The sequence below is a fragment of the Oncorhynchus gorbuscha genome, linkage group LG13 (genome assembly GCF_021184085.1).
Source record: "Oncorhynchus gorbuscha isolate QuinsamMale2020 ecotype Even-year linkage group LG13, OgorEven_v1.0, whole genome shotgun sequence".
Lineage (NCBI taxonomy): Eukaryota > Metazoa > Chordata > Actinopteri > Salmoniformes > Salmonidae > Oncorhynchus > Oncorhynchus gorbuscha.
In genome coordinates, this window is record NC_060185.1 from 36,508,988 (window position 1) to 36,653,166 (window position 144,179).

Sequence of the window (144,179 nt, forward strand, 5' to 3'; positions counted from 1 at the left end):
GTGGTACTTTGCCCCAAACACAACACTTTGTATTCAGGATGAAAATGTAATTGCTTGCCATATTTTATTGGTGTATTAATTTGGTACCTTATTGGAGGATGCATGTTTTAGAATATTTGTTATTCTGTTTAGGCTTCCTTCTTATCCCTCTTTCAATTAGGTTAGTATTGTTGAGTAACTACAATGTGAGGAAGGACGCCTGTATTTTTGTAGTGACTTACCTGAGTTTTTTTTTTACCCATCTACCAATAGGTGCCCTTCTTTGCAAGGCATTGGAAACCCTCCCTGGTCTTTGTGGTTGAATCTGTGTTTGAAATTCACTGCTCGATGGAGGGACCTTACAGACAATTGTATATGTGGGGAGCAGAGATGAGGTAGTGATTCAAAAATCATTATTGCACACAGTGAGTCCATGCAACTTATTATGTGACTTGCCTGAACTTATTTAGGCTTGCCATAACAAAGGACTTGAATACTTATTGACTCAAGACAGTTCAGCGTTACATTTATAATTCACTCTTTGACATTATGGGGTATTGTGTGTAGGCCAGTGACAAAACATCTAAATTGAATACATTTACATTTTTGTCCGAAACACAACAAAATGTGGGAAAAGTGAACGGGTGTGAATACTTTCTGAAGGCACATCATATTAGGAGGAAATTTTATCCACAATTATAGGAATGAATGGTAATGAATTATAGCTTTTTTGATGCTGTCTTTCCAAAAATATACAGTATGTTGCTGTTTTTCAGGTACAGCATCTACAGAAGACCGTGAAAGTGTACCCAGAACCAACCAACTAAGCCACTTCAACAAGTCAATGGTATTGATTTGTTAATATTGATTAAGGGTGGAGAAATGTCATTTAAAGCAGGTCTCCATTCTCTCCAGAACCGATTAATAGTATTGACTGGTAGGGGATGATAGCTCACTGTTTAGCTCATAATAAAGACCAATCAATTACTCCCCAAATGGACATGCTATTAGAGTAGAGTTATTCAGCAGACTTCTGTCTCAGGGACCTCTGTATCTGGGTAGAAATGAATGGTAGAGATAGACAGGCTGCTGATATCTCAAATTACTGGGTCAGACTAAAATGATTGCATTTCAACAAAGGAGTTACAGAAGGAGTTACAGGAGGGGTTACAGGAGGGGTTTTGGCTTCAACATAAGAAAAAAGAAGATCTGGAATTTATTGTATTTGACATTGTTTCACATGTCAAATATGTCTATTTATAGGTGGCTGATACACTGTCTGTAATTCTTCTGTTATACTGACATATAGACATGGCATGGATCCAGGTTTTTACCCCCATGGAACAGAATAACAACTCTTATTGGCTGAAGAAGATCCTTTAGGGAATTAGACTGATAATCTTCAAACAATGGTCAAATCTGCAACTATGCTATAGTTCACCACTAAATTATGTTTTCTGCTGTAAGAGAAAATGTTGAGTAAACCTTTCATTTAGGATAACTTTATATCAAACAAATCTAATAACATTGAATTGTAAATACTGGTCCTTGTGGAAAACTCATACATTTGCTTTCCCTAACCAATTGGGTAAATTCTCAAAACATGTCTAGTGTTCACATTGTCCTGGTCCGCCAATGAAAATGGTCTAATTTACAGTAAGTGGCTGATCTGGATAGCTGGGGCTGTATCATCATCATCATCATCATCTCTAAATTGTCAAGATCTGTCTGCCAGAGCCGACAGATCTTGTCTAGGGTCATAGTTTTGAAGCCCCTGGGCCAATAAACCCTAATAATCCTCAGATGTATATTCCAGGTTTGGAATTAGACACCTAATCTGCCTACGCCATTTCATAAGTAGCCTGATCTTGGTATAGACATCCTCTGTTTGGGCTCGACTTGGGGTGTTTACTCCGTAAACCCATTAATACGATAAGTGTGATTGCGACTACCATTTGTCAGCTAAGAAGGACCCTTAATCTAAAGCTTGATGCGTAGCCTACGTTTCCTGAGACAGCAAGAGAGCAATATGAACTGGCATCAATCCATCCACTGCCACCTCACTCCTCCAGTCCACAATTATCTCATAATCTAGTTAACTATTGTCTGTTGTTTTATTAGATCCTCTATTTACTCTACAAAATGGTCTATTTAATTGAAATAAAACAGGAAATCTCTGAATTATCTGTGACACAGAAAAAACTGTCTGTGGTCAGTTCTACAATGCCGGCGGTTTGTTTTTTATCAAGCAACCAAATAAAAAAATATTGTATTGAATAAAACCAACCATATTCTTTACCCTATCTTATCTTTTGTCTTTGGTCACAGGAGGATTGATAGAAGATTACCAGTCTAAATCTCCAATCTTATCTTCTTCAGCTGATAAGCTTTTTTTATTCTGTTTCCTGGCTGTAAAAACCTGGATGTAGGCCACGCCATGTCAAATAGCTATAACAGACTGATTACATGGATTAGCCACCTTTAATCACAGATTATTCCACGCCCGGGGCCTCATTTATCAAAGGTGCGTACGCACAAAAAAGAGAACCTTGCGTGCACCAGTTTTCCTCCAAAGGTTGATATTTATCAAATTTGAAATGGATGGGAAAGTGTAAACTCCACGCACACCTCAAACCACGCATATGCACAATTTCTAGTAGTTGAAGAATTGTATTGCAAGCAAACATTGTTTTTTTGGGGAAATGGAGGTGTTTGTTGACACGCACAGATGGTAATAAAAAAAACAATGATAACAAGATGCATTTTCCGTTGGCAAGGAGATCCCATAACTGGGCTTCTAGGCCGAGGCTAATACGTTTATTTCACTATATAAATCATAATCATATTGCAGAATATGTCTCTTCTTTTCTAACATAATTGTTTTATTCCTGCTAATGCACAACAAACATGACCATTTATCCATCCCTCATTCAAGCATATTTGACAATAGGTAGGCTACAGTACTGCTGTGCGATAGGAGTGCGACATCATAGCCTATTTAATCTCAGAGCCTGTATACCAAGGCAGGAGATAGATGATTTCTATCGATAAACAAAATATTGAACAACAGATTGTGTCTTGCATAGAAGTGTGGGCTGTAGCATTTAATTGCAGAATGCAGTGTTTGGCACATGCATGTTTAGTTTGAAAAGTCACTGTAAAAGATCTAAACATTCTCCCCACGCCTCTAAACAGAAATGAGATCCAATTTGCCATTACACTCTCTTTTAGAAACTGTCATCATGACCAAGCTCCAACATTTCCAAATCATCTAGCAAATGAAGGATTTTTTGTTACCATAAAAGGTGAATACAAGTTTTACAGGCAGGGTTGCAATTCCCTTTCACGTGCGCAGAAATATAGTAACACTTAGTGTTTAAATAAACTCAGCAAAAAAATAGACGTCCTCTCACTGTCAACTGCATTTATTTTCAGCAAACTTAACATGTGTAAATATTTGCAGGAACATAACAAGATTCAACAACTGAGACATAGACTGAACAAGCTGAACAAAGGGGGGGGGTCAAAATCAAAAGTAGTCAGTATCTGGTGTGGCCACCAGCTGCATTAATTACTGCTATTATTCTCCTCCTCGTGGACTGCATCAGATTTGCCAGTTCATGCTGTGAGATGTTACCCCACTCTTCCACCAAGGCACTTGCAAGTTCCCGGACATTCCTGGGGGGAATGGCCCTAGCCCTCACCCTCCGATCCAACAGGTCCCAGGCGTGCTCAATGGGATTGAGATTCGGGCTCTTCGCTGGCCATGGCAGAATACTGACATTCCTGTCTGAAACCACGCACAGAACGAGCAGTATGGCTGGTGGCAATGTCATGCTGGAGGGTAATGTCAGGAAGAGCCTGCAGGAAGGGTACCACATGTGGGAGGAGGATGTCTTCCCTGTAACGCACAGCTTTGAGATTGCCTGCAATGACAAAAGCTCAGTCCGATGATGCTGTGACACACTGCCCCAAACCATGACGGACCCTTCACCTCCAAATCGATCCCGCTCTAGGGTACAGGCCTCGGTGTAATGCTCATTCTTTCGATGATAAACCTTGAATCCAACCATCACCCCCGGTGAGACAAAACCGCGACTCGCCAGTGAAGAGCACTTTTTGCTAGGCCTGTCTGGTCCAGCGACAGTGGGTTTGTACCCATAGGTGATGTTGTTGCCAGTGATGTCTGGTGAGGACCTGCCTTACAACAGGCCTACAAGCCCTCAGTCAAGCCTCTCTCAGCCTATTGCGGACAGTCTGAGCACTGATGGAGGGATTGTGCATTCCTGGTGTAACTTGGGCAGTTGTTGTTGCCATCCTGTACCTGTCCCGAAGGTGTGATGTTCGGATGTACCGATCCTGTGCAGATGTTTTTTACAGGTGCCACTGCGAGGACGATCCTATCTCCCTTTAGTGCTGTCTTAGGCGTCTCACAGTACGGACATTGCAATGTATTGCCCTGGCCACATCTGCAGTCCTCATGCATCCTTACAGCATGCCTAAGGCACGTTCACGCAGATGAGCAGGGACCTTGTGTCACGTTCGTTATAATGAGTGGACCAAAGCGCAGCGTGAGTAGAGTTCCACATATTTATTGAGGTGAAACTTCAGACAACAAATTCATAAACAAACGTGCAGTACGTAGCGCACATAGGCACTAAACAAAAACAATATCCCACAACGCAGGTGGGAAAAGGACCAAACTAAGTATGATCCCCAATTAGAGGCAACGATCATCAGCTGAGGGCTCTCTATGGTCAGGGCGTGACACGTTGGGCATCTTTCTTTTGGTGTTTTTCAGTCAGTGGAAAGGTTTCATAACTGTGACCTTAATTGCCTACCGTCTGTAGTGTGTTAACGACTGTTCCACAGGTGCATGTTCATTAATGGTTTTTGTTTCATTGAACAAGCATGGTAAACAGTGTTTAAACCCTTTACAATGAAGATCTGTGAAGTTATTTGGATTTTTACGAATTATCTTTGAAAGACAGGGTCCTGAAAAAGGGACGTTTTTTGTTTTTGCTGAGTTTATGATTATATCCACTATTGTGATATTTGACAAATACGATATATCTTGATTTGCAAGAGAGCCAGTTTCATCATAGAGCTTGATGATATTTGCTACTGTACTTGAAGAAACTTTTAAATTTTCCAGATTGACTGACCTTCATGTCTTAAAGTAACGATGACCTGTCATTTCTCTTTGCTTATTTGAGCTGTTCTTGCCATACTATAGGCTTGGTGTTTTACCAAATAGGGCTATGTTCTGTATACCACCCCTACCTTGTCACAACACAACTGATTGGCTGAAACGCATTAAGGATAGAAATTTAACAAATTCACTTTTAACAGGGCACACCTGTTCATTGAAATGTATTTCTTTTTTAGCAAAAGCAGCAGCTGCTCTTCCTGGGTCCACACAAAACACAATACAGAATTACATAATACAGAACATCAATAGACAACAGCTCAAGGACATAACTAAATGTAAAAAAATTAAAGGCACACGTAGCCTACATATCAGTGCATACACACAAACTATCTATGTCAAATTCCAGGTGACTACCTCATGAAGCTGTTTGAAAGAATGCCAAGTGTGCAAAGGGTGGCTACTTGGAAGAATTGTCACGTTCAGAACCTTAGTTCCTTTATTATGTCTTTGTGTTAGTTTGGTCAGGGCGTGAGTTGGGGTGGGTAGTCTATGTTCTTTTTTCTATGTTGTATTTCTGTGTTTGGCCTGGTATGATTCTTAATCAGAGGCAGCTGTCGATCGTTGTCTCTGATTGAGAATCATACTTAGGTAGCCTGTTTTCTCCATGTTGGTTGTGGGTGATTATTGTCTGTGTTTCCTCCATACGGGACTGTGTCGGTTTCCATTTATTCTCTTATTCTTTTGTTTTCTGTCTTCAGTTATATTTCATTAAAATTATATTATGGACACTTATCACACTGCGCATTGGTCCGATCCTTCCTACTCCTTCTCAGAAGAGGAGGACGAAAACCGTTACAAGAATCTCAAATATAAAATATTTAGATTTGTTTAAAACATTTTTGGTGACTACATGATTCCATGTGTCATTTCAAAGCTTTGATGTCTTCACTATTATTCTACAATGGAGAAAATAGTCAAACTACAATAAAAACCCTTGTATGAGTAGGTATGTCCAAACCTTTGACTGGTACTGTATGTAAATAAGCTATTTCAGTTTATTTGATAAAAATTGGTCGTTATGGGGTATTGTGTTTAGATTGATGAGAGAAAACACAATATAATACATTTTAAAATAAGGGTATTACGTAACAAAATGTGGAAAAGGTCAAGAGGTTTGAATACTTTTCGAAGGCACTGTATGAATGAATGAATGAAATTGTATTTTCGTGTCAAATCGCCAATTGGCAATCCAACCCTTATGGGATAAATTGACACAAACATTACAATAATTCACTATGGTAATTAAATGATACATCTTCTTCTGGTGTTCTCTGCATTGTGCACCTCATAAAAAAGAGTAAAAATCAATACATAATAGTAAATTACATCCCTAAGCAGTAAAATAATATACATAAATACCATAAACAGTTAAATACAGAAAAAGGGAATAAAAGAAACAAAAGCATATTGTGTGTGTACTACCTGCCTCCACACTTCCAGCCAGAAGTCTCTCCCTACAGCAGATAAATATATAGGCCTACATTTAAACTCAGCACTACTTTTGACACTTTGCCATTCTCAAAACCAAACAATACCTAGACACAAGCTTGGTCACCCCATGGCATGGTGGTGAGAGCCCGGGGGGCAGCTAGTCTACTGGACGTTTTCTATTGTTTAATCCAACGTGAGCGTTCAGACGAAAATGATTAGATGTAATACCAAGTGGAGCATGAAGGTAGTGTGTCCCAAATGGCACCCTATCCCCTATATAGTGCACTACCTTTGACCAGGGCCCATAGGGTCCATATAGTGTACTATATAGGGCAGGGGACCCAAATAAAATGTAACTGTGGGTTTATTTTTTCCTTGAGCGGATAGTCGGGGTCGAGAACATATTTATGAATAATTTGTACACTGCAAATTGACCGCAAGAATCCCAAACAGATATAGTATTTGACAAAGAAATCTATAATTTCAAACCTTTATTACATTGGGATACGATCACATATGTCACTATTTATGAGTGGGAATACTTGGGAACAGATTTCCTAAATTAAAATCACTGAGCTAATTTCCTGGTTATTGTAGTCTTTTATTTCCAAGAGCAAACATGATAAATAATAAAGCCTATTGGGGTTCCCTGATACAGGGAATAGAGTGCCATTTGGGACACAGACATGTTTTTTATTTATTATGACAGAGACATGATCCTGCGTGGTAGTTGTAACTGAATCATCGCCAGCAGCAAGCTGCCAGTCTCTCATCTCTGCTGTAACAAAGCACATTAGGAAAACAGTTAGTTTTTTTCGAGCCCTGTTCATTATGTGGACGTAATGATTTAATGTGTGTGTGTGGTGATGGCCAGTTATGATTTGGGGTGGGGCAGCCACAGGGAGGTTTCATTGGTGTGAGGACAAAAACACAGCAAGACTGGACACAAAGATGCCAGCCATGCCCCCTGAGTGGCCAGCAGTCTAAGGCACTGCATCGCAGTGCTTGAGGTGTCACTGGAAGTGATATGTTTTTATTTTTTAAATACATTTGCAATTTCTAACAACCTATTTTTGCTTTGCATTATGGGGTATTGTGTGTAGATTGATGAGGGAAATAAACTATTTAATCCGTTTTAGAATAAGGCTGTAACGTAACAAAATGTGAAAAAAGTCAAGGAGTCTGAATCATTTAAGAATGCACAATACATGTTAGTCAATCATTTCACCCACACCGCTCCCACGCGTGAACGAGCGTCTGCATAGCTAAGCGCTAAAATAGAACGAGTTGCAAGTCCTGCCTCTCCCATCTACTCATTGGTTTTCAGGAGCATACAACCCCACGTGGGTATTTCAAAGATGAACAAGGAAATATTTATCTTAGATAACTAACTAAAAACTCAGAGAGCATAATTTTGAGGTCATATGCATTTAACATTTTAATTACTCTGCCATTTTCAAAGTCATGTCCCCCTTCCTTGACTTTCCCTAAATAAGTCTATTCAACAGAGTTTGTGTTATAAGAAGTTTAGGACAAGTAATCCCCCCTTCCTTCACCCTTTGGCTGCCATATGACAATGGCCCATTGAAACTACACCTAAACTATATCAAAACCAATCTCACACATAGGCCTATAATAATAGATTGCCGAAAGATGAAATTGACAACTGACTGGTGGATATCTTTGTGTTTAATAGTCACATGTACAGGGTTGCTGGTGTGGTTGCTGGGTACAGTGAAAATCATAGGCTCCGCGCTCCAACATGCATGACTTAGTGAAATAAAATCATGACAATTGTAATAAAAACAACAATATAAAAATAGCACTATATACACATCATAACAACTGTAGCAGTGATGAATAAATGTCCATTGTGGTGGAGACAGAGTAAAGACTGTTGAGGAGGTGGGGCTGATTGACCATAGCGGGAGCAGCATGACCATTGAGGGTGTCTGGGGACCACGTTAAATAAAAACAATACAAATTACAATTGAAAAAATTATAATATACAATAATATTAAACAACTGCAACAGTGATGAATGTTGTTGGGGTGGGGGCAGAGTAAAATCCAGATGAGGAGGTGAGGGAGTAGCAGAGGGGAATGTCCATAAGGGGAGTAGCAGGGGAGAGGGGAGCAGGTATCTGACTAGTTGTGGCTATTCAGCAGCCTGATGGTCTGAGGGTAGAAACTATTGCCCAGTCTTCCAGTTTTTGCCATGATGCTCCTATACTGCCCGCGTCTGAGTGATTGAAGCAGGGAGAACAGGTCATGGCTTGGGTGGCTGGGATCCCTGATGATCTTCTTTGATTTCCTGCAACACCTGGTGTCTTCCAGGGCAGGCAGAGTGCAGCCAATGCGTTCGGGCGCACGTGTCACCCTCTGAAGTGCCTTGCGGTCCGCAGTGTAGGAGTTGCAATACCAGGCTGTGTTGCAGCCCAACAGTATGCTCTCGATGCTGCTCCTGTATAACAAAGAGGGCCTTGTGGACAGGACAAATTTCTTCAGCATCCTGAGGTTGAAGAGTCGCTGCCGTGCCTTCTTCACCACGGTGTCTGTGTGGTTAGACCATTTCAGCTTCTCTGTGGTCTGTAGGCTAGTATTTCGAAGTTATTGACAGTCTTCACGGCGGCTCCGTTGATGAGGATGGGGCGTGTCCAGCCCGGTTTCTCCTGAAGTCCACAATCAGCTCCTTTGTTTTGCTAACGTTAAGGGAGAGGTTGTTTACCTGGCACCACACCTTCAGACCACCTACCTCCTCCCTGTAGGCTGTCTTGATGTTGTTGGTAATCAGACCTACTACTGTTGTGTCGTCAGCGAACTTGATGATGGTGTTGGAACAGTGTGAGGGTACACAGTCGTGGGTATACAGGGAATACTGGAGGTGACTGAGGACACACCCTTGTGGGGCCCCCATGCTAAGAATCAGGGTCAAGGAGGTAATATTGCCTACCTTCACCACCTGGGGGCAACCCGTCAGGAGTTGCTAGTGCGACAAGAACATCCCTGCCGGCCAAACCCTCCCCTAACCTAGACGATGCTGGGCCAATTGTATGCCGCCCCATAGGTCTCCCGGTCGCGGCCAGCTGCGACAGAGCCTGGACTCGAACTAGGATCTCTAATGGCAAAGCTAGACTTTGACCACTGCGCCACTCAGGAGATGCATTGCTTTTGTCCATGTGGGTAAGGGCAGTGCAAAGGCGATTGCGTCATCCGAAAATTGGAGAGGGTTGAGTGTGTTGGGGAGGGAGGAGGTGACATGGTCTTTGACTAGCCTTTCTAAGCACTTCATGATGATGGAAGTGAGTGCTACTGGTCGATAGTCATTCAGTTCAGTTACTTTCCCTTTCTTGGGCATGGGATGATAGTGGACATCTTGAAGCAGGTGGGTATAGCGGCCTGAGCTAGGGAGAGATTGAAAATGTCCAAGAATACAACAGCCAGCTGGTCTGCACATGCTCTGAGGGCACTGCTAGAGATGACATCTGGGCCGGCAGCCTTGCAAGGGTCGACACTTTGATTTACATACGTCCTCAGTGGAGACTGTGGAAACCAATTTGTAAGTCGCTCTGGATAAGAGCGTCTGCTAAATGACTTAAATGTAAATGTAAGTTCACATTGTCATCATCGGGGGCTCTCCTCGTCAGCTCAGGGTCATTGTGCTCGGATCTTGAGAAAAAGGTGTTTAGAGCATCCGGTAATGTGGCGTTGGTGACCACGATGTGGCTTTCTTTTTGCAATCCGTGATCGTTAGGAGCTCCTCCACATACGTCTTGTGTCCGACCCGCTGAATTGCTCCTCCACTTTGTCACTATACTTGTGCTTCGCTATCTTGATCGATCTGCATAGGTCGTGTTCATACTATTTAACCAAACTATTGTCCCGGTCACCTTGCCCTGTTCATAAGCAGCATTACTCTCTTTCAGTTTTCCTACAAGGCTGCTACCAATCCATGGATTTTGATTCAGGAATGTCATCTATGCATTTCTTTTAATGAATCTGGTCTGCGTATTCATTGAAGTTATCTCCAGAGGCAACCAGGAACATATTCCAGTTCAGTTGGAGCGAGAATTCAGATTGGTAGGAACAAAGCTGTACAGACCTGTACAGGTCCCACGAAATGAGCTCTAACTTCCTTCATACTGGACGCAGAGACATACAAATGGAATCGACGAGTTCATCTGACTCTGGGGAAGTAGATTTTCCAAAATACACAAGTATCCCTTTAATTAAGGCATGAGCTCTATTTCATAGAATATTACAGCCACTATTCCATGAGTTCTACATGTGAAGACTTGTAGCAGCACAGCCATATAGACTTTGTATCTTGCCTATGCTGCTCTGTACCATCACTCATTCATATATCCTTATGTACATATTCTTTATCCCCTTACACTGTGTGTAAGACAGTAGTTTAGTAATTGTTAGTTAGATTACTTGTTGGTTATTACTGCATTGTCGGAACTAGAAGCACAAGCATTTCGCTACACTTGCATTAACATCTGCTAACCATGTGTATGTGACAAATAACATTTAATTTGATTTGACTACTAAACACTAGTAACAGAACACAACTTGAAATAAGATATTACGTTCTTTTGAAATACAATTCCTTAGTTTTTTTGTTTCTGAAGACCTGCCTAAATGAAATAATAATGGATTTCTTTGTGATGGTGTAGGCTATAACACTTGAAATGTAGTGTTTTGTGTTTTTAAGTGATTTTAATTTTGGACATCTGTTCCAAAGCGTTCCCACGCATATGTGATCATATCCAAAATGTAAGCAAGGTTTGAAATTATGTTTAAGTAAAATATCATATCTGTTAGTGTTTCTTTTGGGAAATTTGCAGTCTACAAATTATTTTGAATTATGTTCCGGCCCCTTGACCATCCGCTCAAGAAGAAAGAACAAATAAAATAGAAAATAAATAAATAAAATCAATCTGCGGTTAAATTTGATTTATTTATCCGTTATTTTACCAGGTAAGTTGACTGAGAACACATTCTCATTTGCAGCAACGACCTGAGGAATAGTTACAGGGGGATGAATGAGCCAATTGTAAACTGGGGATTATTAGGTAACCATAATGGTTTGAGGGTCAGATTGGGAATTTAGCCAGGACACCAGGGTTAACACCCCTACTCTTACGATAAGTGCCATGGGATATTTTAATGACCTCAGAGAGTCAGGACACCCGTTTAACATCCCATCCGAAAGACGGCACCCTACACAGGGCAGTGCCCTGGGATATTTTTTTTTAGACCAGAGGAAAGAGTGCCTCCTACTGGCCCTCCAACACCACTTCCAGCAGTATCTGGTCTCCCATCCAGGAACTGACCAGGACGAACACTGCTTAGCTTCAGAAGCAAGCCAGCAGTGGTATGCTGCTGATCCCTGACCTAATGAGTATTTCAATGGGGGCACCGGAGTACCGACATTTTGACTTTGCTAGGGCACGCACCATTTTCTACAAGGGAGAAAAGGATAAAATAGAAGGCAACGGAGGGAGGGGAGGGAGATGAGGAAGTAAGATAGCGAGCACATTAAATGTTGACAATGTTTTATGTGGCACTTTTCACAATAGTTTGTTTGCTGAAGTTCAAACCAGTTTGATTATTTGTTACATTGTGGTTAAAATTATGAACAATCATATTCATAATTAATTAATCAGATGCGTGTCGCGATCCTGTCATTTTTCCAATGCACCTAAAACGTTTGCAATTCATTAACACTGTCGAGTACAAGCATATTGAGGCTAATGACATAGGTTAAAGAAAACGTTTTCACATACTGGGTACCCACATACCCTCTTGAACTGACCCATATTTTCCAGCATTCTAGAACACTGAGTGGACTCCTGTATTTATTGGCCATTTGTTTAATTAGAACGCAGGTGAAATCTGTTCAAACGCAGATTCTTGAAAATTACGACTTTTTAATTATTTAACTAGGCAAGTCAGTTAAGAACAAATTCTTACTTACAATGACAGCCTAGGAACAGTGGGTTACGTGCCTTGTTCAGGGGCAGAACAACAGAATTTTACCTTGTCAGCTCAGGCAACCTTTCGGTCACTGGCCCAACACTCTAACCACTATGCTACCTGCCGGATAAGGTTAGCAAGAAACGTGTCATGTGTGTAGACACAGTGCACAACGTAAGTGGAAAACAAACTGAGCTGCAACACAGATGGCCAAAAGTCTGGGGTGTATCGATCGACAAAATATTGATCCAACATAAACAGAAAACAATGTTGCTGGTGTTCACACTAGTGATGAGTATGTTGTGTATCTATGCACTCTCTTACAAACCTTTCTGTAATGTATTGAACAGCTACATTCTCTTTAAATCAACTTGTAATCATGGTTGAGAAGACTTGTGGGAAATGTTTATACATTGTTTTCATATGGAGTTCACACATCAAACGTTCCCTTCTAATTTTCTACAACTAGCCTACCATCCCTACTTGAATCTTGTCATTGTCTGGTCAACTCAGGACAGAACTTTCCTAGACACTGCAGTGAATTTGTTCTGACCTGAGTTTACCAGTCAATCAAGGCCAAGCATTTCAATGGAGAAAAGAGGAATCGGCTAGCGGGCCTTGAGTTTGACAAGTGCTCTAGCCTAATTAGAACGTAGAATGTATGCACACATGACTGTAAGTCGCTTTGGATAAAAGCGTCTGCTAAATGGCATATATTATTATTATTATATTTAATAAAATATAATAAACTAGAAATAATATAAGATACAATCTCTCAGTTTATGTCGAAACAAATCATTAAAATCATGTTCTAAAAACAGTATTGTTTATGACACAAATGTGCTAGCTGTCACACCCAAGCTTCCCCAGTGTGCTAGCCATTACCCCCAAGCTTTTGCACAGGGGCATCTCTGTAATCTCTCATCACTCAATTGAACGATTAAAAAAGCAGCTCAGGAGTGATTAAGACATCGTAATCGATTAAGACTTGGCAGCAGCCGCATCTACCAACGGGTCAATAAAGGCTTGTTAACTCCTTCACAGGGAGAAGCGTGACAACTTGGAATCGGTCTTCAGTCCGTCACCAATATCAGACAGATTATGGAAGCTCTAATTAAAAAATTATCCTGCCACTGTTGTGTTGTTGGTATTGATTTATTCACCCAAATGTCTCGCCACTCCACCCCAGGCGTAGTGTAGCATAGCATATGGACGCTTGGCAGGAGACAGAGTCTATGTCCCAAATTGCACCCTATATACCCAATAGGTCCTGGTCAAAGTAGTGCACTATGTAGAGAATAGGGTGCCATTCAGGATGTAAACACAGATGCACAGGTGACAAACACCAACTGAAACGGTCTGCCCCAAGAACATGATGTGCAAAAAAACAGTGCAGTAGCCCTTTGTCGAGCACATGTACTGCAGTGTGAGGACATCAAACATATGGCCTGTTATTAAACCTCTTAATCCCCCAATACATAAATATTTATCACGAGGGCCATAAACAATAACTAGTAATGCTGCATACATATTAGTGGGGCGGCAGGTAGCCTAGTGGTTATAGTGTTGGGCCATTAACAGAAAGGTTGCTGGATCGAATCCCCGAGCTGATGAGGTTTTAAAAATCTGTTGTTCTGCTCCTGAACAAGGCAGTTCACCCACTGTTCCCCGGTAGGCCGTCATTGTAATGAAGAATTTGTTCTTAACTGACTTGCCTAGTTAAATTAAAAATAAAGATAGGTTCAAATCTCACCTTTCTGGTAAAAAAATAGTCACGTTTGAGGACACAAGTACACAGTACACATGAAATATTTACAAAATAAAGAAAACATTTATAAAAAGTAACATTTATAAAAAGTAACACAATAACGAGAGGTGGTACCTGTACCGAGTCAATGCGCAGGGATCTTCCAATGCGCGGGAAATAGTTTGGTGGTCATTTGATTCAGCAGTTTTGTGGCTTGAGGGTAGAAGCTGTTAAGCAGACTTTTAGTCCTAGACTTGGCACTCCGGCACCGCTTGCTGTGCGGTAGCAGAGAAAACAGTCTATGACTTGGATGACTGGGGTCTTGGACAATTGTTTGGGCTTCCCTCTGAAACCTCCTAGTACGTAGGTCCTGGATGGCAGGAAGCTTGGCCCGGTGATGTACTGGGCAGTACGCACTACCCTCTGTAGCACCTTACGGTCATATGCCGTAAGCAGTTACCATACTAGGCGGTGATGCAACCGGTCAGGATGCTCTCGATGGTGCAGCTGTAGAACTTTGAGGATCTGGGGACCCATGCCAAAACTTTTCAGTCTCCTGAGGGGGAAACAGTGTTGTCGTGCCCTCTTTCACAACTGTCTTGGTGTGTTTGGACAATGATAGTTTGTTGGTGGAGTGGACACTAAGGAACTTTAAACTCTAGACCCGCTCCACTACAGCCCCGTCAATGTTAATGGGGGCCTGTTCGGTCCACCTTTTCCTTTAGTCCATGATCAGCTCCATTGTCTTGCTCACATTGAGGGAGAGGTTGTTGTCCTGGCACCACACTGCCAAGTCTCTGACCTCCTCCCTAAAGGCTGTCCCATCGTTGTCGCTGATCAGGCCTACCACTGTTGTGTTGTCAGTAATGTCGTCAGCAAACTTAATGATGGTGTTGGAGTCATGTTTGGCCATGCATTCGTGGGTGAACAGGGAGTACAGGAGGGGACTAAGCACACACCCCTGAGGGATCAGCGTGGCAGAAGTGTTGTTGCCTACACTTTCTTCATGGGGGCGACCCATCAGGAAGTCCAGGATCCAGTGGCAGAGGGAGGTGTTTAGTCCCAGGGTCCTTAGCTTAGTGATGAGCTTTGAAGGCACGATGGTGTTGAATGCTGAGCTGTAGTCAATGAACAGCCTTCTCACATAGGTGTTCCTTTTGTCCAGGTGGGAAAGGGCAGTGTGGAGTGCGATTGAGATTGCGCCATGTGTGGATCTGATGGGGCAATATGCGAATTGGAGTGGGTCTAGGGTATCCAGGAGGATGCTTTTGATGTGAGCCAAGACCAGCCTTTCAAAGCACTTCATGGCTACCAACGTGAGTGCTACGGGGCGGTAATCATTTAGGCAGGTTAACTTCGCCTCCTTGTGCACAGGGACTATGGTGGTCTGCTTGAAACATATTGTTATTACAGACTCGGTCAGGGAGAGGTTGAAAATGTCAGTGAAGACTAGAGGTCGACCGATTATGAATTTCCAACGCCGATACCGATTATTGGAGGACAAAAAAGGTAGCTACCGATTAATCGGCCGATTTTTAAAATGTATTTGTAATAATGACAATTACAAAATACTGAATGAACACTTATTTTAACTTAATATAATACATCAATAAAATCAATTTAACCTCAAATAAATAATGAAACATTTTCAATTTGGTCTAAATAATGCAAAAACAAAGTGTTGGAGGAGAAAATAAAAGTGCAATATGTGCCATGTAAGAAAGCTAATGTTTAAGTTCCTTGCTCAGAACATGAGAACACATGAAAGCTGGTGGTTCCTTTTAACATGAGTCTTCAATATTCAATATTCTTCAATATTAAGTTTTAGGTTGTAGTTATTATAGGAATTATAGGACTATTTCTCCCTATACCATTTTTATTTCATATACCTTTGGATGGTCTTATAGGCACTTTAGTATTGCCAGTGTAACAGTATAGCTTCTGTACCTCTCCTCGCTCCTACCTGGGCTCGAACCAGGAACACAACGACAACAGCCACCCTCGAAGTAGCGTTACCCATGCAGAGCAAGGGGAACAACTATTCTAAGTCTCAGAGCGAGTAACGTTTGAAACGCTATTAGCGCGCACCCCGCTAACTACCTTGCCATTTCACATCACATCGTTACACCAGCCTCATCTCGGGAGTTGATAGGCTTGAAGTCATAAACAGCAGCGCTGCTGGCAAAACACACGAAAGTGCTGTTTGAATGAATGCTTATGAGCCTGCTGGTGCCTACCATCGCTCAGTCAGACTGCTCTATCAAATCATAGACTTAATAATAATATAATAACACACAGAAATACGAGCCTTAGGTCATTAATATGGTCAAATCCAGAAACTATCTGTAACGGTCGTCGTCGGTGGAAGAAGGTGAGGACCAAGGTGCAGCATGGTATGTGTCCATATTTATTAAAACGAACACGGAAATAACAAAATAACAAAGAGAAACGACCAAAAACAGTTCTGGCTGGTGCAGACACACAACAGGAAACAATCACCCACGAAACACAATAGAAAACAGGCTAGCTAAATATGGTTCTCAATCAGGGACAGCGATTGACAGCTGCCTCTGATTGAGAACCATACCAGGCCAAACACAGAAATAGCAAATCATAGAAAAACTAACATAGACAACCCACCCAACTCACGCCCTGACCATACCAAAAACATAACAAAAGAAGGTCAGAACGTGACACTATCATCTCGAAAACAAGACATTTATTCTTTCAGCGGAATACGGAACCGTTCCCTATTTTATCTAACGGGTGGCATCCATAAGTCTAAATATTCCTGTTACATTGCACAACCTTCAATGTTATGCCATAATTACGTAAAATTCTGGCAAATTAGTTAGCAATGAGCCAGGCGGCCCAAACTGTTGCATATATCCTGACTGCGTGCAATGAACGCAAGAGAAGTGACACAATTTAATCTGGTTAATATTGCCTGTTAACCTGGATTTCTTTTAGCTAAATATGCAGGTTTTAAAATATATACTTCTGTGTATTGATTTTAAGAATGACATTGGTGTTTGTGGTTAGGTACACATTGGAGCAACGACAGTCCTTTTTCGCGAATGCGCACTGCATCGATTATATGCAACACAGGATACGCTAGATAAACTAGTAATATCATCAACCATGTGTAGTTATAACTAGTGATTATGATTGATTAAGTTTAATGCTAGCTAGCAACTTACCTTGGCTTCTTACTGCATTCGCGTAACAGACAGGCTCCTTGTGAGGCAGGTGGTTAGAGCGTTGGACTAGTTAACTGTAAGGTTGCAAGATTGAATCCCTGAGCTGACAAGGTAAAACTCTGTCGTTCTGCCCCTGAACAAGGCAGTTAACCCACCGTTCCTAGGCCATCATTGAAAATAAGAATGTGTTCTTAACTGACTTGCCTAGTTAAATGTGTAAAAAAAAGAAGAAGAATGTTTTAATAAAAAACGGGCAAAATCGGCTTCTAAAATTACCGATTTCCGATTGTTACTTGAAATCGGCCCCAATTAAATGTCCATTCCGATTAATCGGTCGACCTCTAGTGAAGACACTTGCCAGTTGGTTCGCATGCTTTGAGAACACATCCTGGTCATCCACCTGGTCCCATGGCTTTGTGAATGATGACCTGTTTAAAGGTCTTGCTCACATCGACTACCAAGAGCGTTATCACAGTCGTCCAGAACAGCTGGTGCTCTCATGCATGCTTCAGTGTTGCTTGCCTCGATGCGAGGCATTTAGCTCGTCTGGTAGGCCCGCGTCACTGGGCAGCTCGCAGCTGGGTTTCCCTTTGTAGTCTGTAATGGTTTAAGCCCTGCCACATCTGACAAGCGTCAGAGCCGGTGTAGTAGTATTCAATTTTAATCATGTATTGACGCTTTGCTTGTTTGATGGTTTGTCTGAGGGCATAGCGGGATTTCTTACAAGCTTCTGGATTAGTGTCCCTCTCCTTGAAAGCAGCAGCTCTAGCCTTTAGCTCAATGCAGATGTTACCTGTAATCCATGGCTTCTGGTTGGGATATGTACATACGGTCTCTGTGGGGACGAACGATGTTGTGGATGCACTTATTGATGAAGCCAATGACTGAGGTGGTATACTGCTCAATGCCAATGGATGAATCCAGGAACATATTCCACTCTGTGCTAGCAAAACAGTCCTGTAGCGTAGCATCTGCATCATATGACCACTTCCGTATTGAGCAAGTCACTGGTACTTCCTGCTTTAGTTTTTGTTTGTTAAGCAGGAATCAGAAGGATAGAATTATGGTCAGATTTGCCAAATGGAGGGTGGGGGAGAGCTTTGTATGCATCTGTGTGTGGAGTAAAGGTGGTCTAGAGTTATTTTCCCTCTGGTTGACCATGTGACATGCTGGTAGAAATGAGGTAAAACGGATTTAAGTTTGCCTGCATTAAAGTCCCTGGCCACTAAGAGCGCCGCTTCTGGATGAGCATTTTCTTGTTTGCTTATGGCCTTACAGAGTTGGTTGAGTGTGGTCTTAGTGCCAGCATTGGTTTGTGGTGGTAAATAGACGGCTACGATAATAATATAGATGAGAACTCTATTAGTAGATAATGTGGTCTACAGCTTATCATAAGGTACTCTACCTCAGGCGAGCGATACCTCAAAACTTTTTAAATATTAGATATCGCGCACCAGCTGTTATTGACAGACACACAGCCCCACCCCTCGTCTTACCAGACGTAGATTCTCTGTCCTGCGGGTGCATGGAAAATCCTGCCAGCTCTATATTATCCGTGTTGTCGTTCAGCCACAACTTGGTGAAACATAAGATATTACAGTTTTTAATGTCCCGTTGGTAGTATAATCTTGATTGTAGGTCATCCATTTTAAATTTGCCAATGATTGTACATTAGCCAACAGAATATATGGCAGTGGGGGTTTACTCACTCGCCTAAAAATTCTTAACAGGCAGCCCGACCTCTGCCCCATCTGTCTTTTCTTCACGCAAATGACGGGATTTGAGACCGTTCCCGAGAAAGCAGTATATCGTTCGCGTCGGACTCGTTAAAGTAAGAATATTCTTCCAGTTCGAGGTGAGTAATCGCTGTTCTGATGGTCCAGAATTTATTTTCAGCCATAAGAAACGGTAGTAGCAACTTCACTACATTCCTAAAGAAAATGTACTTTTTACTCCATACATTTCCCCTGACACCCAAAAGTAATTCACACACTTATCAAGAGAACATCCCTGGTTATTCCTACTGCCTCTGATCTGGCGGACTTAATAAACACATGCTTCATTTGTAAATTATGTCTTGGAGTGTTGGAGCATGCCCCTGGCTATCAGTAAATTTAAAAAACAAACAAGAAAATGATGCCGTCTGGTTTGCTTTATAAGGAATTTGAAATTATATTTATAAAGTTACTTTTGATACTTAAATATATTTAAAACCAAATACTTTTTTACTCAAGTAGTATTTTACTGGGTGACTTCCCATTTGGGTGACTTCCCATAACTGGGTGACTTCCCATAGTAATTTTCTATTAAAAAGGTATCTTTACTTTTACTCAAGTATGAAAATTGGGGACTTTTTCCACCACTGCTTGTAACTGTGAAATACAGATGTATATTTAGTGTTAGAGAAAATGTGCATATTTTCTAAAGTTCTCCCTTGATCAAACGTCTGCCCCCATCACTGTGAACTTCTCACAGAGCTTGGCTTACATTACTCGTGAGGAACTCACCTTTCATCTCCTAATAATCTTGTCCATCTATGACAAAGTGTTTTTTGTTTAAAATGATCTAATTATTTTTGATTACTGGCCATAAATCGGTCTCTGAATGTGCTACAGCAACGAAACCACTCTCTCCTGCTGAATTGCGATGTAAGGATTCCAGGCATATGCATTGTTAGTGGCTGTTCGTGACGTAGGGTTTAGTCAGGAGTTGATGGACAGTCGGAAGAGCGAATTAAACGGAGTGACATGCCAGCTTCAAGTGGTGTCAGATTTCACATCCTGCTTTACACAGGCAGATGAGACATACTCCTGTGTCCATGAGAATCAGGACTACCACAATGCAATCCATTTCGATCTATGGTATCCACATACTGATTTATAAGTGAAAATGTCAGTCGGAACCGGTACTAGAACCAAGTAGGTCCCCATAACAGGGGACTTTACATCTAAGAGGTTGTACAGTACAATGCCATCACACATGCGTGCACACACACTGTCAACCATAGATTGATATTGGCATGATGTTTCAGTCTTAATTTTGCATCATCATACAGTTCAATAATTACAGCATATTTCTGAACACAGAAGAGGGACAGATATTGGTTACAATGCAACGTTCATCTGTCACATTGGTTACTGAACCCACACTTCAAACCCACAGCAACATATGAAGATAGAAAAGAACATATTGTACTAAGCACAGAACAAAAGATGTCATTACATAACTTATACCTGTGAGTTCAACAAAGTTTGGTAACAGAATGATGTCACAAACCGTCATTCTGTTAGAAAACTTAGCATCACTGTTCTTCAAGCAAATGTATTTAGTCTCTCCTTATTCATAGGCTGCTTTTAAGGAATAAACAATTGTTTGTGTCTGTGGAGCACCAGCTAGAGGACAACCAGACCAAGCACACCTAGTACAAGGTGCTGTGTCCCTCCCTGTCAGGTTGAGGCTTTGAAGCTCACCTGGTCCAGGGTGGGGTCCCGTGGGTGCTGGATCTCAGCTGCTACCACAGCAGCAGGAGAGGAAGAGTAGGGGTTGTGGAAGGCACAACCTCTACACTGTAGCAGCCTTGTCACAGAGCACTCCACTGGGTCCCAGATAGAATTGTAGGCTGTACGTGTGTGTGTGTGTGTGTGTGTGTGTCTGTGCTTCAGAGAGTGAAGGAGAAAATGAAAATAAAGGACAAAACAACTAAATGTAAAGTAACCCACAGAAAAGCCTGTAGGGAGACAGCATCAAAGGCCTCAGCCGCCAGCCACACATTAACTCACTCGTCAGCACAGAAAGTCGTACACCTTAATCCTGGGGGAAAGTGAATACGTATAAACGCTCTTTGGCTAGTGACACTGATTGCTGTTTTATAACGACAGATAGTTTAAATGGATCATTACTTTGAAGGGACTGTAAATACATATACCAACGGAACTATAGAATGCTGTTGGGGAAGTGTGTACTGTATGTATGGATGAAAGGTGCTTGGATCAGAGAAATAGAATGATTCATTCTTATTCTTTGGCTTGGATAGCACCACTGTCAAAGGGAAAAGTGACTAGGGGATTCTAGCAGGCACCATGGCTTCTTTTGTCCTGAATAATCTATTGAGTCAGTGATTTGGGTGGATCCAGGTTAGAGCCTTTCAGAGTTGGGACATCGTTCAGACAGGTTGGTTTCTCTCACTTCAAAGAGAGGGGAGCTCCCCAGCATAGACTTATGGCATCAATGAAGCAGGGGTTTTGTAACTATGGAAACATCTTGCTGACTGCAATGTTTAGCTCCTATAACAGTGCTTCCCTCTCTTTATGGTCATCCCCAGAGGTACTAAAACAAGCCCGAACAAGGAAAGTCTGTAATAGCAGGTTCTTCGTATGTGGCTGTATTATTCCACAGTGAAATCACAAATGAACTAATTCCTGTAGGTTAGGCAACAACGTAAAGATTAAAGATAAAGTCAGATGTATTATTTATTTAATGTCTACCTGTAGTGTTGTTGTCCCTGTAAGGCTGAAGACAGCTTCTGAGGGCCTGTAGGGCCGCTATGCCCCCATACCACCAGTGGGGTAGGGGGGACATGGAGGCATGGACAGTGTGCCGGTGCCTTTAAGCCTAGCTATCTGCTCCAGATAACACACAGTGCTCTGCAGCTCACTTAAGGTACACGGTCACAAGTTACAACATCCACTTTTGATTTGATTGAGGATCACTGACATAAGGATGTGTGTTTATTTGTGGGAATTAAATGTACCCTCTGCCACAGGCAGTAGCTGCTGCCCACACACAGCACAGTCTAGTCCTCTGGAACAGGGTCTGTGGTTGTTAATCCTCTGAAAGACAAGACTTGAGTTGGCATGATGTGCATCGTATTAGCCTTGTCACATACAAACAATGTGCATCACTACTGTTCAGATACCTAGGCTCCAAACCTGGTCTATGCAGTGGCCCCTAACGCACCTTCCTCCTCCGAGAGGCCCTGTTGCCCCCTCTATCCTGCACCTTGATGCCTAGAGGGGGAGAACAAGCAACAGATGGATGGTTTTGATTTAATTTCCAAATGAGCACTGATAAATTCACTGACAAAAAAAAATGAATACACTGACCAAATTACTCTGATGCGTACAGGCTGTCTAACCTTTCTGTAAAGAGTTCTGACTACCAGGCCCTTCCTTTGCTAGACCAGTGGAGCTACTCTCAGTCTCAGATTCACCTCCAAGACTTCCTGGGACACACACTCTACCCTCGCATTTAGGGTTGACAATGTCCAAGTGCACTGTTGTGGTGGCGGGGGTGCTGCTCGTGACTTCTTCCAGGCCCTCCCAAGAAGGGGTCAACCGTGCCTCTTTCCCCCTGAATCTCTTCACCTCTGTTCTGCATGTTGTCTTCAATCTCCCCCTGCTGCTGTACTGCTGGCAGAAAACACTAGTAACCTCCTGCCCCTTGGCCTTACTGCTGTTGGTCTCTGGCTTGGGAACATCCTCCTGCCCCCTGGCCGTCCTGCTGGTTCCTGACTTGAAAGAGTCCTCTGGCCCCCTGGTCTTGGCCCTAATACTAGTCCCAGGCTTGGTAGAAGCCTGGTCCTTCCATCCTGTGACAGCCTGCTCTCCCTCAGTCTCTTCAGGATCAGCGACACTAGCAGATCTGACTCTGGCTGTCCTGCCCTGGACCTCTAGGCTCTGGTCTTTGGTCTGTGGCTGGACTGGGAGACTGGAGGTGGGTGCAAAGGGCACCCCTGCCTTGGTCCTGCCTCTGCTCCTCTGACTGCACCTGACATGGGTCTGGGCCTGGTTCTTAGCCTGAGTTTTGGAAAGAACAACTCTCCCTTTCCATGGCTGGGTCGGTCTTGCAACAAGGACCTCAGCGCAGTGACCTGTCAATTAAAGCAAATGATGTCAATATGCCACCTGCCTCCTACTGCATGGTGGTGTCTTTTAAATGGCAAAATCTCAAACCAGCTGAAACAAACTTACTTTCCAATTATCAGTAACATGGGACATAAAAAAAAATTACTACAATTAGCCTACTGTGTGGATAATGTATTTGTATTTATAATGTATTTGTTCCAACTCGTAAGGATATATAAAGGCTAATCAGATGCTAAAGGAAGCATCAGTAAATACTCCAATAACCTCACAGTGCTGCATAACAGCCTTACAGACCAATAGACTAACCACTTATTCGGACTTGAGGTCGACCGATTAATCAGAATGGCCGATTAATTGGGGCCGATTTCAAGTTTTCATAACAATCGGAAATCGGTATTTTTGGACAATGATTTAACTAGGCAAGTCAGTTAAGAACACATTCTTATTTTCAATGACGGCCTAGGAACGGTGAGTTAACTGCCTCCTTCAGGGGCAGAACGACAGATTTTCACCTTGTCAGCTCGGGGGACCCTATCTTGCAACCTTAAAGTTAACTAGTCCAACACAATAACGACCGTTGCACTCCACAAGGAGACTGACTGCCTGTTATGCAAATGCAGTAAGCCAAGGTAAGTTGCTAGCTAGCATTAAACTTATCTTATAAAAAACAATCAATCAATCACAACTACATATGGTTGATGATATTTCTAGATATTATCTAGCGTGTCTTGCGTTGCGTATAATCTGACTGAGCATACAAGTATCTAAGTATCTGACTGAGCGGTGGTAGGCAGAAGCAGGCGCTTAAACATTCATTCAAACAGCACTTTCGTGCGTTTTGCCAGCAGCTCTTCGTTGTGCGTCAAGCATTGCGGCGCTGTTTATGACTTCAAGCCTATCAACTCCCGAGATGAGGCTGGTGTAACCGAAGTGAAATGGCTAGCTAGTTAGCGCCCGTTAATAGCGTTTCAAACGTCACTCGCTCTGAGCCTTCGGGTGGTTGTTTCCCTTGCTCTGCATGGGTAACGCTGCTTCGAGGGTGGCTGTTGTCGTTGTGTTCCTGGTTCGAGCCCAGGGAGGAGCGAGGAGAGGGACAGAAGCTATACTGTTACACTGGCAATACTAAAGTGCCTATAAGAACATCCAATAGTCAAAGGTTAATGAAATGCAAATGGTATAGAGGGAAATAGTCCTATAATTCCTATAATAACTACAACCTAAAACTTCTTACCTGGGAATATTGAAGACTCATGTTAAAAGGAGCCACCAGCTTTCATATTTTCTCATGTTCTGAGCAAGGAACTTAAACGTTAGCTTTCTTACATGGCACATATTGCACTTTTACTTTCTCCTCCAACACTTTGTTTTTGCATTATTTAAACAAATTGAAGGTTTCATTATTTATTTGAGGCTAAATTGATTTTATTGATGTATTATATTAAGTTAAAATAAGTGTTCAATCAGTATTGTTGTAATTGTCATTATTACAAATACATTTTTAAAAACTGGCCGATTAAAATCGGTATCGGCTTTTTGATCCTCCCAATAAATCGGTATCGGCGTTGAAAAATCATAATCGGTCGATCTCTAATTCGGACATCTGCTTACCCTCTCCCATGGTACCCTTGTTGATACTGATATTAATGAGGTGCCCTGCCACTTTCAGCCATGCAATTACATTAACTAACGAAGCTAAGGCACTGTCATATAGTGAGGCCGATGAGCAGAGGGATGAGCTTTAATTGAATGGTTCGGGCGTCCACATTGGACTCCTCCGTCAACCAATCACAGGTTAGGGATTGTTAGGGAGATTTGTGTTCTAACAAGACAACGTCCTGTCAAGCTAATGGGGCTTAATTTGTCAGACTTCACTGTTCCTGCCTCCCTCCATCTACAATTCAGCTTCTTTAACCAATGGTATGATTGATCATTGTCGGGGTATGCCCAAACCACGATCGCAACTAATCCTTCAAACACAGTAAATGGCTTTTACTCTTCACAACATCATTAAACCATTTTCCCCATGAAGGGGAATGGTTAGGGTGTACGTGAGCACATATGCCATTTGCTTAACTGTTCGTACATACAGAACATTAGGCATATACGGGAAGCAATGGACATAAACAGGTCAATGAATATTTATTTACCAAGGTTTAATGAAAGCCATAATATAACATCAAATTCAATAGTAACCCGCTTCTGCAAGCCGGAATGAAGATATAGAGAAACTGACCACCACAAAATATGAACATAAAAACAACTACAGTTTACCGAGACAAAATTTTAAAAAATACAGCATTTATAATTCTTTATCGGCTTTACCGTCTGAAAGATAAAACTCATTTTTGGTACTATTGGGTCAATAACACGGTAACTGGCAAAGTAAAGCCAATACAAGGTGCTTTATTGATGGTTCAAACTACACATCTGCACTCTTCTACATCAACTTGACACCACACAAACAAAAACCTGCTAACATGATTTTATTCATCCATTTTCCATATCAGATGGCCACAATCATTATTTATTGTATATATATACACACATTGTCACCCTGGAGATGAGATGTTCTCAAGATGAATGATGGTATTTCTGAGGTTTCTTGTGTTGCTGGAAAGGCCTTGTGTGTTTCCCCCAAGTCATTGAACACACATCCCCACACCCCACCTCCCCCTAGTTTACATCAGATAATTAATTTATGAAAAGATTGAACAGTAACTGTGTAAAAATGCAAGATGTCTATCTGTGTGAAGTCAGGCATGCTGCATCCCCCACTCCTCTCCTCACTCCAAATAACACCTCATTAAAACACGTAACGGGACAATGCTTCCATCGCGTTTACATGAAAATAAACACATTTTCATGCATTTTAATGATGTGTACGAAAATATAAGACTGCACGTTAACATGGCAATTTGTGAGAAGTTCGTTAGCTCCAGACTGTTTAAACAGATAATGTCGGTCAGATGAGGCAACCCAGTTAAGCTGTCACGCCAGATAATGAGACATGACGATCTGAGAACGAACTGGCTTTACTGAGCGTTTTGGTGTGTCTAGTTATCTATATGTATAACCATAGTTTATGGGTATAACCTGGGCCCGTGTCCATAAAGAGTTTAGTTGGAGTGCTGATCTAGGATCAGATTTAATGTCCATTTAATTTGAATAATTATTATCTAAAATGAATAACTGATTCTAGATCAGCATTCCTACTGAGACCCTTTGTGAATACGGGCCCTGGTGCCTCATCATCTAGTTATAACCTGGTGTCTACTTGTCTATGGTTATAACCTTAGGGACAACAATGAAGTAGCTGGTTAATTTACCTGAGGATGGCTCTGGAGCTTTCTGTTTGGACCTGGACAGTCTGTGTGTCCTGCTGCCTGTCTGCCTGCTCTGGCCTTGGGTCGCCCCCTGGTTCAGCTCCTGTCCTTCTCCCTGACCTTGGTCCTCCTGTCTCTGGGTCTGTTGGGCCTCGTCACCACTCCCTATCCTACTCCCCTGCTGCCTGTCCTGTTCCCATCCCACACTGACACAGTCTCTACTGGCTGAGGGAGCGAAAGCGCCTCCCCTCTTGGTATCAGTGGTAGTGACTGTCTCTGTGTCCTCCCTGGGACCCTGCTCTGGGCCAAACAGGTCCTCAGACAGAGCCTGGGCTGTCCCGGTAGAGAGAGCAAGGCTGGACGCAAGCACAGTTCCCTCCCCTGTCATCATCCCCTGCACTGTCCTGGGGAGAGGCTTGGTGTCCACCACCTCATCTTCGTCATCAAACATCTCAGGTGTGAAGAAGATGCTCTGGTCTTCCTCTTCCTCTAGCAGGGTGGGATCATCAACAACTACAGTGGTCTGTCTGGGCTCACAACTGGCAGGGACCTCCACTGGGGAGAGGACTAGAACCGGACCCTGGTCCTGGTCCGGGCTGGGAGGGGTAGATGCCGGTCCATCCAGTCCCTCACGGGCCATCACTCCTGGGAAGGGGATCCAGGGATCCTGACTCACATTCTCCTGGATCTTCTTCTCATCCTCCACAGAGTCAGGCCGTGGCGGGTCATCCAGATGATCTTGATGCCTGCTTGGGTCCTGGGCCTGGAAGATTGGAGTCTTGAAGTGGGTGGAGCTCACAAGGGTGGAGGTTAAGAGCTGGTGCACAGACTGTGGGGTGGTGAGGGGAGTGGAGATGTTCCGGGGCGGGGACTTGGGATCACTGTTCGGATGAGTGGAGGGGTGTTGCTGTGTCTGCTTCTGGTCACCTGCTCACAGAGAATACACACGTTATGGGAAATCATGGAAAGGAAAGACAACACGTTTGTATGAAGACTGGTACAATGCATTTAGAAATTCAGCTGAGGAGCTGATTGGAGCAGTCATCAGGTGTTGACAGTAAAGATGAGAAAATAACTGGGAAAGTACTTTCAAGATGCCAACATTGGCCTCAAGGATCCTATAAGTTGGGCCCGCTAGCACTGTTAAATGAACCAGAGCAAGGTATTAATAACGGATTAGGGCCTTGGTCAGGGAGGTGACCAAGAACCCGATGGGCACTCTGACAGAGTTCCTCTGTGGAGATGGGAGAGCCTTCTAGAAGGGCAACCATCTCTGCAGCACTCTACCAATCAGGCCTTTATGGATGGTAGAGTGGCCAGTTGGAAGCCATTCTTCAGTAAAAGGCACAACAGCCCGCTTAGAGTTTGCCAAAAGGCACCTAAAAGGACTGTGACCATGAGAAACAAGATTATTTGGTGTGATGAAACCAAGACTGAACTCTTTGGCTTGAATGCCAAGCGTCACGTCTGAAGGAAAGGCACCATCTCCACGGTCGTGGCAGCATCATGTTCTGGGGATGTTTTTCAGCGGCAGGGACTGGGAGACTAGTTAGGATCAAGGGAAAGATGAACGGAGCAAAGTACAGAGAGATCCTTTAAAAAAAAGTGTTTTATTCAAATTAATTTTACCCCCTTTTCTCCCCAATTTCGTGGTATCCAATTGTTTTTTTTAGTAATTACTATCTTGTCTCATCGCTACAACTCCCGTATGGGCTCGGGAGCGACGAAGGTCGAAAGCCATGGGTCCTCCGAAACACAACCCAACCAAGCCGCACTGCTTCTTAACACAGCGCGCATCCAACCCGGAAGCCAGCCGCACCAATGTGTCGGAGGAAACACTGTGCCCCTAGCGATCTGGTCAGCGTGCACTGCACCCAGCCCGCCACAGGAGTCACTAGTGCGCGATGAGACAAGGATATCCCTACCGGCCAAACCCTTCCTAACCCGGACGACGCTAGGCCAATTGTGCGTCGCCCCACAGACCTCCCGGTCGTGGCCGGCTGAGACAGAGCCTGGGCGCGAACCCAGAGTCTCTGGTGGAACAGGTACACCTTCCAATAGGACAACGACCCTAAGCACATAGCCAAGACAATGTAGGAATGGATTCGGGACAAGTCTCTGAATGTCCTTGAGTAGCTCAGCCAGAGCCTGGACTTGAACCCGACCGAAAATCTCTGCGGAGACCTGAAAATAACTTGCAGCGACGCTCCCCATCCAATCTGACAAGCTTGTAGCGTCATACCCAAGAAGACTCAAGGCTGTAATCACTGACAAAGGTGCTTCAACACAGTACTGAGTAAAGGGTCTGCATACTTATGTAAATGTAAATTATTATTTTATTTTTTATATATTTGCAAAAAATGTATTGTCTTTGTCATTATGGGATATTGTGTGTAGATGGATGAAGGAAAAACTATTGAACCCATTTTAGACTAACAAAATGTGAAAAAGTAAAGGGGTCTGAATACTTTCCGAATGCACTGTATCTAATGTAATACATCTCACCTCTGTTTCCACTCTTTCCAGTGCTGGTGGTGGGGAAAGGCCACAGGGCAGGTGGGACAGAGACCGTAGGGGGAACCCAGGACCTGAACCCCTGTAGTTGGGTGTGGGGCTCTGGGACCTGAGACGTGGTAGTGTGGTGCACCGTGGCCCAGAGAAGGCAGTCTGAGCTGGGGCTAGGACTGGGCCGACAGTGGGACAGATCTTCCACAGTCACTGAAGATTGACTGGCTGGAGACAGGACGGTGGTGCTGTTGAAGGTCTGGCTCCCTGCTCCATGGATCTCTCCTACCCCCTGTTGGCACTGGGAGAAGGCCACCAGCGACTGCATGGCACCTCTGAAGGTGTCGTGGTGCCTGACCAGGTTACGCACCCACTTGGACAGACCTGGGGTAAACAGATACTAATCTTGTTAGTGGAAGGGCATTCCACCACCTACACCCATTTAAAAACATACATTATTATAATATAAAAACAAATTATTTACAGTCATTTCTAATAACACTTATTCTAAGAATTTTATTTTGCTAAATTTCACCTTGTCAGCTCGGGGGCATCCAATCTTGCAATCTTACAGTTAACTAGTTGCCAGCAGCTCTTCGTTGTGCGTCAAGCATTGCGCTGTTTATGACTTCAAGTCTATAAACTCCTGAGATGAGGCTGGTGTAACCGAAGTGAAATGGGTAGCTAGTTAGCGCGCGCTAAAAGCATTTCAAACATCACTCGCTCTGAGCCTGTGGTTGTTTCCCTTGCTCTGCAACCTAAAACTTCTTACCTGGTAATATTGAAAACTCATGTTAAAAGGAAACACCAGCTTTCATATGTTCTCATGTTCTGAGCAAGGAACTTAAACGTTAGCTTTCTTACATGGCTCATATTGCACTTTTACTTTCTTCTCCAACACTTTGTTTTTGCATTATTTAAACCAAATTGAAAATGTTTCATTATTTATTTGAGGCTAAATTTATTTTATTGATGTATTATATTAAGTTAAAATAAGTGTTCATTCAGTATTGTTGTAATTGTCATTATTACAAATAAAATAAACAAAATTTTAAACCGCCCGATTAATCGGTATCGTTTTTTTTGGTCCTCCAATAACCGGTATTGGCGTTGAAAAATCATAAATCGGTCGACCTCTAGTATGTTTTATTGCCATACACTGGATAGGTGCAGTGAAATGTGTTGATTTTACAGGGTCAGCCATAGTAGTATGGCACTGCTGGATAAAAATTAATGTTAAGTGCCTTGCTCTAGGGCACATCGGCATATTTGCACTTTGTCGGCTCGGGTATTCGAACCAGCGACCTTTCGGTTACTGGCCCAATGCTCTAAACGCTAGACTACCTGCCACCCTGCTCAACACAAGCCCTCTATCTTATGGATGGATTACCATCACCACCATGTGCCCAAGATAAGAAACTACACATTGTGTAAGACAACAAGGACATTAGAGGGCTTGTTTGTGAGTACATGAATCTCGAGTGGCTGCAACATGTGATCATTCATTTCAGTACCTGAGATGTATTTGTTGGGGTTGTTCCCAAACCTGTCGTCTACCAGAATGAGGGCTCCCCAGTCATTCTTGTGTCTGATACACCTGTGGTAGCAAAAACATTGTCAAGTTCAGGTAGTAACCGCCTGGTTTTAAAAATGTATCCAAACCTTTTCAGCCTTCTGATCATGAGCCTGTTTTGTGAGCTAGGAGGAAGCCTCCTGTGATAGGCTGAGTCAAGGATGGAGAAACAAACAGGAACATAAACAAAGAGACCCGTACCTGCCCAGGGCCTGGTTGAGGGCTCTGTAGGCCTGGACCTCATACCAGCGGGAGCCTGACAGCAGACCCCTGGCTTTACAGTGCTGGTCATTATACTTCATCTTCAGCTCCACCTGAAATCACAGCTGGAATGTTAGATAGAGACACACCTCACAGGACGGGTCATCAGGACACTGCTATGCTGCCACCCCAGACCAATCAAAGCTGAAAACAGAGCAGAAAAGACAACAGGAGACAGACTGGTATGCTTACAAAAACACGGAAAGATTAATAATAAAAAATATTTGTCGCATTTTTAAAAACCTGGTTAGATGAAGTCACTAGTCTGTTACATATGGAAAGGACTGGTCACGATCCAGCACATTTGATAAGATATGGCAGCCCTTTCTGTCTTCTCTATCACGTGATGGGCAACATGACACGCAGTCTGCAATCCACCCTGATCCATAGTAGCCTACTTCATTTTTAATGGAGCATATTCTGCTTGTGTCAAATTTCAATGAAGCATGGTAACGATTATTTTCTATATCCATTTTTTGGAATTAGAGCATTGCTGTTGTTTTTTGGGTTTCTTTCAGGGGGGGTGTTATGCTATTGTTTGCTGTTATCTGTCTGTAAAACTGAACATGTATGAATAAAATGTATTATATAAACTCAGCAAAACAAGAAACGTCCCTTTTTCAGGACCCTGTCTTTCAAAGATCATTCGTAAAAATCCAAATAACTTCACAAATCTTTATTTGCAAAGGGTTTAAACACTGTTCCCCATGCTTGTTCAATGAACCATAAACAATTAATGAACATGCACCTGTGGAACGGTCATTAAGACACTAACAGTTTACAGACGGTAGGCAATTAAGGTCACAGTTATGAAAACTTAGGACACTAAAGAGGCCTTTCTACTGACTCTGAAAAACACCAAAAGAAAGATGCCCAGGGTCCCTCCTCATCTGTGTGAACGTGCCTTAGGCATGCTGCAAAGAGGCATGAGGACTGCAGATGTGGCCAGGGCAATAAATTGCAACATCCGTACTGTGAGATGCCTAAGACAGCGCTACACGGAGACAGGATGGACAGCTGATCGACCACGCAGTCGCAGACCACGTGTAACAACACCTGCACAGGATCGGTACATCCGAACAGCACATCGGTACACACGAGTTACACCAAGAACGCACAATCCCTCCATCAGTGCTCAGACTGTCCGTAATAGGCTGAGAGAGGCTGGACTGAGGGCTTGTAGGCCTGTTGTAAGGCAGGTCCTCACCAGACATCACCGGCAACAACGTTGCCTATGGGCACAAACCCACCATCGCTGGACCAGACAGAACTGGCAAAAAGTGATTTTCTCTCACGAGTCGCGGTTTTGTCTCACCAGGGGTGATGGTTGGATTCGCGTTTATCGTTGAAGAATGAGCGTTACACTGAGGCCTATATTCTGGAGCGGGATCGATTTGGAGGTGGAGGGTCCATCATGATCTGGGGTGGTGTGTCACATCATCATTGGACTGAGCTTGTTGTCATTGCAGGCAATCTCAACGCTGTGCGTTACTGGGAAGACATCCTCCTCCCTCATGTGGTACCCTTCCTGCAGGCTCATCCTGACATGACCCTTCAGCACGACAATACCACCATCCATACGGCTCGTTCTGTGTGTGATTTCCTGCAAGAGAGGAATGTCAGTGTTTTGCCATGGCCAGTGAAGAGCCCAGATCTCAATCCCATTGAGCACGTCTGGGACCACCTGGGTCGGAGCGTGAGGGCTAGGGCCATTCCCCCCAGAAATGTCCGGGAGCTTGCAGGTACATTGGTGGAAGAGTGGAGTAACATCTCACAGCAAGAACTGGCAAATCTGGTGCAGTCCATGAGGAGATACACTACAGTACTTAATGCAGCTGGTGGCCACACCAGATACGGTCTTACTTTTGATTTTGACCCCCCTTTGTTCAGGGACACATTATTCAAATTCTGTTAGTCACATATCTGTGGAACCTGTTCAGTTTATGTCTCAGTTGTTGAATCTTGTTATGTTCATACAAATATTTACACATGTTAAGTTTGCTAAAAATAAACACAGTTGACAAGTGAGAGGCCGTTTATTTTTTCCTGAGTTTATATAGTCCATTCAAAAAATGTTCAGACCCCTTTACTTATTCCACATTTAGTTACATTACAGCCTTGTTCTAAAATGGATTAAATCAAATAAAAAATCCTCTTCAATCTACACACAATACACTATAACGACATAGTGAAAACAGGTTTTTAGACAGTTTTGCAAATTGTGCATATCAGAGCAAAAATTAAGCAATGAGGTCGAAGGAATTGTCCGTAGAGCTCAGTGACAGGATTGTGTCGAGGCACAGACCTGGGGAATCAAAACATTTCTGCAGCATTGAGGGTCCCTAAGATCACATAAATGGAAGAAATTTGGAACCACCAAGACTCTTCCTGGAGCTGGCCACCCTGCCAAACTGAGAAATCGGGGGAGATGGGCCTTGGTCAGGGAGGTGACCAGGAACCCGATGGTCACTTTGAAAGAGCTTCAGAGTCCCTCTGTGGAGATGGGAGAACATTCCAGAAGGACAACCATCTCTGCAGCACTCCACCAATTAGGCCTTTATGTGGCCAGATGGAAGCCACTCCTCAGGAAAAGGCACATGACAGCCAGCTTAAGTTTTGCCAAAAGGCACCTAAAGGACTCTCAGACCATGAGAAACAAGTTTCCCTGGTATGATGAAACAAAGACTGCACTCTTTGGCTTGAATTTCAAACACCACGCTTGCTTCTACGCTGAAGCATGTTGGTGGCAGCATCATGCTATGGGGATGTTTTTCAGCGGCAAGGACTGGGAGACAAGTCAGGATTGAGGGAAAGATGAACGGAGCAAAGTACAGATATCCTTGATGAAAACCTGCTCTAAAACGCTTATGACCTTAGACCACCAGGCGAAGGTTCACCTTCCAACAGGACAATGATCCTAAGCACACAGCCAAGACAACACAGGAGAGGCTTCGGGACAAGTCTCTGAATGTACTTGAGAGGCCCAGCCAGAGCCCGGAATTGAACCTGATCGAACATCTCTGGAGAGACATGAAAATAGCTGTGCAGTGACGCTCCCCATCCAACCTGACAGAGCTTGAGGAGAGAAGAAAGGGACAAACTCCCCAAATTCAGGTGGGCCAATCTTGTAACGTCATGCCCAAGAAGACTAGAAACTATAAATCACTGCCAAAGGTGCTTCAACAAAGTACTGAGTAAAGGGTCTGAATACTTATTTAAATGTGATGTGTGAGTTTTTATACATTTTTTATACATTTGCTAACCTTTCTAAAAACTGCTTTTGCTTTGTCATTATGGCTTATGTAGCTTGATGAGGAGAACAAATAATTTAATCAAGTTTAGAATAAGGCTAAAAGATAACAAAATGTGGAAAAAGTCAAGGGGTCTGAAAACTTTCTGAATGCACTGTATATACAGTATATATACACACACACATATATACACACACACACACACACACACACACACACACACACACACACACACACACACACACACACACACACACACACACACACACACACACACACACACACACACACACACACACACACACACACACACACACACACACACACACACACACACACACACAGCTCAAAAAAATAAAGGGAACACTTAAACAACACAATGTAACTCCAAGTCAATCACACTTCTGTGAAATCAAACTGTCCACTTAGGAAGCAACACTGATTGACAATAAATTTCACATGCTGTTATGCAAATGGAATAGACAACAGGTGGAAATATAGGCAATTATTCAGACACCCCCAATAAAGGAGTGGTTCTGCAGGTGGAGACCACAGACCACTTCTCAGTTCCTATGCTTCCTGGCTGATGTTTTGGTCACTTTTGAATGCTGGCGGTGCTTTCACTCTAGTGGTAGCATGAGACGGAGTCTACAACTCACACAAGTGGCTCAGGTAGTGCAGCTCATCCAGGATGGAACATCAATGCGAGCTGTGGCAAGAAGGTATGCTGTGTCTGTCAGCGTAGTGTCCAGAGCATGGAGGCGCTACCAGGAGACAGGCCAGTACATCAGGAGACGTGGAGGAGGCCGTAGGAGGGCAACAACCCAGCAGCAGGACCGCTACCTCCGCCCTTGTGCAAGGAGGAGCAGGAGGAGCACTGCCAGAGCCCTGCAAAATGACCTCCAGCAGGCCACAAATGCGCATGTGTCTGCTCAAACGGTCAGAAACAGACTCCATGAGGGTGGTATGAGGGCCCGACGTCCACAGGTGGGGGTTGTGCCTACAGCCCAACACCGTGCAGGACGTTTGGCATTTCCCAGAGAACACCAAGATTGGCAAATTTGCCACTGGCATCCTATGCTCTTCACAGATGAAAGCAGGTTCACACTGAGCACGTGACAGAGTCTGGAGAAGCCGTGGAGAACGTTCTGCTGCCTGCAACATCCTCCAGCATAACCGGTTTGGCGGTGGGTCAGTCATAGTGTGGGGCGGCATTTCTTTGGGCGGCCGCACAGCCCTCCATGTGCTCGCCAGAGGTAGCCTGACTGCCATTAGGTACCGAGATGAGATCCTCAGACCCCTTGTGAGACCATATGCTGGTGCGGTTGGCCCTGGGTCCCTCCTAATGCAAGACAATGCTAGACATGTGGCTAGAGTGTGTCAGCAGTTCCTGCAAGAGGAAGGCATTGATGCTATGGACTGGCCCGCCCGTTCCCCAGACCTGAATCCAATTGAGCACATCTAGGACATCATGTCTCGCTCCATCCACCAACGCCACGTTGCACCACAGACTGTCCAGGAGCATGCCCAGGCGTTGTAGGGAGGTCATACAGGCACGTGGAGGCCACACACACTACTGAGCCTCATTTTGACTTGTTTGAAGGACATTACATCAAAGTTGGATCAGCCCGTAGTGTGTTTTCCACTTTAATTTTGAGTGTGACTCCAAATCCAGACCGCCATGTGTTGATAAATTTGATTTCCATTGATCATTTTTGTGTGATTTTGTTGTCAGCACATTCAACTATGTAAAGAAAAAAGTATTTAATACGAATATTTAATTAATATCTAGGATGTGTTATTTTAGTGTTCCCTTTATTTTTTTGAGCAGTGTATATATACACACCCACATAAATAAATAAATAAATAAAGAGAAAATATTTGCAATCAAATGTCTTGGTTGGGGATCAATAAATTAATGTTGAACTGAAGCAGCCTTCGATTTTCCAAAATCGTGACATTTGAATATATCTTGTGTAGCCCGGAGCATTATCTTTGACATGAAGTGAGAAGGACAAATCAATCGCTACTCGTCAGACGCCCCAAAACCACCAAATGTGCCCCAGTGGCTGGAAGGCTAACCATAGCTGTGGGCTATCACCTGTGCTCTGAACTGCCATCCAGCACCTTTCAGGCATCAGGCAGGGCTTATCCACTGAGCACTAATGTGATTAATGTGGGCTGTGGAGTGGGAAGGTGAGGGGCAGACAGGGAGCTCAGGGGGAGACGCCAACCCTGTTAAAAATACATAGGGCCTGAAGAGGTTTATTATTGCCTGCCTAGAATGCCCCCTCAGACAGATCTGTTGTGAAAGGGGGAATAAAGGGAGGAAACAGCAGAGGTGAAGAAGAGATGACAGGTAGGAGGGGGTCTAGTCAATACAAGTGATGAAGAAGGTGGTGTGGTAGACAGATCTGTTGTGAAAGATGGGGGGGAATCGAGTCAGGGAGGTGGTGAAACAGGAGGTAGTTGGGGCAGAATAGGTGGTCCAGTCTAGACAAGACAAGCAACAAGCTATGCCACAAAAAGGCCACAAAGGCATCTATCTCCATCAATTTGCATCCATCCATCAGTCCTGGACTTTCAGCGCTAACCTTTCGGGATTGACAAGTGAAAAGTTCATATGGCGTCTGACGGGCGGGACATATGGGACATGCCGGTGAACAGGGCTCTAACAGGGACTGACAGGTAGGTGCCGTGTGTTCACAGCCCAGAGCACCATGACCCCTAACGACACAGGCGTGTACACACTGCTCCCCTCTCTCTGCTTTCTGTCCTGGGAAAGATGATGTGTCATAACTGGACGTCCACATGGCCTACAGAAAAGGCACTTTTTTAATGTTGATCTAACCATCATGATTCTGTTTTATAAATCATTCATTGAGAGCATTCTGTCCCACTGTTTGACCTGCTGGTTTGGGAATATCAAGTTTGCACAGAAAAATGGGTTGAGAAAGATAGTCAGGACTTGTGGAAAAATAATGGGGCAACAACAGCAACAACTGTCATCTCTCTACCTGGGGAGAACCCTCCAGAGGGCCAATCAAATAGCGGTTGAATCTACCCATCCACTCCACCCTGAATTCCAGCTCCATCCCTCTGAACGCAGGTACAGACTAGAGGTCAACCAATTATGATGAGTCTTCAATATTCCCAGGTAAGAAATTTTAGGTTGTAGTTATTATAGGAATTATTGGACTATTTCCCTCTATACCATTTGTATTTCATTAACCGTTGTTCTTATAGGCACTTTTGTATTGCCAGTATAGCTTCCGTCCCTCTCCTCGCTCCTCCCTGGGCTCGAACCAGGAACACAACGACAACAGCCAACCTCGAAGCAGCGTTACCCATCACTCCACAAAAGCCGCGGCCCTTGCAGAGCAAGGGAAACAACCACTCCAAGGCTCAGAGCGAGTGATGTTTGAAACGCTTTTAACGCGCGCTAACTAGCTAGCCATTTCACTCCGGTCACACCAACCTCATCTCGATAGGCTTGAAGTCATTAACAGCGCAATACTTGACGCACAACGAAGAGCTGCTGGCAAAACGCACGAAAGTGCTGTTTGAATGAATCGTTAAGCGCCTGCTTCTGCCTACCACCACTCAGTCAGATACTTGTATACTCAGTCAGATTATACGCAACACAGGACACGCTAGATAATATCTAGTAATATCATCAGCCTTGTGTAGTTAACTAGTGATTATGATTGATTGTTTTTTATAAAATAAATTTAATCCTAGCTAACAATTTAGCTTGGCTTACTGCATTCGCGTAACAGGCAGTCTCCTTGTGGAGTGCAATGAGAGAGATGCAGGTCCTTATTGCGTTGGACTAGTTAACTGTAAAGTTGCAGGATTGGGTCCCCCGAGCTGACAAGGTGAAAATCTGTCGTTCTGCCCCTGAACAAGGCAGTTAACCCACTGTTCCTAGGCCGTCATTGAAAGTAAGAATGTGTCCTTAACTGATTTGCCTTGTTAAATAAAGATTAAATAAAGGTGTAAAAAAAGTAAATAAAAAATAGGCAAAATCGGTGTCCAAAAATACCGATTTCCGATTGTTATGAAAATATGAAATCGGCCCATCGAATAATCGGTCGACCTCTAGTACAGACTACCTAAGGTTAAAAAAAATAGGGCCACGGTCTCTTTTATTCAGAATGCAATTCTGTAATTTAACAAATGTTGGAGTAATTGCACTTAGCACTTGCACATCTAAAAACCAATTTTTAGATGTTATATGTTTTATGACTGCTGCAAGATGAATTGCCTCTGAGGACATTGGAGTTCTGAATCTGAATGAGTCCGTCCATACTCAGTACACATACTTGGTCTGAACCAAATAAAAAGGAGCAGGAACTAGATCACTTTTTATGTATTTATAAAGAAACACTTCACCATGTCAAAATGGACCTGCAGTAGCCATGCTATTTTCTTGCTGGCCAGATGTATACTACCTCATGTTATTTGGGCTCACGAGGCGCAGGCTAGCGGCTGTATGGTGAGATGAGATGTCTCCTCCTGTCAACCAGAGGGGTTGACGCATCTACTTCTGAGACCACGAAACTAACGGAAATGGCCAGTAGCCCCGAGCCGCCAATGTCATCGAAATCCAATGGGAGTCCATTTCAGCGCCCCCCCCCCTTCACATCCCTGCACCATGTCAACACCAGATCTGACATGACAGGATGCATATGTGAAAAAGCCAATTCTAGCTTCTAGCGAATCTCCTCCTGAAAGTGAAAGAAACCTCCAGCTAGAAGGGATTAGTTAAAATGTCAGGAGATCGCTAGTCGCTCGCTCGCTTTGGCCCAGTCCTCCCACCGCTACCTGTTCATGCTTAAAAACATACATTTGACCAGCAAGCATGGTTTGCAGCTGAGCGGACCCGTTCGTGTGTGTGTGCCCCTGGCAGTCCTAACCATCTTGTGCCTGTCAGTGAGATTATGGAGCGCTCCATCTACCTAATGTGGCAGAGCTGACAGCTGGGTGCCTCGTCCTCAGTGTGTCCCTGTGTGACGTGAACACACGCGCACAAGCACCTAACCAGGAGGCACTCACACACACACACCAAAATTCCAAAGTGTCTCCCACTCAACAACATAGGATCAAACTGTCTGGTCCTCCTCCTCCATAAAGTATCAAAGCAGAGACACCAGGTCTCTATAAAACAGTATTCAGTGTCTTTAAATGTCTGCTGTGCTCCTCATTAAGCAAACAGAGATGCCATATCAGCTGTAAGTGTCCTTTTATTGCCTGTTAAGCCAAAGGATTGTTTCCCACACACACACACACACACACACACACACACACACACACACACACACACACACACACACACACACACACACACACACACACACACACACACACACACACACACACACACACACACACACACACACACACACACACACACACACCTTTTGGGGGGAAAAAAACTACTCTACATGTGTATAATGTAACATTGTGTGCGTCCCAAAAGGCACCCTGTACCCTATATACAGTAGTGCACGGCTAAGGTCAAAAGTAGTGCACTAAATAGGGAATAGGGTTCCATTTGGAATGCGTCCTTGATGTAATAGCAGCTTAGCAAAGCTTTCGGTGTGGAGGACTGTTTCCAGTTCACCTTTGATCTCAGGCACGATAAAAGGCTAGTAAACGCAGTGCTGCTCTGTGAGTCGGTTAAAACCTTAAAAAGTTTTGCTGAGAGTCGAGTCTGGGAAAAGCAGTCTAGTCACGAAGGTAGGCGTCCACACTACATGAGGGTTAATGTGTTCTGAGAAGGGACTGTCTATATGTGCTTGGGTAAAGGTAGAAATGTTAAACAGGTGGGAGAGTGAGAATACACAGTATGTATTTTTGTGGCTCTGGGCATGTGAGTGAGACAATTTGAGTGTAGTATGAGTGTATCTGACCCCTCTATAAGATCCCTGTCACAGCCGGGACAGCGTTGTGTTGCTGTATACCTGTGGCTTACTGCCTGCCCGGCGCCCGCTGGGTTGTTTTAGCTGTCAGAGGGGCCGTGGGGACATACAGTGACCTAGCCCTGACAGTCATTAGTGTCATGTCCAGTCCCTTCTTCTGGTAATGGGGGTCAGCAAGCAGACCTTACCACCCCTAAGGGCTCCTCTGGGGCCAGGGCAGGCAGCTGACACACCACGAGAAGAAAGGAAAGAATAGAAAAAAAGAAAAGGAGAAAGAAAATAAAAAGCAAGAGACAGACCTTTACACCCGCTCATGGCTCCTCTGGGGCAGCTGACATGCGACCTGCCATTTATCCTATTTACTCAGTAGAGAAGAGGAAAGGAGAGAGAATTTAACAGAAAATATCTGCTGTGCTATTGGGTGAACCTGTTTCTCAGCATGAGAAGGACAGTGGGAGCCCATAGCTCTCTCCAGTCTTCGGCCACATCTAGCCATCTCCCATCCCTCAAGGGCTACTCAAAAGGGAGCTGCGAGCGGGCTACATAAGGCTAAATACTGATGTTGGGCCTCGCAACCTTCACCTGCTCATCACAAACTTCATTTGAACTTACCTGTTGTCTGGTGATTTCGTCCTTATTTAGGGTGGAAATATGAGACAAAACTAACCTGCATGTCTCTGTGTGTGGCTATCATAATTTGCTCATCATCACGTAAGGCATGCACACAATGATGAAAGTACACGTGATGCATGCATGCCAACCAAAGTCAAAGCGGTTTACATGGTTTTGTGCATGTACAAGGTGATGGAAATCTCCACAGCATTACCAGCGTTTCGAAAAGTTAAATAATAATAGTACTTTCCTGTGGACATTTCTTTCAACTCAAAGGAACAATCACACAGACAACTTAGAGTAAGTTAAAATGCTATATATTATCTGGCTTGTAAGAGAACTTTACAAGTGTTTGCAGTGCTTTAATTCAGACTGTGTACCCAGAAAGCTGGTATCAGACTGATTTATAGGCAACACTGGGCCCTGACAAAAAGGTAAGGAAGGATGGAGAGAGGAGGGAGAGAGGAGGAGGAGGGTAGAAACAACGGTCAGCTCTATCTAACAGAACAATCACTGAGATTATTTTACAGATCACCAAAAAAGAGGAGGATATGCTTTTTGTTTGTGTGTGTGCACCTGTGTACAGAACAGAACGTTTTCAGGGTTGGCACTGGAGGTCTGTAGGAAAATACATTGGCACCCAGCAGATTCTGTGAAACGCAAAGTCTAACCTGCAGGAGGGAGATGGTCTCTCCACCTGTATGTGACTGGCTGGACAACTGTAAACATGGGTCTCTCTCTGTCCCTCTGGGTCCTCTGCTGTTAAACAGACCCGATGAGACTCACCACCAAGATGTTGAGCCACCTCTGACCTCGGTCTCTGGCTCTTACCTGCAGGTCCTTGATGTTGGGGAAGGGGATGCCGATGGTGACCACTGCTCTGGCGTTGTCGTCTGTGAAGTCCAGTCCTTCACTCACCTTCCCTCTACATACTGCTATCAGCAGAGCTCCATCTGAGGGGGGCAGAAAGAACACCACAAGGTACCCAACATTTTATAACTGTTTGTGCACAGCTACTCAATGCTGAATTAACAAATCGGTGCTCTGTAATCCCTGGCGGAGAAGAGATAGACAGACAAAGATAGAGACAGAGAGCGAGAGATAGAATGAAATAAAGAGACACAGCCCAGTCTCACCTCTGTCCCCTGCAAACTCTCCACTGATTCTGATGGCATCATAGTACACCTGCAGCAGCTCATCAAAGTCTCCCTTCCCTCCTCCTCTAGGCTCTGTGATCACAGTCTTCCTCTCCTCCAGCTTCTCCCACAGCCCTGTGTTGGTCCAGCGGTCACGCAGCTTGTCCAGCATCTAGGGAAACCGAACACCAGCAAATTGATCAGGGCTTCATGCATGCATCAACAATATTAAACAATGTGATTTGTTCATATCTTTTTCAATTCATATTGTTGTTACTACTTTTCCAAACTCAGTCATCAGCAAATTTCTGAAGTCTACACTACATAACCTTCCAATAAATAAATAACTATCAATAGGTGCTAACATGAATCATGCTTGGCACCACTATGGGATAGAAGCTATTCTTCACATGGGTATTAACCTGTCTGGGAAAAGTCCAAAAAGTTATATTACTGGTTGTAGAAACATATCAAACGAAGTATAGAATCAATCTTTAGGATGTTTTTAACATAAATCTTCAATAATGTCCCAACCGGAGAATTCCTTTGTCTGTAGAAAAGAAATGGAACGTGAGGTAACTTTCACATGACCGTGCGTGGCTGCTGGCAGATCTCTGACTCATTCCCCTTTCATTCAGCCCCCCTTCACAGTAGATGCCTGAAACATTCTAAAGACTGTTGACATCTAGTGGAAGCCTTAGGAAGTGCAAGATGACCAATATCCCAGTATCGTCAATAGGGGCTAAGTTGAAAAACTACAAACCTCAGATTTCCCACTTCCTGGTTGGATTTCTTCTCAGGTTTTTGCCTGCCATATGAGTACTGTTACACTCACAGACATCATTCAAGCAGTTTTAGAAACTTCAGAGTGTTTTCTATCCAATACTACTAATAATATGCATATATTAGCATCTGGGACTGAGTAGCAGGCAGTTTACTCTGGGCACGCTTTTCATCCAAAAGTGAAAATGCTGCCCCCTATTCCAATGAAGTTAATGACCTAATGAAGCAACAGAGCAGGAGTTGAGACTACAGTAAACAGGAGGAAAAACTAGGGCCATATTAGACTAAGAAATGTGGTCCACATTAGAGCACCCTGAGAAAACCTTTCACATAGCAGCATAATATACTCCTCTCACATGACATACAGAGAAATAGGTTTCCAGGTTTCCTTTCTACAACTCTAAACTGTTTTTAGAGTTAGTGGGTGCACCTTGAATCTGTTCAGGGATACACAGTACAGTACACTGTCCTGACAGCTTGGCATCCAGACACTGCAGGTATGTGTGTGTGTGTCTTAAAGTCTGAAACAAAGTTCACAGCATGATGGCACGTGAAGCTCCTCCGCCCCCCAACCCCCCAGCCAGCCGCTCTCCCCTTTTTGCCCTGCGATGGCTCAGTCCTCCCCCCCCCCCTCCCCTTCCTCCACAAAGTTGAAGCGTTTAAACTCCTCTCCTCCTCCATCCGTAATAAAATCACTGTAGCTGTGGTTAGTGCAAAATTCACGGTCTCTCCTGGGAGGAACATTGATCTAAAAGCCCTCTCGTCAGCTCCTAGCAGAGATCTAGTCATGTCTCCACCACAGCGGATTGTTCACATGGCTTCACAATCAAAGAGCTTATTCATTGGTTTGGAAATGTGTTCGAAGGGTTAAGTTGAAGTTATTTGTGTCTTGCAGTCAGCAGGAAAACTTCTCACAACAGGGCAACAGGGCTGGGTTTGCTCCTGGCTACAGGGGGAAGGCCGAAACAGAGGGGATTTTCACACAGGCCTTGCTGTCCCTGTTAAGTGAGATACAGAGAGAGACTAGGACAGAGAGATTGACCGAAAGAGAGAAATTCAAAGAGAGAGATGGGGAGAGAGCTGAAAGGGAGGAGGGGGTGTTGGGCCCCGTTATCCCCCTGTCCCTTGTTAAGTGTAAACGTGCTGTTTACTGCCAGTGAGCAGCGGCGTATTCATCAGATACCCAAAAATAATCCAGGCAGTACGTGGTATAGATCAAATAATTATGGACGAAAAAATTAGAAAAGCAGTTAGTAGGTTACTCTAACAAAGTGAGAAATGGAAACATTACAACAGGGTGGATGGATGGATGGTTCCTCTAGTTCCTGGCACACTAAGGTGACTGACTAGCTACAGCCTGCCTGTGATTGTGAAATGAAGCAGAGGCAGATTTCATCAGGTCGCCTCGCTTAGCGCCACAAAACAAACGGGAGGGCCGGGAAACAGAAAAGTTTCCATCAATAAAACATGACACTTTCACAAAAGCCTCAGCGTTACATCGACAAGGGCCCCCGCTGCTCTTTTAGCAGCTTTTCATTCGTCAACCACCACCACAACTCCTCCACAAAACCGGTTGTCCCAACAATTGCTTTCGATCCAATCCTGACTGACAATGGGTGAATTATTAAATGTTATGTACTTTAGGATGTGAAACAAAACAGTCCTTATCTTCCATGTTGCACTTGAGGAAGACCAGAGGAGAGGCCGATTCAAGGAGGAAGAAGGGGGGAAAAAAGAGGGTGAAAAAGCTCCCAGCAAGGAGGGGAGAGGAGACATGCGAAGTTCACTCTCTTGCTGATCTAATTGATGGTCTGGGTCACTGTAGTCAGCATCCTGGATTGTTCTTTATGTAGCCGACGTAAACTTCTGCCAGGGAACAGCGAGTAACCTGATAACAAGGGAAGCGTAACCCAATAATAAAAGGCCAGCCAGGGCTCTTAAAACACAGGGTATGCTTCACAAATGGCACCCTATTCCCTATATAGTGCACTACATTTGACCAGAGGCCTATGGGACATGGTAGTAGTGCACTATATAGGGAGTAGGGTCCCATTTGAGACACAGAAGGAACACATGCACTTGAACAGCACAAACGTACAGAGCTTGTTGTTTACATTCCCTGAGCTGTAATTTGTAAAGCCCTTATAAAAGCGGGGGGCGAAATACAATCCAGTCAGTGCCACTCCAGCAGGAGCCCCTTGGCTTGCAGCAGGGCCCAGGGTAATGGTCCCTAATGCTTTTATCTCTCAGACACTAAGAGTAAACATCACTCTGGCTGTGAACCAAATAGAACCCTACTCCATATATAGTGCAATATTTTTGAGTCGGGCCATAAAAGTAGTGTACTTGATAGGGAACAGGGTGCCATTTGGGACAAACACTCGGTGTCTCGTTGCCCTGACTGATGCTGCCATTTAATATTGAGCAGATTTTCCTTAATCTTGACTGAGTAGAGCCGGGTTGAAAGGCGACGAGGCGAGGCAGGGCAGAGAATAGGCAGGGAGCATAGACATTAAAACCAGTAGCTAGTGACAGAGCTGACATCATCCACGTATTCCTATGCAACCAATGGTGCATGAAGCCGGATGTATTTGAATTTGAAGCGCGCCATATCGCTGAACCTTATACCTCAGTGGACTGAATGCTCCCTCCAAAAACGCAAAGGATCATGGTAACATCCATCTAAAAACATTTTGTTTGGCCATTCTGGCCATAGGCTTTCTAGGGCAGACCAGGGCTTTGGGCACCGCTAGGTTGCTACTCATTAGCCGACCATCAGAGCTTGTGACTTCAGACAGGACACTGGGGACCTGGCAGGGAGACGAGGAGACAAGGAGGGTTGGCTAGGTCTAGGAGAGGAGACTGTGCTACACTACTCTATGGAAAGGCAGGCAGACAAGTGAAAATCACCTAGCTATTCACCAAGACTCGCTTCCTCTGCCAGACAGCTCACCTTGACCTCCAACTGATCCAACCAAACTAATGACAGCTAATGAAATGTTGCAAGAACTATGTACAAGCAACCTATGAACATCAAAGAGAGGACCTGTGTAGAGTTTATGTGTCCGAGTTCACACGTAGTACAGAGAGTATGACTGGAAGGATGCCATGGTGTGCCATGGTGTGTGTGTGTGTAACTTTGCCTTCATGACTCATTTAAGGGCATTATCTGACGGGGAGGTGGTGTATCTACTGGGCCCACATCGGTCTGGGGCGGTCTGCTGAAGCGCTACGGCAAATGTCAATCTGCACACTCGGCTGGCGCCCAGGTGCACAAACACAACAGGAACGACCCAGTGCACCCCCACAGAGGACAAACCACCACACAACAGTATTGTCCTAAATTTAGACAAATATGAAGGAAATAGAAACTGAAGGTTGCAAACATGGGAATCAAACCCCCGGCCCCTAGTGGCAATGTGTAGTAGGGCAGTGCTAGCATGGCCCCTCATTCAAAATGGGGGGCGGCAGCGTAGCCTAGTGGTTAGAGCGTTGGACTAGTAACCGGAAGGTTGTGAGTTCAAACCCCCGAGCTGACAAGGTACAAATCTGTCGTTCTGCCCCTGAACAGGCAGTTAACCCACTGTTCCCAGGCCGTCATTGAAAATAAGAATATGTTCTTAACTGACTTGCCTGGTTAAATAAATAAATTTAAAAAACAACAAAAAACATGGGAATCAAACCCCCGGCCCCTAGTGGCAATGTGTAGTCCACAACCACTGGCTCTCCAGCAGGGCAGTGCTAGCATGGCCCCTCATTCAAAACATGCTGCTCCCCCCCAGTGTCGGTGGGCTGTGTTGCGACACGTCACTTTTCTTCTTGCGCCTGATAAATAATGGAGTTGGTCTTGGGCGACGGTAGTATTAATTAAACATTAACGGGAGACATGTTGCAGCCTTGAATTATACATTTTGGGACTGTATCAACAGTGGACTAATGAAACAAATATCAAAATATAGTTTGAGTGGAATTCCCCTTTAACGCTGTAGCTTAGTGAAACATTTAGACCACAACAGCAGCGCACCTCAAGTTCCCACTGTAAAAGAACATATAAAACATCATCTCTTAAAGACGGATATGTGCCTGTCTGAGCAAGGTGACCCACAAACACACACTGTAGAGATGACCGCACACCTTCAGCTGAGTAATAATCTCAGCTGAAACTTTAAAGACAGATATGTGCCTGTCTGAGCAAGGTGGCCCACAAACACAGACACACACTGTAGAGATGACCGCACACCTTCAGCTGAGTAATAATCTCTAAGTGTGGCTGGGAGACAGCAGGGTGTGTGTGTGTGTGTGTGTGTGTGAGAGCATACCCCCAGCCTCCTCCTCAGCCCCCTTTAGGCGCCAGCGTGGCTGCGTCTTCACACAGACAACTAGGCGACATCACCCCTAATGGCCCTTATCTCAATCTGCTTTAAAAGCATCTTGCGTTTCCCTGCAATCTTTTCACCTCTGCAAATCCCACTTTTTAATAAACCCACCTCTCAACCCCTCCCTCCCCAACCCCCAACGGTGTGTTTTGTCCTTTTCCTCTAGCGGTGCTTCCAGACGGCGAGGCGCGGGCAGAGGGGTACCGTGGTTTTAATGGGCATTAACTGGGGGGCTGTTGAGGCTCAAGTGCTACAGACCACAGTTCCAGGAGGGCTCTTGGAGATGTCTGAGTGTGTAATGTCTGCATGAGAGTGTGTGTATGCCCACACACACACACACACACACACACACACACACACACACACACACACACACACACACACACACACACACACACACACACACACACACACACACACACACACACACACACACACACACACACACGTGCAAGCGTGGGAGAGAGAACCTTTAACTGTGTGTTCTTGAGTTGTAATGTATGTCCTGTGGGCGTATGCACATTCAGAGTGTGTCTGCCAGGAATGTGTGTATCTGTCAGAGGGCGACAGACAGAGCCGAGAGGGAAGGAGGACGCCTCTACGGCCTTTGTGTGAATGTGGCCTCTGTCTCTCAGTACTGCAGCCTCTCCGATAGGCATCACCCAGACACACTGACAAGAGGTGAGCCTGGAGATGACCCATCCTCTGTCACACACACACACACACACACACACACACACACACACACACACACACACACACACACACACACACACACACACACACACACACACACACACACACACACACACACACACACACACACACACCGGCTCCAGAGGGCCTCAGACTCTCCAATTAATACCCCAAGTAGCCCCTCATCTCTTAATCTTTAAGCTCTGAATGTCTGCACATTAAATATTAATGCACAGAGGGCATAGAGCTCCTACACTAGCCATCAATAATACACAATATCCACCCAGAGTTGTTCTGCGGCTGTCTCTGCCCGCCTGGCGTCATGGCTGGGGGGGAAATGAGAGGGGAAAGAGACAAAACTGGATCCTAAGAAGAGACCGTCAGCTTTCCTTTCATATTCTGATATCATTGATATAGTCTCAACTGGATAGTCAGCAAGAGGAAAAGCTGGAGCTTTGACAACACCAAAGGGTCAAATACAAACCATAGACCTATTGTATATAAGCATGAAGAATGAGTGCAATGTAAGACACTAAACAGACACACAAGTGGCCACACAAAGGTATGCAGCGCTGTGCAAAAACGCTAACACACCATCACATGTAACACTCTCGTATGTGTGCCCGTGTGAGCTCCAACACGCCAACAGTGACATGAGTGAGCCAGCTGGGCCATAAGTGGACTGGTGACAGAGACTGAATGGAAATCTATTATTGATGGAGGAAAGCATAACAATCAGAAGAGGACCAAGTATTTATCAACGGGCCCTTAGAAGTGTCTGGTTAACTGAAAGGGGATACAGGGTTTTATGTAAGGTATTTGTTAGCTTACCGCTATTTAAGAGATACCCATTAACTCTACATTACAGCTGCTCACCATATATGGACTCTTAGGACCTCTTTCTTTGTCCCTCAAATCAAAATCTAATTTTATTGGTCACATACACATATCTAGCAGATGTAACTGTGGGTGTCGCAAAATGCTTGTGTTCCTAGCTCCAACAGTGCAGCCGTATTTAACAATTCACAACAACACACACAAATCTCAATAAGGTGAATGCACCAATTTGTAAGTCGCTCTAGATAAGAGCGTCTGCTAAATGACTTAAATGTAAATGTAATTAAGAAATATATCAATATTAGGACGAGCAATATCAGTGGCATTGACTAGAACACAGCAGAATACAGTATACACATAAAACATGAGTAAAACCGTATGTAAACATTATTAAAGTGTACAGTCCTTTCAGAAAGTATTCAGAACCCTGGACTTTTTCCACATTTTGTTACGTTACAGCCTTATTCTAAAATGGATTTAATAGAAAAAAAATCCTCATCAATCTACACACAATGCCCCATAACGACAAAGCGAAAACTGGTTTAGACATTTTTGCAAAAGTATAAAATTCAAAAACAGAAATACCTTGTTTACATAAGTATTCAGACCCTTTGCTAGGAGACTCGAAATTGAGCTCAGGCGCATCCTGTTAACATTGATCATCCTTGAGATATTTCTACAACTTCATTAGAGTCCACCTGTGGTAAATTCAATTTATTGGACAAGATTTGGAAAGGCACACACCTGTCTATTTTTACTTAACTAGGCAAGTCAGTTAAGAACAAATTCTTATTTACAATGACGGCCTACCTCGGCCAAACCCGGACAACGCTGGGCCAATTGTGCGCAGGCCTATGGGACTCCCAATTACGGCCGGATGTGATACAGCCTGGTTACGAACCAGGGTCCGTAGTGACGCCTCTTGCACTGAGATGCAGTGCCTTAGACCGCTGCCCCACTCGGGAGCCCTCGGGTGTCTAGAGAAGGAAACCTGCTGAAGAGATGAAAACCTGTTCCAGAGCTCTCAGAACCTCAGACTGGGGCGAAGGTTCACATTCCAACAGGACAACAACCCTAAGCACACAGCCAAGGCAACGCAGAAGAGGCTTCAGGACAAGTCTCCGAATGTCTTTGAGTGGCCCAGCCAGAACCCGGAATTGAACCCGATCGAACATCTCTGGAGAAACCTGAAAATAGCTGTGCAGCGACGCTCCCCATCCAACCTGACAAAGCTTGAGAGGATCTGCAGAATGGGAGAAACTCTCCAAGTTTGTAGCGTCATTCCCAAGAAGACTCAAGGCTGTAATCGCTGCCAAAGTTGCTTCAACAAAGTTGAAGGGTATGAATACTTATGTAAATGTGATATCAGAAGCAGAGCTGCCATGTCTGTCGGCGACATTTATTTTTTTATTTTTCTATTTTACCTTTATTTAACCAGGCAAGTCAGTTAAGAACAAAGTCTTATTTTCAATGACGGCCTAGGAACAGTGGGTTAACTGCCTGTTCAGGGGCAGAACGACAGGGGTTTGAACTTGCGGTTACTAGTCCAACGCTCTAACCACTAGGCTACCCTGCCGCCCCGACATCTTATGTATCTTTCTGTTGAAATCAAACAAAATGTCTCTATTCTCTACTTATTAACTCAACTTCCTTCTCATACCAGTTGTGCCAAATTTGCTTATACACAGCAAGGATAGCATGAGAGTACATTAAAACATTCAAACTCAATATGTGGTCTCTAGCCCCTCCTGGTGGTAAACGGTAGGAGCTGAAGACGTTTTTAAACAAGAGAAAGAGTGGTGAGTGAAGGATCACATCAGCTCAGTGGTTCTTAAGCAAAACGTTTTGCAGACGGAAAACAAAAATCAATTGGAAATATTTCAATCCTCCACGAACTAACTTTAACAAAGAGACTGGTCTTACCTTGTAGGAGGGCAAAAAGCAGAGCACTCCCCTTCCAACGGCCTGGCAGACCCTGAGCAGCAGGGCTCCCACCTCATCCTGGAAGGCATAGGTCTCAGCATGCTGGAAGGTGGCACACAGCTTCCTCCCCTGGGGGCCAGAGCCCAGCGTACCCACCCACACCTGGCGGAAGGACAGGGACACGTCAGACACTGACTGAACACACTGAGCAGGGGTATACCAACTGACAAGTATGCAGGATGTGACTGTTTATACATTGAGGGGGTAAAGATGCCCTTCTGTCAGGATAAAATTCATGAAGGACAAGACTCAGTCAAATCTTATTCATTTGGGTTTTTTTTGCTTGGCTACATAGTCCAGTTCCTTTCTGAGCAGTTAACCATCAATCAGACTGTTTCTGGATACTATGATAAAATCACCACACATAACACCTGAAATGAAGGCAGAGATTTCTACTGACCTGTGACTTGCTGATGACGTGGCTGGCCTCTAGCTGGATAGAGAACTTGACCCCCAGTTCTGAGGAGAAGGATCCCATAGGAGACAATGTGCCTGAGGTCAACACGATGCTGTGAACACTGTCCGAAAGGTCTGAGAATGCCTGCCACGCGCGCACACACATACACACACAAAGACCACACCCCTTAGGACAAAGTAATATAATAATACGCTACTTATCAGTAACAGGTACTTTCCCCACCAAATAAACAGTATACAGTACATCCTGCCTGCTACTCACCACAGCAGGGTTGAGGCACCAGAAGCTGAGTGTGTGTACGAGGGTCTTGGTCTTGGCACTGTGGCGTCGGCGGTTGGGCCTGGCGAAGAAGCCCTGAGCATCTGGTACGTCTGGAGCAGTGGTCCAGGCGTAGGACTGCTGCAGTGCCACGCGGTAGTCCTCTGCAAACCTGACCACGGGAACATGACCAGGACAGAAGTCTTCGTCAGTGATCGAAAAGTGCTTGCATAATGTATTTTTTAGCATGTTGTTGTGTTGCTCTTGTTTTTCCACCCTGACTACAATACACATTTTCCAATTAGGACAATACAAATATTGACTGATTGTTAAAGACTTGTTCACAGACTGCCTCTGACCTGCTCTTGTCCCTGTAGAGGAAGTCCAGCACCATGAAGAGACTCTTGAGGACAGAGGAGCTGGCTGAGCTGATGGTAGGGACCTCCACGGTGTCCTCTCTCCCGTTCACCAGCCCAACTCGCTCCTCCTTCTCCAACACCGCTGCCAGGTGTTTCTATACCGGGGGAGAGATGAGGGAGGGAGAGAGAGAGATGGGAGAGAGAGAGAGATGGGGGGAAAAGAGAGATGCGGTAGACCTCCTTTCTAAACACACAAACCTTGCAACAAAAAAAGAAAAAGGGGTGAAGGTGAGAGAGATCAAAAAGACAGGGACCGAGACAGAGAGACAGGTGAGAGGAGACCTAGGTGGTCAATAACATTATCTGACCTGCAGCATGGCAAAAGTGTCAGCAGTGATGCCCATGGTGTGGAAGAGTCCCAGAACCTCCTTGCCGTTCCACACCTTACAAGACATCTCATACTCCCTTTCAGCCAGAACACTGCAGCTCTCCTGCATCCAGCTACACCACAGGAGGAAGAGACAGCCATGAGAGGCAGCCATCTTAGAACTACTGTTTGATATTGAGGAAAGTCTAGTGAAGATATTCTTTAGAAGTATTGATTACATTTAAATAAATGTTTAACCAAGACATGTTGATTAGTAGACCAGTTGTGCTTGTGTTGGCCTAGAAAGAAAAACATGCACCAGGAATAGACAGGTAGAGAAACACTGCTGTAGTTTCAGTAGGGGGGGGGGGGGTCTTACTTGAGCAGGCTGCAGCAGAAGAACCAGAAGGTTAGGGTCTACCTCAATGGGTTAGGGTCTACCCAGAGGGGTTAGGGTCTACCTAGAAGGGTTAGGGTCTACCTAGAAGGGTTAGGGTCTACCCAGAGGGGTTAGGGTCTACCCAGAGGGGTTAGGGTCTACCCAGAGGGGTTAGGGTCTACCCAGAGGTTTTAGGGTCTACCTAGAGGGGTTAGGATCTATCTAGAGGGGTTAGGATCTATCTAACTCCAGGAGGTTAGGGTCTATTTACTTGAGCAGGGAGCAGCAGAAGGCACGTAGGGGTTCGTGGTTGGAGCGTCTGATGTTATGGGTCACCATGCCGTCCAGCTCCTCCCTGGCAGAGAGCAGCTGGGGTTTGTTCAGGGTGTAGCTGGCACTCTCCCTGGCACAGTCCTCTATGTTGTGGGCCTCATCCAGAACCACAATCTGACCCTTCAGGTTGATCTGCATCTGCAGGGGAGGAGAGGAAAATATGACATACAGAGACAGCCTCCCCTCACTCCTTTTCTCCCCCAGTAGACATGCAGTGGGTTTGACCAGGTGGTGGTCAAGGAATATGTTCAGCTAAAAGTAAAGGAGAACACATCTATACTTCAATTGTGTGAAACCACCTTTCTTCTGGCCTACATCTTCATCCCTCACTCCTCTTACTCAAACAACAATTCCCTCCATCCCACGCCCCACCTTGCATCCTCCTCACCCCAGCCCCAGACTCACGCTCTCCCTGATGAGGGGGTCCAGTAGGTAGTTGTAGGGACAGAAGACGATACAGGCTTCCTGCATGAGGTCCCTGGCAGCGTAGTAGGAGCAGGCCCTCAGCCGGCCCCCCAGCCGAACCAGGTCCTCTATGTCCCAGGCCTGGTGGAGACCATGGACCCACTGCAAAGTGTTCTGGTCCTGCATCTTGTGCACACCGTTTTTGAAGCGGCACGACACGCCCTGCGTAGGAAAAAGAGAGGAGTTGTTTTCATCCTTGACAATACACACATGAAAGTTATTTAGTTCAGCACACTGGTGACCTTGAGGACCTCTCAGAACCGACACTTTGGTCAAAAAAACCTTCATCGTGGTTTACACACATAGTACATGAGTCTGTTGGCTGGAATTTACCCTCGCCCCAAAAAATATTGTAACAAATTCCCTGAGATATTGGTAATGCCAGAAGAGTTGATGTTGGTATCAGCCTATATTGAGTGTGTATATGTCAGAAGGCCCATTACCTGGTCATCAGAGGCACCTCAAATACCACCATGCCACAACCAGGCAGCTCCCCGGTGAAGATAACGTGATGACTATACTCCGTTACCGCCAAAGGCATGGAAAAGCAGCTATCAAAGCGGTGGGTGAGCCCTCACTTTCTGCCAGACATCAAGGATAAACTTTGGCACTTAAAACAGTTTTGTTTCAAACAGTTCAGTGTGTGTGTGTGTGTTTGTACGTGTGTGTGGCGAAGGTGAAAGGATTAGCATCCACTCAAGCAATTGTTATCTTGGGGCAATGGCAGCTCAGGGGTGCGATTTGACTTCACGACTCCACAAAAAGAGAAAGCACAACAGAGGAGTCTTAACCCAATTGAGCTCAGTCAAAGCCAGAAGGTGGGCTGTATAGTGCAGTAACAAGAGACTGGCTTTAGACAGGGCCTAGGTGACTGGAGAGTGGAGGGGGTGGAGCGATAAACAGGGCTGGTTGAAGTAGGATGAGTGCAATCGAGCTGTGGTCATTCTATCCTCTGGGGTTGTCGCGGGGACACCCACTCTCTGTAACAGATCAGGATGTGACACTGTCACCGTGTCGACTTTAGACAGAGGCGGACAGGACAGGTAGACACCTCTGGTGACAGCGCAATAGGGGCTTATTATACGGTCAGTCTCACATTTGTGTGTGTATGTGTGAGTAATAGGTGTTCATTACAATAGACACCTTACCTTGAGGAGAACAGGAGTTAGGACCGTAACACTGACTATAAAGAGTCTCCCATCAGTCTGAAGCCTCATCGTCCTGCTGGAGAGTCTGTCTGACCGATTGGAGATATTATGTAATTGCCACCCGGGGCGACGGTGATGGGGGTTGTCTGCCTGTCCTTTAACTGTGGGGTGGGGTTACGAATCCTTTCTTTCTAGAGCTCAGAGGCGGCTCGAATTCACACTTTAAGTGTCTGTCACTGGGATTAGAAACACCACTCAAACTCAGGATTGGAGGTGTGTGTGTTTCAATTTCTGAGGAGGAGTTGGTTTTCACATTTGGATTGGGGTAAATCTCCATCCAAAATAATCCAATTCAGGCCCAACCACCTCCATTGAGAGGTAACAGGGCAACATTAATGTAGCCGATGTAGGAGCTGAGCGGGTCTTAGCCCTAGGGTGGAGCAGGGCAAGAGGCCTTGACCTCGGCTCTACACAACAAGACCCTATTGGTGACACTAATGAGGACACCATGTTACTACAAAGAATGGCGGTAGGTGAGTCAGAGGTTGGGGAAGCGGGCCAGCAATTGGACAGCCGTCAGTTAAAATTCCAGGTTTTATCGAAAAACAAGTGTGTATAGGGTTGCAAAGCTAACTGTAGTTTACCAAAATTACCGGAATCTTCAGTAATTAAGAGGAAATCTTAAATCAATTGAATCACTTAAAAAATGTATTCATTTTTTATATCTGTGTCTATATTGGCCATGAGTTTCTAGCAGAGAGACCAGACCATATGGTTCAAGAGAAAATAGCCTTATTAATTTAAAAATAATCAACAATGGCATTATTTTCAATTAACTCTGCAACTTTTCCAACTGCGACCAGTTTGATACCGAAATATTAACAAATACACACTGACATAGTCAAATACACACTGACATAGTCAAACACACACTGACATAGTCAAACACACACTGACATAGTCAAACACACACTGACATAGTCAAACACACACTGACATAGTCAAACACACACTGACATAGTCAAACACACACTGACATAGTCAAACACACACTGACATAGTCAAACACACACACTGACATAGTCAAATACACACTGACATAGTCAAACACACACTGACATAGTCAAACACACACTGACATAGTCAAACACACACTGACATAGTCAAACACACACTGACATAGTCAAACACACACTGACATAGTCAAACACACACTGACATAGTCAAACACACACTGACATAGTCAAATACACACTGACATAGTCAAACACACACTGACATAGTCAAACACACACTGACATAGTCAAACACACACTGACATAGTCAAACACACACTGACATAGTCAAACACACACTGGCATAGTCAAACACACACTGGCATAGTCAAACACACACTGGCATAGTCAAACACACACTGGCATAGTCAAACACACACTGACATAGTCAAACACACACTGACATAGTCAAATACACACTGACATAGTCAAACACACATTGACATAGTCAAACACACTGACATAGTCAAACACACTGACATAGTCAAACACACTGACATAGTCAAACACACACTGACATAGTCAAACACAGACTGACATAGTCAAACACACACTGACATAGTCAAACACACACTGACATAGTCAAACACACACTGACATAGTCAAACACACACTGACATAGTCAAACACACACTGGCATAGTCAAATACATACTGACATAGTCAAATACATACTGACATAGTCAAATACATACTGACATAGTCAAACACATACTGACATAGTCAAATACATACTGACATAGTCAAACACACACTGACATAGTCAAACACATAAGTGTGTAAAAATATATATAAATGATATCATGCTGAAACCCTCATATTAAAACACCAATGATACTCACTACGTCGATGGTTTAGATTTAGGAAAATGTTTTACAGATTTGTCATTCTATTTTGTATTTGAAAATCATATTTAATTATTTTTAATGTTTAATATGTGATAAGGACACATATAATTAGACTCCTCTACAGATCTGAAGCACCAAAAAGGACCACCAGGTGTCTTGTGATAGATGACATAAAATCCTTGAAAGATACCAATTTTCTAGAAGTTTACTGGTAAACTTAGAAAAGTTCCTAGAAATATACCCTCCCTTTGCAACCCTATGTGTGTATTAGGTCTATGTATGTGTAGGTCTGTATGTGCTGTGTGTCTATACTCTACTCACATTCTTGGCTTCCAGCAGTTCCTTGCAGCGTTCGTTGCGGTTGGAATGAGGCACCACCTCTGGGTGAACACAGGTGTGGTCCCTACTGGACAGAATGGTCATGGGGGCGGAAGAGTAGAGCGTACGCTTCATCTCGTGGGCGACCTGAGTGATCTGTTTGTGGGTGCGCGTGCCGAAGAAGATCTTGGGGACTTGTTTCTTCTTGCCCTCTTTGTCCTTCTCCTTTGAAGACTTCCCCGCGGCTCCATTCTGGCCGCCTTTGGATGAGGCACAGGGGCAGAGAGAGCAGGACACCATGGGGGACTGGTGGACACATGAAGGAAGAGATGGGGGGAGAATGAAGATAAAAGAACAAGATATCAAGAAAGTTCTCTTCAATTTTACATTGCTCACTATAAAAAAAAGTTAATGACCAATACCAGACAACTGGTGAACTCTATATGTTCTAGTAGTTAACATATAGGAAAGTATAGCAAGAATGTGTATACACATAAAACTGCCTGTCGGCCATGGTTAGATGACATTCTCTGACTACTGAAGGCTGATAGGTGGCCATTGTTGGGGATGTGAAAGTGTAGCTGCTTTTTAATTGGCTGTCAGTAACCACAGTGGATGTGTGGTGTCCCTTTCTCTTGACACACAGGTGAAGCGTAGCCGACAGCGCTGCTGAAACCAATACCAGTCAGGTGGTGAGCTCTTTTAAGTGGGACACTCCAACCCTTTCAATAACACTAACATAAACCTTAAGCTTAGTAACTGCATAAGTCCTGCTTTTACAATAATAAGAAATCCCTCACTCTCTTCCATCTTTTACAATCTGGCACCAACCGGTTTATATCCCTCACCGTATAAAGGAAAGCTCAGGGTGCGTGTTACACCTCTCTGCCAGCAGATCAAGCTAGCTGAGCCTGTGGTGCTTCAGTTGAGACTAGAGGGGCCAGGCGGTTCAGGTAACCCTCCTTAGTGCTCCTTCTCCAACCATTCAATATTACAATGTGTGTTAGGGGACCCTAACTGAGCTCAGCCACTTTTCCCTTGATTGAACAGGTATTCACTCTCACTCTCAGCATCACACATGGGGCAACAGGCAGCAGCGATGGGTGGAATTGTCCAGTGTTGAATGAATGGGCCGATGTGTGTCTGTTGCAGAGGGTAGCCAACACCATCAGGCCCCGTTAGTTAGTTATCTACATTCCATTCCAGGGGGTGTCTGCTCGCTCCTATGAGCCCAGCGAAGCCCCAAACCGTGTCAGTCTGCACCTTGGATGGGGACAGGCATGTAAAGGGATACCCTTGTCAGGAGTTTCCTGCTGCTGCCTCTTGACAAGGGTCTCTTTTCAGCAGTGACCCCATCCTCCCACCTGTCGATGAATAAGTCATTATTTGCCATGATCTCGCCGTAGAAGGAGGGATATGCGGAGGGGCCTATTTAACGTGGCAGCAGCAGGAGGTAAGATGATCAGGCTCTGTTGCCCAGGCGAGTAGCGGAGCCGCAAAGCCGACTAGTCTGTTCCAATGATCTGGCCCTGCTGTAACCTGATCCTACTAGGGGACCCTAGAGGCCCCTCTGTTTATTCATCATGTCAGCTCAGGGTTCTTTATCCCCTTAACTCACAGAAGCTGCCTCCCAAATGTCACCCTATTTCCTTGCTTGTGGCTTCTCCCTACAGTGTTCATAAGAAAACCCCTCAAAGATATCCCTTGGTATGTTTCAAACAGTACTAGAGTCATCGTTATTGTCAGGGCAGCGACAGTCAAAACCATGCCCTGGATGTAGGTGTTGGTGTGGTTCTCAGTCATTCAGTATACTTTTGGCACGGTAGACCTAGCCGATTCCAGCCCTGTGTGCCTTTGAGTTTCAGCATTGCACAGCTGACACTTGAGAGACAGGAATCTCACACTCCTGGGGGCCAGGTGATGGTGGTGGGGGGTTGGCGGGGACAGGCTGGCTCTCCGGTGCCGCTCGCTGGACGCCAATTTGCTCCTCAGTCCTCAGCCTTTAAGGTTCGGAATGCATTTCAGTGGGAGGTGGGGTGCAGATAAACACACACAGGGGTGGGCTGGCTAAGTCTCAAAAAGATGACTGCAGTGCCATCCTGATCAAATACCTTAGGAGACATGACACAAACTAGCCATCACCCCTCTGCTCTGGAGTGAATCCCAAACGGCACGCTATTCCCTATATAGTGCATTACTTTTTAACAGGGCCCATTGGGCTCTAGTCAAAAGTAGTGGACTGTGTATGCAATAGGGCCCCATTTGGGATGCACCCTGGTCTGCAACTGGCACAGGTGTGAGGTTGTGGGGCCCCCTGAATGGCTACCCAGCCTTCCCTCCTCAGAAAGCATGCGTTTATCCCTTTAGGTGCCAGGGCTCAGTAACCAGCAGGTAAACTCCATTCAATATTTATCCCTGGCTTTCACAGATCAGCGGCGAGGCAAACCCTCTTAATTAAAAGTGGAGCTCTATCCCATAAAAGAGCCCTATTCATGACTTCAAGTCAGCAGTTCACAGCAGAGAGGAGCCATTCAGTTATCAGCTGGGGAAAACAAGAATAACAGTGGGAGGGAACTTTCTCCACCTTCCACCTCTCTTCATTTATTTTTTACCCCCTTCTCCTCCTGCAGCCTAAACACAAGCTATATTACATGACACATTCACTTGGCACACAAGAAATGTGAGAACAATGCCAAATGGAGCACAGCCACAAATTAAATAGGCTATGCTGCCACCCAGTGGACACAATGTAGTACTTAGCGGTACAAAATTGGGTAGCAGCAGTAAAATATTTATCTTCATTGATTCTAATGGTTGGCATTAAAGTGGTAGTCAGTTGAGCTGATCCTAGATCCGCATTAAAAAACAACATATCCTTAGTTAAAAATAGATGTACTCACACAATAGTGTGCCTCAGTGGGTAGGTCCATCAGTTAGGGCTGGGCGATATGGCCAAAATAATTATCATATCACAATATTTTCCTATTTTTATTAACAGTATGGCAGTATGTGACTGTATTTTATGTTTTTGAATAATAAAACAGTTCTAAATATGTTTTATGAGTAGTGCATGAGCCTATGATGGAAACAAATGAATTCTAAGTGATTTGAACAGACTTTCAACATTCTGATGGTTTTATAGTCAACCAAACTAAATCAAATCAAAGTTTATTGGTCATATACACAGTTTACCAGATGTAGGTGCAGCGAAATACTTATGTTACTAGCTCCTAACAACGCAGTAAAATATTAAACAATACAAAATAACAAAAAAATAGGAAATCAAGAAAGGTCAGAACTAGGTCACAACTGCCTGGGAAAGTAGTCCAATTTGTAGAACTTTTCATTAAATTTAGCACTGTATCAAAATATCTTTGTAGACGGTAAAAATCCATATTGGTATGTGGATCTGTACCGGTATACACAATATTTCACAGCCCTACCATCAGTTGAGCTGATCCTAGGTCAGCATTAAAAAGCAACATATCCTTAGTTTAGAATATAAGTACTCACATAGTGCGCCTCAGGGAGAAGGTCCATCAATTTAGATCAGCACTCACAGGCAACTGGCAACATATCCTTAGTTAAGGTACAGTAGATGTACTCACACAGCAGTTTCTATCAAGTGGCAGGTCTATAGTCTGTGCCTGGGTACTCAGCTCCACAGTCCAGGTCTGTGCTCCAGGCACTGGCCGCTCTCCTTCTGGCTCATCATCTATAAACACCACTCCCGGCTCCACGCACCTCCTCTTACGACCCTGAGGGAAACAGAGATGTTATTATTGTGTCATTATCAGCACAGGCCTGCATAGATTATAAGATCTTTATATCTTGTTTAAGTAGTTCCTGAGATGTCAAATACTTCTTGAGGCATTCAAGGCAGGAAATAACTGAAAATCAGCAGACACGCAGATTTTCTATACCCTGGAACTTGAAACAGGGACAAATCAGAAAGGTTCAACTTAATGTTAATATGGCTACCCATAAAAATACATTAAATTCTATAAGGTGTCCTACCTTCTGCTCCATGGCAGGGGTGCGGATGCGTTTCCTATCAGGTTGGAAGTCATCATCCTCGGAGGTGAGGGAGGTCTGGAGCTTGTCAGACAGACGAGAGGCTAGAGACTTGGGCTTGTACTCCTCTGGTGGAGGGGGCACTGAACAGACAAGAGACAAAGGTATCAACATTTGTATTGAATTGAAAAATGTACAAACTGAGCTGAGCTAGGGGATTGGGAGTATGACTTACACTGCAGTACAGATTTTTTTTCTCAATCCATTCCTGAGGGGATCCCAACGGGGTGCACATTTCTGTTCGAACTCAGCATGAATACACTATATTCAACTAATAAAATAATCACCAAGCCCTTCATTTGTTGAATCATACGTTTTATTAGTGCTGGGTTAGAATGGAAATATTCACCCCCTGGGCATCCCAATACTGAATGAACACTTATTTTAACTTAATATAATACATCAATAAAATATATTTAGTCTCAAATAAATCATGAACATGTTCAATTTGGCTTAAATAATGCAAAAACAAAGTATTGGAGAAGAAAGTAAAAGTGCAATATGTGTCATTAAAAAAAGCTAACGTTTACGTTCCTTGCTCAGAACATATGAAAGCTGGTGGTTCCTTTTAACATGAGTCTTCAATATTCACAGTTAAGACGTTTTAGGTTGTAGTTATTATAGGAATTATAGGACTATTTCTCTCTATACCATTTGTATTTCATATACCTTTTGACTATTGGATATTCTTATTGGTACTTTAGTATTGCCAGCCTAATCTTGGGAGCTGATAGGCTTGAAGTCATAAACAGCGCAATGCTTGAAGCATAGCAAAGTGCTGCTGGCAAATGCAGGAAAGTGCTGTTTGAATGAATGCTTACGAGCCTGCTGCTGCTTACCACCACTCAGTCAGGCTGCTCTATCAAATCATAGACTTAATTATAATATAATAACACACAGAAATACGAGCCTTAGGTTAATATGGTCAAATCCGGAAACTATCATTTCGAAAACAAAACGTTTATTCTTTCAGTGAAATATGGAACCGTTGCGTAATTTATCTAACGGGTGGCATCCCTAAGTCTAAATATTGCTGTTACATTGGACAACCTTCTAAGTTATGTCATAATTATGTACAATTCTGGCAAATTAATTACGGTCTTTGTTAGGAGGAAATGGTCTTCACACAGTGGAACGAGCCAGGTGGCCCAAACTGCTGCATATACCTTGACTCTGCTTGCACAGAACGAGAAGTGACAATTTCCCTAGTTAAAATTAAATTCATGTTAGCAGGCAATATTAACAAAATGTGCAGGTTTAAAAATATATACTTGTGTATATATTTTAAGAAAGGCATTGATATTTATGGTCAAGTACACATTGGTGCAACAACAGTGCTTTTTTCACGAATGCGCTTGTTAAATCACCCGTTTGGTGAAGTAGGCTATGATTCAATGATAAATTATCAGGCACCGCATCGATTATATGCAATGCAGGACAAGCTACATAAACTAGTAATATCATCAACCATGTGTAGTTAACTAGTGATTACGTTAAGATTGATTGTTTTTCATAAGATAAGTTGAATGCTAGCTAGCACCTTACCTTGGCTCCTTGCTGCGCTTGCATAACAGGTAATCAGCCTGCCACGCAGTCTCCTCAAGGAGTGCAATGTAATCGGCCATGATCGGTGTCCAAAAATGCAGATTACCGATTGTTATGAAAACTTGAAATCGGCCATTCCAATTAATCGGTCGACCTCTAACACTGACCAACATAGTGGATGGCTAAGTGGTTAGGAATCTCACTATTACTATTTCTCAACTAAGATTACCTGGGTCTGTGGGAGAAGATGATCCCTGTGCCATCACTACCTCCGGTGAGCCTGTAAGGTCCACCACCACAGTGGCTAGTGCTTTGGGCCTGTTGTCTGGGACACTGGCGGGTTTGCTATGACAGGCACACTGACAGGGGGTGGTGACAGCTGGCTTCTTACCCTCTGTAGGACTGCTGCCGTCCTGTTCAAGCTTACCTGGACACACACAGGACATACATACTGGAATCATCATCACAGTTAACCTCAAGAGATGATGAATTGTAGTATGCAGCTGCAGAATATGCTACACTTGAATATACACAACATGCAGTAATGCTTTATGTGGACCAGAAATTTAAAATAAAGTATTGCTTGCGAATGCAAAGAAGCCAAGAATCAAAACTCATAAGAAGTTGTCTAAACAGCACCCTGACCATATTGTGCCTGCTGCCAGGCCAGGGGGCAGAGCAGAGCAGGGCTAGGCTCTTGCCACTCCCTGTAGGGCTCTCCAATAGACAGTGCTGTCCATGATTCAGCCCTCGCACTATCTGGGGAGACAATCACACAAACAGGGGTTAGTCAGTCACACACTCAATAACAGACTGATAACACAGAGTAGGCTAACTGCATACAGTATTTATGGGATATGGGGTGAATCTCAAAAGTTGTCCTCTCCTCAGATCTTATCCTCCAGTCTCCTTGCTTCCCTCTGACCTTTTAAGGAGAAGGCAAGGAGAGAGGAGGAATCAAGAAAATACTTTTGAAAATCACCCATGGTTAAAAGTGTGTGATGCTTACACACTTACAGAGTTCATCATGGCCAGCTGCGAGGGGTAGGCTTTGCAAGGGAACTGTATCTTCACCCCTCCTATGGTGTACTCCACTGGGGGAGCAGCCATGGTGACTGCCTTGTCCAACTGATATACTATCTGAAAAAAAAATCAAAACAAGCTTGAAGCCAGTAACGTTACATGTTGCTGCAACTGACAATATCATTCAAATCAATTGGTCACATCCCCCTCACAATATGGCTCTGACTAGTTAACTAGCTAGATCTAGTTATTTGCTTTTTGCGAAATATACGTCTCTGCATTTAGTTATGGTAGCTTATCGAGCTAGCAAGCTGTGTGTCATAACACACACAGCAAAACTAACATCACGCGCTAAAATGTAACGTTTGCTACTGGAAACAGACTGCTTGCTTCTTAAAGTAAGCTTAAGCTAACTAACCTTAACCGCTTTCACTTTTATGTGTGATTTGAAGTACCAGGTAACTAGCTAGCTGTCCTTGAAAGCTTGTATAGCCTCCATCTACCACAACTTTCAGCAAGCATAAACGATCTAGCTATTTACAATATCAATGAAATTAATGTTTGAATGGTGTTAATTTACCTTTGTAGCTACAAATTTGATATACACCGCTTGTTAGCTAACTGTAAACATACCTGACAAGCTAGCTAGAAGTTCCCGCCGTGTAAGCAAGTCCCACAAACCAATCAGATTGGATAAAAACATAGTCGTCACGAAAAATGAGAGGTGACAGTATCGCCAATTACCACAGAGCATTTGCTGGGGTCTCCCATGTGCTAGCAAAATATGAACAACCAATGTATAATTGTCTACATTACAACAGTTTTGTAAATAACATTATACATTATCATGCTAAATGTGTTTTTTTTATGGAGGACCAAACATGCCATCATTATAAATACATGCACATATAAATGGATGAATGAATGCACACATTAGATACACAGTTATTTAAATAATTAATCCCACTTTCATTCATTTATATTATTTCTTCATTTATTTATGTATTTCTTCCTCCAAATTGGAAGGCAAAAATATATTGGTGGTATCTAACACACCATAAGTTAATGAATGTCACGGCGCAGTGCTCTGTTGCATTTGCCTGGGGTTGGTTCAGTACGTCAGAACGGTGTTTAACATTTAATTAAACAGAAACGGTAATGTACTGAACGACCAGTTGAATAACGGCGTGATTATAGTGGCCCAGGCGGCAATCGTCTATAGTGTACTAAACCAGGACTCTCTGTTATCACTTAAACTCTGGCGAAGTCATCAGGCAACTTCATCCAAATTGTTAAGAACTAACGGGTTCACTTCTGTTTCTGTTGTACCAGCTAACTGACTCAAGTTTTTGATGCATGCCTCTTTAAACGGGGTCAGTATGCTAGCTCCCTGAACTTGCCACAGACTGGACTTGAACCAGGGCCTGCTTGACAATGTGCTAACCGATTGCGCTACGCAAAAGCTACTGATTGGATAGCCCCTTTAGCGACATTTCAAGCTAGCTGTGGAGTGACGCTATGTTCTTAACTCCGTTACACCTCCACACGGAAAAGCAGGTCATCTGTAGAGGTGTCGTTTTCAGCACCATTAGCCAGCACTACCAAGTCTCTAGCTACTGCTCGCCTGAACTACTTGCCAGAAGAATTGAGCTACTGTAGCTTTCTACCGGTTTTAAATATCTCAAGTGTGTGTAGTTTGATTCTTTACTTTCGGACCATCAGAGCCAGGAAAAAGCAACCAAGCAACACCGTGAAATGTATCAATCAATCCCACTGTGTCATTTCAACATCTAGTTTTGATTTACATTTGGTTGAGTTGTCAACTAAAGTGAATTCAAAATAAAATCCTTCAAAACATTTCACCATGTCATTGGAATTAGGTTAAGAGTAAAAAAATGTTTTTTTTCATAATTCCCTTACGTTGATGACTTTTTACAAATCCAATCAGTTTTCCACATTGATTTAACGTGGAAACAAAATAGATTCAACCAGTTTTTGCCCAGTGTTAGATACCACCCACAGATGTTTGATTGATACACACTCATTATCATATTGGACAAAGAAATACAGAAATAAATGAATAAATATATCAATAAAATTAACAAATAATTAGATAATAGATAAATTAATGCATTTGGGTTAGTATTTTGGTGTTTTCCTGTTGATTGATTTATGTACGGATTTATTTATTCATGTATTTTTGTGTGCATTTATTTATTTCTTATTATGGCAGATTTGGTACTCCATTTTTGTTTTACAATGTCTGGGTATTGTGAGTGAAATTCTGGTGGTGGTACAGTAACAGAAAAAGATTGGTAATCAATCAATCAAACCTGGCCCTGGTTCAAAATGCCAGATAATTCCGTTTTCATACAGTCATTGGTTTTCACCGCTCCAGGGGGGCCTGGCAGCATCTCTTTTCTTTCATGGTAAGAATCCCACTGTTTTTTAAGACGTTGATTCAGATAAGGGGGCACTGCAAAAAATAATGCCAGTGAACAGCTGCTTGGCATGAACACATACAAAAATCATCAGCACACTTTATGTAAATAGGCCTAACCTACCATAATTTATGATAAGTCGCTGATTGATATAGACTGCAATTATGATATCGTTGGATCACAGTTCTTTAAAACAGATACTTTATTTTGAGTTGCAAAACATTCAAGACAGCCCCTTTAATCACTCAGTGTTCTGAGTAAAATTATTTTGAGACCACACCACCCCCAAATTCCCAGCCACAGTCCCACGTACGTTTAGACACAAGCTGTACCCAGAGTGTACAAAACATTAGGAAAGTATGCTCTTTATGTGACAGACTGACCCGGTGAATCCACGTGAATCCAGGCTATAATCTCTTATTGATGTCACCTGTTAAATCCACTTCAATCAGTGTAGATGAAGGGGAGGAGTCAGGTTAAAGGAGTATTTTGAAGATTGTGTATGTGTGCCATTCAGAGAATGAATGGGCAATACAAAATATTGATGTGCCTTTGAACAGGGTATGGTAGTAGGTGCCAGGTGCACTGGTTTTAGTGCCTCAAGAACTGCAACGCTGCTGGGGTTTTCACTCTCAACAGTTTCCAGCCAACTTGACACAATTGTGGGAAGCACTGGCTTCAACGTGGGCCAGCATCCCTGTGGAACACTTTCGACACCTTGTAGTCCATGCCCGATGAATTGAGATGGTTCTGAGGGAAAAGGGGGGAGCAACTCAATATTAGGAAGGTGTTCCTAATGTTTTGTACACTCAGTGTTTGTGGCAGGGACTCCAGACAATCACAGATTATAAAGGGAAAGGCAGTCATGTCGCGGACACCGACGCCTCGCTCCCAGACAAGCTACAACTTCTTTGCCCGCTTCGAGGAAAACACAGCCGTCTATGCGGGTCACCGCTGCTCACAAGGACTGTACCCTCACAAGGACTGTACCCTCACAAGGCTGCCGGCCCAGACTGCACCCAAAGCCGCGTAATCAGAGCATGTGCAGACCAGCTGACTAGAGTGTTTATGAGCATGGGAAATCTCTCCCTATCCCAGTCTGTTGTCCCCACTTGCTTTAAGATGTCCACCATTGTTCCTGTACTCAAGAAAGCGAAGATAACTGAACTAAATGACTATCGACCCATAGCACTCACTTCTGTCATCATGAAGTGCTTTGAGAGGGTTGTTAAGGTTCATACAGTATCACCTCCACCTTATCCAACACCCTTGATGCACTGCAATTTGCATACCACCCCAACAGATCCACGGATGATGTCATCACACTGGCCTATCCCATCTGGAAAAGAGCAATACCAATGTAAGAATGCTGTTCATCATTAAGCTCGGGGCCCTGGGTCTGAACCCCGGCCTGTGCAACTGGGTCCTGTACTTCCTGGCGGGCTGACCCTTGGTGGTGAAGTTAGGCAACAACATCTCTTCCACGCTGATTCTCAACACATGGGCCCCAACAGGTGTGGCTGAAATAGCCAAATCCTGGACATTAATATGGAGTTGGTCCCCCCTTTGCTGCTATAACAGCCTCCACTCCTCTGGGAAGGCAGTTCCACTAGATGTTGGAACATTGCTGCGGTGATTTGATTCCGTTCAGCCATGAGCATTAGTGAGGTCGGGCACTGATGTTGGGCGATTAGGCCTGAATCAGAGTGGGCGTTCCAATTCATCCCAAAGGTGTTCAATGGATTTGAGGTCAAGGCTCTGTGTAGGCCTGTCAAGTTCTTACACACCGATCTCGACAAACCATTTCTGTATGGACCTTGCTTTGTGCACTGGGCCATTGTCATGCTGAAACAGGAAAGGGCCTCCCCCAAACTTTCGCCACAAAGTTGGAAGCACGGAATCATCTAGAATGTCATTGTATGCTGTAGCATTAAGATTTCCCTTCACTGGAACTAAGCCCAAACCATGAAAAACAGCCCCAGACCATTTTTCCTCCTCCACCACCAAACTTTACAGTTGGCACTAAGCATTGGGGCAGGTAACGTTCCTAAACCTCGGACTGCCAGATGACGAAGCATGATTCATCACTCCAGAGAATGTGTTTCCGCTGCTCTAAAGTCCAATGGAGGCAAGCTTTACATCACTCCAGCCGACGCTTGGCATTGCGCATGGTAGACTTAAGCTTGTGTGCGGCTGCTCGGCCATTGAAACCCATTTCATGAAGCTCCCGACAAACAGTTATTGTGCTGATGTTGCTTCCAGAGGCACTTGGTGGTGAGTGTTGCAACCGAGGAGAGACAATTTTTACGTGCTTCAGCACTGGCCGGTCCCGTTCTGTGAGCTTATGTGGCCTACCACTTCACAATAACAGAACTTACAGTTGACCGGGGTGGCTCTAGCAGGGCAGAAATTTGACGGACTGACTTGTTGGAAAGGTGTCATCCTATGACTGAAAGTCACTGAGCTCTTCAGTACGGGTCATACTACTGCCAATGCTTGTCTATGGAGATTGCATGGCTGTGTGCTGAAATAGCTGAATGCACTAATTTAAAGGGGTGTCCACATACGTTTTAGCTGTGTATGTGTGTATAATAAATATATAATATACTGTATGTGTGTATACACAGTACCAGTCAACAGTTTGGACCCACCTACTCATTCAAGGATTTATTTTTAAAATTCTCTACATTATAGAATAATAGTGAAGACTTCAAAACTATGAAATAACACATATGGAATCATGTAGTAAGCAAAAAATGTGTTAAACAAATCAAAATATATTTTATACTTGAGATTCTTCAAAGTAGCCACCCTTTGTCTTGATGACAGCTTTGCACACTCTTGGCATTCTCTCAACCAGCTTCATGAGGTAGTCACCTGGAAGTATTTAAATTAACTGGTGTGCCTTGTTAAAAGTTCATTTGTGGAATTTATTTCCTTATTGTGTTTCAGCCAATCAGTTGTGTATACAGAAGATAGCCCTATTTGGTAAGACCAAGTCCATATCATGGCAAGAACAGCTCAAATAAGCAAAGAGAAATGACCGTCATTTCTTTAAAACATGAAGCTCAGTCAAAGCGGAAAATTTCAAGAACTTTGAAAGTTTCTTCAAATGCAGTTGCAAAAACCATCAAGCACTATAATAAAACTGGCTCTCATGAGGACTACCACAGGAAAGGAAGACCCAGAGTTACCTCTGCTGCAGAGGATAAGTTCATTAGAGTTACCAGCCTCAGAAATTGCAGCCCAAATAAATGCTTAAGTAACAGACACATCTTAACGTCAACTGTTTAAATGTTTTAATTTAAAAATATGTATTTTTATGGTCGAATTGCTGCAAATAAACCACTACTAAAGGACACCAATAAGAAGAAGAGACTTGCTTTGGACAAGAAACACGAGCAATGGACATTAGACCGGGGAATGTGTCCTTTGGTCTGATGAGTCCAAATTTGAGATTTTTGGTTCCAACCGCTGTGGCTTTGTGAGACGCAGAGTAAGTGAACGGATGATCTCTGCATGTGCGGTTCCCACCGTGAAGCATGGAGGAGGAGGTGTGATTGTGTGGGGATGCTTTGATGGTGACACTGTCTGTGATTTATTTAGAATTCAAGGCACACTTAACCAGCATGGCTACCACAACATTCTGCAGAGATACGCCTTCCCATCTGGTTTGCGCTTAGTGGGACTATCATTTGTTTTCAACAGGACAATGACCCAACACACCTCCAGGCTGTGTAAGGGCTATTTGACCAGGAAGGAGAGTGATGGAGTGCTACATCAGATGACCTGGCCTCCACAATCACCTGACCTCAACCCAATTGAGATGGTTTCTGATGAGTTGGACCGCAGAGAGAAGGAAAATCAGCCAACAAGTGCTCAGCATATGTGTGAACTCCTTCAAGACTTTTGGAAAGCATTTCAGGTGAAGCTGGTTGAGAGAATGCCAAGAGTGTGCAAAGCTGTCATCAAGGCAAAGGGTGGCTACTTAGATTCTCAAATTTGCTTAACACTTTTTTGGTTACTACATGATTCCATATTTGCTATTTCAAAGTGTTGATGTCTTCATTATTATTAAACAATGTAAAAATAAAGAAAAACCCTTGAATGAGTAGGTGGGTCCAAACTTTTGACTGGTACTGTATGTGTGCGTTCTGGACTCTGACATTGCTAGTCTTGATATTATTATTATTTTTTATTATTCGTATTTTTTTGAGTGGTGGTATTTTTTGTATTGTTAGGTATACTGCACTGATGGAGCTTGAAATATGAGCCTTTCGTGTCACCTGCGATAATTTCTGCAAAATATGTGTACCCGATCAGTACGATTTGATTTGAACTAGCTGTTTCAACAGACATGCTCCTTAGCTCTGTCTTTACTGCCTGCATTGCATATAGCACACATTATTACATTTCTGAGATAGATAGCTGTCTCACCACAGAACCATATTTGTTCCTAAGCGTTGCCCATATTTTTCCCTTAGTGACTAAAATGCAGATTAGTACCAGAAGTCCTTATTCCTAGCGACAGGATGCAAAACCACAAAACCACACAAGACATTTTGGAAGCTCTTTGTGCATGGCAAATGGCACCCTATTCCCTATATAGTGCACTACAATGGCACCCAAAAGTAGTGCAATATATAGGGTGCCATTTGGGACACATCCCTTGTCTTTGGAATCAGCATGTCTCGTTGCTGAGGTCAATGGAAAATATCTGTGGTTTGACATTATATTTAAAGCAGCAGTCTAAAAAACAGCAGTTGGCTTGGCTCACTTATTCTTTCAACCAAGTTGCTACTACTTCAGACAACATTTTTGCCAAATTAGGGCAAAGTTGAACTTCAGACGAAAACAAAATGGACATTCAACCTACCATTTCTCTGGTTGGATGATTTGGATGTTTTACAGAGTATTCCTTTTGCATTCTGAAGTGTGTTGATTTGAAAGACAGAAAATGCATATGCTCATAAAGTCAGCTGTTTTGTGGATACACTCCACTTATAAACACTATCAGTTAAAATCCAATTGAATGTCCAGCAGAGGTCAGTGTTGTCTATAATATACACCATTGACAGGACATCATTACCTCAGCTTGGTGGTTGCGTTATATTGTGAGTGCACTTGCATAGTGTTGCTGTATGGTTTGTCCAGCAAGTGCTGTTCCTCTTTCTGGCCTGTCTGTGAGAGGGGTAAGTGTGAGTGAAAGAGGAGAAGGGAGAAATGGACTGAAGTTAGAGGAGTAGAAGAGATCAAAGGGAGAAACAGACTGAACATGGAGCAGAAAAGGAGAGGAGAAAACAGAGAAGGAGAAAAGTTGAACGGGGAATGTGGAGGAGGATAGGAGAGAGGGAAACGGAGTGAATGTGGAGGAGGATAGGAGAGAGGGAAACGGAGTGAATGTGGAGGAGGATAGGAGAGAGGGAAACGGAGTGAATGTGGAGGAGGATAGGAGAGAGGGAAACGGAGTGAATGTGGAGGAGGATAGGAGAGAGGGAAACGGAGTGAATGTGGAGGAGGATAGGAGAGAGGGAAACGGAGTGAATGTGGAGGAGGATAGGAGAGAGGGAAACGGAGTGAATGTGAAAGAAGAGGAGAGAGGGGGAAACATAGGAAACTTGAGTTTAGGCGACAGAACCAGAGGCTGGACACCTGATATCACCTTATCCTCCCGGCAACCCCTCAGCAACCTCCCGGCAACCCTGACACACTGAAAGAATTAGTCCTGTCGCCCAGCGTCACGGCTCTCCTTTCCCCTGCTTTCCCCAGCCTGCCAGACCCCTCGGCTCTGATTTATATTAGGTTTCTTATCTAATAACTCCAACTGCAGGAACCGTGGACCCAATGCTGTTTAACAGCAACTGTAAAACACAAGTTGTAAAAACACAGCACACTACAGCCACAAACACACCCCAACTCCTTATTCCATCACACAGACCCCAACCAATGCCCTCCATGACACAGGCCCCAATCAACCCCAACGCCCGCCATCACACAGGATCCAACCATCCCCAACTCCCGCCATCACACAGGATCCAACCAACCCCAATGCCCTCCATCACACAGGATCCAACCAATCCCAACTCCCTCCATCACACAGGCTCCATCCAACCCAATCTCCCTCCATCACACAGGCCCCAACCAACGCCCTCCATGACACAGGCCCCAACCAACCCCAACGCCCACCATCACACAGGATCCAACCATCCCCAACTCCCACCATCACACAGGATCCAACCAACCCCAACTCCCTCCATCACACAGGCCCAATCCAACCCCAACTCCCTCCATCACACAGGCTCCATCCAACCCAAACTCCCTCCATCACACAGGCCCCAACCAACGCCCTCCATGACACAGGCCCCAACCAACCCCAACGCCCACCATCACACAGGATCCAACCATCCCCAACTCCCGCCATCACACAGGATCCAACCAACCCCAACTCCCTCCATCACACAGGCCCAATCCAACCCCAACTCCCTCCATCACACAGGCCTCAACCAACCCCAACTCCCTCCATCACACAGGCCTCAACCAACCCCAACTCTATCCATCACACAGGCCCCAGCCAACCATCTCCCTCCATCACACAGGCCCCAACCAACCCCAACTCCCTCCATCACACAGGCCCCATCCTCATGGTCCATGAGGGCATAATGAGACAGTAGAAGACAGACTGCAGCAGTATGGTCCATGAGGGCATAATGAGACAGTAGAAGACAGACTGCAGCAGTATAGTCCATGAGGGCATAATGAGACAGTAGAAGACAGACAGCAGCAGTATGGTCCATGAGGGCATAATGAGACAGTAGAAGACAGACTGCAGCAGTATGGTCCATGAGGGCATAATGAGACAGTAGAAGACAGACTGCAGCAGTATGGTCCATGAGGGCATAATGAGACAGTAGAAGACAGACTACAGCAGTATGGTCCATAAGGGCATAATGAGACAGTAGAAGACAGACTGCAGCAGTATGGTCCATGAGGGCATAATGAGACAGTAGAAGACAGACTACAGCAGTATGGTCCATAAGGGCATAATGAGACAGTAGAAGACAGACTGCAGCAGTATGGTCCATGAGGGCATAATGAGACAGTAGAAGACAGACTGCAGCAGTATGGTCCATGAGGGCATAATGAGACAGTAGAAGACAGACTACAGCAGTATGGTCCATAAGGGCATAATGAGACAGTAGAAGACAGACTGCAGCAGTAGGGTCCATGAGGGCATAATGAGACAGTAGAAGACAGACTACAGCAGTATGGTCCATGAGGGCATAATGAGACAGTAGAAGACAGACTGCAGCAGTATGGTCCATGAGGGCATAATGAGACAGTAGAAGACAGACTGCAGCAGTATGGTCTATGAGGGCATAATGAGACAGTAGAAGACAGACTGCAGCAGTATGGTCCATGAGGGCATAAAGAGACAGTAGAAGACACACAGCAGCAGTATGGTCCATGAGGGCATAATGAGACAGTAGAAGACAGACTGCAGCAGTATGGTCCATGAGGGCATAATGAGACAGTAGAAGACAGACTACAGCAGTATGGTCAATGAGGGCATAATGAGAAAGTAGAAGACAGACAGCAGCAGTATGGTCCATGAGGGCATAATGAGACAGTAGAAGACAGACTGCAGCAGTATGGTCCATGAGGGCATAATGAGACAGTAGAAGACAGACTGCAGCAGTAGGGTCCATGAGGGCATAATGAGACAGTAGAAGACACACAGCAGCAGTATGGTCAATGAGGGCATAATGAGACAGTAGAAGGCAGACTGCAGCAGTATGGTCCATGAGGGCATAATGAGACAGTAGAAGACACACAGCAGCAGTATGGTCCATGAGGGCATAATGAGACAGTAGAAGACAGACTGCAGCAGTATGGTCCATGAGGGCATAATGAGACAGTAGAAGACAGACTGCAGCAGTATGGTCCATGAGGGCATAATGAGACAGTAGAAGACAGACTGCAGCAGTAGGGTCCATGAGGGCATAATGAGACAGTAGAAGACACACAGCAGCAGTATGGTCAATGAGGGCATAAAGAGACAGTATAAGACAGACAGCAGCAGTATGGTCCATGAGGGCATAATGAGACAGTAGAAGACAGACTGCAGCAGTAGGGTCCATGAGGGCATAATGAGACAGTAGAAGACAGACTGCAGCAGTATGGTCCATGAGGGCATAATGAGACAGTAGAAGACAGACAGCAGCTCTGGTCTAGAGAATAGTGAACCCATACAGGCTCTTAGCACTGTATGTTTTAGTGTGGTGCTACACCCCCACCAGTCTTTATTTCATTTCCATCGCTCCCCACTCAGCTTTCTGTCACACCTGCATTCTGACCCTGTTCCAGAACACCAGCCAGCACAGGAAATGGTCTGCGGCAACAAATAGCACTCTATTACTTATTTAGTGCACTACTTTTGACCAGGGCCCATAGAGCTCTAGTTAAAGGTAATGCACTATTAGGGAATATGGTGCCATGTGGGATACATTTTCCCAGACCGACCATTGACCTCTGCATCCCAGCTCTGGTCCAGGAGGGCTGCGGCCGGGGTCACCTCAGGGCTGACCTGCTGTAAATCTCTCTCTTTCTCTCGCTCTCTGTGACCCTCTCTCTGACCTCTTCTCTTACTCTCTCTCGCTCTCTCTGACCTCCCCCCTCCCCCTCTCTTTATCTCTCTCTCCCTCTCTGTGCCTGTTTTAATCTCATCATGGAGGGAAACGGGGTTCCCACTGGGCACACACCTCTGAATCAATGTTGTCTCCATGTCATTTCAATGAAACTACGTTGAACCAATGTGGAATAGATGTTGAATTGACGTCTGTGCCCAGTTGTGTATTAGAAGCATGGGGAGTTGGTGACTGGTTCAGCTGAATTGTCTGCATGTATTTCCTGGCTTGGACAACCTCCACACTGTCTTACTGGGGAGTTGTGATGTGTCCTAAATCACCCCTTATCCCTGTATACTGCACTAGTTCTGACCAGAGCCATATGGGAATAGGATGCCATTTGGGACATCCTTGGTTTGCATTTTTCAAACAGGCCCTGCAGAATGTTTCAGTAATATGTTTTGTCTTGGTGTTGGTACAGTACATTCTCATAAATGCTGTCATCAGCTATAAGTGCAGTAGGCCAGGATGTATTCTAAAGAGAAAACACTGTGATTTCTTCTGTAGTTAGCCAGTCTCACCTCTTCTCATTAACACCTGGCCCACTGCAGTAGACATACATGGTGCAGTCCAGGCCTTGTCTAATATAAGGGAGAGGCTGAGTCACAGTGCTTCTCTCAACAATAGACCTCTTCATCCTAAACCACCCTTCTCTCAGCCCTGGACCCAGGGACCACCTCATAACCTAAACAGACAGACAGAGGCAGACGGACCCCTTCCAACCCTTCCCTCTCCCCTCCCAGGTCTGTATCTCAGGTTCACTCAAACTCTATGTGACTGATATGTCTAGTTCCACAGCTGAGAGTCTCCTGGTGGGAGGAAGTACAGAAGGATTAAATTGGCGTTGGCTTTCCTGTTGAGGGAAGTGGACGTTATAGCCCCCCCCCCCCTCTGCACTTCTCTTAATTACTCCCAACTGAGGCTCCACGTCTAATTTCCCTCCCATTCTCTCTGTTCCCGTGTCAACTGGTTGACTCTGAAGCCTTTTCCCAGCATCCTCCATTCTAATCTGATTACTGGAGGTATTCCCAGTGCATTGTGGGAGAAGGCTGTGTGAAGCCCAGCAAGCTTCAGAGCGATACAGAGAACGAGTCTCACGGAGATGAGGAAGGGAAGAGGATCACTTTTTTTCTCTCTCTCCCACTCCCTCTCTCTCTGGTGCTGCGGAGCATCAAACGCTGTGTGTGTCTGGGGAACCACACACTAACTATAGACCTACAACAGAGAGAAAAGAGAGGAGAGCTGTCTTATAATAGCAAACTACAGGTGGAAAGACTAGAAACATAGCTAGCAAGGCTCTAGCAAAAAGACAATCTCTAAGAAACTAGCTTCTCGAGGAGACCATCTCTAAGAAGCCAGCTACATATTCTTGCATTTTATTTAAAATGTTATCTGAATCATCATGGAACACATAGGCCAGACTTGTAGCGAAGTTCCCTGTGGTAACGTCATGTCTTCCCGATGGTAAAAGCCTGGACCATCGGGCCGTGACTGGGCCTGGAAGGCGTTGTTGTTTCACGCATGGAGAACAATCAGCCGTGACGCCTCATTACAGACTGGTAGTGGAGTGGTTGGCCCTCTCCTCCCTCCTCTTCCCTCTCTCCTCCCTCCTATCCACCTCCCCTCTCTCCTCTCTCCTCTCCCCTCAACCCTCTTGAGGAGAACCCTTTTGCAATGACATTTTAGTCATCTAGCAGATGCTCTTATCCAGAGCGACTTACAATTAGTGCATTCATCTTAAGATCGCTAGGTGAGAGAACATATCACAATCGTAGCAAGTACATCTTCCCCCAATAAAGTAGTTATCAGAAAAGTCAGCGGTAGTAGGAAAAGACAAGTGGGATTTCTCCTCTCCTCTCCCCGAGGGGCTGGGAGTGTTAGCCTCTGGACTACAGAGGAAGCAGGAGTGGCTGGGCCATGCAAAGCCTTTTCCGGACCATAAACGACAGGTTTATTTTTAAAGTTCTGCCTCAGTGTGCCTCGCTTCCTAAAATACCTTTCATGCAAAACAAAATGCTGGGTGTGCAGGGCCTTCCAGAACCCTCTCTCTCTGCCTGTCTGCCTGTTGGAGGACTGGGTTGGCTGGCTGGCTGGTTGGTTGGTTGGTTGGTCAGGCAGGCAGCAGGCCTTGGTTTCTGGGCATTGGTGGAGAGAGACAGGGGTGGTCATCAGGGCCAAATCCCCAGCCACAAGTGGCCTAGACAGGATTATCATGTTGTCAATGGGTGGAACAGTGTGTGTGTGTTGGTGTGTGCATGCTTGTATTTGTGTGTGTGTGTGCATATGTGTGTGCTTACGCGTGTCCTTGCTTGTATGTGTGTGTGTGTGTGTGTGTGCGCACGCGCGCGTGTGTGTGTGTGGTGTGTGTGTATGTGTGTGTGTGTGTGTGTGTGTGTGTGTGTGTGTGTGTGTGTGTGTGTGTGTGTGTGTGTGTGTGTGTGTGTGTGTGTGTGTGTGTGTGTGTGTGTGTGTGTGTGTGTGTGTGTGTGTGTGTGTGTGTGTGTGTGTGTGTGTGTGTGTGTGTGTGTGTGTGTGTGTGTGTGTGTGTGTGTGTGTGTGTCATTGCAGTGGAAGGGTGAAGCATCATGTTCCTGCCTGCAGGGGAATGAATGGAAGAGAGAAGTATTATTTATGGTGTAGGTCTTTTCCATGCCACAATGTGCTACAGTGCTCAGCTCTGATGTAGGACTTGAATAATATTTCACAGATGAAATAGAGCAAAGCAACATGTTGCTAAATACATTACCACTGCCGTATATTTCTAGTTTTTTTCCGGAGCTTGCAAAGAGCATGCAAAGGCCCCTAAATGCCGCCTTCACGTGACTTAAAATCCTTGTATGTTTTACTGTATGTTATTGACTGGATATTCAGACTTATTTAGTGCCTCTGTGGTGATAAGGGTGTAGAATTGATATTTCAGTTTAATTTTCAACTCCTTATTTACAATTTATTTCCTAGATGTTTTATCTCGTCTTCTACAACCCCAATAGTTACAGTGAGGAATACGGCTGGGGAGTCTGGGTTTGGTTTTAGGTATGGGTTTGTGGCAGGGGATGGGGTTGGGTCTGGGTTTGGGCATGACTCTTTCTGGATTTGTGTTTCGGGCCTGCAGGTCTGGGTCTCCGCCTGGGTGTGGCTGCTGGGTGGTTTCCAGAAGGTTCCTCTTCATAGCTGAAGCCTCTTCACCCCGCTGCACCACAGGCCTCTCTACCCTGCCTCTCTTCACCCCGCTGCACCACAGGCCTCTCTACCCTGCCTGTCTTCACCCCGCTGCACCACAGGCCTCTCTACCCTGCCTCTCTTCACCCCGCTGCACCACAGGCCTCTCTACCCTGCCTGTCTTCAACCCGCTGCACCACAGGCCTCTCTACCCTGCCTGTCTTCACCCCGCTGCACCACAGGCCTCTCTACCCTGCCGCTCTTCACCCCGCTGCACCACAGGCCTCTCTACCCAGCCTGTCTTCACCCCGCTGCACCACAGGCCTCTCTACCCTGCCTCTCTTTACCCCGCTGCACCACAGGCCTCTCTACCCTGCCTCTCTTTACCCCGCTGCACCAAAGGCCTCACAACCCTGCCTGTCTTCACCCCGCTGCACCACAGGCCTCTCTACCCTGCCTGTCTTCACCCCACTGCACCACAGGCCTCACAACCCTGCCTGTTTTCACCCCGCTGCTCCACAGGCCTCTCTACCCTGCCTGTCTTCACCCCGCTGCACCACAGGCCTCACAACCCTGCCTGTTTTCACCCCGCTGCACCACAGGCCTCTTTACCCTGCCTGTCTTCACCCCGCTGCACCACAGGCCTCACAACCCTGCCTGTTTTCACCCCGCTGCACCACAGGCATCTCTGTGAGGTTACTCCACTTCCGCTGAGCTCTACACCCTCAGACCCTGTCACGAAAACACTGCCGCCAACGCAGCTGAGCCAGCACATCAAACACGGCCCCACACCTAACAAACAGACACTTCTGGCCCAATCAGAAACATGTGGTGAGCGGATGGGGTGCAGCTGTTTGCCGCTCCAATCAATGCCCACACCCTTCCAAACGACCGACCGACAGACCTGGGCCAGATGTGGAGAGAGGGAGAGAGAGGAAGAGGACCATCTCACGTAAGGTACAGATGTTTTTTCTCCCTCTCCTTCCTGCCTTAGAATCACCACCACAAGGAAAACTTTGCTGCTGTGTGACTATGAATCGGTGCTAGTAAATTTAGCATGTTGGTGCTCCACCCAGATCAGATTCAGTATTGGAGTACAGACAGGACAGACCACTGAGCTGAGGGTTGCCACCATGCAGAATGGAGGGGTAGAAGAAGGGAGGGAGGGATGCCTGTTACCATGCAGAAAGCTGTCTGAAAACAGAGAACTGGAGAAAAACATGTTACCCCTTCCAGACGAGGCAGTGAGAGTGCACCGCTAACTACCCCCTCCACCCTGAGCTCTGCTGATAATACAGTTTATATAGTAGCCATCTGACACTATGCTGAATGTGACATTTAATGTGACGGTCTTGAATGACAGAAGCTCTGTGTCTCTACAAGGATGTAATTTTGGTGTTAGCAAAAAACAAAAAAAAATACTTGTTTGCCACAGAGGACCTTGGAATGTCCCTTGGAGTGGGAGGATGGTAAGGACTGACAGACCCTGGGTTCCATGGCTGTGTGTCCCGAATGGCACCATATTCCCTATATAGTGCACTACTTTTGACAAAAGCCCTATGGGTTCTACTCTAAAGTAATGCACTAAATAGGGAAAGGGGTGCCATTTGGAACACAGGCACTTACTCTCACCCTTTCAAACCACCATTTCTATATTTGGTGGAAATATACACTACCGTTCAAAAGTTTGGGGTCCCTTACAAATTTTAAATTAGAAATGTCCATTAAAATAACATAAAATTTATCAGAAATACAGTGTAGACATTGATAATGTTGTAAATGACTATTGTAGCTGGAAACAGCAGAGTTTTTATGGAGTATCTACATAGGCATACAGAGGCCCATTATCAGCAACCCTCACTCCTGTGTTCCAATGGCACATTGTGTTAGCTAATCCAGGTTTATCATTTTAAAAGGCTAATTGATCATTAGAAAACCCTTTTGCAATCATGTTAGCAATTATGTTAGCTGAAAACTGTTATTCTGATTAAAGAAGCAATAAAACCGGCCTTCTTTAGACTAGTTGAGTATCTGGAGCATCAGCGTTTGTGGGTTCAATTACAGGCTCAAAATGGCCAGAAACAAAGAGTTTCTTCTGAAACTCGTCAGTCTATTCTTGTTCTGAGAAATGAAGGCTATTCCATGTCAGAAATTGCCAAGAAACTGAAGATCTCGTATAATGCTGTGTACTACTCCCTTCACAGAACAGCACAAACTGTCCCTAACCAGAATAGAAAGAGGAGTGGGAGGCCCCGGTGCACAACTGAGCAAGAGAACAAGTACATTAGAGTGTCTAGATGGAGAAACAGATGCCTCACAAGTCCTCAACTGCCAGCTTCGGGATGCTGGCCTTCTAGGCAGAGTTCCTCTGTCCAGTGTCTGTTCTTTTTCCCATCTTAATATTTTATTTTTATTGGCCAGTCTGAGATGGCTTCTTTTTTGCCTTGAAGGCAAGCATCCCGGAGTTGCCTCTTCCTTGTTGATGTTGAGACTGGTGTTTTGCGGGTAATATTTAATGAATCTGCCAGTTGAGGACTTGTGAGGCATCTGTTTCTCAAACTAAACACTAATGTACTTGTCCAATTAATGAACATGCACCTGTGGAACGGACGTTAAGACACTAACAGTTTACAGACGGTAGGCAATTAAGGTCATAGTTTTGAAAACTTAGGACGCAAAATAGGACTTTCTACTGACTCTGAAAACACCAAAAGAAAGATGCCCAGGGTCCCTGCTCATCTGTGAGAACATGCTGCATGGAGGCATGAGGACTGCAGATGTGGCCAGGGCAATAAATTGCAATGTCTGTACTGTGAGACGCCAAAGACGGTGCTACAGGGAGACAAGAAGGATAGCTGATCATCCACCTTCACAGGATCAGTACATCCGAACATCACACCTGCAGGACAGGTACAGGATGGAAACACCAACTGCCGAGTTACACCAGTAACGCACAATCCCTCCATCAGTGCTCAGACTGTCTGCAATAGGCTGAGAGAGGCTGGACTGAGGGCTTGTAGGCCTGTTGTAAGGCAGGTCCTCACCAGACATCACCGGAAACAAGATTGCCTATGGGAACAAACCCACCGTCGCCGGACCAGACAGGACTGGCAAAAATTGTTCTTCACTGACGAGTCGTGGTTTTGTCTCACCAGGGGTGATGGTTGGATTCGAGGTTTATCATTGAAGGAATGAGTGTTACACCAAGGCCTGTACTCTGGAGCAGGATCGAGGTGGAGGGTCCGTTATGGTCTGGGGTGTGTCACAGCATCATCAGACTGAGCTTGTTGTCATTGCAGGCAATCTCAACGCTGTTCGTTACAGGGAAGACATCCTCCTCCCTCATGTGGTACCCTTCCTGCAGGCTCAACCTGACATGACCCTCCAGCATGACAATTCCACTATACTATTCCGCTATACAATTCCACTATATACAATTCCGCTATACTGCTCGTTATGTGCATGATTTCCTGCAAGAGACGAATGTCAGTGTTTTGCCATGGCCAGCGAAGAGCCCGGATCTCAATCCCATTGAGCACGTCTGGGACCTGTTGGATCGGAGGGTGAGGGCTAGGGCCATTCCCCCCAGAAATGTCCTGGAACTTGCAGGTGCTTTGGTGAAGAGTGGGTAACATCTCACAGCAAGAACTGGCAAATCTGGTGCAGTCCATGAGGAGGAGATGCACTGCAGTACTTAATGTTCTCAGCTATACTTTTCGTGGCTGTTTATTTACCACCACAGACAGATTCCTGCACTAAGACTGCACTCTGCCAGCTGTATAAGGAAATAAGCAAACAGGAAACCACTCACCCAGAGACGGCGCTCCTAGTGGCCGGAAACTTTAATGCAGGGAAACTTAAATCCGTTCTACCAAATCTCTATCAACATGTTAAATGTGCAACCAGAGGGAAAAAATTCTAGATCATCTGTACTCCACACACAGAGATGTGTACAGAGCTCTCCCTCGCCCTCCGTTTGGTAAATCCGATCACAACTTCATCATCCTGACTCCTGCTTACAAGCAAAAATTAAAGCTGGAAGCACCAGTGACTTAAAGCTGGAAGCACCAGTGACTAGTGGTCAGATGAAGCAGATGCTAAACTACAGGACTGCTTTGCTATCACAGACTGGAACATGTTCTGGGATTCTTCTTATGGCATTGAGGAGTACACCACATCTGTCACTGGCTTTGAGGACGTCGTCTCCACAGTGACTGTATGTACATACCCCAACCAAAAGCCATGGATTACAGGCATCATTCGCACTGAGCTAAAGGGTAGGGCTGCCGCTTTCAATGTGCGGGACTCTAACCCAGAAGGTTACAAGAAATCCCGCTATGCCCTGCGACAAACCATCAAACAGGCATAGCGTCAATACAGGGCTAAGATTGAATCATACTACACCGACTCCGACGCTCGTCGGATGTGGCAGGGCTTGCAAACTATTACAGACTACAAAGAGAAGCACAGCCGTGAGCTGCCCAGCGACCCGAGCCTACCAGACGAGGTAAATCACTTCTATGCTCACTTCGAGGCAAGCAACACTGAGGCATGCATGAGAGCATTAGCTGTTCCGGCCGACGTGAGTAAGACCTTTAAACAGGTCTACATTCCCAAGGCTGTGGGGCCAGATGGATTACCAGGACATGTGCTCCGGGCATGTGGTGACCAACTGGCAGGTGTCCTCACTGCCATTTTCAACATGTCCCTGATTGAGTCTGAAATACCAACATACCTCAAGCAGACCACCATAGTCCCTGTGCCCAAGAGCACAAATGCAAACTGCCTAAATGACTACAGACCCGTGGCACTCACGTCCGTAGCCATGAAGTGCTTTGAAAGGCTGGTAATGGCTCACATCAACACCATTATCCCAGAAACCCTAGACCCACTCCATTTTACATACCGCTCAAACAGATCCACGGATGATGCAATCTCTATTCCACTCCACACTGCCCTTTCCCACCTGGACAAAAGGAACACCTATGTGTGAATGCTATTCATTGACTACAGCTCAGCGTTCAACACCATGGTACCCTCAAAGCTCATCACTAAGCTAAGGAACCTGGGACTAAACACCTCCCTCTGCAACTGGATCCTGGAGTTCCTGACGGGCCGCCCCCAGGTGGTGAGGGTAGGTAGCAACACATCTGCCATGCTGATCCTCAACACTGGAGCTCCCCAGGGGTGCGTGCTCAGTCCCCTCCTGTACTCCCTGTTCACCCACGACTGCATGGCCAGGCACGACTCTAACACCATCATCAAGTTTGCTGACGACACAACAGTGGTAGGTCTGATCACCGACAATGACGTGACAGACTATAGGGAGGAGGTCAGAGACCTGGCCGGGTGGTGCCAGAATAACAACCTATCTCTCAAAGTAACCAAGACCAAGGGGATGATTGTAGACTATAGGTCAAGGAGCACCGAGCACGTCCCCATTCTCATCGACGGGGCTGTAGTGGAGCAGGGTGAGAGCTTCAAATTCCTTGGTGTCCACATCAACAACAAACAAGAATGGTCCAAACACACCAAGACAGTAGTGAAGAGCGCACGACAAAGCCTATTCCCCCTCAGGAAACTAAAAAGATTTGGCATGGGTCCTGAGATCCTCAAAAGGTTCTACAGCTGCAACATCGAGAGCATCCTGACAGGTTACATCACTGCCTGGTACGGCAATCGCGCAACCTCCGACCGCAAGGCACTTCAGAGGGTAGTGGGTACGGCTCAGTACATCACTGGGGCAAAGCTGCCTGCCATCCAGGACCTCTACACCAGGCGGTGTCAGAGGAAGGCCCTGAAGATTGTCAAAGACCCCAGCCACCCCAGTCATAGACTGTTCTCTCTACTTGCCAAGTCTAGGACAAAAAAAGGCTTCTCAACAGTTTTTACCCCCAAGCCATAAGACTCCTGAACAGGTAACCAAATGGTTACCCAGACTATTTGCATTGTGTGCCCCCCCAACCCCTCTTTTACGCTGCTGCTACTCTCTGTTTATCTTATATGCAGAGTCACTTTAACTATACATTCATGTACATATTACCTCAATTGGCCCGACCAACCAGTGCTCCCGCACATTGGCTAACCGGGCTATCTACATTGTGTGCCACCACCCGCCAACCCCTCTTTTTACACTACTGCTACTCTCTGTTCATCATATATGCATAGTCACTTTAACCATACCTGCATGTACATACTACCTCAATAAGCCTGACTAACCGGTGTCTGTATATAGCCTTGCTATTCTTATTTTCAAATGTCTTTTTACTGTTGTTTTATTTCTTTACTTACCTACACACACACACACACACACACACATACTTTTTTTTCTCCACACTATTGGTTAGAGCCTGTAAGTAAGCATTTCACTGTAAGGTCTACACCTGTTCTATTCAGCATTTCACTGTAAGGTCTACACCTGTTCTAGTTGGCGCACGTGACAAATAAACTTTGATTTGATTTGATTTAATGCAGTTGGTGGCCACACCAGATACTGACTGTTACTTTTTATTTTGACCCCCCCCTTTGTTCAGGGACACATTGTTCAATTTCTGTTAGTCACATGTCTGTGGAACTTGTTCAGTTTATGTCTCAGTTGTTGAATCTTGTTATGTTTCATACAAATATTTAAATGTTAAGTTTGCTGAAAATAAACGCAGTTGACAGTGAGAGGACGTTTCATTTTTTCCCTGAGTTTACATATTAACATGTATTAACCAAACCAAACGTTCTTCATACAAAACAATATCAGAAGGTAAACTATTATTAATATCATGAATTTTGCGTCCTATTTATAGGGCTAATTATAAATACTTCTAAACTTCCTGTCAACCATGGAGGACTGTGTACCTGAAATGACCTACCTGAAGTGTCCTTTGTTGGGCAAATCAGATGTCAATGTAGCCTACAGTACATTAACCCAAACTCACTCTGAATTTACTTTCACATACAGCTTGTATAAGAAAAGTTAGAGGAATTACTTTAATCTATTCAATGGTAAATCAAATCAAATCAAATCAAATTTTATTTGTCACATACACATGGTTAGCAGATGTTAATGCGAGTGTAGCGAAATGCTTGTGCTTCTAGTTCCGACAATGCAGTGATAACCAACAAGTAATCTAACTAACAATTCCAAAACTACTGTCTTATACACAGTGTAAGGGGATAAGGAATATGTACATAAGGATATATGAATGAGTGATGGTACAGAGCAGCATACAGTAGATGGTATCGAGTACAGTATATACATATGAGATGAGTGTGTAGACAAAGTAAACAAAGTGGCATAGTTAAAGTGGCTAGTGATACATGTATTACATAAGGATGCAGTCGATGATGTAGAGTACAGTATATACATATGCATATGAGATGAATAATGTAGGGTAAGTAACATTATATAAGGTAGCATTGTTTAAAGTGGCTAGTGATATATTTACATCATTTCCCATCAATTCCCATTATTAAAATGGCTGGAGTTGGGTCAGTGTCAATGACAGTGTGTTGGCAGCAGCCACTCAATGTTAGTGGTGGCTGTTTAACAGTCTGATGGCCTTGAGATAGAAGCTGTTTTTCAGTCTCTCGGTCCCAGCTTTGATGCACCTGTACTGACCTCGCCTTCTGGATGATAGCGGGGTGAACAGGCAGTGGTTCGGGTGGTTGATGTCCTTGATGATCTTTATGGCCTTCCTGTAACATCGGGTGGTGTAGGTGTCCTGGAGGGCAGGTAGTTTGCCCCCGGTGATGCGTTGTGCAGTCCTCACTACCCTCTGGAGAGCCTTACGGTTGAGGGTGGAGCAGTTGCCGTACCAGGCGGTGATACAGCCCGCCAGGATGCTCTCGATTGTGCATCTGTAGAAGTTTGTGAGTGCTTTTGGTGACAAGCCAAATTTCTTCAGCCTCCTGAGGTTGAAGAGGCGCTGCTGCGCCTTCTTCACGACGCTGTCAGTGTGAGTGGACCAATTCAGTTTGTCTGTGATGTGTATGCCGAGGAACTTAAAACTAGCTACCCTCTCCACTACTGTTCCATCGATGTGGATAGGGGGGTGTTCTCTCTGCTGTTTCCTGAAGTCCACAATCATCTCCTTAGTTTTGTTGACGTTGAGTGTGAGGTTATTTTCCTGACACCACACTCCGAGGGCCCTCACCTCCTCCCTGTAGGCCGTCTCGTCGTTGTTGGTAATCAAGCCTACCACTGTTGTGTCGTCCGCAAACTTGATGATTGAGTTGGAGGCGTGCATGGCCACGCAGTCGTGGGTGAACAGGGAGTACAGGAGAGGGCTCACAACGCACCCTTGTGGGGCCCCCGTGTTGAGGATCAGCGGGGAGGAGATGTTGTTACCTACCCTCACCACCTGGGGGCGGCCCGTCAGGAAGTCCAGTACCCAGTTGCACAGGGTGAGGTCGAGACCCAGGGTCTCGAGCTTGATGACGAGCTTGGAGGGTACTATGGTGTTGAATGCCGAGCTGTAGTCGATAAACAGCATTCTCACATAGGTATTCCTCTTGTCCAGGTGGGATAGGGCAGTGTGCAGTGTGGTTGAGATTGCATCGTCTGTGGACCTATTTGGGCGGTAAGCAAATTGGAGTGGGTCTAGGGTGTCAGGTAGGGTGGAGGTGATATGGTCCTTGACTAGTCTCTCAAAGCACTTCATGATGACGGAAGTGAGTGCTACGGGGCGGTAGTCGTTTAGCTCAGTTACCTTAGCTTTCTTGGGAACAGGAACAATGGTGGCCCTCTTGAAGCATGTGGGAACAGCAGACTGGTATAGGGATTGATTGAATATGTCCGTAAACACACCGGCCAGCTGGTCTGCGCATGCTCTGAGGGCGCGGCTGGGGATGCCGTCTGGGCCTGCAGCCTTGCGAGGGTTAACACGTTTAAATGTCTTACTCACCTCGGCTGCAGTGAAGGAGAGACCGCATGTTTTTGTTGCAGGCCGTGTCAGTGGCACTGTATTGTCCTCAAAGCGGGCAAAAAGTTATTTAGTCTGCCTGGGAGCAAGACATCCTGGTCCGTGACTGGGCTGGGTTTCTTCTTGTAGTCCGTGATTGACTTTAGACCCTGCCACATGCCTCTTGTGTCTGAGCCATTGAATTGAGATTCCACTTTGTCTCTGTACTGACGCTTAGCGTGTTTAATAGCCTTGCGGAGGGAATAGCTGCATTGTTTATATTCGGACATGTTACCAGACACCTTGCCCTGATTAAAAGCAGTGGTTCGCGCTTTCAGTTTCACGCGAATGCTGCCATCAATCCATGGTTTCTGGTTTGGGAATGTTTTTATCGTTGCTATGGGAACGACATCTTCGACGCACGTTCTAATGAACTCGCACACCGAATCAGCGTATTCGTCAATATTTCCATCTGACGCAATACGAAACATGTCCCAGTCCACGTGATGGAAGCAGTCTTGGAGTGTAGAGTCAGCTTGGTCTGACCAGCGTTGGACAGACCTCAGCGTGGGAGCCTCTTGTTTTAATTTCTGCCTGTAGGCAGGGATCAGCAAAATGGAGTCGTGGTCAGCTTTCCCGAAAGGGGGGCGGGGCAGGGCCTTATATGCGTCGCGGAAGTTAGAGTAACAATGATCCAAGGTTTTACCACCCCTGGTTGCGCAATCGATATGCTGATAAAATTTAGGGAGTCTTGTTTTCAGATTAGCTTTGTTAAAATCCCCAGCTACAATGAATGCAGCCTCCGGATAAATGGTTTCCAGTTTGCAAAGAGTTAAATAAAGTTTGTTCAGAGCCATCGATGTGTCTGCTTGGGGGGGGGGATATATACGGCTGTGATTATAATCGAAGAGAATTCTCTTGGAAGATAATGCGGTCTACATTTGATTGTGAGGAATTCTCAATCAGGTGAACAGAAGGATTTGAGTTCCTGTATGTTTCCTTCATCACACCATGTCCCGTTAGTCATGAGGCATACGCCCCCGCCACTCTTCTTACCAGAGAGATGTATGTTTCTGTCGGCGCGATGCGTGGAGAAACCCGTTGGCTGCACCGCCCTGGATAGCCTCTTCCCAGTAAGCCATGTTTCCGTGAAGCAGAGAACGTTGCAGTCTCTGATGTCCCTCTGGAATGCCACCCTTGCTCGGATTTCGTCAACCTTGTTGTCGAGAGACTGGACATTGGCAAGAAGAATGCTGAGAAGTGGTGCGCAATGTGCCCTCTTCCAGGAAGCTGCGAATTTGTTAAAAATCGCGCAACATTTCAGCGCCCTGCTACTCATGCCAGGAATATAGTATATGCATATGATTAGTATGTGTGGATAGAAAACACTCAGACGTTTCTAAAACTGGTTAAATCACGGCTGTGACTATAACAGAACGTGCGTTTCGTCGAAAAGTGCAGGAAAATCTGATCACTGAAAATGGAAAAATATATCCATGCGCAACTTCAACCAATTGTTAAAAGTGACCCCCATTAAATGGAGCCGAGGTTGCAATACCTACAGCTTCCACACGATGTCAACAGTCTTGTCATTTGCCTACTATTTTTTTGTTGGTCAAATGCTCCGGTCTCCGACCGGATATTTTGGTTGAGATTTACCCGGACATTATTTCCAGACGCACAGCTATAGAATATAATTTGCCTCGTGATCAATTTGTTCGCTTATTAACGTTTAATAATACCTAAAGTTGCATTAGAAAAGTATTTCGAAGTGTTTTGTGAAAGTTTATCGTCGACTTTTTTAATTTAAAAAAATGACGTTACGTTAAAAAACACTATTTTTTTCGTTGATCACACACTCTTCATAGATCGATATCTAGGCTATATATGGACCGATTTAATCGATAAAAAGACCCAATAATGATTATGGGACATCTAGGAGTGCCAACAAAGAAGATGGTCAAAGGTAATGAATGTTTTATATTTTATTTGTGCGGTTTGTGTAGCGCCGACTATGCTAATTATTTTGTTTACGTCCCCTGCGGGTCTTTTGGGGTGTTACATGCTATCAGATAATAGCTTCTCATGCTTTCGCCGAAAAGCATTTTACAAATCTGACTTGGTGGATAGATTCACAACGAGGGTAGCTTTAATTCACTACCTTGAATGTGTATTTTAATGAAAGTTTAATGACAGTTTGAGTTTTATCAAAAACTATAGGTGGCGCTCTGAAACTCCGCTGAGTGATGTTCCTGCCAGGGAACTGTATTCTGCTACTTCCTTAAGAAGTTAATGAACAAGGTCATCTACTCCAACACCATGACCAGCTGGCGTAACTGGATATGGATATAGGAGGACCTCTGCGTTCTACACCGCCTCGACCCCAGCAGCGAGGTCCTCCATTCCCATATCAGAGTGCCTCCTACCACGGGTCGTCACAATGAGCCAGCCCCCCAGCCTACCCTGCCATCTACACAGGTCAGCGCTGCCCGACTATCCCTTCCGGAGAAATATGACGGCACTCCATTAAAATTCCATGGCTTCCTACTCCAGTGCTCCCTCTATTTCACCTATCAGACGGGAGCCCCCACCACCGAGAGGTTCAAGGTTGCCACGGTCGTTTCCTTGCATCTACGTTCCCACAGGGGTGAGAGATTGGCTGTTAACCGGGGCACACACATCCCTCGCTGCTGGAAACCCAGGTATCACCCGCACCGTCCAATCCCTCTCCCAAAAGTACTGGTGGCACACCTTGGTGCAGGACGTCACCCGCTATGTCAACTCATGCCTCCAGTATGGAAACTACTTGGGTCCAGGTGGCTGACATCCTGAACCCCAACATCATCCGAGATTTCCTTCTCTGCCGTCCGGACCGGCCCGCTCCTCGTCCTCAGGGCCGTCCTCCTGGCCATCATTGTCCTGCAGCTGAAGCCGCGCGTCAAGGGGGGTACTGTCACTCCTGCTCCCTCCAGCGCTGGCTTCATTATTACGCACACCTGTTCCCCATCATTACGCACACCTGGTCGTCATTCCCTCCTTGATTACTCCCCCTTTATTTAGCCTTCAGTTGTCTTCAGTCACTAGGTGTTATTGTTATCCTCATGTTTGTTCATCTGCAGTGGTTATTTAATAAATATGTTACATCTGATGATTATGTTGAAATTAGATTGATATTGTTAGTCAGGTTAAGTATATCTATTTCAGTTGAAGTTTTACCTTAATTTCAATGTTTACAATGCTGGTTGAAATGAGATGAAAACAGTGCAGGTTGATGACTTTTTTTCAAATCCAAAATATTTTCTATGTTGATTCCATGTAACAAATTAAATTGAAACAACATCGACAATTGATGTTCTGACTCAGCTGGCTTCTGTCAACCAACATTTAAGTGTCTATTTTGCACTTTTATCAAACTCTTCCACTGAAGGATAGAATCAATTATCGTTGTTCCTTGTTGGGGCAGGATACTGTAAAATCTTGATCTGAAAAGACAGTCTGTTGCATTTAGAGGTCAATGTCCCTATTTAAATTTATGGCCAAGCACAAACACATCATCACGCACAATTTCTCTTTACGAGGAGACTCTGTCAGGTTCTGTTTCCGTTGCTGCTGGGTCCAAAGCTCAGGAGAATAGAGGAGAGAAGGAGGAAATGAGAGGAGGAGAAGAGGAGAGGGGTGTAGACTAACTCACCATAGAGAGCTTAACTCAGCAAGAGAAGAGAGGAGAGAAGGCATATGGGAGGATGCATAGTGAGTCATTAAGGGCCTGACGTTTTAATGCAGTGAATATGAATAATGGTAACACCAGGCCTGAGAGAGAGAGAGAGAGAGAGAGAGAGAGAGAGAGAGAGAGAGAGAGAGAGAGAAGAGAAAGAGATAGACTTCTGCTCCCCCAACCTCCCTGTGTTGACTAGAAAAACACTAGTGTATATTACACCCTGTTATTCTTTCTCTCTCGCTCTCTCTGTCTCTCTCTCTCTCTCTCTGCATGTTCCCTCTCTTTCTCTGCATGTTTTCTCTCTCTCTGTGCACCATTAAAACAACATCTAAGAGCCAGGTTCACTGAACGGTACATCGGAAGCAAAGTACCCTCACTGTGACCCCTCCCTCCCTTCCCAGGAAATAAATGCCTCAAAAAGCCATGTTCTGTTTTCGACTGATGCTGAAGCATTGTTGGGTGAAGAGTTGTAGACAACTCTTACTATAGTGGTCTAATGATAACAGCAGTGCCCCAGATAGATAATTAGGGCATTTGTTTTCAGTCTTACATGTACATTTTGGCTACCTACCAAATGACACCCTATTCCCTATGTGGTGTATCCTGCATCCAGGAAGCTTTACAATAAAATATAATAGATTTATTGTCCTCTGAGAAGGAAATGAATTTCAACACCAAAGCAACAACTCATCACTTTTGGACAACACTGTCTTCTGTGTGTGTGTGTGTGTGTGTGTGTGTGTGTGTGTGTGTGTGTGTGTGTGTGTGTGTGTGTGTGTGTGTGTGTGTGTGTGTGTGTGTGTGTGTGTGTGTGTGTGTGTGTGTGTGTGTGTGTGTGTGTGTCACCCAGGCAGCACTGTGTCTTCTGTGTGTGTGTGTGTCACCCAGGCAGCACTGTGTCTTCTGTGTGTGTGTGTGTCACCCAGGCAGCACTGTGTCTTCTGTGTGTGTGTGTGTGTCACCCAGGCAGCACTGTGTCTTCTGTGTGTGTGTGTGTCACCCAGGCAGCACTGTGTCTTCTTTGTGTGTGTGTCACCCAGGCAGCACTGTGTCTTCTGTGTGTGTGTGTGTGTCACCCAGGCAGCACTGTGTCTTCTGTGTGTGTGTGTGTGTCACCCAGGCAGCACTGTGTCTTCTGTGTGTGTGTGTGTGTGTGTCACCCAGGCAGCACTGTGTCTTCTGTGTGTGTGTGTGTGTCACCCAAGCAGCACTGTGTCTTCTGTGTGTGTGTGTGTGTGTGTGTCACCCAGGCAGCACTGTGTCTTCTGTGTGTGTGTGTGTCACCCAGGCAGCACTGTGTCTTCTGTGTGTGTGTGTGTCACCCAGGCAGCACTGTGTCTTCTGTGTGTGTGTGTGTCACCCAGGCAGCACTGTGTCTTCTGTGTGTGTGTGTGTGTGTCACCCAGGCAGCACTGTGTCTTCTGTGTGTGTGTGTGTGTCACCCAGGCAGCACTGTGTCTTCTGTGTGTGTGTGTGTGTGTGTGTCACCCAGGCAGCACTGTGTCTTCTGTGTGTGTGTGTGTGTGTCACCCAGGCAGCACTGTGTCTTCTGTGTGTGTGTGTGTCACCCAGGCAGCACTGTGTCTTCTGTGTGTGTGTGTGTGTCACCCAGGCAGCACTGTGTCTTCTGTGTGTGTGTGTGTGTCACCCAGGCAGCACTGTGTCTTCTGTGTGTGTGTGTCACCCAGGCAGCACTGTGTCTTCTGTGTGTGTGTGTGTGTGTGTCACCCAGGCAGCACTGTGTCTTCTGTGTGTGTGTGTGTCACCCAGGCAGCACTGTGTCTTCTGTGTGTGTGTGTGTGTCACCCAGGCAGCACTGTGTCTTCTGTGTGTGTGTCACCCAGGCAGCACTGTGTCTTCTGTGTGTGTGTGTGTCACCCAGGCAGCACTGTGTCTTCTGTGTGTGTGTGTCACCCAGGCAGCACTGTGTCTTCTGTGTGTGTGTGTGTCACCCAGGCAGCACTGTGTCTTCTGTGTGTGTGTGTCACCCAGGCAGCACTGTGTCTTCTGTGTGTGTGTGTGTCACCCAGGCAGCACTGTGTCTTCTGTGTGTGTGTGTGTCACCCAGGCAGCACTGTGTCTTCTGTGTGTGTGTCACCCAGGCAGCACTGTGTCTTCTGTGTGTGTGTGTCACCCAGGCAGCACTGTGTCTTCTGTGTGTGTGTGTGTCACCCAGGCAGCACTGTGTCTTGGGGGGCTGCGGCAGAAGGCAGGGATATGGCAGATAATAATGGGGAAAATTAAGAGAGCTTTTTGAAGGGGATCCACTCAACAGAGGTGATTTAAAGCTACATTCTGTGATTAGAGTAACAACATTTGCCACTTGTGAGGGATGTGACTGACAGTTCATGATCAAAATTATAGTTTGTGTATCAACAATGAAGTGAAACAAGCTTGTATTGTGCAATAATCAATGGCTATACATGGATATATATCGTCCAAAATTGGATATACCAATCCCAGACTGTAGTTTTAAGACCTGACATTGATGCATCGCCCTGAGCCTCTGTGGGGAGAGCACACTGTTTTCATTATGATGCTAGCTATGTAATTATCTGGCGTAGAGTAAGGAAAGGAAACTTTATGGAACGTCAAATAAACTTTTAATTAGTTTTTGTTGTTGTGATGAAGAACCCTCTGGTGTGAATCTTAGTCTGCTCCCAAAGACGGAAGATTGCTGTCTTTAAGCATTTGCATATATTAACAGTCACAATTCACATTCTTTGTATCCTCTAACTTCTACAACTTTTATAAAGCGTGCTTCGACTCCAGTCTTGCAAATCTCTACCGCGGCTTTTCTTTGTTTTTGCCTAAAGTGCAGATTGAGTAAGAATAAATAGCAGGTCACCTTCCAACTACTACCACTATTTCAAAGGTATGTCTGCATAGTTTCCATCTCCAGAATGATGGCCATTAATAAGTCCTCTGTGACCTTGTTGACATGCAGAAGCACTCGGTTGTTCCTCATCTCCTGCTCCTCTCTCACCGCTCTGATCTCTTTTAGGACTCCAGCTCTCTGGTTATGACTTGGCCGGAAGTCTCCTTTATGTTTCCAGAGTGGTGAGTCACACTGTAAGACAACTTCCTACCCGAAGGATGAGGAATCTCATCAAAACCCCTTCGACCGACTGACGACTGTGTGGGATGGGCGGAGAAAAGGTCTACCCATCAAAGTACCAATGAGGGATGTCCTGATTTACAGTTTCCATGGTTACAAAGTCATGCATCTTCATGACCATTAAAATAATTATATATTTATCTGTAATTTGCTGATTTATTAACCCATCAGTGTATTTTTAGTCCTGGGTTACATCCCAATTTGCACCCTATTCCCCATTTAGTGCACTACTTTTGAACAGAGCCCTGTGGGTAATATGCACTATATAGGGAATAGGGTGCCTTTTGGGTTGTAGACCTGGCCTGATTACAGTGTTTGTTCATGTGGCCTTGACTGTATCATAACATATCTGGCTGTCTTTATACACCATCTGGGTATGACTAATACTGAAACATGACATGCTGACATTTGACCTTCCCCTGGGCCCTATCTCTATTAGAGATAGGCTACTTCCCAAATGACACTATATTGCCCATGTAGTGCACAATTTTTGATCAGTGCTCTGCTCACTATATAGGGAGTAGGGTACCATTTGAGACATAACTTTACTCTACCTCCTCCTCGACCCAAGGACCTCTCCTCCTGGCTGCTCCCTGCTTTACCAGCACTTTACTGTTGTCTTGTTCGGCTCCTAAACTCCTCAACGATCGTTTAACTTACGTTCAAAGAATGGGATTTCCTTAACATCAAAATCATGAAATTTCACTATACGAAATATACAAGTTCAGGAAGGGCTCATAGGGCTTTGGTCAAGCCAAGGATAGATTAAAATACAGCAAACAGAGATGCTAGGATGTTCTGTAGCGTTATACAACTCATGGTAGGCCCTGGTGTCATAGTATATTCCTTAGATTCACACAGTTTATAGTGGTACATTTACGTGGTGCAAAAGAGCACAGATCTGTGCAAAAGTAATACTACTTTGTAGTAAACCATACTATAATCTGGCAGCGAGATTTCATTTGAAACTTCTTTGGAAATGTGCAATAGGAGGTTTATGCATTGTTCAGTTCACAAAACTAGTTAAGCAATCGCACATTTTGTGAAGACATTTTTCAAATTAAACATCCAGTTTACTTTGAGATTTACGGTCGTTTTTACACAGATTTGAACTATTTAGCAGCATGAAAATGTTGCCCATCATATTGTCTGTCTGGCAGTAGAGGTCTGATGCATTGAGGCCATGCAGCTGTAAGGCCACAGAGAGGCTACATACACCATGCAGCGGAAGACTATGGCCCACTAACATTAAACAAGAGAGACATTGAGGCCCCAATAAGAGTCATTTATTTTCATAGGCTTTATAGAATATAAATGTCGTCCATTCAGATCGTGTAGCTATGTGCCACAGAGGAAGCCCTTTTAAAGCTAGTTAATAGAACTTAGTCGACATTTCCATTTTCCTGGATGTTGTCTTTGACTACATCCCAAATGGTGCCCTATTCCTTGTACAGTGCACCACTTTTGACCAGACACCTATGGGCCCTGGTCAAAAGTAGTGCACTACATAGTGAAAAGAGTGCCATTTGGGGCACATACTTTGTCCGTGCCCTCAATCGGGGTCAAACTAGAGGCTAGTGATGTGATTTATTTTTCAAGGTAACATGAGCAGTATTTTGGTTAGGCTCCGTTGGGGATAGAGACAATAATAATTATACTACAGCTTTAAGGAGTGATTTCTTTGCCATGTTTAAAGCAAGGAAAACTGATTACTGCTATTTCCTTTAAGAATTGTTGTGGAAATTGTTATTTATATTTGTGGTGTCAAATGCTCATGATATGCTGTCACCTGGAGAGACAGAGAGGGAGAAAAACAGAAGGAGAAAGAGTGGGGGAAAGAGGGAGAAAGAGAGAAGGGGAGAGACAGAGGACAGAAAGAGATTAACAGTATTATGGAGAAGATTACCATTACCAATTACTCTGTATAAGGCCTCCAGTCTCTGCTATCTGTAGACAACCTCCAGACATTACTTTACCATCTGTAGTTTCCTTCACCTTACGCTGCTGGAGTCAGAGACACACGCCTACACTCCCACAGTTTACTATAGAATACTATATCATTCTATAGTAAACTGTAGAATACTGTATACTACACTATATATACACAAAAGTATGTAGACACCCCTTCAAATGAGTGGATTCGGCTATTTCATCCACATCCGTTGCTGACATGTATATAATATCTAGCACACAGCCATGCGACCTCCATATGAAAACATTGGCAGTAGTAGAATGGCCTTACTGAAGAGCTCAGTGACTTTCAACATGGCACCGTCATATAATGCAACCTTTCCGACAAGTCAGTTTGTCAAATTTCTGCCCTGCTAGAGTTTCCCCGGTCAACTATAAGTGCTGTTATTGTGAAGTGAAAATGTCTAGGCGCAACAACGGCTCAGCGTAAAAATAGTCTGTCCTCGGTTGCAACACTAACTACCGAGTTCCAAATTGCCTCTGGAAGCAACGTCAGCACAAGAACAGTTTGTTGGGAGCTTCATGAAATGGCTTTCCATGGCTGAGCAGCCGCACACAAGACTAAGATCACCATGCGCAATCCCAAACGTCGGCTGGAGGGGTGTAAAGCTCCCCGCCATTGGACTCTGGAGCAGTGGAAAGGCATTCTGATGCCAGAAGAAAGTTATCTACCCCAGAGCATAGTGCCAACTGTCAAGTTTGGTGGAGTAGGAATAATGGTCTGGGGCTGTTTTTCATGGTTCGGGCTAGGCCCCTTAGTTCCAGTGAAGGGAAATCTTAATGCTACAGCATACAATGACATTCTAGACGATTCTGTGCTTCCAACTTTGTGGCAACAGTTTGGGGAAGGCCCTTTCCTGTTTCAGCATGACAATGCTCTGTGCACAAAGCGAGGTCATACAGAAATGGTTTTTCGAGATCGATGTGGAAGAACTTGACTGGCCCGCATAGAGTGAATTGGAACGCTGAATGTGAGCCAGAACTAATGGCCCAGCATCAGTGCCTGACCTCACTAATGCTCTTGTGGCTGAATGGAAGCAAGTCCCAACAGCAATGTTCCAATGTCTAGTGGAAAGTCTTCCCAGAGGAGTGGAGACTGTTATACAGCAAAGGGGGATGCCCATAATTTTGGAATTTTGGAATGATGTTCGACGTTGGCATAAATGGTCGGGAGACAGGCGCAGGAATGCGTAATAGGGGGTTTTATTTCCCAAATTACCGCGTGCCATGTAAAGGTAAGGGGACGAAGACCAAACAAACACTATACAAACACAGGGTTGAGACCCAAACAAAAGAGCGAGGAGTACCTCAAATAAATACACAATCGCACAATAATTATCACACGGGACGAGACCCGTAATCATCAACACAATACAAGTGGCACGAAAGCCAAAACAACACAGCACAGGTACTCACACGACCAACGGACATTGTTCACCATTGTCCTGTTGGTTATTGTTACAAAGGGCACACTTATACAATTACTAATCAACTGGGAATAGGCACCATGTGTGTGTAATGACAGTTCTGGCAGGATCCATTACAGACGAGCAGGTGTCCACATACTTTTGGGGTAAACTCCACAGTGTAGTATTCCTCGATCATGTGTAGTACTTACGATATCATTTTGTAGTATACTGTAGAATACTATACTACACACAGTAGTATGCCTCGGTCATGTAGTGCTTAGTATATAATTGTGTAGTATACTGTAAAGTACTATTCTCCACACTGTAGTAACCCTTGATCATGTTTAGTACTTACTATAAAATGTTGTAGTATACTGTAGAATACCATAGTAAGTACTACAGTATTATCCACATATCTCAATTTATGCCACCCATGAGTGTAGTATAGACCATGTATTGTGTTCCCTAGAGGTTATGGAAGAGAGCAAAAGCTCTAAACTATCTGTTCATGTCAGGATTTGGCCGGGGTTGTTCCGGTTTTTGGTCACTAGATGCCCCCATTGTGTCTTTTGACCTCCACCCGAACGAGCTGCTATGGATACCTACATCAAGGACGCTCTGGAAGCAGGCCTAATGCGTCCATCCACCTCCCCGGCGGGAGCAGGGTTTTTCTTTGTGGCCAAGAAAGACGGTGGATTACGTCCTTGCATCGACTACCGGGGACTCAATGCCATAACCGTCCGTAACCGTTACCCGCTACCCCTTATGGCCACAGCCTTCGAGCTGCTCCAGGAAACAGTTGTTTTCACTAAGCTTGACCTGCGGAACGCATACCATCTTGTGCGGATCAGACCTGGTGACGAGTGGAAGACCGCTTTCAACATGCCTACTGGTCACTATGAATACTTGGTGATGCCCTTCGGCCTGACCAACGCCCCAGCGGTGTTCCAAGCGCTCATAAACGATGTGCTTAGGGATATGCTTAACATATTTGTGTTTGTTTACTTGGATGACATCCTCATCTTTTCGAGCTCTCTTCAAGAACACACAAAGCATGTCAGACAAGTACTCAAACGCCTCCTAGACAGCCATCTGTACGTTAAGCCGGAAAAATGTGAATTCCATTCATCCCGAGTACAATTCCTGGGATTTGTAGTGGAACCCGGTCGAGTCCAAATGGACCCCAGGAAGGTAGGGGCGGTAGCGGATTGGCCCACCCCCAAATCCGTTAAGGAAGTTCAGCGTTTCCTGGGCTTCACTAACTTTTACCGCAAGTTCGTCAAGAACTTCAGCTTGGTGGCAGCCCCTCTCTCAGCTTTAACCAAGGGTGGCAATGCAAGGTTTTTGTGGGGAAGAGAAGCTGAGACGGCCTTCCAAGGACTCAAGCAGCGCGTCCTCTCTGCTCCCATCCTGATACTACCGACTACGGATGAACCGTTTGTGGTGGAGGTAGACGCCTCAGAGGTTGGTGTTGGAGCTGTCCTGTCTCAGAGGGGTGAAGACAAGAAGCTTCATCCGTGCGCTTTCTTCTCACACCGGCTTACCCCGGCTGAGAGGAACTACGATGTGGGGGATCGTGAACTCCTAGCGGTTAAGATGGCATTGAAGGAATGGAGACACTGGCTCGAGGGGGCTTCTCACCCGTTTCAAGTGCTTACGGACCACAAAAATCTGGAGTATATCCAGCAGGCGAAGCGGTTGAACTCTAGACAAGCTAGATGGTCTCTTTTCTTCAATCAATTCCAGTTTATCCTCACCTATCGGCCCGGGTCGAAGAATCTCAAACCAGATGCCCTGTCCCGAGTCTACGCTCCTGCCATTCGAGATGACACGGACATGCCTGTCCTTCCTGCTGCTAAAATTGTGGCTCCGATCTCGTGGCAAGTTGAGGATACCATGAGACGAGATCAAGCTATTGAACCGGACCCAAAAGGAGGTCCTGCCAATCGGTTGTTTGTCCCCAAGGCAGTGAGGACTCAGGTCCTTCTGTGGGGGCACTCCTCTCGCCTCACCTGTCACCCGGGCGTAGGTCGCACCTTGGAGTTCATCTAGCGTAAGTTCTGGTGGCCTACCATAAGAGAAGACGTTGCCACTTTCGTCAATGCTTGCCCCGTGTGCTGCCAGGGCAAATCTTCTCACCTCCGCCAGCAAGGACTCCTTCACCCTTTACCTGTTCCCCACAGACCCTGGTCCCATATCTCGTTGGACTTTATTACTGGCCTTCCTCCATCCCATGGCAATACCACTATCCTAGTCATAATCGACAGGTTTTCAAAGGCGGCCAGGTTCGTCCCTCTGACTAAGTTACCTTCTGCCAAGGAAACGGCTGAGTTGGTAATTAATCATGTGTTCCGAGTCTTCGGCATTCCTCAAGATATGGTTTCTGACAGAGGTCCCCAGTTCGCCTCTAGGTTTTGGAAGGCCTTCTGCCAACTCATGGAGGCTTCTGCCAGTCTATCTTCAGGGTACCATCCGGAGTCCAACGGCCAAACAGAGAGGATGAATCAAGAGCTGGAAACCACCCTCCGATGTATGACTCGTAACAACCCGTCCACATGGTCGTCCTTCATTGTTTGGGCCGAATACGCGCACAACACCTTGCGCTCCTCCTCCACTGGTATGTCCCCGCACGAGTGTCAGTTTGGCTATGCCCCTCCATTGTTCCCGGACCAGGAGGCAGAAGTCAGAGTGCCTTCAGCCTTGAAGTTCGTCAGACGCTGTCGGCTTATGTGGAGGAAGACCCGTCTTAATCTTATGCGTTCCTCACAGAGGTACCAACAACAAGCCAACAGACGTCGCCGTCCCGGGCCTACCCTGCGCCCCGGCCAGAGAGTCTGGCTCTCCACAAGAGACTTACCACTACGGGTGGAGTCTCGCAAGCTGTCCCAAAAATACATCGGTCCCTTTAAGGTTGCCAGGAGAGTTAACCCTGTTTCTTATCGCCTACACTTACCCAGATCCCTTAAGATTAATCCCACGTTTCACATTTCCTTATTAAAACCTGTTGTTTTTTCTCCCCTTGTCCCGGCAGACAGACCTCCCCCTCCGCCTCGTGTCATTGGAGGCCAGCCGGCTTATACCGTCCATCGGATACTGGATTCCCGCCGGGTGCAGCGGTCCTGGCAGTATCTGGTGGACTGGGAAGGCTACGGTCCTGAGGAGCGCTCCTGGGTTCCTGCCAAAGACATACTGGACCCTGACCTCATTCGTCAGTTCAGGGCCCTCCACCCTGAGAGAGCTGGTAGGAACGTCAGGAGCCGTTCCTAGGGGCGGGATTCTGTCAGGATTTGGCCAGGGTTGTTCCGGTTTTTGGTCACTAGATGCCCGCATTGTGCCTTTTGACCTTTTCTTTTCCCTTGATCCCCATTATTATTTGCACCTGTGCCTCGTTTCCCCTGATTGTATTTAAACCCTTTGTTTTACTCAGTTCTTTGCTCTGTGTTTGTATGATAGCACCCAGCCCTAGTACTCTGTGAACTCTTGTTGATCCCGGTGGACTCTCTTGTGGAATTCAGTTTTTTGTTCTTGTTTGTTTGTTTTTAAGTATCTTTTGAGGCTTTTTTGTGCTATACCTTCCACCTTGTGCATTTACCTTTTTGTCTTGGAGGATTACCTTTGTTCTTGTGGAATTCCTTTTGAGGTTGTGGAGTTACATGTTTTCCTGAAGAACTTACTTCATTAAATACACCGTCTCAAGTACTGCTGTGTCTGCCTCATCTTCTGTGTTCTGCTGACTATTCGTGGCTCAGTTGGTTTAGTGACTGTTTCTCACTCCGGAGACCCGGGTTCGTAACCGGGTCCTGACAGTTCAGACTGCAGTCCTACCTACTTACCTACACTCTTAGAAAAAAGGGTTCCAAAAGGCTTCTTCAGCTGTCCTGATAGGAGAACCCTTTTTGATTTTAGACAGCACCTTTTTTCCCTAAGAGTGTACAGGTTATGGAAAATGTTCTCGTTTAGTATTTGTCCAGTAGGTTTCTTCAAGGAGAAAGAAAAACACTACACTATACTACGGTCAAATCCACAAAAATACCACACCATACTACGGTCAAACCCACAAAAACACTACACTATACTACGGTCAAATCCACAAAAACACTACACTATACTACGGTCAAATCCACAAAAAACACTACACTATACCACGGTCAATTCCACAAAAACACTACACTATACTACGGTCAAATCCACAAAAACGGGGAATGTGTGTTTGCTAGTGTGCATGTTCATAGCAGTCTTGGAGGACGTCAGTAATGGTAATAACATTGAAATAAACAGGGATATTTCATGTATTTGATGACAGGTTTAGATGAACTGTAACCACGGACAGAGCTCTTCCTTCCCAGAAGCCTTTGGAGTGGTTTGTTTTGATCCTGTTGAGTGGGCGGGACGTCATCTGTCTCCAAGCCAGGATTGGACCACAGTATTGGTACGTTGTCTGTCATACCCAGCTACAGTACCCTGTTGGATTGTTTGTTCAGTCCATATTGTACAAGGTTTCCATTCCATTCCAGACCCAGACCCAGAACTTCCCCTAGACTGAGGAATAGTTACATGTTCACACCACATGCTCACGAGCATGCTCACGGGACACTTGTTTCTGCTGCTGCACTCTTTTTGTGTGTGTGTGTCTGTGCCTGCATGTGTGGGTGTGTTCGTGCATGCATGTGGTTTCACACACACTCACACCACTGAGAATGAATGGTAACAAGCTACAAAGGGTTTTCAGGAGAGAAGTTTGCCCCTTGTGCTTTCAAAGGCAGTGTGGCCCGGGCACCTCCTAACACATACATGAAGCATGGCTGATTTACTGTCGCTGCCTACACATTGCAGGCCTACATTGTAGCTCTGGAACACTGAACAGTTTGTTTTTTTATGAACTGGAATTAAATAGAAGTGTAATTTCCCCTTGGTATTTGACTCTGGGATTAAATCAGTCAAAACATTCTTTTTAAATAATTTCAAATACTTTATCTGGGCTTGATTGAGTTTGCCTAGCGTAATGGAATCAATAGAGTGGTCATAATCAATAGAGAAGTGCAAACCCTGCCACCCTGCACCCCATGCAGGCTAAAGCAACCGCTAAAGTATATGAAAGAATGCAAATAGTATTTGAGCCCATGCAGGTCTGAAGCCAGGCTGTTGTCCCCAGCTGCTCAGTAAAGAGCTATTTATCATTTCTCACCATTCACTCCTTTCATCTCCTCTGTTTCTCATTATGTTAATGTATGACCATGACCATGTGTGTATCCCAAATGGCACCCTATTGCCTATAATAGTGCTCTATATTGTGCACCCTGGGGGCCCTGGTCAAAGTAGTACACTATATAGGGAAAAGGGTGCCATTTGGGATGCAGCCCTATGTGTGTCACTTGACCTGAAAAACAATGTGTTGCTTGGTGAGGTTAGGAAAACAACTCTTCTAGAGGGCTGATGTGTACGTCTCCTCTCCCTTCCGGCCAGAGACGAAGAAATCCTCATGGGCATTTCTTTCCTTGTGCCCCCAGTTATTAGCCAAATAATGATCAATCTGTGCAAATAAATATATTTAGACTTGTCCCCTGGGCTTAAGATGGACCAACCCATCTGGCATTTACCGTATGAAATATAGTTGTTGTTCTGCACAACCATATGGGCCTGGTTATGAGGTTAACCACAACCTTATTTACATCTGACTTCTTCCCATTGTTTGCAAAGTAGGGCATCAAACCAGGCCTCTCCTATGGCACGCACAGTGTGACAATGTCCTATAGGGTGAGATCAGTTAAGGACAATCTCTGTTATCTTTAATACAATGTCCTATAGGGTGAGATCAGTTAAGGACAATCTCTGTTATCTTTAATACAATGTCCTATAGGGTGAGATCAGTTAAGGACAATCTCTGTTATCTTTAATACAATGTCCTATAGGGTGAGATCAGTTAAGGACAATCTCTGTTATCTTTAATACAATGTCCTTCAGATCAGGATCTTCATTCGAGCCAGTTTGCTACAGCAGGAAAATAATCCTGCAGCAAAAGAAAATGTGAATTATTATGTGGATTATAAATAATGGAAATGTTTCTAGGGGGTTGATAAAAATGACCGCTGGACTGTGTAGTATGAGACACATTGATGCATTCAACTAGATAATTGGTTTGACCATAGTCAAATAATTAGCACAATTCTGGGGTTTTATGGTTAGTATTGATGGGATGTTTGGGTCTTTTTACTGACTCTGATATTTTTTACTTGTTCAGTCAAAAGAACGAATCTTTCAACTAATTTAATTCATTTGAGTCAGTAATGCCCACAGCACTTAGGACACCCTCTTGGCGAACGATGAACCGAAAACTCGAAAGAGTCATGATTCTACGAGCCTCTTGTTCAATTATATTGTGCTTATCACTCTCACGGCAGTCTAGCTGACGAGATAATGTGAGTTAATGTGTGTCGGCTACTTGTATACCTAATAGGCTATGTGTATGGAGATCGACTGAGGTGAAGGAAGCTACAGCAACAAATGCGATAATGGCTGGGCAAATTTTTTTTTGGTCCTCCAAATAGCATTTTTGAGTTTTTAAATTGTATAGAAATGCAGTAAATGAGCTTAAAATTTCTAAACATTTCTTGAATCACCCCCCTGTCCGGACCTCACTGAAACTCAGACCCTGGTTACAGCCCTGCTGCTGGTGAAAATAAAGTTTCCATTGATGCATGCTTATTATTGCAGAGCATCCTCTTCCTCCCATAGAGTCATCTTCTTCACCATTTAGCACGATGCACACGAACACATATCCCAAACATCAGCTGTGCACCACTTGTGCGGTCTGAAGGTGGGATGTTAGTGAGAGCATCACTGTCTGGAGATCCCCTTGTCTGAATGACTGTAGGTTAGGTCTGTCTGTTTCTAAAGATTAAAGAATGGATCTAAACAAAGGTACGTCCGAAGTACCCTATTCCCTACATAGGGAATGTAAGTTACATAGGGAATGTAGGGAATAGGGTAGCATTTGGGACGCACCCCAGGTCTCGCAGAGATGACCTCATAGGCCAAATAGTGGGTGTCCATTACCATTACCATGACAACTCCCGTTGCCATGACTTTGTTCTTGCTGATTGACTGAGGAGAATCATCACTTTCCAGACTGTGGAGCAACGTTTCAAAAGTCTCTAGTAATGATATTAGTGCCACCTTTCTCTCTATGTTCTCTCTGTTTTGGTCCCTGGGAAAAAAATATTTGCAAGAGCAATTTAATTGTTTTGTTAGGGAATTCCTAAGCAAGTCTCTGAAAGGGGACTGCATTCCAGTGCTAGACTGCTAGACAACAGAATACATTGCAGTGCTAGACTGCTAGACAACAGAATACATTGCAGTGCTAGACTGCTAGACAACATAATACATTACAGTGTCAGACAAAAGAATACATTACAGTTCTAGACTGCTAGACAACATTGTTAGACTGCTAGACAACATAATACATTCCAGTGCTAGACAACTGAATACATTGCAGTGCTAGACTGCTAGACAACAGAATGCAATGCAGTGCTAGACTGCTAGACAACAGAATACATTCCAGTGCTAGACTGCTAGATAACATAATATATTACAGTGCTAGACTGCTAGACAACATAATACATTACAGTGCTAGACTGCTAGACAACAGAATACATTACAGTGCTAGACTGCTAGACAACAGAATACATTGCAGTGATAGACTGCTAGACAACATAATACATTCCAGTGCTAGACTGCTAGACAACAGAATGCATTGCAGTGCTAGACTGCTAGACAACAGAATACATTCCAGTGCTAGACTGCTAGACAACATAATACATTCCAGTGCTAGACTGCTAGACAACATAATACAGTACAGTGCTTGACTGCTTGATGAAAGAATGCATTGCAGTGCTATACTACTAGACAACTGAATGCATTGCAGTGCTAGACTGCTAGACAACATAATAGATTCCAGTTATTGACTGCTAGACAACAGAATTATTATAGTGCTAGATGGCTAGACAACAGATTACATTCCAGTGCTAGACTGCTAGACAACAGAATGCATTGCAGTGCTAGTCTGCTAGACAACAGAATACATTCCAGTGCTAGACTGCTTGACAACAGTATACATTCCACTGCTAGACAACATAATACATTACAGTCATAGACAACAGAATACATTGCAGTGCTAGACTGCTAGACAACAGAATGCATTCCAGTGCTAGACTGCCAGACTGTCATGTTTTGTCATAGATTGTCATGTCTTGTCCCTGTGCTTTCTCTTCTATTCGTTTCCCCCTGCTGGTCTTATTAGGTTCTTTCCCTCTCTCTTTCCCTCTCTCTCTCTCTATTGTTCCGTTCCTGCTCCCAGCTGTTCCTCATTCTCCTAACTACCTCGTTTAGTCTTTCACACCTGTCCCCTATTTTGCCCTCTGATTAAGTCCCTATTTCTCTCTCTGTTTTCGCTTCTGTCCTTGTCGGATCCTTGTTTGCTGTGCTGTGTTCTTGTTCCGTCCTGTCGTGTTTTTGCCTTCATCAGATGCTGCGAGTGAGCAGGTGTATCGGTCAGCTACGTCCTGCGCCTACCCGAAGCGACCTGCAGTCTGTGGCCGCTTCTCCTGTTATTCCCCTCTACAGACTAGAGGATTTCAGTTATTCCCCGTTTGGACATTTCCTGTTAAGGATTCAGGATATACATTCCACTGCTAGACAACAGAATACATTACAATCCTAGACAACATAATACATTACAGTCATAGACAACAGAATACATTGCAGTGCTAGATTGCTAGACAACAGAATGCATTCCAGTGCTAGACTGCCAGACAACAGAATACATTCCAGTGCTAGACAACAGAATACATTCCAGTGCTAGACAACAGAATACATTCCAGTGCTAGACAACAGAATACATTCCAGTGCTAGACAACATAATACATTCCAATGCTAGACAACAGAATACATTCCAGTGCTAGACTGCTAGACAACAGAATACATTCCAGTGCTAGACAACAGAATACATTCCAGTGCTAGACAACAGAATACATTCCAGTGCTAGACAACAGAATACATTCCAATGCTAGACAACATAATACATTCCAGTGCTAGACTGCTAGACAACAGAATACATTCCAGTGCAAGACAACAGAATACATTCCAGTGTTAGACTGCTTGACAACAGAATACATTAAAGTAGTAGACTGCTAGACAACAGAAAACATTGCAGTAATAGACTGCTCAACAACAGAATACATTCCAGTGCTAGACTGCTAGACAACAGAATACATTGCAGTGCTATGACAACATAATACATTAAAGTAGTAGACTGCTAGACAACAGAATACATTACAGTCATAGACAACATAATACATTGCAGTGCTAGACTGCTAGACAACAGAATGCATTCCAGTGCTTGACTGCTAGACAACAGAGTACATAACAGTGCTAGACTGCTAGACAACAGAAAACATTGCAGTAATAGACTGCTCAACAACAGAATACATTCCAGTGCTAGACTGCTAGACAACATAATACATTCCAGTGCTAGACTGCTAGACAACAGAATACATTGCAGTGCTATGACAACATAATACATTGCAGTGCTAGACTGCTAGACAACAGAATGCATTCCAGTGCTTGACTGCTAGACAACATAATACAGTACCGTGCTTGACTGCTTGATGAAAGAATGCATTGCAGTGCTATACTACTAGACAACTGAATGCATTGCAGTGCTAGACTGCTAGACAACATAATAGATTCCAGTTCTTGACTGCTTGACAACAGTATACATTCCACTGCTAGACAACAGAATACATTACAGTCCTAGACAACATAATACATTACAGTCATAGATAACATAATACATTACAGTGCTAGACTGCTAGACAACATAATACATTACAGTGCTAGACTGCTAGACAACAGAATACATTCCAGTGCTAGACTGCTAGATAACATAATACATTACAGTGCTAGACTGCTAGACAACAAAATACATTACAGTGCTAGACTGCTAGACAACAGAATGCATTGCAGTAATAGACTGCTCAACAACAGAATACATTCCAGTGCTAGACTGCTAGACAACAGAATGCATTGCAGTGCTAGACAACAGAATACATTCCAGTGCTAGACTGCTAGACAACAGAATACATTCCAGTGCTAGACAACAGAATACATTCCAGTGCAAGACAACAGAATACATTGCAGTGCTAGACAACAGAATACATTACTGTGCTAGACTGCTAGACAACAGAATACATTCCAGTGCTAGACTGCTAGATAACATAATACATTACAGTGCTAGACTGCTAGACAACAAAATACATTACAGTGCTAGACTGCTAGACAACAGAATGCATTGAAGTAATAGACTGCTCAACAACAGAATACATTCCAGTGCTAGACTGCTTGACAACAGAATACATTCCAGTGCTAGACTGCTTGACAACAGAATACATTCCAGTGCTAGACTGCTAGACAACAGAATACATTGCAGTGCTATGACAACATAATACATTAAAGTAGTAGACTGCTAGACAACAGAATACATTACAGTCATAGACAACATAATACATTGCAGTGCTAGACTGCTAGACAACAGAATGCATTCCAGTGCTTGACTGCTAGACAACAGAGTACATAACAGTGCTAGACTGCTAGACAACAGAAAACATTGCAGTAATAGACTGCTCAACAACAGAATACATTCCAGTGCTAGACTGCTAGACAACATAATACATTCCAGTGCTAGACTGCTAGACAACATAATACAGTACAGTGCTTGACTGCTTGATGAAAGAATGCATTGCAGTGCTATACTACTAGACAACTGAATGCATTGCAGTGCTAGACTGCTAGACAACATAATAGATTCCAGTTATTGACTGCTAGACAACAGAATTATTATAGTGCTAGATGGCTAGACAACAGATTACATTCCAGTGCTAGACTGCTAGACAACAGAATGCATTGCAGTGCTAGTCTGCTAGACAACAGAATACATTCCAGTGCTAGACTGCTTGACAACAGTATACATTCCACTGCTAGACAACATAATACATTACAGTCATAGACAACAGAATACATTGCAGTGCTAGACTGCTAGACAACAGAATGCATTCCAGTGCTAGACTGCCAGACTGTCATGTTTTGTCATAGATTGTCATGTCTTGTCCCTGTGCTTTCTCTTCTATTCGTTTCCCCCTGCTGGTCTTATTAGGTTCTTTCCCTCTCTCTTTCCCTCTCTCTCTCTCTATTGTTCCGTTCCTGCTCCCAGCTGTTCCTCATTCTCCTAACTACCTCGTTTACTCTTTCACACCTGTCCCCTATTTTGCCCTCTGATTAAGTCCCTATTTCTCTCTCTGTTTTCGCTTCTGTCCTTGTCGGATCCTTGTTTGCTGTGCTGTGTTCTTGTTCCGTCCTGTCGTGTTTTTGCCTTCATCAGATGCTGCGAGTGAGCAGGTGTATCGGTCAGCTACGTCCTGCGCCTACCCGAAGCGACCTGCAGTCTGTGGCCGCTTCTCCTGTTATTCCCCTCTACAGACTAGAGGATTTCAGTTATTCCCCGTTTGGACATTTCCTGTTAAGGATTCAGGATATACATTCCACTGCTAGACAACAGAATACATTACAATCCTAGACAACATAATACATTACAGTCATAGACAACAGAATACATTGCAGTGCTAGACTGCTAGACAACAGAATGCATTCCAGTGCTAGACTGCTAGACAACAGAATACATTCCAGTGCTAGACAACAGAATACATTCCAGTGCTAGACAACATAATACATTCCAATGCTAGACAACAGAATACATTCCAGTGCTAGACTGCTAGACAACAGAATACATTCCAGTGCTAGACAACAGAATACATTCCAGTGCTAGACAACAGAATACATTCCAGTGCTAGACAACAGAATACATTCCAATGCTAGACAACATAATACATTCCAGTGCTAGACTGCTAGACAACAGAATACATTCCAGTGCAAGACAACAGAATACATTCCAGTGTTAGACTGCTTGACAACAGAATACATTAAAGTAGTAGACTGCTAGACAACAGAAAACATTGCAGTAATAGACTGCTCAACAACAGAATACATTCCAGTGCTAGACTGCTAGACAACAGAATACATTGCAGTGCTATGACAACATAATACATTAAAGTAGTAGACTGCTAGACAACAGAATACATTACAGTCATAGACAACATAATACATTGCAGTGCTAGACTGCTAGACAACAGAATGCATTCCAGTGCTTGACTGCTAGACAACAGAGTACATAACAGTGCTAGACTGCTAGACAACAGAAAACATTGCAGTAATAGACTGCTCAACAACAGAATACATTCCAGTGCTAGACTGCTAGACAACATAATACATTCCAGTGCTAGACTGCTAGACAACAGAATACATTGCAGTGCTATGACAACATAATACATTGCAGTGCTAGACTGCTAGACAACAGAATGCATTCCAGTGCTTGACTGCTAGACAACATAATACAGTACCGTGCTTGACTGCTTGATGAAAGAATGCATTGCAGTGCTATACTACTAGACAACTGAATGCATTGCAGTGCTAGACTGCTAGACAACATAATAGATTCCAGTTCTTGACTGCTTGACAACAGTATACATTCCACTGCTAGACAACAGAATACATTACAGTCCTAGACAACATAATACATTACAGTCATAGATAACATAATACATTACAGTGCTAGACTGCTAGACAACATAATACATTACAGTGCTAGACTGCTAGACAACAGAATACATTCCAGTGCTAGACTGCTAGACAACAAAATACATTACAGTGCTAGACTGCTAGACAACAGAATGCATTGCAGTAATAGACTGCTCAACAACAGAATACATTCCAGTGCTAGACTGCTAGACAACAGAATGCATTGCAGTGCTAGACAACAGAATACATTCCAGTGCTAGACTGCTAGACAACAGAATACATTCCAGTGCTAGACAACAGAATACATTCCAGTGCAAGACAACAGAATACATTGCAGTGCTAGACAACAGAATACATTACTGTGCTAGACTGCTAGACAACAGAATACATTCCAGTGCTAGACTGCTAGATAACATAATACATTACAGTGCTAGACTGCTAGACAACAAAATACATTACAGTGCTAGACTGCTAGACAACAGAATGCATTGAAGTAATAGACTGCTCAACAACAGAATACATTCCAGTGCTAGACTGCTTGACAACAGAATACATTCCAGTGCTAGACTGCTTGACAACAGAATACATTCCAGTGCTAGACTGCTAGACAACAGAATACATTGCAGTGCTATGACAACATAATACATTAAAGTAGTAGACTGCTAGACAACAGAATACATTACAGTCATAGACAACATAATACATTGCAGTGCTAGACTGCTAGACAACAGAATGCATTCCAGTGCTTGACTGCTAGACAACAGAGTACATAACAGTGCTAGACTGCTAGACAACAGAAAACATTGCAGTAATAGACTGCTCAACAACAGAATACATTCCAGTGCTAGACTGCTAGACAACATAATACATTCCAGTGCTAGACTGCTAGACAACATAATACAGTACAGTGCTTGACTGCTTGATGAAAGAATGCATTGCAGTGCTATACTACTAGACAACTGAATGCATTGCAGTGCTAGACTGCTAGACAACATAATAGATTCCAGTTATTGACTGCTAGACAACAGAATTATTATAGTGCTAGATGGCTAGACAACAGATTACATTCCAGTGCTAGACTGCTAGACAACAGAATGCATTGCAGTGCTAGTCTGCTAGACAACAGAATACATTCCAGTGCTAGACTGCTTGACAACAGTATACATTCCACTGCTAGACAACATAATACATTACAGTCATAGACAACAGAATACATTGCAGTGCTAGACTGCTAGACAACAGAATGCATTCCAGTGCTAGACTGCCAGACTGTCATGTTTTGTCATAGATTGTCATGTCTTGTCCCTGTGCTTTCTCTTCTATTCGTTTCCCCTGCTGGTCTTATTAGGTTCTTTCCCTCTCTCTTTCCCTCTCTCTCTCTCTATTGTTCCGTTCCTGCTCCCAGCTGTTCCTCATTCTCCTAACTACCTCGTTTACTCTTTCACACCTGTCCCCTATTTTGCCCTCTGATTAAGTCCCTATTTCTCTCTCTGTTTTCGCTTCTGTCCTTGTCGGATCCTTGTTTGCTGTGCTGTGTTCTTGTTCCGTCCTGTCGTGTTTTTGCCTTCATCAGATGCTGCGAGTGAGCAGGTGTATCGGTCAGCTACGTCCTGCGCCTACCCGAAGCGACCTGCAGTCTGTGGCCGCTTCTCCTGTTATTCCCCTCTACAGACTAGAGGATTTCAGTTATTCCCCGTTTGGACATTTCCTGTTAAGGATTCAGGATATACATTCCACTGCTAGACAACAGAATACATTACAATCCTAGACAACATAATACATTACAGTCATAGACAACAGAATACATTGCAGTGCTAGACTGCTAGACAACAGAATACATTCCAGTGCTAGACAACAGAATACATTCCAGTGCTAGACAACATAATACATTCCAATGCTAGACAACAGAATACATTCCAGTGCTAGACTGCTAGACAACAGAATACATTCCAGTGCTAGACAACAGAATACATTCCAGTGCTAGACAACAGAATACATTCCAGTGCTAGACAACAGAATACATTCCAATGCTAGACAACATAATACATTCCAGTGCTAGACTGCTAGACAACAGAATACATTAAAGTAGTAGACTGCTAGACAACAGAAAACATTGCAGTAATAGACTGCTCAACAACAGAATACATTCCAGTGCTAGACTGCTAGACAACAGAATACATTGCAGTGCTATGACAACATAATACATTAAAGTAGTAGACTGCTAGACAACAGAATACATTACAGTCATAGACAACATAATACATTGCAGTGCTAGACTGCTAGACAACAGAATGCATTCCAGTGCTTGACTGCTAGACAACAGAGTACATAACAGTGCTAGACTGCTAGACAACAGAAAACATTGCAGTAATAGACTGCTCAACAACAGAATACATTCCAGTGCTAGACTGCTAGACAACATAATACATTCCAGTGCTAGACTGCTAGACAACAGAATACATTGCAGTGCTATGACAACATAATACATTGCAGTGCTAGACTGCTAGACAACAGAATGCATTCCAGTGCTTGACTGCTAGACAACATAATACAGTACCGTGCTTGACTGCTTGATGAAAGAATGCATTGCAGTGCTATACTACTAGACAACTGAATACATTCCAGTGCTAGACTGCTAGACAACAGAATACATTGCAGTGCTATGACAACATAATACATTGCAGTGCTAGACTGCTAGACAACAGAATGCATTCCAGTGCTTGACTGCTAGACAACATAATACAGTACAGTGCTTGACTGCTTGATGAAAGAATGCATTGCAGTGCTATACTACTAGACAACTGAATGCATTGCAGTGCTAGACTGCTAGACAACATAATAGATTCCAGTTCTTGACTGCTAGACAACAGAATTATTATAGTGCTAGATGGCTAGACAACAGAATGCATTGCAGTGCTAGTCTGCTAGACAACATAATAGATTCCAGTTCTTGACTGCTTGACAACAGTATACATTCCACTGCTAGACAACAGAATACATTACAGTCCTAGACAACATAATACATTACAGTCATAGACAACAGAATACATTGCAGTGCTAGACTGCTAGACAACAGAATGCATTCCAGTGCTAGACTGCCAGACAACAGAATACATTCCACTGCTAGACAACAGAATACATTCCAGTGCTAGACTGCTAGACAACAGAATACATTCCAGTGCTAGACTGCTAGACAACAGAATACATTCCAGTGCTAGACAACAGAATACATTCCAGTGCTAGACAACAGAATACATTCCAATGCTAGACAACAGAATACATTCCAGTGCTAGACTGCTTGACAACAGAATACATTAAAGTAGTAGACTGCTAGACAACAGAAAACATTGCAGTAATAGACTCCTCAACAACAGAATACATTCCAGTGCTAGACTGCTAGACAACAGAATACATTGCAGTGCTATGACAACATAATACATTAAAGTAGTAGACTGCTAGACAACAGAATACATTACAGTCATAGACAACATAATACATTGCAGTGCTAGACTGCTAGACAACAGAATGCATTCCAGTGCTTGACTGCTAGACAACAGAGTACATAACAGTGCTAGACTGCTAGACAACAGAAAACATTGCAGTAATAGACTGCTCAACAACAGAATACATTCCAGTGCTAGACTGCTAGACAACATAATACATTCCAGTGCTAGACTGCTAGACAACAGAATACATTGCAGTGCTATGACAACATAATACATTGCAGTGCTAGACTGCTAGACAACAGAATGCATTCCAGTGCTTGACTGCTAGACAACATAATACAGTACAGTGCTTGACTGCTTGATGAAAGAATGCATTGCAGTGCTATACTACTAGACAACTGAATGCATTGCAGTGCTAGACTGCTAGACAACATAATAGATTCCAGTTCTTGACTGCTAGACAACAGAATTATTATAGTGCTAGATGGCTAGACAACAGAATGCATTGCAGTGCTAGTCTGCTAGACAACAGAATACATTCCATTGCTAGACTGCTTGACAACAGTATACATTCCACTGCTAGACAACAGAATACATTACAGTCCTAGACAACATAATACATTACAGTCATAGACAACAGAATACATTGCAGTGCTAGACTGCTAGACAACAGAATGCATTCCAGTGCTAGACTGCCAGACAACATAATACATTCCACTGCTAGACAACAGAATACATTACAATCCTAGACAACATAATACATTACAGTCATAGACAACAGAATACATTGCAGGGCTAGACTGCTAGACAACAGAATACATTCCAGTGCTAGACTGCTAGACAACAGAATACATTACAGTGCTAGACTGCAAGACAACATAATACATTAAAGTAGTAGACTGCTAGACAACATAATACATTGCAGTGCTAGACTCCTAGACAACTTAATACATTCCATTGCTAGACTGCTAGACAACAGAATACATTACAGTGCTAGACTGTTAGACAACATAATACATTACAGTGCTAGACTGCTAGACAACAGAATACATTGCAGTGCTAGACAACAGAATACATTCCAGTGCAAGACAACAGAATACATTCCAGTGCTTGACTACTAGACAACAGAATGTATTCCAGTGCTAGACTGCTAGACAACAGAATACATTGCAGTGCTAGACTGCTAGATAACAGAATGTATTCCAGTGCTAGGCTGCTAGACAACAGAATGTATTCCAGTGCTAGACTGCTAGACAACATAATGCATTCCAGTGCTAGACTGCTAGACAACAGAATACATTCCAGTGCTAGACTGCTAGACAACAGAATGCATTCCACTGCTAGACTGCTAGACAACAGATTGTATTCCAGTGCTAGACTGCTAGACAACAGAATACATTCCAGTGCTAGACAACAGAATACATTCCAATGCTAGACAACAGAATACATTCCAGTGCTAGACTGCTAGACAACAGAATACATTCCAGTGCTAGACAACAGAATACATTCCAGTGCTAGACAACAGAATACATTCCAGTGCTAGACAACAGAATACATTCCAATGCTAGACAACAGAATACATTCCAGTGCTAGACTGCTAGACAACAGAATACATTCCAGTGCAAGACAACAGAATACATTCCAGTGCTAGACTGCTTGACAACAGAATACATTAAAGTAGTAGACTGCTAGACAACAGAAAACATTGCAGTAATAGACTGCTCAACAACAGAATACATTCCAGTGCTAGACTGCTAGACAACAGAATACATTGCAGTGCTATGACAACATAATACATTAAAGTAGTAGACTGCTAGACAACAGAATACATTATAGTCATAGACAACATAATACATTGCAGTGCTAGACTGCTAGACAACAGAATGCATTCCAGTGCTTGACTGCTAGACAACAGAGTACATAACAGTGCTAGACTGCTAGACAACAGAAAACATTGCAGTAATAGACTGCTCAACAACAGAATACATTCCAGTGCTAGACTGCTAGACAACATAATACATTCCAGTGCTAGACTGCTAGACAACAGAATACATTGCAGTGCTATGACAACATAATACATTAAAGTAGTAGACTGCTAGACAACAGAATACATTACAGTCATAGACAACATAATACATTGCAGTTCTAGACTGCTAGACAACAGAATGCATTCCAGTGCTTGACTGCTAGACAACATAATACAGTACAGTGCTTGACTGCTTGATGAAAGAATGCATTGCAGTGCTATACTACTAGACAACTGAATGCATTGCAGTGCTAGACTGCTAGACAACATAATAGATTCCAGTTCTTGACTGCTAGACAACAGAATTATTATAGTGCTAGATGGCTAGACAACAGAATACATTCCACTGCTAGACAACAGAATACATTACAATCATAGACAACATAATACATTACAGTCATAGACAACAGAATACATTGCAGTGCTAGACTGCTAGACAACAGAATACATTCCAGTGCTAGACTGCTAGACAACAGAATACATTACAGTGCTAGACTGCAAGACAACATAATACATTAAAGTAGTAGACTGCTAGACAACATAATACATTGCAGTGCTAGACTCCTAGACAACTTAATACATTCCATTGCTAGACTGCTAGACAACAGAATACATTACAGTGCTAGACTGTTAGACAACATAATACATTACAGTGCTAGACTGCTAGACAACAGAATACATTGCAGTGCTAGACAACAGAATACATTCCAGTGCAAGACAACAGAATACATTCCAGTGCTTGACTACTAGACAACAGAATGTATTCCAGTGCTAGACTGCTAGACAACAGAATACATTGCAGTGCTAGACTGCTAGATAACAGAATGTATTCCAGTGCTAGGCTGCTAGACAACAGAATGTATTCCAGTGCTAGACTGCTAGACAACAGAATGCATTCCAGTGCTAGACTGCTAGACAACAGAATACATTCCAGTGCTAGACTGCTAGACAACAGAATGCATTCCAGTGCTAGACTGCTAGACAACAGATTGTATTCCAGTGCTAGACTGCTAGACAACAGAATACATTCCAGTGCTAGACAACAGAATACATTCCAATGCTAGACAACAGAATACATTCCAGTGCTAGACTGCTAGACAACAGAATACATTCCAGTGCTAGACAACAGAATACATTCCAGTGCTAGACAACAGAATACATTCCAGTGCTAGACAACAGAATACATTCCAATGCTAGACAACAGAATACATTCCAGTGCTAGACTGCTAGACAACAGAATACATTCCAGTGCAAGACAACAGAATACATTCCAGTGCTAGACTGCTTGACAACAGAATACATTAAAGTAGTAGACTGCTAGACAACAGAAAACATTGCAGTAATAGACTGCTCAACAACAGAATACATTCCAGTGCTAGACTGCTAGACAACAGAATACATTGCAGTGCTATGACAACATAATACATTAAAGTAGTAGACTGCTAGACAACAGAATACATTATAGTCATAGACAACATAATACATTGCAGTGCTAGACTGCTAGACAACAGAATGCATTCCAGTGCTTGACTGCTAGACAACAGAGTACATAACAGTGCTAGACTGCTAGACAACAGAAAACATTGCAGTAATAGACTGCTCAACAACAGAATACATTCCAGTGCTAGACTGCTAGACAACATAATACATTCCAGTGCTAGACTGCTAGACAACAGAATACATTGCAGTGCTATGACAACATAATACATTAAAGTAGTAGACTGCTAGACAACAGAATACATTACAGTCATAGACAACATAATACATTGCAGTTCTAGACTGCTAGACAACAGAATGCATTCCAGTGCTTGACTGCTAGACAACATAATACAGTACAGTGCTTGACTGCTTGATGAAAGAATGCATTGCAGTGCTATACTACTAGACAACTGAATGCATTGCAGTGCTAGACTGCTAGACAACATAATAGATTCCAGTTCTTGACTGCTAGACAACAGAATTATTATAGTGCTAGATGGCTAGACAACAGAATGCATTGCAGTGCTAGTCTGCTAGACAACAGAATACATTCCAGTGCTAGACTGCTTGACAACAGTATACATTCCACTGCTAGACAACAGAATACATTACAGTCCTAGACAACATAATACATTACAGTCATAGACAACAGAATACATTGCAGTGCTAGACTGCTAGACAACAGAATGCATTCCAGTGCTAGACTGCCAGACAACAGAATACATTCCACTGCTAGACAACAGAATACATTACAATCCTAGACAACATAATACATTACAGTCATAGACAACAGAATACATTGCAGTGCTAGACTGCTAGACAACAGAATACATTCCAGTGCTAGACTGCTAGACAACAGAATACATTACAGTGCTAGACTGCAAGACAACATAATACATTAAAGTAGTAGACTGCTAGACAACAGAATACATTACAGTGCTAGACAACAGAATACATTCCAGTGCAAGACAACAGAATACATTCCAGTGCTTGACTGCTAGATAACAGAATGTATTCCAGTGCTAGACTGCTAGACAACAGAATACATTCCAGTGCTAGACTGCTTGACAACAGAATACATTAAAGTAGTAGACTGCTAGACAACAGAAAACATTGCAGTAATAGACTGCTCAACAACAGAATACATTCCAGTTCTAGACTGCTAGACAACAGAATACATTGCAGTGCTATGACAACATAATACATTAAAGTAGTAGACTGCTAGACAACAGAATACATTATAGTCATAGACAACATAATACATTGCAGTGCTAGACTGCTAGACAACAGAATGCATTCCAGTGCTTGACTGCTAGACAACAGAGTACATAACAGTGCTAGACTGCTAGACAACAGAAAACATTGCAGTAATAGACTGCTCAACAACAGAATACATTCCAGTGCTAGACTGCTAGACAACAGAGTACATAACAGTGCTAGACTGCTAGACAACAGAAAACATTGCAGTAATAGACTGCTCAACAACAGAATACATTCCAGTGCTAGACTGCTAGACAACATAATACATTCCAGTGCTAGACTGCTAGACAACATAATACATTCCAGTGCTAGACTGCTAGACAACAGAATACATTACAGTCATAGACAACATAATACATTGCAGTTCTAGACTACTAGACAACTGAATGCATTCCAGTGCTAGACTGCTAGACAACATAATAGATTCCAGTTCTTGACTGCTAGACAACAGAATTATTATAGTGCTAGATGGCTAGACAACAGAATGCATTGCAGTGCTAGTCTGCTAGACAACAGAATACATTCCAGTGCTAGACTGCTTGACAACAGTATACATTCCACTGCTAGACAACAGAATACATTACAGTCCTAGACAACATAATACATTACAGTCATAGACAACAGAATACATTGCAGTGCTAGACTGCTAGACAACAGAATGTATTCCAGTGCTAGACTGCTAGACAACAGAATGTATTCCAGTGCTAGACTGCTAGACAACAGAATGTATTCCAGTGCTAGACTGCTAGACAACAGAATGCATTCCAGTGCTAAACTGCTAGACAACAGAATGCATTGCAGGAGGTCAATAAAAGCGATCTGCATCAGAATCGTACTCAGTCTCAGAACAAAGTCCCTGGAATGTTAGTGTCAGAAAATATGGATATATGACTTATCGTTGCTAAATTACCATCAAAGCTTATGTAATTGGACTACAAGCATCATTTCGCTAGCCTGAGTGCCAGTCTGTATTTGCTATCATGCAACTCTCTGTCACTCATTGTTATGCCAAACATGGCTTGACAATAACAGAAATGGAGTTGGCAAGAGCACAAACAGATCTGGGACCAGGTTATCATTTTACTAAGAGTTCAGTTTTGACTGGACAAGTTGGAGGAACCTGGTTGGAATTGATCCTGGCTGACTGAATGACTGGCTGTTTTCTGCATCTGAAAACCCCCACAGCCAGTCTGTCTGCCTCCAGGTGCATCACATTATAGCCGCTTCCCTGGATGAGAGAAATTGTTTCCCAATTCCCACTGATAGTTGGATATCCTCATCCTTGGCGAGGTTTGTAGTGTATAGATGGATAGTGTAGCGGCTCTGCCAGTCCTTGCTGCTGCCAAGAGGAGGGCACTGACTGAGTGTGAAGAATCAGACCTCAGCAGACAGGATGTGCTCTCTACACCATATTCTCTAAATAGTCTACTGTACTACATTTAGATAGTCTACTACACTGGTCAAAAAGTAATGCACTATATAGGGAATAGGGTGCCATTTGGGATTAACGGAAGACTGGAGGAGGGTGTGTGTTTGGGGGATTGGGAGGTTGAGGGGGTTAGCAAAAAGGCCCAAGGCAATTTCGTGGCTCCGCCTGGCCTCCAGCCACCTGCAGTCTCCCGGGAATACGGCTGGTAGCAGCCCAGGGTCGCAGACACCATCATGACGCTAGTTCAAGACAGTGGCAGAGACACAGACATTGTAAGTTAACTTCTAATAGTTTCTGAGAATAATAGCACGGCCCAGTAGTACATAACCAATTTAAAGTACATTGTATGGTGGTAGGTGTCACTGATAGATCCAGAAAAGGAATCGAACAAATTTAACACACTGTCATTAACAGGTAAATGAGGGAGTAGGATAAAGATCAAACTTTGCGAGGGGAAATGGGGAACACTGTATGTCCGGAGGGAAGCAGAATAAAGGGCAGAACACAGCAGCTGACACAGTGTTTATTTATATGGCACTGTATATCTTGTATAAACAGGGAGAGGGTGTTTGATGCATGTATTTGATACTGCAGTCTATAGTCTTTGAAGCCATGCTGGCTGTGGGGCCTGGGGAGACCAGTGGTGGGGTTAAGAGGAGATCTGTGTGTGTGTGTGCAGCATGTGTGTGTTTGCGTGATCTCCATATCTTTCCAACTGAAAGTCAACCCTGACTTGGCTCACAACGAGTGGTGCAGCTGCATCTCAGTGCTAGAGGCATCACTACAGACCCTGGTTCGATTCCAAGCTGTATCACAACCTACCGTGATTGGGAGTCGCGTAGGGTGGTGCACAATTGGCCCAGCGTTGTCCGGGTTAGGTTTTGGCCGAGGTAGGCCGTCATTGTAAATAAGAATTTGTTCTTAACTGATGTGCCTAGTTAAATAAAGATTAAAATAAATAAATAGTCTCCCTTTTTCTCCATCCCATAATAACAGATAATGCAAGAAATTAAGTTAGTCTGCTAGCTGGCATCACAGAGCTATGGCCCCAGAGAGGGTGTGTGTCTGTGAACGATGGTAGGACCACCACCCCAGGTCGTGTAGAAGTATCTTTCATATAAATCTGACTTCCTTTCATGTCCTGCTCTGCTACAGCAAGCTGAAAGAAATATACATATTTAGTTTGCCCATGGCAGACTTAGACAAAAAGTATTTCTATGTCCCAAATCGCACCCTATTCCCTACATAGTACACTGCACCCTATTCCCTATATAGTGCACTAATTTTAGTAGTGCACTATGTAGGGAATATGGTACTATATGGGATGCAACCGATGACTCATATGATGATGGACAGCTACTCCTTTTATCCTTTCTGAGGTTAACCACTCTTCAGGGTAGGATGAGGGACTTTTGCTCTAGTGAAGAAGAAGACTTGAGGCCACTGTTAGTAAGAGATCAGACTTCTCAGAAATGGACAAACAAAACCAATTATCTTTGTGTTGTCGGTCCATTGTTTTTTAGTGGGTTGAATTGAGGTATTCCATTGTTTTGCTGTGTGCACAGAGTTAATATGTCTAGCACGCTCCTCAGTCAATGGTCAGTCTCCAACCTTTCAGCACGAGTTTAGTAGCTTTCTGTACACATTAATAGAGATTTATTGTAGTATTTTCCAGAGGCAGGATCCAGAAACCCTAAAGAGAGATACTTTAAAATGACTTCTTCCTGAAGATGATGAACCAGAAGATGATGGAGAGGCAGGATCCAGAAACCCCAAAGAGAGATACTTTAAAAGGACTTCTTCCTGAAGATGATGGAGAGGCAGGAATGATATGCAGCCTAATGGAAAGCACCTGTGAACTCTGTTTCTGTCTGTGCCCTCCTATTACCCCACTCTGAACGCCTACACACACATACGCAAAGCAAGCAAGAAGGCACACATGCACACACACAGGCATGCACACGCACACGTGCACACCATAAGTCCACTGATCATGCCATTCCAAAATGAACCTGCTCTGGAAGTTTACCCACACAAACGTGTCAGACTTCATGCTAATATATTAAAGATCCAAGTTCTACCCAAGCCTATGTCCTCGCCATGTGTGTATGAAGTGTTTATATTTCACACACACCCCAACACAGAGATGAAAGAGCAAGGGTGTGCTGTATTTATCCACACAACCTGCCACACCAATAAGTCTGAGCATGCATCCCAAATGGCACCCTATTTACTATATAGTGCACGACTTTTACCCAGAGCCCTTTGGCCCTTGGTCAAAGCAGTGCACTATACAGTGAATAGAGTGTTATTTGGGACACAGACCACATGGTTCTCACAGCTATTAAGAGGACAATAACAGACCCAGGCTCAGGTTACCTCATAACCAACAGTGTTCTTGGGGGAACCAACCGTCCACCCCCTGCTTCTGCTTAGTGTTTCGTCTTTGTTAATAAAAGTCTGCATGCACGCACACAAAATCACACACACACGCCACGGTACCCCAATAGAGCGGATGGGGGCCCCCAAAATGAGAGGGATCAGGAACTAAATTGTCCAAACCTGGACTGGGACTTCTCACCGTAACAGTGCTGTAGCTAGTCACTAGTCTCGACCCCGCCCTGTGCAACTGGGTACTGGACTTCCTGACGGGCCGCCCCCAGGTGGTGAGGGTAGGCAACAACATCTCCTCCCCGCTGATCCTCAACACGGGGGCCCCACAAGGGTGCGTTCTGAGCCCTCTCCTGTACTCCCTGTTCACCCACGACTGCGTGGCCACGCACGCCTCCAACTCAATCATCAAGTTTGCGGAAGACACAACAGTGGTAGGCTTGATTACCAACAACGATGAGACGGCCTACAGGGAGGAGGTGAGGGCCCTCGGAGTGTGGTGTCAGGAAAATAACCTCACACTCAACGTCAACAAAACTAAGGAGATGATTGTGGACTTCAGGAAACAGCAGAGGGAACACCCCCCTATCCACATCGATGGAACAGTAGTGGAGAGGGTAGCAAGTTTTAAGTTCCTCGGCATACACATCACAGACAAACTGAATTGGTCCACTCACACTGACAGCGTCGTGAAGAAGGCGCAGCAGCGCCTCTTCAACCTCAGGAGGCTGAAGAAATTCGGCTTGTCACCAAAAGCACTCACAAACTTCTACAGATGCACAATCGAGAGCATCCTGGCGGGCTGTATCACCGCCTGGTACGGCAACTGCTCCGCCCTCAACCGTAAGGTTCTCCAGAGGGTAGTGAGGGGATTAGGCCGTCACCAACCTTCTCTGGTTGTAGTTATGGTGGAGAACCAGAGAGTGCCATGTGTTATGTTTATGTAGACCCGAATCAAAACTACGTCCCAAATGGCACCCTATTTTGTGCATTACTTTTGACCCCGTGAGTTTAGTCAAAAGTAATGCACTACATATGGAATAGGGTGCAGGCACTGAAAATGTTGCTAAATCCGGAATGTGCTGAAAACGGCTGTTTGCGAGACCTGTTTTATAGTTATGTTTGGTATTTCCCCAAAAGACAGAACTGATACGATGTTTGTATACAGCAGGATAGAATGTCAGACGACCCAACAACAAACAGATTTAAAAATACATTATAATTGGGTCTTTTCACGCAAGATTTGCTCTGATACTGTTAGTATGTGTTTAGCCGGTTCATTTTCATAACATGTTTGTACTTAGATATGTTTTATATACGGAACACAATTTAATATATTCCATTGAGAACTGACAGCAATGGTTATTTCCCAAATGGCATCCTATTACATATTATAGCACAGAACCTTTGACCAGAGCCCCAAATAGGGAATAGAGTGCCATTTGGGACACAGACATTGCTAGATACACTGCTCCAACAGTGCCTGCTCTGTTTAGCAAAAACAAACCCAGTTAACAGAGAAAGTCTGCATGTCTCTGTATAGTTCTGCCAAGCGCAGGTTTCCAATATGTGATGATGATCACAACAATCTTTGGTCTATTATCTGCTCATACCCCTCTTAAATATAAATATGAGATGACTCAAAGCAACACTGTGGGTTTGTTATGAGGACAGTGATACTGTATGTACACAAGACAGACTCCAGTTGCCTCCCGAATGGCTCCCTTTTCACTATAAAGGGAATACGGTACCGTTTGGAACATAACCTCTGTCTCATTTTACCACCCAGTCTGAAATCAGGGCTGGTCTGCTGCATGACATTTCCTTACTGTTATGACTCTCTCTGTCAAGCAGCCTGTCACAAACGTATTAAAGGTACAGTCAGCTATTGGTACATCATTTTTTATTAATGATTTATGTATAGAGGTTTATTGAGAAGAAAATATGCTAAACTACATGCCTCAAATGTCTTACCCATCCGAGCTCAAAATATACGCTTGTTTTGCAATTGTAAACAAACGCTATGTAGCTTTAAAAGAGGCTTAAAACAATTATTTTGAGCTCATGGATGATCAGTCCTAGCATCCATAGCGCTGTCTATGAACTTGAGGGGGGTTACATTTCTTACATCCCTCAGCTGTTTACCAAAAGAAGTTGCAGTGGTGCCGGGTTTATTGTTCGTCTAATCGCGTACTGCAGTTTTCATTTCCTGTCCCGATGAATTTGGCTAGGCTATTTCTCTCTGGTACTTCCAGATACTCCGTAGGAACCAGGCTCTGTGGTCTGATGTCTAATCCCCGGTCAAATGTCACAGAAATAGCCATCACACCGTTATTACCCCAACCACAGCCCTGTGATGTGGACACCACCACACTAAAGAGTAGAAAAGCAGATCTCTACTCTACTACATTATAGCACATTGATCTTCTTTCCAGAGTGTATGTGTGTATACATATGTGTGTGTGCACGTGTGCATGTGTGTGATCCTCTGCTCTCAATACATCACTGCCTGATAAGGATGAGGCTACCACTATGGTGGCCCAGCAACCGTCGACCACTAAGGAGCCACCACTGTGTATGAAAATGGAACTGAATATTTATCTTATAGAAGTTGCTGTGTGACAGGGGCATCATTTAAAACATGAGTTGTTATGAAAGATGGAGAACCCATCAGCAGCAAAGTGATTAGGACGCAACTGCAACGGCACTGACTGTCGTATGTTTATACGTATGTTTATACATTATAGTATATAAAACACTACTTTTGACCAGGACCCATAGGGCATTATGTATGGAATAAGGTGCCATTTGGGATGCAGTAAAGTTTTAGGGAGGCAGAGCCAAAAGATTCACTATTGCAATATGGGGAGCATGTTAGTGCAGTAAATATATTCTATATTTCCCCTTAGATTATGGTAATGAAAATATGGTGTATGGAAGGTTGTCAGTGCATTTGAATAAATGCTGTTGAGAATATTTGTTTTGGAATTAGTCAGGTCTCAAGGTATTTACAGTGTTACTTGGAAAACATGCTATTGAATGATTTGACAGGATAGCAGATAGGAGAGAGAGAGAGCGAGGGTAGAGAGAGGGAAGGAAATGGAGAAAGAGAGAAAGAAGAGACAGAGATAAATGAGAAGGCAAGAAGAGAGGGGCAGACAGAGACAGAAGAGTGTGTGAGAGAGAGTGAAAGACAGAGAGAAACAGAGAGATATTAGAAATGGAGAGAAAGGAGAGCCAGACAGAGAGACAGAGAGCTGATACCGTTTGGTTGCGTTATTGCCCTCCAGTGTTCAGCCACATTCAACCACGTTGTAAACATCTGTCCTCCTCTATCTACTGATAGATGTCTCCAATCAAACTAACAACAAACCCAACAGGAGATTTATCTGTTGCTGCTGTTGCACTTTTACACAAGCTTAGTTACCTCCAGTTCTAACTGAGGCATGCAATAGTCCTCCCTAATGGTATCCTGTGAGGAGGAGGGTAGTCCATTAAGGCCTCCCAAATGGCACCCTATTCCCTACATAGCGCATTACTTTTGACCAGGGCCCAAAGCGGCAGCGCCAAAGGACTCTGGTCAAAAGTAATGCCCTATATAGGGAATAGGGTGCCATTTAGGATGCAGACCATATAGCCAAGTTGTGAGTCTGTTTTGAATAAAGGTCCCCTCAGTGCAAGGCTCTGACAGGTTGTTGGTAGAGACTAGAGAGGAGGAGCACATTAAAGAACTTGGCTAGATACTGGGCTTATTAGCCAGGTAATGTAATACAACACATGTGCAGTGATGTATGTGTGTTTAAGGTCCAAACACATCACAGCTCGCTAGAAAAGACCCTTGACCCAGTTATCTAAAGAAGAAGAGTATATAAAGGAAGTTTAGATGTTACGTTATAAACTGCAAATGTGATAATGTGTTGATGATTTTGTAACAGCGATGTTTCTAGGAACTCAGTTCACGTGATGAGCTTTGTTTGTTAGCTTTCCAGAGCTACTGCCTAGCTCAGTTTGCTAACAGTCTTGAGGCATGCAGAGGATCTGGGTTCAAAGCCAGTCCATTGGCTTGTCCATTAGAACAGGGAGGTAGATGACTGTGTAGAGTGACATAATGTTTTGTTGATGAGGATAAATGTAGGAGGATGTTATTTTGTTATTACCGAGTTTAATATGACAGATGATCTGGGACAGATTCCGTCTGAAATGTTTATTATTTTCCAACTTGAGTATTAACACAAATGTATTGACATATATTTAAAAGAAAACCCTTTGTGCCATAAGGATGACATGCATACAACAGTCCTGCATGTCCTGTCTAGCAGAAGATTCAAATCAAATCATTTTTTTTTTTTATGATCCAACATTTACTCTACCGCTGTGCGTGACTCTCTGTGTGCGTGTGTGTGTTTGCGGGCATGTGTGTGTGTGAGAAAGAGAGCGCCTGTGTGTCGTTGCCAGCTCCGTCTCTCTTCCAAACACTGTTCATATAAATAAACTGAGCGGTGTGTTTTTCAGGATAACTTCATCTTCTATTTTAATACCCCTAAGCATATACCATCTCAATCTAGTAAACACATTGAGACATATCCTCTTGATCTCTCTCATGCTAAAACATAGTTACCATCTGCAGACATACCAGGAAGACAGCTGTAATAATTATTTAAGCCTTTTAGTTGTTCTTGAGATGTGGCCAAGCGCAAATTGATCTTCAGTTTCTGTTTTCTGATGGCCAGATAGTGAGAATACATTTCATTTGAATGTATAGAGCCACATAAATGAATGGGAATATATGGATGTGTCTCCATTGTAGGAAATAACTGAAGACTATGTTCATAGTTGTCACGCCCTGGCCATAGAGAGGCGCGTGACTAGGGTGGGCATTCTATGTTCCTTTTTCTTTGTTTTTGGCCGGGTATGGTTCTCAATCAGGGACAGCTGTCTATCGTTGTCTCTGATTCAGAACCAGACTTAGGTAGCTCTTGCCCACATGGGTTTTGTGGGTAGTTTCTTTCTGTTTTGTACCTGACGGAGCTGTTTCTGTTTTTCTTGTTGTTACTTTGTATTTAGTGTTCAGTTCTATTTAATAAATGATGAACACGTGCTGCGCTTTGGTCCTCACCTTCTTCCACCAACGGCCGTTACAACAGTATTGGCAGCTAGAGGAGTTAAATTTGGGGGACACATGAAAACAGATGAAACTTTTGTGACTATTCAGACCTGGATGTCACAGTAAGGGAAGTGAATGAAATCCAACCCACGGTTCCTCGTCCAAGGTTCCTTGTCCACGGTTCCTCGTCCATACGCTTATGATCAACAGGTTGGGATTTTAAAACAACTGTTTCCACTGATTGATAGTATATAAGGACCCAAGGCGAGACACAGGAAGCAGATGGTTGAGCTCTAATATTTATTAAACCAAGGGGTAGGCAAAAGGTAGGTCGGGGACAGGCGAGAGTTCATAAACCGGGTCAGAGTCCAAAACAGTACCAGACAAAGGGCAGTCTCAAGGTCAGGCCAGGCAGGGGTTCAGTAACCAGATCAGTGCAAGGGGATAGGCAGGCTTGAAGACATAACAGGCAGAGTGGTCAGGCAGGCGGGTTCGGAGTCAGGACTGGCAAGGGTCGAAACCAGGTGGACTAGCACCAAAAGAGACTGGGGAAAAAATAGGAGCATGGAAATCCGCTGGTTGACTTGGCAAACAAGACAAACTGGCACAGAGAGACAGGAAACACAGGGATAAATACAACGGGGATAATAAGCGACACCAGGAGGGGGTGGAGACAATCACAAGGACAGGTGAAACAGATCAGGGTGTGACATAGTCCCAGGAAGTGATCCAAGGCCATGGCTCCGGCTCTGGAGAAGATAAAACCATGGTTCTTCCAGAGAGAAGACTGGATTAGCAGTGGTGTAAAGTACTTAAGTAAAAATACTTTAAAGTACTACTTAAGTTGTTTTTTAGGGTATCTGTACTTTACTATTTATATTTTTGACATCCAAAAGTACTCGTTACATTTTGAATGGTTAGCAGGACACGCACATTTTCTAATTCACACACTTATCAAGAGAACATCCCTGGTAATCCCTACTGCCTCTGATCTGGAGGACTCACTAAACACTGCTTCGTTTTAAATGTCTGAGTGTTGGTGTGCCCCTGGCTATCTGTAAATAAATTAAAATGTAAAAATATAAGGAATTTGAAATGATTTATACTTGTACATTTACTTTGATACTTAAGTATATTTAAAACCAAATAGGGCGTAGGGTGCCATTGTGGATGCATATGACTGGAGCTGTAACATGCTCCTCTCAACCAAGCAGTCGCCAGATGGAGAGAAGAACAGGGCTCGGTGACAAGACTCTAACATGAGAGCAAGGTTGTGTCCCAAATATCACCCTATTCCCTTGGCAGTGCACTACTTTAGACCAATAGTTCAAAATATATAAAGCATATGGTGCCATTTGGGACATAACCCAGTAGTCTGGCTCTCTCTTCTCTCTGTTCTTTATTTTATAACAGGCCTGTGTCTGTCTGTGCATTCTACATATTCTATTGAAGTTCTTCACACCCTTTATTGTCTGAGAGGGAAAACCCTTCTGTTCTCATAACAATGTCAAACTTGTCATGGAGGTCTACTGTAGCATAGATTTGTTATGGTCCAAATGCCCCTTTTCTTTTTCAGTGATGTTGTGTAATATTTGTTGATGACAAATGTGTTGTTAATGACACATATGTTGTTAATCCATTACATAATTGTGTTTCTGAAACATTGAATTTACTTCACTATGCCAAAAAGGTCCTTTACCGAAGACAGGTGGGTCAGAGTAGTCCAATCAGCTCATCAGGTTTGAGATATTTAGAACCCAAAGACATTCTGATGATATACACTTCTCTTTTACATAGCTTGGTGGCACCAGAGTTCAGAATTCTCCTCTCTTCTCCTCTGCTCTCTCCGTGGCATCTCTTTAGCACAGCGCTGTCAAACCACATAACCGTACACTTCTTCACTTGTTGAATAAATTAGCTCAATCTGAAGGAGGGCCGTCCATAGCAATAGAGAGGTGTCGGGTTTCACTCCGTGCAAGGAGAGGCAGCAGCGGCAGTAGCTCTGCAACTAGATGCTCCAGTAACTGTTAGTGTGGATGCTGTCCCGATTCCGAGAAGTTGATAACGTTCCGACTACACAATTGAAACCAAAGAAAGGAAACGTTCGCGGAAGAAGTTTTTTTGAATTGCATAGCCCTCGTCACCTGTACCTGATAGGGGACAGAAGCAATCACAAGACGAGGTTGCTGGAGGGAAAACGCATTCACCATCCAAAAGGATACTTTCTATAGGATACCGCTTTGTCTTTCTGAAATGGATATAATTTAGTGGGTTTTTAAAACTTTAATTTAGATTTGTAATCTATCTGTTTTACTCCACAAGGGATTCGTTTGAAGAAGCGACCGTTAATAGTTGGGATATTTGCTAACAGACGTGCGCTCAGAGGCAGAGAAGAAGCAGATGAATGTAAGTCCCTGTTGCGGTGTTTTGCTACTGTCAAATGTCTGTCTCACCTCGCTAGCTGAAGACAACGTGGTAATAATTATACATCGTTGAGATACATTGTTGCGATACGTTCATACATTGTTATACATTGCACTAGTTGCATGGACGTTTTATTAGGCTAAAGCTTGAGAGAATCTTAGCATGGTTGTCATGTCCAGAATAGAGACTATTTTCAAGCTTGGATGCTTTTAAAGCTGAATATTTTATTTTGTCTTGTTCTTTTTCTTCTTTTTAATACACTTTTTTTTAAACTTAAACTCTTTTGGGTCCAAAGTACAAAAATACGTTTTGTAGAATTGACTCCAGGAAATTAGTTTAAACATGGTATTTGACGCTGATATGTTACACAGTTATCACATTTACTCTCAATTTAATTTTTACACTTCAATTGATGTATATTTGAGAAGTCAGCAGGACCTATGGACAGGACAGCTGTCAGTGATATTTAGGTCTTGTCACATGATGTATAGGCTGATGATTATCCCGACTGGTGAAACTGCTATCGACAGGCAGGCAGAACGGTGGAACCGCTGCCTGAATAGTGATTCTCATTCTAACCCAAACCATCTGGTCCTGACAGAGTGCTCTCCTCTCCGCTGCTCGCTGCTCTCTAACTCTGTGATTTTGCTTCCCTCTGTGGGGGCAAGCACTTATTTCAGACGGCATAACACTAGGCTACTGCTGCCAACTCTCCACGAGGGGGGGGCTTTTTCTTGAGAAAAAAAATGCATGTGTGGGCTATTTAACAATAGGCCCTACATTATATTGCATTGTATGCGAGAAAAGAGAACACGAGGGCAATGTCTCCCTACCGTAGACTGTAGGATCTATAGCTCTAGCTTAGATCCTAAACTGTAGGTTATCCTATTTCAACATTTTGAACTTTAAAAAAAACTTTCCTAGCAAAAACGAATTGTGTAACAAAGAATCGACACATCGATAGAACTATATATTTCTAGCTGCCCTTGCTTTGCCAGTTAATATCATTTAAGACATTTTAAAGAAGGCAGAGTCACACAACCACACACCACTAATATGATTATAAAAAAACACATCAAACCTTTAAAGCAATTGGTCATGGTTTTCCGAAATGATTGAGAAAGTAATATTATGTTTTAGATTATAATTCAAATCTGTGGTAGGCTACCCGTCATGGTCTACTGTTTTGGAGCACATTTTCATTGGCAATGTCACCATAACCAACAGCATCAATCTCAAACAATTAGTTTAATAATACTCTCTCCACCAGTCAAATAATTAACTAGGGTGTCACTCCACTGTATTTGGTGTCCTTCCCAAATGGCACCCTTTTCCCTATATAGTGCACTTTATAGGGCTCTGGTCAAAAGTAGGCTAGTGCACTATATAGGGAACAGGGTGCCATTGGGTCGTTTTTTCTTTCCCCTCTCTCTACAAAACATTCCTCTCAAATGGTTTTATCCATGGAATTCTATTGTTGGCTGGGGTGTAATGCTGTGCCATTGTGACATAATTCAGTGTTCGTCCTGTACTATATACTGACAGTCAGAAGGTTGTAGTAGGTCATATGCATTAGTGTCAACAAGGCTCTGTTCATTAGGGTGTGAAGTGAATCACTGTGTTCCTTGCAATCCTTTCACAAATGTCTAATTCATTCATTTGAACTCAATTGGGTTCCGTTTGCACTTGAAATGGCACCCTATTCCTTTTATAGTGCATTACTTTTGACCAGAGCCCATAGGTCTCATCTCATAGGCTCATAGCCCATATTCTCTGACCATAAGGCTCTGGTCTAAAGTAATGCACTCGATATGGGGAATAAGGTACCCTTCCGGACTCAGCCTCTATCTGTTAGTATGCTGGTTTCCATGGTGCTCCAGAGACATCCTCCTTCTCTATTGTCCTGGAGCACTGTCTGTAAGACCAGTATGCTGACGTTCCTCCCTTTTTCTCTCTCTCCCCACCCATTCATCAGTTAAAACACTATGTTGGGGGTTTCCCTCCTGGCTGTCAGTGTTGTGTTAAAGCACCCTGCAAGACGTTGTGTACCTATGTCACATCGTATCCATTTTGAAGGGAGAGCCAAGGAAGGTTCCTGGTCCTCATCGATAATAATAATAGTTAAGGTAACAATGACAGTCATTAGCCCCCGCTGGAGAGGAATGCCAAATATATCTCCTATCAGTGAAGCCCCATGTGAGATAGATAGCTCATTGTATCATTTGGTGTTTTCTTATAGAAACAGAGGGCATGCCAAAAGCTAGCTCACTGAGCTAAAGCCTACAGGATCTTTGGAGTAGAGGTCGACCGATTATGATTTTTCAACGCCGATACCGATTATTGGAGAACCAAAAAAGCAGATACCGATTAATCGATTTAAAAAAATATTTATTTTAATTTTATTTTGTAATAATGACAATTACAACAATACTGAATGAACACTTATTTTAACTTAATATAATACATCAATAAAATCAATTTAGCCTCAAATAAATAATGAAACATGTTCAATTTGGTTTAAATAATGCAAAAACAAAGTGTTGGAGAAGAAAGTACAAGTGCAATATGTGCCATGTAAGAAAGCTAACGTTTAAGTTCCTTGTTCAGAACATGAGAACATGTGAAAGCTGGTGGTTCCTTTTAACATGAGTCTTCAATATTCCCAGGTAAGAAGTTTTAGGTTGTAGTTATTATAGGAATTATAGGACTATTTCCCTCTATACCATTTGTATTTCATTAACCTTTAACTATTGGATGTTCTTATAGGCACTTTAGTATTGCCAGTGTAACAGTATAGCTTCCGTCCCTCTCCTCGCTCCTCCCTGGGCTCGAACCAGCAACAAAACGACAACAGCCACCATCGAAGCAGCGTTACCCATGCAGAGCAAGGGGAACAACTACTAGAAGGATCAGAGCGAGTGACGTTTGAAACACTATTAGCGCGCGCTAACTAGCTAGCCATTTCACTTCGGTTACACCAGCCTCATCTCGGGAGTTGATAGGCTTGAAGTCATAAACAGCGCAATGCTTGACGCACAACGAAGAGCTGCTGGCAAAACGCACGAAAGTGCTGTTTGAATGAATGTTTTTACACGCCTGCTTCTCCCTACCACCGCTCACCGCTCAGTCAGATACTCAGTTAGATACTTGATACTTGTATGCCTGTATGCTCAGTCAGATTATATGCAACGCAGGACACGCTACATAATATCTAGTAATATCATCAACCATGTGTAGTTAACTAGTGATTATGATTGATTGTTTTTTATAAGATACATGTAATGCTAGCTAGCAACTTACTATGGCTTACTGCATTCGCGTAACAGGCAGTCAGTCTCCTTGTGGAGTGCAACGAGAGAGAGGCAAGTCGTTGTTGCGTTGGACTTGTTAACAGTAAAATTGGATACCCCGAGCTGACAAGCTGAAAATCTGTCGTTCTGCCCCTGAACGAGGCAGTTTACCCACCGTTCCTAGGCTGTCATTGAAAATAAGAATGTGTTCTTAACTGACTTGCCTAGTTAAATAAAGGTATAAAAAAAAATATATATATATATATATTTTTTTTTAATCGGCAAGTTGGCGCCCAAAAATACCGATTTCTAATTGTTATGAAAAAAAAAACTTGAAATCGGCCCCAATTAATCGGCCATTCCGATTAATCAGTCGACCTCTAATTTGGAGGCATGAGTGCTAGGTGTATTTTCTAAGAGTACCTTGATGATGAGCCATTCATTTCCTGAATATGATTTTGCAAGCAGCCATTGGTTACATCTGTGATCCAATCACAGGAGACTAAAGCCAAGGAAAGAGTTGTGTTAATGCCAATCACAGTAGAGTGGCTGGACTGAGGAGAAAAACTATACAGTTTACAAAGAAAACACTGATGGAAATTATGCAGAATTGTTGGAGGAAACCGCAGACGAAATCCTCGGAAGGGCTTTTATGACAATCCAATGATTATGTCATCAGTCAAGTCCCAGAAGATCCATGATGAGGTAATTATTTGACTCTATTTGCAGTGTGCCTGGGGTGATGATGAGGATGAAGGGTTTATAACATACTGTATGGAGGGGAGTGAACACAACAGCATACCAGAGCCAAGACTTTCTGATTGATTTCCTGGTTGTTGTTTTTGACAGCCGTAACAGAGAATTATATATTAACATCGTATGAAGGCTAACTACAGTAATAACAGAGGTATGCAGCTACATTGTACATTGAAAGTGTCCAACTCAGTCTTTGATGGTCATATCTACTTGGCAGTCTCTAGTCTTGGTCTGACATAGCAAAGCCAATCAATTATGGATGTTCTGGTTGTTTTTGTCAGGATTGTTGTAACAACACAGCCAGAAAACGTTCCTCTAAGACTGACCAGGCAGGCCCTAGATTGCATCCCAAATGGCACATAGGTCCCGGTCAAAAGTAATGTACTAGATAGGGAATTGGTGCCATTTGGGACGCAGACCTTGTCTTGGCTCCTGGTACTGTTTGTCATAGTTTTACTGGCCCCTGGTGTAACAGAGCATCTGCTCAATAGACGAGTTGGCCAGTGTAGCCTTTGAGTCTCTGGACTGGCTTTCCCATCATGGACTAGGGTTGAGGGGTGTGTACAGTACAAACACACGCACGCTAGTGGTTTCAGGAGACTCTACCTACCTACAGTACCTACAGCTAGGTGTTTATAAGCCCATCATCGTCAGTGTTTCAGACACTTAGATTGAAGTTAAGACTAGACAATGATTTCACAAGGCATGATCTGCTTAGCATGTGTCTGTTATGATAGTAGGACGCAAAACGTCTGTTAGTATGAACTATGAATGGTTGGTGGTAAGTTCATCTTTAGAACATCTACCTCTCCCAATGTCAGCAAAACAAAGGAGTTGATGTTGACTTCAGGAAGCAGAGGAGGTAACATGCTCCGATTCACATCAATGGGACTGCAGTAGAGAGAGTCACACGTTTTAAGTTCCTCTGTATCCACATCACAGAGGACTTGTCATGGACCAACATCACCAACACCATCTTGTCAAGAGGGCGCAAAGCATCTCTGCTTCCTAAGGCTGCTGAAGAAATTTGGCATGCTCCCTTGGTCTAGCGACAGCGCCCTGACCGGTTGTATCACGGCCTGGTACGGGAATCGCTCCTTCCATGACCTCAAGGCCCTCCAGCAGGTGGTGAAGACAGCCCAGTACATCACTGGGACCATGCTCCCACCCATCCAGCAAATCTATTTGAAACGGTGCCTGAGGAAGACCCACAGCATCATCAAGGAATCCACACACCCTAGCCACGAGCTGTTCACTCCCTTACTGTTGGGCAGACTGTATCGGATCATGAGGTCTGATACCAACAGGCTCAGAGACAGTTTCAATCTGCAAGCCATCAGACTGCTGAACACTTGAACGGGACTGACCACCTGCTCTGATTCTCCACACCTTAGAACACATGCACTCACTCATGCACACACCCACACAGACAAACACACACAGACACATACACTCATGCTACACACATTACAACTCCCGCTACCAGACTATTATTATACTGCTTGGTTATTACACTGGCCTCCATCCCCCTTCCCCCAAAACACAATATTGGACTATAAATAGTGTATTATACATATACTAAAATGTTTATTCTATTCTACTGAGCCATTTTACTTTACGTTTGTATTCTTATCTTTTATTATTTATTGTTGTTGCATTGTCAAGAAGGAACCTGCAAGTAAGCATTTCATTGGACGGTGTATACCACGTGTATCCTGTACATATGATTAATACAACTTGAAACTGAAACTGAAAAGATGCTAGAAGATGTCACAACAGATGTCACAACAGATAACTTCGGGTCAGTTGCATTGGTCATCAGTTAGTATGACACAGTCTATTACTGTAGTATAAATTGCACAGTTTATATTTGATGACGAGATTAGTTCGTCTTGTGATTGTGTTAACATCTTGGTTTTGCCTGTAGCTTTAGTTCTAAGGCACTCACAGTGAAAATCTTTGCAGTTCTGGAAACGTCAGAGTGTCTTCTTACCAAAACTATCAATTCCAAGCATAGTCGAGCATCTTTTCGTGACAAAATATTGCGCTTAAAACGGGCACGTCTTTTTATCCAAAAATGAAATACTGCCCCTAGAGTCTTAACAGGTTAAAATGATAAACCTGGATTAGCTAACACAACGTGTCATTGGAACACAGGAGTGATGGTTGCTGATAACGGGCCTCCTTACGGCTATGTAGATATTCCATTAAAAAACAGCCGTTTCCAGATACAATAGTCATTCCTATTTGGCAACAAAGCATCCTTTACTCATACTGCCAAACATACCCTTGTAAAACTGACCATCCTACCGATCCTCGACTTCGGGGGTGTCATTTACAAAATAGCCTCCAATACCCTACTCAATAAATTGGATGCAGTCTATCACAGTGCCATTCGTTTTGTCACCAAAGCCCCATATACTACCCACCACTGCGACCTGTACGCTCTTGTTGGCTGGCTCTTGCTTCATACTCGTCGCCCAACCCACTGGCTCCAGGTCATCAACAAGACCCTGCTAGGTAAAGTCCCCCCTAATCTCAGCTCTCTGGTCACCCCCAAAACCAATTCTTCCTTTGGCCGCCTCTCCTTCCAGTTCTCTGCTGCCAATGTCTGGAACGAACTACAAAAATCTCTGAAACTGGAAACACTTATCTCCCTCACTAGCTTTAAGCACCAGCTGTCAGAGCAGCTCACAGATAACTGCACCTGTACATGGCCCATCTATAATTTATCCCAAACAGCTACCTCTTCCCCTACTGTATTTATTTATTTTGCTCCTTTGCACCCAATTATTTCTATCTCTACTTTGCACATTCTTCCACTGCAAGTCTACCTTTCCAGTGTTTTAGTTGCTATATTGTATTTACTTTGCCACCATGGCCTTTTTTCTGCCTTTACCTCCCTTATCTCACCTCATTTGCTCACATTGTATATATACTTATTTTCCTACTGTATTATTGACTGTATGTTTGTTTTACTCCATGTGTAGTTGTTGTATGTGTCGAATTGCTTTGCTTTATCTTGGCCAGGTCGCAACTCTACGCAGACGACACCATTGTATACACTTTCGGCCCGTCATTGGACACTGTGCTATCTAACCTCCAATCGAGCTTCAATGCCATACAACACTCCTTCCGTGGCCTCCAACTGCTCTTAAACGCTAGTAAAACCAAATGCATGCTTTTCAACCGATCGCTGCCTGCACCCGCATGCCCGACTAGCATCACCACACTGGATGGCTCCGACCTTGAATATGTGGACACCTATAAGTACCTAGGTGTCTGGCTAGACTGCAAACTCTCTTTCCAGACCCATATCAAACATCTCCAATCGAAAATCAAATCAAGAATCGGCTTTCTATTCCGCAACAAAGCCTCCTTCACTCACGCTGCCAAGCTTACCCTAGTAAAACTGACTATCCTACCGATCCTCGACTTCGGCGACGTCATCTACAAAATTGCTTCCAACACTCTACTCAGCAAACTGGATGCAGTTTATCACAGTGCCATCCGTTTTGTCACTAAAGCACCTTATACTACCCACCACTGCGACTTGTATGCTCTAGTCGGCTGGCCCTCGCTACATATTCGTCGCCAGACCCACTGGCTTCAGGTCATCTACAAGGCCATGCTAGGCAAAGCTCCGCCTTATCTCAGCTCACTGGTCACGATGGCAACACCCATCCGTAGCACGCGCTCCAGCAGGTGTATCTCATTGATCATCCCTAAAGCCAACACCTCATTCGGCCGCCTTTCGTTCCAGTACTCTGCTGCCTGTGACTGGAACGAATTGCAAAAATCGCTGAAGTTGGAGACTTTTATCTCCCTCACCAACTTCAAACATCAGCTAGCTGAGCAGCTAACCGATCGCTGCAGCTGTACATAATCTATTGGTAAATAGCACACCCATTTTCACCTACCTCATCCCCACAGTTTTTATTTATTTACTTTTCTGCTCTTTTGCACACCAATATCTCTACCTGTACATGATCATTTATCACTCCAGTGTTAATCTGCAATATTGTAATTATTCGCCTACCTCCTCATGCCTTTTGCACACATTGTATATAGACTCCCCTTTTTTGCTCTGTGTTATTGACTTGTTAATTGTTTACTCCATGTGTAACTCTGTGTTGTCTGTTCACACTGCTATGCTTTATCTTGGCCAGGTCGCAGTTGCAAATGAGAACCTGTTCTCAACTAGCCTACCTGGTTAAATAAAGGTGAAATAAAAAATAAAAATAAAATAAAATAAAATAAAATAAAAAACTGTAAATGAAACTTGTTCTCAACGTGCCTACCTGGTTAAATAAAGGTGAAATAAAATAAATAAATACAATTTCTGATCAAATTGATGTTATTTTAATGGACAAAAAAATGTGCTTTTCTTTCAAAAACAAGAACATTTCTAAGTGACCCCAAACTTTTGAACAGTAGTGTAGGTAGTCAATTTATGTGAAGTCTAAAGCAAGCTTGCTACTAACGGCACAGTAGGCCTTTGTAGGGTTGACATGTGAGTCATTCATCTGAAAACAAAACCATAGAAGTTGACCTCTACTCTCAGCTGTATGTGGTCAGGAGCCTCCAGCTCCTCTTTCTGATAACGGTGCCCATGTGTTTCTAATCATTGCAACCGCCCCAATACAGCCACGCCCACAGCAATATCAAATCTGATAGGATCATGTTCAAAGGCCTGAAGAGGAGCGTATGCTTTTTTCTGTTCGCTCGCACAGCGTCTTACACAAACACCTTAACCAACAAATACCGTAGGCAGATCCGTCTGATTCGGTCTCCGTTCATGTGGGAAAGAGATGATCTTGCTTTTCCTGGACGTGTGTGTGTGTGTGTGTGTGTGTGTGTGTGTGTGTGTGTGTGTGTGTGTGTGTGTGTGTGTGTGTGTGTGTGTGTGTGTGTGTGTGTGTGTGTGTGTGTGTGTGTGTGTGTGTGTGTGTGTGTGTGTGTGTGTGTGTGTGTGAACGGAGGCGCCGTGTGTTTTCTGTGTTTTCCCAATGCTCTGTGTGTTTGTAATGGCCAGGGGAGGGAGTGCATGGACAGCCAGGGAACACACAGAGCACACATCAGAGCTCTGTGATGGGGATGGCTTTGCCTGGCCCCTTGACCTGCCCCTTGCCATGGCCCCTTGACCTTCCCCTTGCCATGGCCCCTTGACCTTCCCCTTGCCATGGCCCCTTGACCTGCCCCTTGACCTGCCCCTTGCCATGGCCCCTTGACCTTCCCCTTGCCATGGCCCCTTGACCTTCCCCTTGCCATGGCCCCTTGACCTGCACCTTAACCTGCCCCTTGCCATGGCCCCTTGACCTTCCCCTTGCCATGGCCCCTTGACCTGCCCCTTGCCATGGCCCCTTGACCTGCCCCTTGCCATGGCCCCTTGACCTTCCCCTTGCCATGGCCCCTTGACCTTCCCCTTGCCATGGCCCCTTGACCTGCCCCTTGCCATGGCCCTTTGACCTGCCCCTTGCCATGGCCCCTTGACCTGCCCCTTAACCTGCTCCTAGCCATGGCCCCTTGACCTGCCCCTTTCCATGGCCCCTTGACCTTCCCTTTGCCATGGCCCCTTGACCTGCCCCTTAACCTGCCTCTTTCCCTGGGACCTTGACCTGCTATTTTCCCTGGCCCCTTGCCATGCATGGCCCCTTGACCCGCCCCTTCCCTGGCCCCTTAACCTGCCCCTTTCCCTGGCCCCTTAACCTGCCCCTTTCCCTGGTCCTTTGACCTGCCCCTTGACCTGCACCTTTCCTGTTCCCTTGAACTGCCCCTGTGGAAGAACTTTGTCTGCTGCCCAAATTGCACCCTATTTGTTTTATACTAGTGCACTACTTTTGGTCAGAAATAGTGCACTATAAAGGGAATAAGGTGCCATTTGGGACACATCGCTGACTCTCTGGTCTCCATTGCCACAGTATGCAGAAATGTGGCACCTTCGAATGTGGCTCCAGACAGCTCTGTTTCAGCCGGGCCTCAATATACAGTATTCAGATTGTTTGTGTAGTTTTACTTCATGCATGTCATGTTAATATCCATTCAGTCCGGATTAACAGTTCACTCTGTGGTTTCCTTTGTGGAGAGACTCTGGCGCCCCAATTTGCCCCATGCTCCCCTCCCAGCCAAACACTCGGCTCTTCAAGGCTCATAAGTTTTATTGGAATTAGCTGGTGTCTTGACATGGAATTTGAAGATCATTTTCAGGATTTGCGATCATACAGTCCTGGCTGGTGACTAGCTTTGATTATTCTGTGTCGGCATCCCAAATGGCACCCTATTGCATATAGTGTATCCCAAATGGCACCCTATTGCCTACTGTATATGGTGCACTACTTTGACCAGAGCCCAATCAGCCCTAGTCAAACGTGTAGGGAATAGGGTGCCATTTGGAACACTACAGCTGGTGTCTTGACATGGAATTTGAAGATCATTTTCAGGATTTGCGATCATACAGTCCTGGCTGGTGACTAGCTTTGATTATTCTGTGTCGGCATCCCAAATGGCACCCTATTGCATATAGTGTATTCCAAATGGCACCCTATTGCCTACTGTATATGGTGCACTACTTTGACCAGAGCCCAATCAGCCCTAGTCAAACGTGTAGGGAATAGGGTGCCATTTGGAACACTACCCTGAGTGTGAAAGCTACACTGAGTTTAGACATTCTGAAAAAGCACGGTTCAGAAACAGACATGTACTTAGTTGGAACAAATTGTTTTGAAGAGATACGGGGATAATCGGGGGAATATCTTTGGACTTGTGCTTTGTCTAGCTTTACTTTTGTCTTATCAAACATCTGTTATGAGGTTCGAGTTAAATAGGATTAAGATTTACAAGATTAAATTAAGTTCTTATACTGTATGAGTCTCAATGAGAATGTTATTCCCAAGCACTGCTTTACTTCTGCTAAATATTTCACTTTCCTCTTCTCTCCTATGAATTATTCACAAAACTATGAACAAATGTTGTATTTACAGAGATAAGCCTGTATCATATCTCAGTTATCTCTGTTATGTGATTGCAGCATTGAGAGACTTGATCAGTAATAATTGCATGTTCTTACACTTGGAACAATTGGACGCCTCTCAAGTCGTTGTCTGTTCGCACATTCTTACACTGACACCCCAACACACACGCACACACACACGCACACACACACACACGCACACACACTACCTATATTTACAGTACTGTACATAGCTACGTCAATTACCTTGCACCCCTGCACATCGACTCTGTTTTTGTACCCTTTATTTTTACTCGCTATTCACTGTGTATTTATTCCTTGTGTCACTATTCAAATGTTTTATTTAAATGTTGATCTTATCTTTAACTCTTCATTGTTTGAAAAGTAAGTAAGCGTTTCACTGTTAGTCTATACCTAATATTTGATTTGAAATAGCACCCTGTTCCCTAAATAGTGTACTACTTTTGACCAGGGCACATAAGGTTCCCCATAGGGCTCTTGTCAAAAGTAGTGCACTATTTAGGGAATAGGATGCCATGTGGGACACAATCGTGGTTCAGGAGATGAAACAGGCTGGTAGTAGATGGACCATCTGGGATTGTTTCATCTGTGGGCAGCGCTGCTGTTTACTCTGTTTGACAGTGGCCTTTATTTCAGATTGTTTAGCTCTGAACTCTGGCACCCTTCTGTGACGTGGAGGCTCAGGCTAATGGAGGACGGCAGCAGCGTTTGTTTAGACAGATTATGTGTCTCAGATCTGCTTCCCAAATATCACCCTATTCCCTATTTAGTGCACTACTTTTGACCAGGGCTCGCCTATCTATAGAATAGTGTGCTATTTGGGACGCAGACAGAATGTGACCACTCTCCCACTGAAGGACTGCGGCACAGTAAAGACTCATTCTACTTTCAGCGATGTGAAATCAATTGGTGCAAACAGGTTAATAACAGGTTAATAACACTTAAAGGTTATTTAAAAAACCTGCTTTTATTTTTTAAATGAGGCGTGTTTTCCATTCACAGTGCAGTCCAGAGCAGATATTGCGGCAGTTAACAAAGTGTCCATATTTTATTTAGCCTTGAACTGGGCCATTTTCTATAATTAGGGGCCACATGTGTGTGTATGTGTGCGCGTGTGTGCATGTGTGTGTGTGTGTGTGTGTGTGTGTGTGTGTGTGTTTGTGCATGCGCTCGGTAAGTGTGTTGCTTTGCTGTGAGATTAGACAGCAACAATTGAGGATCACCTGCAAAAACAGGTGGTCATTATATCTGACATATATCTGAGTATATGTCAGAGCTATAGTAACAGCAAGGTCTGAGCAGCTAACTTCCCACAATTCTACACATTTTGCCATGGGGCAAAGACAAACATTTGCAATTGTATAACTAATCATGCTTTTCTACACATTTTGCCATGAGGCTGAGAGAATGCTATTCTAGGGGCAGTAGGTAGCCTAGTGGTTAGTGTGTTGGGCCTGTAACTGAAAGGTTGCTAGATCAAATCCCCAAGCTGACATGGTAAAAATCTGTTCTTCTGCCCCTGAACAAAGCAGTTAACCTGCTGTTCCTAGGCCGTCACTATAAATAAGAATTTGTTCTTAACTGACTAACCTGGTTAAATAAAATAAAAACATTCTGAGAAGAATCCAAGTGTTACCTAAAAAGCAGTTTCCATAGATAGAGGACTCAACTTTATATCTGTGCCATTATAGCATCTGTGACAGCATTGGCAGCGCCATTGCTTTAAAATGGCGCTGACCATGCTAAAATTGCCTTTAGGTCACTAGAGGACTCTATCATTCTCTATGGCAGCTTCCTTGGTTGAGGAGACTGAGCATCCTAAAAGGACCTGACCTGTCCTCTCATTTAAACCCATGCATCACCTAAACAGGTACATTCTCAATACAGTGATTTGCAATGGCAATAGTATGGCACTCGTTTTACATAATAATGGGCTGTAACGTAATCTGATTACATTCTGTTACTTTTAGATTACTTTCCCCTTAAGTGTCATTAGAAGACAACAAAAATGTATGTTACCAGTTGAATGACATCTATTGCAGGATAAATCAATGTTAAAGTTTACATAGCTGGCCATATACAGATGTAAAATGTTATTTTATGAGTTGTTTATGTAAGCTTCTTCTAACCCATCGCTTTCTACTACATATAATAATACGATTAAATTCTATCTTTACATTAAAAAACAAAGTCTGTCAGAATTCCAGTCATTCCAATAAATGTTATACCCCTTGATCTTCAAGAATAGGACCTGGAAATATGGAAGTATAGGTTAGCCAAATTGTTTTACCTGAGTATAACCCCGAAACTAAGGATTTATTAGCCAGCCCTACTCTGTTGTTTATGATTTTGTTGTCCATAATGACTGATTGGGCTCATTGATTTGAGTTGAAAATAATGGTCTCTGACTGGAACAAACTTAAACTTGCACCTTTTTTCAATGCTGATTTGAAGAAATGCTGTCAATGCTCTCATTGAGAAAACAGAAGTGTCAAAGATTTTTTTTCACAAACATCCTGTCTGAATTTAAAAGTAATCGTCGAAGTAATCATCTATTTGTTCAAAAGTATCTGTAATCTGATTGCAATATTTTGGCTGGTAACGTAATGGATTACAGTTGCCATTTTTGGGGGTAATCCCCTTACATGTAACAGATTACATGTAATCTGTTACTCCCCAACCCTGCTAACGAGAGTGGCACAACCTAAAGCTGTAGGAAACCAGTTCAGCAGCTGTGGTGAGTAGGCCTAGAGAAGTTGGTGATACCAAACAAAAGAAATACAAACACTAAACATTTCTAAATAAATAAAATGAAAACCAGACTCTTGCTTTTGTGTTCTTATATAATACAAAGCATAATGTTTCAATGAATATCAGGTTAGGAAATGTTGGTAGGCTACCAACAAATCTGATCATTTGTGCGGGGAAACTGAAGAGAAACGTCCCCACCTGGGAATAGCTCTCAGGCACATCATCACACTCGTTAATAAGTAATACCCAGTGATATACATTACTACATCAGAGGTAACGTTTTATAAAGTTTGGAGTAGCTAAATGTTGTTGGTGTAAGATAAGAGGCTTTAGCTAGAGGTTGATGAATGTAGGCTTTTATTCCTGCATGGTGCTTGATGCGGCATCCAACTACTTCCTGCTAGGGATTTCGTGGGTGATTTGATTAGAGTAGGCCTAATTCCTCCAGAGTAAACATCTCCTGTGGTTCTGTTTAGCATATATGCCTACTAAGACCCAGAGACTGTAGTAAAGCAGCAACCAGAAAAGTAAAGCCCTGTTAGAGAGAAAAACAGTGTGCGTTCCAAATGACACACTTATTCCCTACATAGTACACTACTTTTGACCAGAGCCCTATGCACTATATTGGGAATAGGTCTGGTCAAAAGTATTGCAGGGTATAGGGAATATAGTGCTAATACTTAGCCAGGACATTACATTACATTACATTTAAGGACCTGCTGCCACGCTTGGCTCAGTTGAGGGGATTTAAAGAGACCTGGGTTAAAACAAGCCTGACCATGTAAAACTGTAAACAAACTGAAACAGCACATGAAGTATCAACATTAGTAGGGTTCTTGGGCAAAGTTCACACACACACACACACACACACACACACACACACACACACACACACACACACACACACACACACACACACACACACACACACACACACACACACACACACACACACACACACACACACTAATGCTATTAGACATGATATGAGTATTGAGTCAGTGTTTTGTTAAATTGGTTGGTTTGAAAGAACATACAGTGCCTTCGGAGAGTATTCAGATCCTTGAACTTTTTCCACATTTTTGTTAAGTTACAGCCTTATTCTAAAATGGATTACATCAGGGTTTTTTCTCTCATCAATCTAGACACAATACCCAATAATGACAAAGCAAAAACTGTTTTTTATGTTTTGTAAATGTATATAAAACATAATGAAATATCACATTTGCATAAATCTTCAGACCCTTTACTCAATACTTTGTTGAAGCACCTTTGGCAGCGATTACAGCCTCTAGTCTTCTTGGGTATGACGCTACAAGCTTGGCACACCTGTATTTGGGGAGTTTCTCCTATTATTCTCTGCAGATCCTCAAGCTCTGTCAGGTTGGATGGGAAGTGTTGCTGCACAGCTATTGTCAGGTCTCTCCAGAGATGTTTGATCAGGTTCAAGTCTGGGCTCTGGCTGGGCCACTTAAGGACATTCAGGGATTT

General features: G+C 44.0%; 2 protein-coding genes across 5 annotated transcripts in view; one reads left to right on the forward strand and one right to left on the reverse strand.

Annotated features, from left to right (window-relative positions):
- Positions 1–19,825: 19,825 nt before the first annotated feature.
- On the reverse strand, positions 19,826–64,020 carry LOC123992813 (Fanconi anemia group J protein homolog). Of its 4 annotated transcripts, none has more exons than XM_046294347.1 (23): positions 63,897–64,020; positions 63,258–63,380; positions 62,886–62,999; positions 62,470–62,667; positions 60,639–60,778; positions 60,230–60,379; positions 56,625–56,927; positions 53,194–53,415; positions 52,727–52,926; positions 52,078–52,210; positions 51,710–51,864; positions 51,354–51,522; positions 51,075–51,215; positions 50,615–50,776; positions 42,000–42,171; positions 41,695–41,816; positions 31,017–31,129; positions 30,757–30,839; positions 29,243–29,626; positions 26,741–27,664; positions 22,760–23,419; positions 22,507–22,556; positions 19,826–22,379 (listed from the first exon to the last, which is right to left on the reverse strand). In XM_046294347.1, exons 1-23 carry the CDS (start codon positions 64,015–64,017, stop codon positions 22,278–22,280), a joined length of 4,941 nt encoding a protein of 1,646 aa, XP_046150303.1. In that variant the 5' UTR covers positions 64,018–64,020; the 3' UTR covers positions 19,826–22,277. The 4 variants fall into 4 exon arrangements, with proteins under 4 accessions (XP_046150303.1, XP_046150305.1, XP_046150302.1 ...); XM_046294349.1 differs by having other exon boundaries at positions 22,479–22,556; XM_046294346.1 differs by having other exon boundaries at positions 22,685–23,419.
- A 64,498-nt stretch (positions 64,021–128,518) lies between these two features.
- Positions 128,519–144,179, forward strand: part of LOC123992814 (protocadherin-16-like) — a 226,115-nt gene continuing 210,454 nt past the window's right edge. Inside the window, exon 1 of the mRNA XM_046294350.1 lies at positions 128,519–128,882. The gene's annotated coding sequence lies outside the window, so the exon portion shown is untranslated. The remainder of the gene's footprint in view (positions 128,883–144,179) is intronic.

What these genes read in the sequence shown, in the direction of transcription:
- LOC123992813 (XM_046294346.1), bottom strand. Translation starts at nt 64,017, where the DNA reads ATGCTCTGTGGTAATTGGCGATACTGTCACCTCTCATTTTTCGTGACG. An exon ending in ATCTTCTCCCACAGACCCAG is followed by an intron (nt 60,779 to 62,469) that starts GTAATCTTAGTT and finishes TTGTCTGTTCAG; the next exon opens with TGCCCCCTCCACCAGAGGAG. An exon ending in AGCTCCAGAGCCATCCTCAG is followed by an intron (nt 23,420 to 26,740) that starts GTAAATTAACCA and finishes TTTAATTGACAG; the next exon opens with GTCACTGCGCTGAGGTCCTT.